This window comes from Aplidium turbinatum, chromosome 13, assembly GCF_918807975.1.
Source record: "Aplidium turbinatum chromosome 13, kaAplTurb1.1, whole genome shotgun sequence".
Classification (NCBI taxonomy): Eukaryota; Metazoa; Chordata; class Ascidiacea; order Aplousobranchia; family Polyclinidae; genus Aplidium; species Aplidium turbinatum.
In genome coordinates this window covers 6381680-6514791 of record NC_137484.1, presented here as the reverse complement: position 1 = coordinate 6514791, position 133112 = coordinate 6381680, and the positions used below count along the sequence as shown (strand labels likewise).

The following is a 133112-nucleotide window of genomic DNA, read 5'->3' as shown; positions in this document are numbered from 1 at the left end:
ATGGTGAAGTCCTTCAATTGAGCAGAATGAAATGGCTCGGGCACGTTGAGCGCAGCACTAGCTGGATCTCTCTGGTCAGATGTGTCAACATTGCAGCACAGCGAGGTCAAGGTAGACACAAACTTTCTTGGGACCATTTAGCCCTAAACATGGCCTTCGACAACCCAACACCGCGAGGAGTGACGACTGAAGAGGAAGGCTTCGCTCTCGACAGACAGACATGCCACACCCTCAACATGAGGATTAATTCATGGTCTGTATAACCAAAATTGGTTGATGGTGATAAAGCGATATAAATAGGTTTTCGGCTGACTCTCTTCAAGAACTATCGTCAGAATAAAAGAAGCCTAGTAGTGGGGAAGTAATTATAGTAGAAGAAAAACGAAATGTAAATTTGGTTAATTAAAAGACAAAACTCACTAGAAGAGTGAACAACCATTATAAAACAATAAGACTATAGCCTATTGCAAATAGCACAGTAGCCTACGCCGCCGCTGAAATAGCGAAACAGAGAGAAACAATATAAAGTAAACAATAAACAAACAGTCCGATGAATATACAGTCAGATGAGTCTACAACTTTACATCGATGAAAACTAATACTTACTAATACGATGAATACTTTACTTACTTACTACTAATACTAAATATACTAACTAATACTAAAACTAATACGATGAAAAGTTATACCAGAGGCGGACTATTGACTTATACCAGGAGCGGATAGACTTAAGGGGTGTGATTTAAAATACAAGGATGTGTGGGTCTACATTATTTCGACCTTCCAAATACACCGTGAATAACGTTACTTTGCTGTGTTTTAAGGGAGCTTATACTATATTTTGAAAGGTGTTACTTTCAGATTTAGTTTGACCTCACTGATTTTAGATTAACAAATTAAGGTTTGCATAATTGGAAAGCCAACGCCTTATCCGTTGCGCCATCCCACCGCTACAAATTTAATATACAGCCATGAGAAAATGTTTTTATGAAGGAGTTTAATGCAGCCTACTGAATGGCGTGCAATGAATATAAATAGCCACTCTTGTCATTCTGAAAAGTTCTCGTTACGCAGAAACTGTTTGGCTCGTATGAATTACGTATGTAATATAACAATAAAATGAATTTTAAAATTCATCATTGAAAACATAAAGAAAATTGAAGCTGATTAATTTTCAGATTTTGCAAAACAAACTGTTTATAATAAAATTTTACAAAATATGCATACTTAAAAAATACTATAAAGTTTTACGGTATTTGTGAACCATATGATTGAAATATATACAAAGTTTTAAAAATAAATGATCGGCTAATCGAATAAAACTGAACAAATCACTAAAACTACATAAATAAACAAATCATAAACAGATCCAAAAAACAAGAATTCCTTCAAAGTAATGCAGCAGCTGCACCCACTGCACCGTATCAGAAAGATATTCAAACGTTGAAACTAGCATTGTGTGAAACTTAATCTCAAATTTTGTGGAAATAGATGAAAGTTGAAATTAATCATCAAAAAACCTCCAATCATCTTGCCATTGGTCAATGTTGGAGATGTGTCAACATCAGTTGTGGGTGTGGAGTGTGCGTTTAAACTTTTATCAACTAAATCTTCCTACTGGCATCCTTCACAAAACATTGACGTATGGTCGCTTTATGCAAATACCCTCAAGCCCGTTGCTCAAGCACGATTGGTACCTATAATGAGTTGGTATGAGCGGAGAAAACAACCATATCAATCACCATCATAATGATGATGATTGCGCGTGGCAGGTACGAAAACAAAGCGTATTTTTACAAAGGAAATATGTGACAATTGGACTCCATACTTCACCTTTAAAATACCAGATTTACATCACAATTATAGGTTAGCAGGCCCGGATTTAGGGGGGGGCAGAGGGGGCAGTTGCCCCGGGCCCCCCGACTTTTGAAGGGCCCCCCTATGTAAAAAAAAATGTGATTTTGTGTTATATTTTTTTCCTTTTGGCCTTTAAAGTTTCTGCAAAATGCTGTGCAGTACTGGACTGATGCTACTGTAGACGTAGAAATGGTTTTTGCACGAGGGCCCCCCGATCTAAAAGTGCCCCGGGCCCCCCATCAGCTAAATCCGGCCCTGTAGGTTAGTGTCTTTTTTCAGCTGCGTTTCCTACCCGAAGATAACAAAGATGGATAGGGTTCTGTATGTAGGCTATTTAATCCCTAAGTTTAGAGCAATAAAAGAAAACAAAGTTAAAAAAATAAGTTTGAGTTTTTTCAATAACTGGCAGCATTGTAGCCTAAAGTATTTAAAAACAATTTCTTTATTTTATATGTGCTTGACGCTTTTTAACATAACGTCGTCGTCATTATGACGTAAGCTACTTTTAGTCTGATTTCAGACTTGCTCGTTTTCCTCGGCGGTCAAACTCGAAGGATAAGTTTGTATGAAAGGTTCTACAATATGACTTCGAACCACTATTCTTACAAAACTAATGCTTTTTGTTGCAAACCTGATGTCACACCTTCTTTAATTTGGATTTCAGGAATCGGAAAAACAGGTTATTATACAAATAACAGATAACCTGGAATTTTAGCCACATGCGGAGCTCTTGAGCTACTATTTGAAACGCACATGTGAAAAGGATTTTTTTAGTTTAATTTATTACGATTGAATTTCAACGTGCATGGAATGTTCTGCTCCCAACTTTCCTAAAACCTTATTGATCTTGAATCACCTGTAAGTACGAAAACATGCAATGCGGAAAGGTTTATGATTATCAAATTCAGTTCAACTTTGAAATTGTAATATTGCTCTTTACGTTAGAATGATAGGCTACAACTTTTTAAAGTTACTTATCGTCTCACTCTACACGACCCACAAAATACAAATAGAAAACATGTAACATAAGAATACTATTGCAAGGCTAAAAAAATGGGTAGCCCAAAATCTTCGTTAGAACATGAATAACTCACTTCAGCGTGTGTTTGGCACCAAAGAGCCTGAGAACGTCATCAACCTCTAGATCTGATATCGAAGTCGCAAGTCATTAAGTCGGTGTGCTTCCCAAAAAGGCATGGAGGAACCATTTTAAAAGTAGGTGGGCCCAGAGGCGCAGCAGTCAAAGCCAATCCAACTTATTAGTCAATCTAAATCTAATAAGTCAATCGAACCTCCACAACACTGTTGCATTCCTAATACTTGAAATCGTTTATACATTGTGTTTTCGTGTTTGCCTTTCGCGCCAACAAGCGAACATTTTCTATTTTTGGGCCCAATTTGGCCAAAAAATTTACAAAATTGTTAAATTTCTCTATAGCGCTGTACAAAATATGGCAATGTACACACAAATAAAAAGGCAACAATACACACACAGTTAATAATATCACCTGGGAATAATAATATGCAGCATTATACAGTACGTGCATATGTAATGATAGGCTATCATTGCTTAACCATACAGACAATAGAAAATAATTATATTGATTGATAGATTGCTCCACCAATCACACGCAACCACACCCACACGTGCTGCCTATCAATAGTGGGCGCAACATAAAAGTTTGAAGATTGAATTTCATCATTGAGTTATCAAAGATAATCAAACTAGAGTGTATAAACCCTATATCAAATGAGTGAAGACCTTTTTTTGGAGCTCCTTTTCTGATTTGCCGTTCTCGCTACCTTTTCAAAGAACTTTGGCTTTCAAAAGTGGGTTAGTCAGGGCCAGGCCCACCAAAAAATAAAGTACGTGGGCCCAGGCCCACGTGGTTCCTTCATGCCTGTTCCCAACTGGGGTGCGGAAGCACTCTGGGGTGCCATTTGCAATACTCTGGGATGCCGCGAGTTATTTTTCATATTCAGTTTTCATTCGTCTTTAAACAGTTTGCTGAGATCAATGTTACTGATGACATTTTCACTCACGATTGTTATCGTGACATTTCTGTCCGGCCATTCTCCGTTTTTGGCCTACCGCATACGATATATGGTTGTGTAGGCTAGGCTTGCCCTATACGTATCGTTGTCACAAATTCCTAGTGGCACCCTTTTGTTGTTGTGTTTTTTTTTTAAGTTGTGCTGGTTGTCGAATGTAGTTCATTTAGTAAGGGACTGCTGTGCATGGAACGATTTTTATCCTTTTTGTCTGCTAATGGAAGAGTAATAAGCTTATAACTTATGAAGTTTCAAGGTAACTTCAAAATAAAAACCTTCATTTTTTTTAAAAAATCAGTTTCAAATTGTCATTTAATCTCCAAGTAAAATAGCTGTTTCTATTATTATGTTGGTTTCTAACGGTGTTATTAATTACCAACGGCCTTTCTCAAGGGCAGAACAAGCGAACTTGCCCCCTTTTCTCCACACTGCATCAGAGCTGTAAGTCAAGCAGAAAAGGCATCATTTCTTATTACTAAGTATTATAAAGCTTTGGTAAAAAGTTCACTTTGTTGTACCACAGACAAAAGTCTTTGGAATGAAATAGTTAAAGTTGATTTCAATAATCTGCTGCATTCGAGGTGAAAGATCGTTGATATGCCATGGGGTGCCGCAAAATACTTTTCCTCTGCAGTAGAGTGCCATAAGAATAAAAAGGTTGGGAACCACCGCATTAAGTAACCAAGTTCTCTTATATCTATTGAAATTTGGATGTTGATGTCAAATCAAAAAAATAAAGAAGTGTCTTCTGACAGGCGTCAACCTAGCAACGAAGATTAACATGAACCACTAGGATACATGCCTTGTGATACAAATCAGTTTATTTTCGCTGAAGTAAGTTCAATGATATCTTGCGAGAAATCAGTTTTGACCTATAAAAATAAGATTGTTTTTAGCGTAATTATTCTAATCTATTCAAATAGAAACCGTAATTTATTATGTACGCTAGAAATTGTTCCAGAAACACTCTACTAGAATCTTTGGCCCTCGCACAGATAGTTGCCTTACGGTAATTCTACGTCCACAATATTTGCTTCTTGAAGAATGCCAACTGTAGTTTTGCCTCCATTTTCATCCGTGTAGAAAATGTAGCAGTCATCATATTTTGACCGGTCCTTTCAAGAATAACAAAGATTTTGTCAAAAAATATAGGCCCACCCAAGTTGGTTTTTATCTGGTTTGTAAAGTCTACAAGTTAGGTTAATTTTTCTTCGAACTCAATTAAGTCAGTTCACTAAGTAGGCTACTATAATTAAGTTACGGTACTTCGCACTTGGACTTTTCAAAGGTAGGTAATAAGCCTAAAGAAAATACAAAATGTTATTGTAACATGTTTTTTTACAAATTTTTCCAGTACTTTTCCTTCAGCTTTTGGAATACCACTTCGCAAAACTACAATGGATCTGCGACGATATTAATATTCATTCTTGTGTGGACTTTGACTCATTAAGTACACTACTCCCTAATTCAACACAGACAAGCACTGGAATTTCAGCGTTTATTGATTATATGCTACTACAATTCTAAGCGTTGCTCAATTGTAATTTTACTGTAACTTTCCATAAATGATTTTTGTTTCAAAAGAATTTTGTATTGTTTAAAGTTTCAAAGCTTCCACAAAAACTACAAAATCAGACGAAAGTGTTTTCTGGAAACTGTCCCAGGCAAACTTACAATAAAAAAAACAAAATTGATTTGGTAAAATCGGAGCAGACGCTCCATGTTTTTTCCATTCTATTGCTACGTGACTGTAGTGACGCAGCTGCCTTTCATGTTGTGAACGATTTCAAGAGCAGCAACCAATAGAAAATCTAACCAAGGCCGTTAAAAGGATATTTGTGCTTGGTGGCCTACCAATGAGACTCTCATCTCCCAAATTCAGACACTTCGGAAAAAATGCATCATATCCATCAAAATACAAGATGCTTTCTTCAAATTTCCAGGTCTCCTGGAATGGTTTCGGGCTCCTAAAAGCATGCCAGGCCCGGGCCCAAAAGTACCATCTGGACGCCTCTGTCAACATTACTGGCTTTAACACGCGGTTCGCGGTAGGCTAACAATGCCCAATTGATAACGCCTGAGTCATTATTGCTATGCCTAGTAGGCAACATTGTTACATACTGAAACGTCAATTTGGTTCTCCTGATACTGCATTCAGGGACAAATGCCGCTCCATGAACTATGTTTCTGGCATTAAATGTATCCCAGAAGAAAATTGTTTACTGCTAAATAATAATGTGTGTTTTCTGTTTTGATATAGCACTGTAGTCTGTGTCCTTCCCATCTATCGCAGCTACGCGTTGAAAGATGAAAGATTTTGGTCTTGTCTGAGCCCTTCATAACCAAACTGTTTACCAATTAAGCGCAGCCGTAAAGAGGCGCAGCTGAGCACATTTCTTCGGTACGGTACCTCAAATTTCCCGAGACTGCCATTGAAGAAAATGTCAAAATTGAGGACTTGCTAGAGCAAAATGCTAATTGGCAGTTGCTGTTCGTATTGTTATAAACTTACGCAACTGATCCAGAAATCGTCTGTTCATCACAAACGTTTTTTTGTTGTTAAAATTGCTTTTTATCAAGCGCCTTAAAAAGAAGTCCAGGATTTTTCTGTGGAAATGTTTTACTGTCATTGTACTTCGGTAAAGTTTTAGTATTTTTTACACAAATGGGAAAAGTACCTGGCAATTGTGTTTGTAGCCTATTAGTATTACATGTTTCAGTGATTCATCTTGACTTATTAGTTTTTATTTTCAAGTGACATCACATGAGTCATTCCTTGACCAATAGGAATGCTTACAACTTCTTTCACCCAACTTGAACTTGAAGTAAACATCTTAGGTACAATCACCGTCACGTAATCTACCCAAAGAGTCAAAGACCGTCAGTGTAACAACAAATATTTTGGCCCTGACGATGCGAATGGCACATGACGTCATTTCTGTAGTTTAAAACGAGCGCGCGATTTCGATTACGCGCCATTCCTTCATTCACAGATGAGCGAAACAGGAGAAGGGGCGTCAGCTGCTGCATTTTTTGTTGCAGTACTTATAAGTCACTTGGGCCATTGCGCCTTGTTATTTGTTAATGTTTAAAAATAATATCATTAAGGAAACAAGTAGAGTACTAATAAAAAATTAAAAAAAAAATGATATTAAGTTTAGCGGAGTCTGGTAAAGTATTGCGAGAGTTGTTTGTCCTTGAGAAACCGCATAGATTCTTAAAATATTTTCTGGCATAAACATAGTCATTAAAACCTTGTATCATTTTGTGTTTTAGTAAATGCCAAAGCAATCTACTCTTAACTTATTCCTAAAATTGTTCAAACTGCAAATAAACTTCTGTATCGACCATGTCTTCTGGGAAAGATTTGAAAATGGATAGTCACACTGACAGCGGGGAGTCTTTTGTGAATCATAGTACCTCCGCTTTGCTGAAGAAATCGCATGAAATTGATGTTGAATCTGGAACAAGCAGTTCCGATCTTCCTCTAAAGGAGGGAAAGAAACTCCAAGAACGTGATATGTGGTCAGGAAAATTTGACTTTCTACTTGCTTGCTGCGGGACAGCCGTTGGTTTGGGGAATGTTTGGCGATTTCCTTACTTGTGTTACAAGAATGGAGGAGGTGAGTGAATTTCGCAACTTTAAAAGAAAATAAGTTTTTTTTTAGTTAAGCGTCCCAACTCCCAACACGTCGTGGTTTATCGTGGTGGGTTAAAATCTACGAGACCCGGGCATAATTATGACATTGAAGTCAATAATTATGAAATTAAAGTGATTTAGCAAACTTTTATGGCAAGTTGGCTTTGCATTTCAACACAATGTCTGAGTGCTTTTTTTGTCTTGCCTAATCGGGTGCAGCTTAGCAACGATTTTTTTCGTGGTCGTAAGTGAGCTGCTTGAAAAGCGACGCTTGTATTGAATTGATCCCAACGCCAGGCACCAACGGTTGCTGTACTTTTCCACTTCGCCAATGGAAAATATGACTCACAATTTCACCTACTGTATTTTGGCCTTGACGAATTGGGATGTAAATAGAAGGCTGTCGTTGTCTGTGTTTATTTTTGGATATGTCAGGACCATTGCCTGTTGTTTATCAGGGTCAAGTAGTAGGCTATTCATATGTGCGGGATTGCCAAGTCTATATTTCACAATTTTCATGTTCAGCCCATTTACGATTGTTTCTGTTTTAACTTTTCAAAGTGAATACTTTTTACAAACTGAAACCGTCTTATTACTATTTCAGGGGCTTTTCTAATTCCATATCTTATTGTGGTGATTGTGAGTGGGGTTCCAATATTCTTTCTGGAAGTGGCAATGGGACAATTTACTAAACTCGGCGCAATAAAATCATGGGATTCTGTTTGCCCTCTGATATCAGGTAAGATAAGTTTCAGGACATCCCATTCGTGACTACTGAATTTCTATTCCGAATTTTTATTTATCCCCTTTGTTTTATTGCTACACCAGGAATCGGGATAGCATCGGCGGTCATAGTATTCTTCACTCTCTGCTACTATGCGGTCATATTGGCCTGGGCTCTCTTTTATCTATTCCAGTCATTTAAGACTGAACTACCTTGGGCATCTTGCAACAACAGTTGGAACGACCCTTTGAAATGTCAAGAAAATTTTACATACGTCAGAGCCTTAAATATGACTGAAGCGGAAAGGAGAGAAAACTTCACATCGCCTGTTGTTGAATATTGGGAGTAAGTTATATTTGTTGCAGGCAAGCAAGCCAGCAGATTGTCTTTTCCATCGCTTTCACGCTCCGCGTTGTCTTCTCAAAGGACAACGCTGGAAGCATTTCATCTCCTGCAACGCAGTGGCATAAGACTGTCACTGCTTTGAGATGTTAACCTATGTGGTTCAATATTTGTGCTATTTTTGTTAATTGACTTGGCTAATTAAAAACGTAGGGTATTTCGTGGCTTTAGTTTTGAAGTTCAATAGACTATTTCAACAAAGACAAAATCCATCTTTTGCGTGCATTCATTTTAGCAAGAAACAATGTCTGAGTTTTGAATAACATCATAAGCGAGGTAACAACATCTGGCTGGAACATTAAGGGAAATTTTAATAAGATTTTTATTCAACGATACGATAAATAGCAAAATAAATCAAAGATCTATATCATCGCTTCAATTTCTCGACGTTTAAAACTTTTGAAAACGGCATTAAACATACGCCACACACTCAACCATTTATTAAAATAACCACACGATCAAACAATTAAAACGAAACTGATTTGACAGTGTTATTTCCACTAAACAACATTATTTTCCAAATATAAATATCAAGTCAACTCACCGAACGAAACACTCTGGCAACTCTATTGACGAGCCTTTGACACGCCACTTCCTATGTTCAATCAAGCAGAACGTACTCCGTCAGTTGGTTTGCCGCGCGTGCTTTCTGTATTTTTCCATTCTCCCTGAGCAGCGAGCAGGAGGTAACATCTGCTGTTGGGGTGTCGTCATTATCAACCTCTAATTTTCAGTAATTCACCTTGGTTTACACCCCACACCCTCTCCATTTTAGAAAACATTGTACACATCTTGACCGATTGTTTTTGAAATCTCACCCACTTGTGTTTTGAATTTCAACTTCAACCCGTATGCTGACGAGGGAAAATTTGTCAAAAGGTTTTTGTTTCTCTCCCAACGAAATAAATTTACTATTGCAACTGTTTTCGTAGCGCACAATCACATTTAGTTATGGTATCTGTTACAATTACGTAATAGCACACTATTGGCCTCGGAGAAAAGATTTTTAAACGTCACACATTCCTGGCGTTTTTAGGGTGCTTTGACTTTGAAAGCATACTTAGCCGGTCAGCTGCTGTCAAAGTAACATTCCATCGCACTGCTGCACCCACTTGAGCTATTCGTGTTTGGCTTTTCAATAAATACCAACCAACAGGGGTATATTTAGCAAATATCAACATAAGCAGTGAGATATAAGCATAAAACACCGTTATAATTAAAAAGACAACCTAACCCTAAAACGTATTTTTTAATGAAAAGCCTTGTTTGAATTTTATTGGGCATTGTTGAATCATACGTAGCCTAACTATCGCAAACGATTGATTCAAGGGGATTCATAGATATCTTCACAAATCGAATTTGTAAACTTTTGTAAATATAGCTATTTTGCATTGTTGGAAACACATAAAATGTTCTTCCTTTCTTAAAATTTCAAATGTAACGCTGTACTACAATGTAGGTAGAACACTTGTATGTGTGGTAGAAACAATAAAAGTTTCTAAAGAAAGTGACATTGTGGTACAAGTAGGATTTAGTTGATCTTTTCAGACAGGATGTTTACTTTCCTCCACGTATCTTTGGTTTTTATCGCGTTGTAGCCATGCCTGAAACATTATGTAAATGGCAAAGCATTTATCCAACATCTTTTGCAGGAGGGAGGTTCTGCAAATTTCCAGTGGTATAAACGACATGGGCACCATGCGATGGGAATTGGCCGGAGTACTGCTTTTGGCTTGGATCATTTGCTACTTTACAGTATTTCAAGGCACCAAGTCGACCGGAAAGGTACCATCACTACAACTCATAGCCTATAGTTTTCTTTTATGCTTGCTAAAACGTTTGGCAGCTGACTTAACGAAATACTCTTTCGTTATTGAGTTCAATTTGTTTTTATTTCTGACCATCACAATGAAAAATAATATATGCCAAACTTCTCACTAGTGGCAAAACTATCTATAGTTAGGGAGAGAACAAGTTTTGCTTTATAAAAGGCACATGTGGAAGATTGAAGGCCCAGGTCAGAACCAAATGCAAACAAATCATCAAAAATGCCAATCTGGCAACTCTGATCTCTGCCCTTATTGTTGTGATGTATACAGTCTGACAAAAATTTACACTGAAGCGGTTTGGACTCTAAGCGATGTTTGTTTCTTTCTTTATCTCCATTCTCTTTCACGTGACTTCCTTAACCGGCCGGCTTCGGGTGATTCTCTGTAATTTTCCACGACAAATAGCTGATGGAGAATTTTGTGAATTCCATTGACCCGCAAACGTGTTCCTTCTGAATTTCACCGATTCATCTATTTACCGCAGAAACTGAAAACGGAATAAATACCTTCAAGCATTAAGCAAACTTACAGTACTTGAACGGACAAAACTTCACAGTATCTCTCGCACTTGCTTGATGATTAATTTTGTATCATATTCGTTTACGTCTGCCAACGTTGAATCTATGTAACAAAGATTTGTTTCCTGAGTTGGTTGTTAAACCTTGGAAAGTAGTTCCTATGCCCCACTCCCTCAAGTAAAAAATAGTTTCTTTGCCCCACTCCCCAGAGTACGGTGGCTTTCCAAACTGTCTTCATTGCTTCATGCATTTAGCAGATAAATTGATAGTAGTTAGCAAAATAAATCAAAGAAATAACCTCTTTCATCACCGCGCGTAAAACAAACGTCAAACTAACGTAGCGTATGTGTGTCTTCATTTCATATATCAACGTTGTTGTTGTCTGCAGACGTTGAATCAATGTAAAAATGATAGGTTTTGTTGTCTGGGTTGTAGTTTGTTTGAGGTCATTCTAAATCTTTTAGACCTTGCCGGATTGTGTGGGATCGATAAGATGAGTCACGTGACTTTTTTTCTCTGAGTAGGAAAAGTACTGGTAATGTTAAACGAGAGAAGGAATTATTCTTAGGAAAGAGGTCTCATTAAACGAGACAGACGTTTGATGCTATATCTCAGCAACCCACGTATCGCACTACTTTCTTGACAAAAACAAATTAAGTACTCATTGACGGTTAAAACGCAATGTTTAGTTAGGAATGAAAAAGTAAAGTCTAGCATGATTATGTGAAAACAGGTTTATGCAAACAAGTTGTCGGATTTTTACTGATGTGAACGAAGATACTCAAACAAATGCGTGAAATAAAACTTAACTTGTGTTTGCTTTAATAAGCCATCCTGGTTAATATTTAAATTAAATTCATTCATAAATATGCGCTCACTACAAATGTAGTTAATCAGTAATCCAAAACATACAACAACATCTGTAGAGATCCGCAGACAAAACAACATGTAAGATAACGCCACGGCGAGATTACGATAGTAATTGTGGAATAACAAACTAAGTGACGATTAACGCTGCTGTTTGAGCGATTTGTTAATTTTTCATTCAACTAAAATCTCGTCGCTGAATCTTGTTCTGCGCTATTGGGATATTTGAAACAGATTTTGTTTACGGAAAGAAATCAAACAACGTCAGCGGAGTGACAAACGTAAGGTTCAAATATGGACAAAGAATATACCTTTGGGGTATCCACTAACGTCGTTGCGTGCGTCATGCAATGCGTCGTTGCTCACATTTTTTATCGCCAGTTCAACTGTGTCTTTTGAAACGAACGCTGATGTCCGCGTGTCGCTTTTTCTAACTCAATATCGCCCTTTAGTGTTTTAAGATAACATCGCATTAAATCACTCGGTGGCGCTAATTCACATGCAAGAATCGTCATTCATTTGTTTCTGTTTTTAGTAGATGAGACCTGGCGTTTGTTCCCTAAGAAGTTACTAAAGTTAAAATGATAAGGCAACTCGCAGCAGGCCAGGCATGCAACCTCGGACGTTTTGTGGCAATCACGAAGCCCAATAGAACCGTTTTTCATACTTTACTTTAACAGAAATAAGAGTAAAATCTTTGGGAGGATCATGACATAACTTTCGCATCTTGCCCTGGTTATCAGATGATGATCAACAATTTGAGTTGACCCAAGAGGCACAAATAGGGATGACAATTGGTAGAAAGACAAATAAAAACGAGTGGTAAATGACCAAATGCTTTCAATGTGCCGCCTAAGACCTATAGTCAACAAACATATTCGTTTGGAAACTGTGTATTTGACGTATTTTCAATGTTTCCTTTTAGGCAATGTACTTCACTGCGACGTTCCCTTACATCATGCTTATCATCCTCCTTATCCGAGGAGTAACTCTTCCTGGAGCGTGGAAGGGAATCGAATTCTACATCAAACCAAACATTACAAAGCTGGCTGAACCTGAGGTACGTTTGGTGATATGTTGAATTCCATTTCTTGTTTCATGGTGCAGCCTGAGAAACCAACGCGATTCGCCAATCTGGGGTGGTAAGAGGTAGAGGTAGAACCTCGCTCCCGTGAGCAGATGGCCACGAAGCTGTATTCTTTAAGAATGTTTAATGACTTGGAATAGGACAAAATTTCAATATTTAATTCACAGCGTAAGCTCAAGCAAAATAAAGAAACTTTTCAACCTTAGATACACTAGATGCGCTTAGAGTTGTTTATTGATATATTAACAGCTTCAAAATAACATTTTATAAATTATTCAATGCTTTTAGGTATGGATTGACGCAGGCACTCAGGTCTTTTTCTCTTACTCGTTGTGTATTGGAGTGTTGGTGTCACTGGGGAGTTTCAATCCGTACAACAACAACTGTTTGAAGTGAGTTTGCATTTCCTAAATTATAATGTGTTTCTTCAACATTAGTTTGAAGTTTAATTTGACATCTCGATAGCTATTGAGAAAAATAATACGACGACTCCATAAAACAATATAAATTAATCAGAAAACTTCGTGTATTGTAGAATGACACTTTGTAGTACACGATACTTTTTGAGTGATTAGATATGAATTTGTTTAAATTAAAAGGTTCGAATCAAGTTCTGATACAGAAATAGCCTAGATCCTAGATCACGTGTTGATGAAAGAAAGTTTAATCGAGGTGTCTCTGACGTGGTCTATCGCTTAGGTATTGCCAAATGACGTCAGCATGTGATCATGTGAACTGGATGTGTGGCATTTTAGTCGTTGACGAAAATAACAAACAAAATGCTTCCACAGAGACACTGTGATAATAGCTGGCGTAAACAGCGGTACCAGCTTGCTGGCTGGGTTCGCCATCTTCTCTGCTCTCGGCTTCATGGCTTCAGAGCAAGGAATGGAGGTGTCTGATGTTGCAGAAAAAGGTGAGGAACACTTTAGCATAAGAAAAAGTGTTTTTATAAAAAAAAATAAAAACACAAACAAGAGAAAGGGGGTTTTTTGGAAAATTTGACAGAAAGTTTTGCAACAAAAGTGTGTACTGTAGTGTACAGTGCTCACTGAGTAATGGGAGTGTACAATCTCGAAACCTCGCTGTGTTTGTGTACATAGTTAGCTTCACTTTTTAGTCCGCGACAAAGTCCAAATTTCTGTTACTGTATTTTTCCGATGATAACAAACAGCTGTTTGTAAAAAATTTCTGAAACTACGCCAACAGCACATTGTATCCGGTCGTTTTGCGCCACTGAAACGATGTAAACAGCAAGATTTGTTAACTGGGTAACTAAAGCATATAGATTTTTTCGTTCAGACCAGAAAAATTCGTACATGCAGGATGCAGCCTACACTCTATTTAAAATTCTGCTTCATTTTCCTCAACTAGATGGTAACTTTTCGGTCATTTATTTACAGGACCTGGTCTCGCTTTCATTGCCTATCCTAAAGAAGTGTTGCTGCTCCCCGTGTCCCAACTGTGGTCTTGTTTATTTTTCATCATGATTTTTTTGCTCGGGATTAGTACACTGGTAAGAGATAACAACGACTAACTACCTTCTTGTCCATTTTGTACTTTGTGAATTTTCGTTTCAACTTTAAAACGTCGACGCAGACGACAGCTTTCTTCAACCATAATTTGTTGTGAAATCGAGTTATATTCTAATTGACCATTACTGTAACTTAAGATAATTTTTTCTTTTATTTCAGCTTACTGATACCTTGGCTCTTGTAACCTCCATGGGAGACCTGTACCCCCAGCTTTTCCGCGGGGGGAAGTATCGGAAAATGATTGCAATGGCTGTTGGTTGCCTTGTGTGCTACCTCGTTGGGTTGAGCATGGTGACACAGGTAGGAACAAACTTGAACTGATTCATATAATAAAAGAGAAAATTAAAATTTCATGTTGAAAACAGTTACCCGTGTGATATTGTAACTAAACATGATAGTTAACGCCACACTGAAATTATGAATATAGCATTGATAAATCCGATGGGCTAAAAGTAAGAAAAGCACTTGTGATAGTTTTTGTTTAGAAGCCTACACGGTACAAAGAAAAATTGCTGGGTAAAAAAAAAACATTACAAAAAAACATTTCACACTTACAATAGATCAACCCGTAGGTTTATGATTAAAAAAATATTTTAAATATTCCAATATAAAGAAGTAAACCAATTTTTTTTTCACAGGGCGGAATGTATATTCTTCAATTATTTGATTTCTATGGCGCAAGCGGTTTCACTTTACTCTGGACTGCCACATGGCAATGCGTGGCCATATCGTGGTTTTATGGAGAGGAGAAATTTTACGATGTGATTGAGGACATGATAGGATATCGGCCAACACCATACTTTAAAATCGCTTGGAAATATGCCGCTCCTGGGTTGAATATTGTAAGTTAATGCAATCATTGAAGTTGAAACAAACCTTAAGAGATTTGTTAGTTGATCGAGTGGTACAGGATTTGAAGATGACAAGCAAAAAATTGTTTGATGAAACACCTTCTCCTCGCCATCTACAAATTCATTAGAACCTGTTGTTGCTTGCACAAGTAATAAAATTGCATCACAACGTGTACTCAAAATATCATTTAAATATTTCATGCAGTACAAGTGCATAATAAAATTTCTAAGACTATCAAAATTTGATAATATCTTCCCAAGTAGGCTACACGGAGTATGTGTTTTCATTGGCACAATTTATTGTTTATACATCTTTTTTATTTCAGGCTATTCTTTTCTTCGCTATTTGGAAATATGAACCATTGAAATACAACAAAGTATATGATTACCCCATCGGGGGCCACCTGATTGGCTGGTCCTTGGCTTTGGCGTCTATTTTGTGCATACCTCTTCGTGCTGCTTACGTTACGTACACATCAGAAGGCGACACCTTGAAAGAGGTGAGAATCTGAAAACTGTCTTTGTTTTTGAATGTTGCTGTTAAAAGAAAGTCTGACTTTTTCAAAAATTTATGTAAAATGACCTCTTCTTTGAAGAGGTTTCCATATGACCGTTTTTGGTGTGGTTTGTTTGCTTTTGTAGACCACATGACACCGCTTTATTTTTCCTACGAATAATTTCAAATAAAAAATGATCTCTGTTTTAGAAATTCAAAGCTGCTATCAGACCAAAGATTTCCATCGGCCATGGAGGTGCAAAGTGCATAGATGGTAAATTCTCGGAAAGCAGTTCAAGTGACGAGTCATCTACGAATGGAAGTGGATCTCCTCCACCTTCCTATTGTGAATATACTCAAGTCCCTGGTGGTGTAGCTGCTGTATGAGAGCCACAATTGCCCATCTTAGCCGTGTGTGCTGGTTAGCCTGCACTCGTTCAACCGACATCTCCTCTGCAACTCCCGTTTGAGGAAACGATCCAATCAGAAAACAAGACAAAGACAGAGTTCTTGAAAGTGCTTTTGTTTTTGACGAAACATGATTGAACCTACAGAAAAGAAAATATCTTTAACGCAAATGTTCTAGTATCACGTGATGCTGACGCGAGCACATGTTAACTACCTTGGTGCGACCCATTTTAAAACACACAACTCGTAATGTTGTATACACCTTTTAACCTTGTTCCAACAATATTAATGTAAAAACAATGTAAAAAAAGTAAGTGTTGCTGTTTGGGATATGTACGATAAAACGTAAGATGCAAGAAATCATATCCTTTGTAATTGCAGCTGGTATATGTAAAGTTGCGTGTAAACAAAATACTCCAACTCATTTACTGGCTTTTCCATTCTAAAAGTTTGTTGCGCCTTACAAAATGAATTTTGTTTAACAAAACTCGATTTCGTGTCTCACATCTGGTTGTGACCTCAGTCAGTAAACCAGTTCCTTTTTACATTGATTCAGCGACAGATATTAAAATCTATGCTGAATGGGCTAAGGTTGTGCTGCCATACCTCAACCAAGTTTAAACGTATGAACTACGTTTCAACATGGTTTGGCGTCTAAACGACGTTGCGGTAAGGCAGCGCAATTTGTCACTTCCAAATTAATTGGTTTATTCTGCATGCATTGTCTTTAACCCAGACGGCAAAATCCGTCATTTTTACACCGGTTCAACACGTTGAATCAATGTAAAAATGACGAAAATTGCTGTCTGGGAACAGCTTGTTGCAAACTATAACTTAAAAGTGGGATGGATAAATAGTGTGGGTAGCCGACAAAAATATTCGTCAGAACAAGTGTTCGCAATAGGGTATAATTTACTCTCCGGAATGAGACTACATCGATTAAATCAAAGCAGGAAAGCTTTGATATTTGATAAATACCAAATTGAATTATAGACAAACAAAACAAAGTGGGATGACTTTTCTAAATTAACAAAATTTAACTGTACGTTAAAACGCCTCCTGTTTTCGCTTGGATATTAGCCCACAAATTGCATATTAAATTTGTTTCTGTTTAAAGTCATTAATTTATTTATAAAGTTTCGATATTTATTGCTATAATGTGTGCTGTGTCTGAATTAGATGAAAAATGACGAGTTTTATTGTCTGAGATGTGCTCCACTGTTAGGCTATTTCGATCAAAATACCATAGATTGTGCTCAGTAGGCTTAGTACCATCCACCTTATGCAATGGCAGAAGAATGTGTTCTACAAATGACGTTAGACATACTGTACTTCCTTAGTGAGATAGTTTCACCTTCTTCATATTGTCATTCTTTTTATTGAAGTTGGTGAATAGTTTTTCACTTTTTACAGAACTTTAAAAATGCACATAGTTCTTTTGACTATAGAACTTTGTGAATACTTTTTGTGCTACTCAAAATTTATTCTTCAGTTATATTCCTTAATACTTTTGCGTAATAATAGGCAATGCTGTCAAACTCATCAAAATCATGTTCTCAGACAGTGCTTTCAATCGGTTGCTTTTATCATTATTATATGGCAAACTGTACTTTGTTTTAAAATATGAAGGAATTTAAGTCATTGACTTGATGCAAGCATTGAGTCTTCAAAGTGAGCCAAACTTATATTGTATTGTTGGTAACTGGCTATCCCAGTTGGCAAATCAATCCTCTTTTACATTAATTCAACGCTTGCAGGCGTTGAATTGTTGTTAAAGAAGAAGGATTTTGCTAGCTAGGCACTGATTAGAAATTCATCAAAGGTTCGTAACTTTTACAAGCTACAGTACGTAACGCTTTTTTTTCGTCCAAACACGTTGTATTGTGAACGTTTATTATTTTTCAACATTTTGCTGTTCATTTTTCTCTTTTGTCAATAAAAAAGAAATAGAACAAACTGTTTTGGTAGGAGATCAAAAGATGACGAAATAAGCAGAATCAATCGGAATCAAAAGCAACACAAACATAAAAAGTACATTTTATCGTTTGTACATTTCAGGTGTACGTAGCAGCGTTGACAGGGGGGTCCAGGTGTACTTTTGGATCCGGGCCTGGGATGATTTTAGGGGCACCGAACCTTTTCAAGGGGTCCGGTAACTAGAAGAAATGACGTATTCTTTGAATATAATGCGTTTTTTTAAAAGTATTTTGATTTGGGGGCCAAAGATTTGATTGGTTCCGGGCTCAAAATATCCCCCCAACGGCCCTTGGTACATTATTCCGTTCAGGTGCTGCAGCCGCTGGTCTGTGTTGTTATGCAGTGATGAGGTAGCTATGCGTGGTGTGGTTTGGAAGTATATTCTTCATACATAGGATGGTAGCTTAACTCCTTCGAAACATACCGCTGTCAACACATCCCACCCCAGTGCGAATGCGGTGAAGCTTTACCTGATCTTTTCACGGTAGGTTTGACCAACGAAGGCCGTTTCATTGCGTATTGACGTCATCACTGGTAGATCGTTACGCCTCACTAAGTAAGCTTTCTTTTCCTAACCGCATCGCAATTCGCAAGATCCGCAAGGCGCAATGCAGTGTAATGTGTTGACTGTTGATCAGTGGATGAGATTTGAGAAGTTAATATCTAACAGAAATCTGAAATTATAGCAGTATTTACTTAGCAGGTTAATAATTCTGAAAACTAAATAATTAGAGTATTTCACACATTTATTCAGGCTCTTTTTGTTACCTTATTGCAAGGTATTGTGAATGCTGGATAACTTAGTTATAAATGCAAACTAAAAGGAAAGGCAGCGATGGATGACCAAACTATCTTTGTGTTGAAAAATTAAAATTTGTAGAAATTTTCTAAATTTTGCTGGTTAATTAGTTTTTGCTCTGGTTTTTTGGTGTGTTTTAGTTGCTAGAATGGATCTTTAAATAAACTCTGTAACTCTGGTGAGAAAACAACAAAAAGTTTGCAATGCCTTATATGTGCTGTGTTCCCAACTGCAATGGAAATTATCATGGTGGATTAAAAGTGCAAGTTTTCAGCTTTCCAAAAGATGAGGAATTAAAAAAGAAGTGGCTCTATGTTATCAAAAAGGATTTTGTTCCAACAAAGTCAAGTCGAGTATGTACTCTCAACTTATTTTGTCAACTTAATTGTTTCAATCATAACAGAAAATCAGTCCTTTTTTGAATTGTCTGCAGACGGTGAATCAATGTGAAAAAACGATCGATTTTCTGTCTGGGAAGTAATGTCTGACTGCTGAACCATTTAGTTTAGTTTGACTGTTTCAAATAAATCCTATTCATAAATAATGGCATTGCTTTCTCTGCTCTGATTTCTCTGCTCTCACAAAATTTTCTAGTAATCCTCTCTAGACTCTAACGTGTTTTCGATGTATTGTAATGTTCTCTGTAGGCCAACACAGAAATAGCTTTTCAAGCGGGTAACTTGGCAAAAGAAACAACCACTTTAAGTTTACGCTTGAATAGCGTTGTTCTGCTTGTTTAGATATAGATTAATTGTTCGAAACAGTGTGATGCCTTTTTGAGCCAGCAAATGTTTCCTTTTAACAGCATTTTTACATTGTCAGATGCTTGCTAGCTGCTTACTCTTAACAGACTGCTGAGCTGTTAGCTGGATTACAGCTTTCACAACCCAGACAGCAAATCACTCGTTTCTTTACTTCGATTTAACGTCTGTGGACGTTGAATCAATGAAAAAACGTCTGATTTGCAGTCTGGGAAATGGCTGAGCTGCAAAATAAGGAATATGTACAAAAGCAAGTAAACGCAAATTAATGAGTCTGAATGCAATTTCGGTTTTGTTTAAAAATATTTTTAATTTTTAGGTATGTGAACTTCTTTTACAAACATGACATCAAAAAGGCTGTTTCTGCATTTGGTAAGAGAACAGGAAAACAGCTGTCCTATGATTTGAAAGTTTCGACATTAGTACCTGGCGCCATACCATCTCAATTACCAAATCGCGCATCATATTTGAGCAAACCTTCCACATCCAAAAGAGCAAATCATGATGACAAACTTGAGACAATAGATAACGTTCAGCTCTCTCAAGCAATTGCAAACAGCAAAGAAGAGTTTACCATTGCTCTGGAAAAAGACAGTTTGACTTCAATTAAAGATCTGTGAGGAAAAAGTTCAAATTCAATTCTTCATGGCAGATTGTGGACGAACGTGATAAAATATTGATTTGTGAAATAAAGAGCCATGTTATAGCTGTGCCTGTTGTTACCAGTGCAGCGATTTTAGATGAACAATTGAGCATGACCGTATACAGAAGCTCAGTAAATTTGCCTAAACATTAGTGATTACGTTTTATCATTGCATGTAAATTCCATATCCACATTGGAGAGTGTATTACAATTGTTGTTATTGTCTTCTGAAAATTGTACCTTACCAAGTAAAAGTGATTTTGCATTAAAGTGCAAGCTTGTTATTAGTATTTTAATGTCTATTAAAGGTTGTTTATATTATGAAAATGCTATTTGGTTTAATTGTCAACAGCTAATTTTAATGACACAAAAGCTACCGGTTTGTCCACCAGACTTTTTAATATTTTGTCATTATTTGTGTGAAATGTGAAACTGTGTTGCCTGTCATTATTACCTACCTTGCTGGATATTGTTGTGATACCGCATGTAAAAAATGAAATATGAGGAATGCAAAGAACGCATGACTTGTGCAATGTCGAATGTAAATGGTACAAGTATTAGTGCAATCACTAGAGGAGGATTATTATACCTTGATGATAAGATTATAAAGATTGTTCAAATAAATTATCTTATTGTGGAGCAACTATCTGCAATTAAATAATTTCTTTTCTCAAAGAACCAACAGCAGGTGGTTTTACAAACAACGTTATGTGCTATTTTGGATTGCGATGTTGATTACTTGTCAACAAACACTTGTGAAAATGGTCACAGCGTGTCAACAATAACAAACATGACTTGCTGGGCATCCACAAATTCTTTACTCAATAATTTTTGTCGCAAGGAAAATGATGTAATTGTTCAACAAAGACTGGCAAAGAAACGTGAACTGCAAACTGTTAATTCGTAATCTGCTGTCATTTATATGGCATTTAGTGATTGTGCAATTTATGTAGGCCTACTCTGGTCTGTTTACAATGCTGCCTTTGAATAGGTTAATTATTTTATGTTGTTATTTGAATTTCAAAATCACTTACAATAGCACTAATCATGTGCATGATGTTGATCGCCAACTGTGATAGAATTGTATATAAGTACAACATTTAATGTGTGATAATGCTCTTTTCTCAAATAATAGTTTATAAGAAAATTGTAATGTTTATCAATTGTGCGTATCAATTTTTATTACAGTATTGTGGCATTTTGTGTTTGAATACAACAATTATTTGTTTATTGTTGCATGATTTTTGACAGCATGTTGATTAATCATTAAATTTTAAATGAGATCTGACTTTCATTTGTAATTGTGATTCATGTTTCAATACAATAGCATTGTGTATGCTATCACTTGATCTAGTGTATTTGTTTGCGTGCGTGGAACTATGGTCATGAATATTTAAAATAAAAAAAAGTGTTGATTTGTGGTACCTACAGTTGCTTACAGACACAGGGGTCACAATGATTTCTTACATTCGTGTGACATTAAGACACAGATTGCTGGTTTACTACAATAAAACACAGTGAAGCAAGCTTAAAAGCCATTGCAGAACTCTATTCACCATACGCGCTTCGCTGACAATCTGAACTACTCGTGATGACGTCACAAGTTTTGCCTTTTTCATGAAAGGGCCTTCTTACTCGAGAAGGTATTGGTTTGACTCGAGTGGAGATGAAGTGTTCAGAGATACCGTCAACTGCTTTGGTCTGACAGTTTCTTACAAATTATTACTCTTAGACTTCATAAACATACAAATTGGAGTCACAAAGACCTGTATTTGATTTATATGCACAAGCAATAATTAAGGCAATAGCCTACTTAAACCAAACGTTTTTGGCTTACTACTGCTCTCTTTTCAGAAAAATAATTCAACCACAGTCCACATCTGCGGAGAAGAAATGACAATTAAATTTTACAACACTAAACCTGCAAGCATTACCTCTGAATTCAACAGCACAATTAAAAATCATAGAAAACAAGAAGTTGGCTCTTTGCTAAACAACTTTGCGACAAATACAGTATCGTTGGTCAAATGAGGTGTAGGCTACAAATAAACGAAAAACAGGAAAGAAATTGGCCGCATGCCACGGTAGGCACACCTCTGGCCTAGGCTTATAGGCCATCACTTTATACACAAATACTCAGTGGCGAACGCAGGAGGGTGCAAAATCTCGCTTTTTTAGCTTTGTTGTAATTGTGCAGCGCAAACATGTTATTGTTCAACAGTGGTCTTGGATAATAAGGGAGTGTTAACCATATTAATAGTTAAGACACGACTGTTTAGGGACCCACACATTTTAATTTGTTTAATGTTTTTTTGGCTACGGTATTTGAAATGAAAAAATGTGTTTTGAATATACCTGCAGAAGCTCAATATTCAATAGCTTAAATCACGCAAGGCGCTATTTACCGGTTCCAAAAACCCGGTAGGTCTGAGTGGGCCCGCATTTCTGTTTAGGGGCCCACCCATATTTATATTGAGTTGGGGCAGAGTTTTTCGCCAATTTTAAATAAAAAATGTAACAGGAGGCCTACTGCTACAGAAACGCGACATTTTATAACTTTTGTAGGGGCATCCATCGGTTTTGTATTGTTGATCATTTAGAATGATTATTTTAAATCAGCAAAACTAGTAAATCTATGCTATTTTGGTGGAGTTTACAGAAGAAATAATACTACGCCCGCTTGCTTTCTTGGAAAAGGTGTTTGAACAGTTGATAGCATAAAACTTGGCCAAAATTAAACGCTCGTGAAACGACGAAGATGCTCAATTATGGCAAAAGCGTTGACAGGCAGGGCCGTTGACAGGATTTCTCGGGCCCGGTACCCATTTATTTTCGGGCCCCCTTCATCGACAATGTTATGAATATAAAGGTTGTGTACAAGCTTTTATTGATGTGCTGTTAAAATGAGGATGACACATGCCGTTCAACGTAGAAAATTAAGAAAAATATATTCTCAAAGATTTGTTGTATTCACGAATTTCCCCAACTGTGCAATTACGCATTAGGGATTTCTCCATAAACCGCAAAATCCTTGCTCTCAATCATGATCTTTATCGATATGTTTAAAATTGTTGGAGTTTTCGGCTGAAATTAATTTTTTGTAAAGTAGAGTAGCCGTTGGAGAGTAAAACAGTTTGGGGAGAGGCGAACATAATTTTTCCAAATTTTGTCTTTGCGTATTTATTTTCAAAAATACAGAATTACTCACAATTTCTGACAGTCATCAACTTGGCCGTGTACAAAACACAAAAAAAAAACACGTACAACAGCGAAACAAAGCTGAATTTACTTTAACCTACGTTCATAGACCTGTCTGTGTCCCAATAAAATAAAACATTCTTGTGTATCACAAAAAAACATGCATAACTTACAGTATATTAAGCCTAACTGAATTCAAAAAAAAATTGAACTGAGACTTCACCAATAACTGGATTACAATAATTGCTGAATATTCATGTCACCAGATTATATGAAAATCTCCAGCCCAACTTCAATAAAAGGCCTGACCAAAAGTAGCTCAATCTTTTCAATTCAAAGATATATAGTCCAAAGACTAAATATTTGTAAATTTGCATTGAAAAAAACTAAAATGACAATTCGTTTACTTATCAAACCAGTAAGCTAACATTTCTTAATCCATGCTGCTTCCAACCTACAGCCATGGTAAAATTGACTTATCCAATAATTGGATATTTTGGCCCAAATATTTTTACAAACAAGTTCTACATTAGTGGGATATAGAGAAAAAACAAAAAGTTCAAAAGTTCACCACCAGAACCCAGCAAGGTTTCAAAATTCTACCAATGAAGGAATGTAGGCTAGTGTGATATTCTAACGAATATCTGTAATAAGCTTATCTCAGCTTGTCGAAGCATTATTTTGCATTTTTTTCTGTAAATACTGAATTAAAACTTAACATTCTGCCTAAATTTTAATACCAAATATAAAAGTTTTCAAAATTGTCGATACTCTGTTTTACATTTAAAGCAAAATGTTTTTATACAAAATGCAACACTATAAAGTTACTAAACTGGTAGAATGTAGAAGACTTATGGTAAGAATTGATTTGTCCAAGTAACTAGACATTTTTGCCCAGATGATTTTTATAATTAACTACATTAGTAAGATATTGAGAAAAAACAAAAAACCTTGTAAAGTTACTAGTATCCAGTAGGCTTTTAAATCTTACCCATGAAGAAATGCAGCCTACAGTCCTAAATGTTAGTCAAGTGAATATCAGTAATAAGCTTACCTCTGTTTCCCAACTGTGCTTTTTACAGTTCTATTTTGTAGTTGTCGAATCGAAACTTATCATTCTGCCCAGATTGCAATACCACATGCAACAGTTTTCAAAGTCAGTGAAAATACATTTACACTCATTGGAAAATATTAATGTATCTCATAAATTGCAACAATTATGTAAAGTTTCTAAACTGGTGAGGCGTCAAAACATTGTGGTAAGATTGATTTGCCCAAATAAGTGGACATTTTTTCCCAAATTTGCAACATTTTTTTTCAGCGGCGGAGCAACCACTCCCCTGCCCACCCACCTCCTACGGCTATGACTTGCAAGTAGCTAGAAGTGATTACCACCAAAAAATATATATATTCAGAATTAAAGAGTAGGTGAAGAAAAATATTTTTGTGTTTTTGAAAAAAAAATCGTGGTTAGGGAAATCACTATACCCGGAAGGGGGCCCGGTACTTTACCATCTGACGGCTGAAATGGCTGTTTTAACCTCTGATGGCAATTCCTTTAGATCTGATTACATTAAGATCTTGATAATGTTTGAAGCCGCGGGGAATCTTTTAAATCCGGGCCCCCTAAATATTTCGGGCCCGGGTCCAAAAGTACCACCTAGACCCCCCTGTCAACGCCCCTGTTGACAGGGATTATTCAGCGGATACTTTTGCATTCGAGATGATTTTTTTAATTAAAAAAACTTTTTAGGATCAAGAGAAAGGTGCTTGCATACGGAAGAAAACTCCACGTCGTCACGGTTTTTGTAACTACCTTGTTGAAGTGATATGTTTTGCATTCAACCCAGCGTCTTATTATTTTTTTCCAAAACAAACACTGCTCATTCTTTTAGTTTTTGCGGAATGTGAAACAATATGCTGGTAGCCTATAAAGAAATACACGATCGACAATCTTACATTACAAACAAAGAAACTGCAAAATTAAGTGGCGCTGGTTTGACTCTCGAGATGTGCGCTTGTGCAACACATTTTCAGGACAGCTCTCCGGTCAGTGGCTCCTAGGCTAATGGATGAAATCATTCACAAATGGAGATTCAATTAATCAGGTGTCAGCTTTTCAACAAGAGTCGTAGACCGGTAAGCAGAAACAATCCAGCCTAAGAAAGTGAAATCTAGCCAAAGTGATAGCTGAGATGAGATCCAACAGTTCTAGCGTTAGACGTGGGAACAAAGTGACGAATAGCGCAAGCTGTAGCTCAACTTTGCAGTAGGCTATTTGCAGTGGCCTCCGCAGGATTTTCTCGATGGCCATTCGAAATTGTTATAATTGTTGGAAGAAACGCCCATTTGCTAATAATAACCAGACAGTCATATAGCCTAGGCCTATAGCCTACCATGGCCTACTCAGATTGCATTTAGGATAATTTGTTCGTTTGCGGTAGGTTTCAACAGATTTTGTATTGAAAAATATGTGATATAATACTCGACGTCGCATAGCCATAGCCATATTTTATGTAGACGACGTAGTTAGCTTACTCAACCCATGAGCCACGCGTAGGCCTATTGAGGGTATGCCTACGTACAGTGGCGTACGCAGGATTTTTTTACTGGGGAAGGGGACGGTCGATATAACTTGACATTTTGTTTATCAAGAGTAGCCACATGCCACTTTATAGTTTGACCAAGGTTTAAAGTAGCCGAGGCTGTCTGTTGGTGAAATATAAACTCTCACGATTTTTGGCTACGTCATTGTATTTTTGGATAAATCATTAGATATGTGAACATTAAAAGCATGCTGTTAGGCATAAACAGATAAGTAAAACTGCAATAGCCTAGTTCGAATTGATTAGTTCGATTAAGAATGTCTTCAGATTAAAGCATACATCGAACCTCTCTGTGAAAGTTGAAATATCGAACACAATTTATTACGGAACTTTAAACAAAAAATATCACATTTTGAACATATAAGTTATAGCCTATCGATAAAGAAAGCCTACCCTACAGGGCTGTGTGAGCACCATCTCGCCCCCTCTCCGAAATTCGCTAGTGGGCCTTCACTTTTAAGAAAAGGGGGGAATGTTTTTCGAACCATAGATTGTGAATTCGAATCAAAAACATCAGACTGACCAAACATTCTGTTGGGACTCCATTTTTGACTACATAGGCCTAGGCTGGCAATGCAAAAGGCTATGGAGTTTAACTGACTAAACGATTTTTCATCATCATCATGGCCGAGTGGTTAGCGCGTTGGACTCCAGCCACCCGTACTTGCTGTTGTTTCTCTGGGCAAGAAACTTTACGATAATTGCCTCTACCCAGTGATCGATTTCGAGTAATGGGTAGTACCAAATTTAAGTCATAAGTAGAGTAGACAACCGGAAACAGACATTGCCGTCGGCTGCAATGTGAGTCAGGTGTACGTCGGAAGGCGTACAGTACACCGATGCATAGCGCTCAAGTCCGCTTTCCGCAATACAGGATAAAGATCAAAAAACAAACAATTTTCAGCCTGTGGTAGCCCACTGCTGAGCGAGTGACACTGCGTCATTCTTCACCCTAGTTTTTATATTATGTAGAATGTGGAACAACATAGGCTACTGGTGGTAGCTTATAAAAAAAACACACGATCGACTAGATTGGCAAGAAAAGGAGAAGGCGTAGCCTATCGTAAATAATCTTTATTTGTCGTAAAATGACAATTGGCACCGATAGTAGTTCAATAAATCTTGTTATGATAACCTGTATTGCGCTAATAGCATCAGTAGGCTACTGGATATTCACTTCATACTTGTTAATTCAACTATTCCCGCATTGTCTACCTGTTTAACATGTAGGCTAGTCTACTGGCTACTGCAAAGGCTTTGCTAAGAAAAACAGCTTATTGGTAACTTTCCAACTGTTTTTCCAAACATGTATTTTTTAAATATGCTCTACGTAACATTTGCTAATGGTCTTCTGTAGCTGACTGTATCAGCTGCACTACAAAAATTTATGCAATTAAAAAAAGAAAACAACGCATGTTTAGCCTAACCCACTACAAACTACTGTACTGGTAGTGTCGTGAAAATAAGGCAACCGCTGCGAGCCTTCCCATCCCTGAGTAGGCCTAGCACAGTATTTATTACGTAAAAAACACCTTTTTAACTTTTTTAATTATTGATAGGCTATTACAGTTTTTTTGCTGTGTTGAAAGCACAACTTGAATTGAATTGAATTTTCAAGCACAACACTGGAAAAATATGGAAAACCATAAATGACATCATCAAGTACAAACATAAGCACACAGCTCACATACCAGAAGAAATAATTAGCACTGACAATGAAAAAATATCTGACCCTGCACAAATAAGTAACTGTTTTAATGACTAGCCTATTTCACAGAAATTGGTCCTTCTATGGCATCTAAAATCCCTCTACCGTCTCCTGGCTCATTATTGAAATTGCAAAGTGTCCCATTCTCCTTTTTCCTAAAACCTGTCAATCAAGAAGAAGTATTAAAACATCTTAATAATCTTTCTGTCTCTAAAAGTACGGGACATGATGGAATACCTATAAGATTTGTCAAACTATCCTCACCAATAATCGCCCCTTTCCTCACCAACTTATTCAATGAGTGTATCGATAAAGGTGTATATCCTGATGTACTAAAGGTCGCTCAAGTTACCCCAATCTTCAAAAGTGGCTCCAGGAAAAATTGTTCCAACTATAGGCCCATATCACTATTGTCCCCCTTCACCAAAATATTCGAAAAATGCCTGTATGAACAAATGTACAATTATCTAACAAAAAAAGACCTGATCACACCACATCAGTATGGATTTAGACCACAATATTCCACTTCGTTAGCTGTGTCAAACGTTTGTGATAACATCTTAACTAACCTAGATAATAAAGATACAACTTGCTCTGTATTTCTTGATTTAGCTAAAGCCTTCGACACAGTTGATCACACTATTCTCATACAGAAACTGCAAACATACGGTTTTCGGGGCCTTCCATTACAATTGTTAAAAAGCTATATCAGCAATCGTCTACAGCACACGGTCGTCAATGGAATCTCTTCAAACTCAAGACAGGTTACCTGCGGTGTGCCCCAAGGATCGACATTGGGACCCCTTCTTTTCTTACTCTATATAAATGACTTACCAAATTCAACAAACATGAATGTTAAACTATTTGCTGACGACACCAATCTTACGATGAGCGACAAATGTGAAATAAATTTGCAGAACAATGTGAATGCCGAAATGCAAAAAGTTTACAACTGGTTGAAGCTTAATAGATTATCATTAAATTTCTCAAAAACTGAATACATGCTAATAACAAATAAAAAACACATAAAAAATTTTAACATTAACATTGGTAACACAAGCATTCAACAAAAAGATCAAATAAAATACCTTGGCGTTTACATAGATAACAAATTAACATGGAAATATCACATAGATAAAATTTGCGGAAAAGTAGCAAAAGGTTCATGGGCGTTGCTTAAACTCAGAAATTATGTCAACACAGACACTTTAAAAGATGTGTATCACGCTTTGATTTACTGTCATTTACAATATTGTATTTCAAGCTGGGGAAAGGCCTGTGACAGTGCACTGGATCCATTAATAAAATTACAAAAAAAGGTTATAAGAATAATTACGAAACAAAATTACTATGCTCACACTAATTTTTTATTTTTCAAAATGAACATTTTGAAACTAAAAGACATACATAACATTGAAATAAAAAAACATATGTACAAAGTTCATATGAATGAGTATCCGTCTACGTATTGTGATTTATTTACAAATGCTTCATCTATTCATCAGCATAACACAAGATATCAAACAGGCAACAATTATTTTATAAACAGATCAAACACAGAATTTGGCAAGAAGTCCATGCAGGTATTGGGACCAATGCTCTGGTCAGAGGTTCCAAGTAGGCTAAAAAACTTATCATTTCATTGTTTCAAAAAAGAGATCAAAACGTTAATTTTACAAAGCTACAGTGCATCGTAAGTGATATGTTATGGAAACCAACTTGTCAGTTGCTTCGGAAACTTTATTATTCTCTGCTTGCTTCATGGAATTTTGTGTTTTGGCCTACGTTATCATCAATATGTTTTTTTTTTGTGCGTATGCTGTTGTTGAAGCGCGGGAACGTTTCAATTATTATTTTTCTCTTGTAAGCTTATTTTAAATGGCAAAGTCGTAATTTCCGTAGGGTGGCAATTGACTAGTAGACCGTATGGTCGTCTCGTTGTCTCCCTGTCGGTATGGGAACTTGTGTAACTTTTGTACTGTGTATATTGCATATTTCAAACATGTACCTATGTTCCTGTTACTGACAAATAAAACATTGATTGATTGATTGATTGATTGATTGATTGATTGAACACAATACTACGAAGGAAACAATTTAGAAGTTTTCAGAATCCACCATAACCTATTCATTTTTTTTAGTTTTATAAAAAATCAAACTTGAAACAAGTGTGGTTCTGATAAAATTACTCATTTTAGACACAAAATTAATGCGTAAAAATATTTAAAAATTTGTTTTTGACCAACCCCTTATGCATGTTCTAAAAGCTGCGCAGTGTACTGTGACAAATTGAAGCCTCACCCCGCTTGTTCACTCAAGCATAATGACTCAGAAGAATTTTTAGTGTTAGGTTTCTGGAAGAGAAGCCAATTTTAGACCAATTTTCCTGTGACCGTCACAAGCTAGTTTGGTTATGCGAAAGGTTTTAGATAAGACTAAAATGATTTCCCGAATGGATGATAAGCTTAGTTGGTATTCATTTTCTTTTGTTTTCGTACTTTCACTTCATGCTGAGTAGGCTCGTCCAACTTTAAATTGACTGTGTTTCAAAATCTTGTCAGCATAGTTTACAATTGGTCATTGGAGGAATCTAATTGAATGCATAAACTTAGAAAAAGAATTGTCTCATTTATGGTAGCCTATTGTACTAGTTAAGTCTAAAGGATATTTAAGCCTTGTTACTCAACGCAACAGACAGTGTAGCAGTCTCATTTTAAATCATATTATAAATTGATTTCGCTATCACAGCATCCTCAGTATGATCATGTCAAGAGCAAACATAATAATTTCAGCGAAGCCACTCTGAAAGGCTTTCATCAGACCAATGACCTGCGCTTGACCAATGACTTGTATACCAACTCCTAATTTTGTAACCAACCTTGCTTTGTCAATATTACTTGGAGATCAAAACCAGACATTGTGACGTAGACGAAATAAATTGCGTTGATCAATGTAGAAGTACAGTATAGGTACTCCCATCCATTCTTAGCGAAGAATTCACCTTTGTTATGCTGATTCAATGTCATCAATCGTTAAAGCAAGTAAAAATCCAAAGCTTTCTGCTTAAATGGAAGCACCAATTTTCCTGTGACCGTCACAAGCTAGTTTGGTTATGCGAAAGGTTTTAGATAAGACTAAAATGATTTCCCGAATGGATGATAAGCTTAGTTGGTATTCATTTTCTTTTGTTTTCGTACTTTCACTTCATGCTGAGTAGGCTCGTCCAACTTTAAATTGACTGTGTTTCAAAATCTTGTCAGCATAGTTTACAATTGGTCATTGGAGGAATCTAATTGAATGCATAAACTTAGAAAAAGAATTGTCTCATTTATGGTAGCCTATTGTACTAGTTAAGTCTAAAGGATATTTAAGCCTTGTTACTCAACGCAACAGACAGTGTAGCAGTCTCATTTTAAATCATATTATAAATTGATTTCGCTATCACAGCATCCTCAGTATGATCATGTCAAGAGCAAACATAATAATTTCAGCGAAGCCACTCTGAAAGGCTTTCATCAGACCAATGACCTGCGCTTGACCAATGACTTGTATACCAACTCCTAATTTTGTAACCAACCTTGCTTTGTCAATATTACTTGGAGATCAAAACCAGACATTGTGACGTAGACGAAATAAATTGCGTTGATCAATGTAGAAGTACAGTATAGGTACTCCCATCCATTCTTAGCGAAGAATTCACCTTTGTTATGCTGATTCAATGTCATCAATCGTTAAAGCAAGTAAAAATCCAAAGCTTTCTGCTTAAATGGAAGCTAAGTGATAGGCCTACATAATTAACATTTTCTAGATGTGCGCTACAAATTATATTCTCGCAACCATTGTTTGTGCTATGCAATGACGTCAAGGTTAGAAATGTTAAAGCCAAGTATTCAACCTATTTCGTCCCCAGAACAATTCATACCCCGATTTCAGGGAACGAAATTATACAGTCACTTTTTTTCTCTTTCAAAGCAATAGACGAGAAGCGCGCATATAAGTTCTAAATCCAACCATTTCAATCAACTCGATACGTGGTGCGTACGATACGTCGCCGGCTCCTACTCTAGAGGGACTGAGTTCGATACTACCCGGAAGCATTCCTTTTTTTATTTATTTTTTTTAACTAAATGTTGACACGAAGTGCATTTTTGTAGTCAATTTTTAATTTGAGTTGCCTACAGCCCAATTTTTTATGTCTTTTCAAATGTGAGTAATAAAGTTAGAGTTTTTTTAATTTGCTGGAATTTGGAATTTCTCTGGGTAATTTTCCGTTTGTGGCCGTGCAAACTACTGATATAGCCTACTACATAGTTTTTCATTCAGGCACGTTTTAAACCTTTCAAGGTTTTGCAACCTCTTCCCGTTCATTAACGTGCTGGTAGGTCTATATCGATTTTTGTAGTTAGTATCTTTTTCGTCCCGGACGCGTTAATGACGAAAAATAAAATGATTGATTGATGTGACCGTGTTTGCCGAACAAAGCATTACATTTTTGCTCTCAACAAGTTAGTTATATACAATGCTTCTTTTAAAAAAATGGTAATGGTATGTAAATGTAATGCAACTCAAATTAAAAATTGACTACAAAAATGCACTTCGGGTCAAAATTTAGTTAAAAAAAGAACGCTTCCTGGTAGTATCGAACTCAGTCCCTCTAGAGTAGGAACCGGCGACGTATCGCACGCGCTACGTATCGAGTTGAATGAAATAGTTGGATTTAGAACTTATATGCGCGCTTCTCGTCTTTTGCTTTGAAAGAGAAAAAGAAAAAAAGTGACTGTATAATGACGTAATGACGGTCAAATAGTGTTTCAGATTCAAAGACCAGCGCCGGTCGAATAGCCACTGCCTAAAATTAACGGAATGGCTTGTTTCAGTGAGTCGATTCGGTGAGTCCGATCCCTTAACGGGGAAATTTTTCATTTTTTTTTTTTAATTATCGGGTACCGTAGCCTAATTATCATTGCTGTTTTAGGGTTAGGGGTTAGAGGTTAGGAACTCACCGAATCGGACTCACCGAATAGTAGCAGACCCTAAAATTAAAGCCACCATTAACATACAAAAATTGATTCGACCAACCACTTAGTCTGTTTTGTTACTCCCATGTCATCAGCAACCTCTGACCCCTGTAGTGTAGATTATTCAACCATGCTCATTCACACTTTATTCTTTTTGGCGTTATATCAATGTAAACTTATGGCAGTGGACTGTAATCTAAATTGCACTTTTCTTTGTATTCGTCTTGTTGGAACGATTGCAATTTACTTGATGGATGATAATGTTCATGCTTCTTGAATTTTATACCAGTATAGTGTTGAAAATCGTGGCAGAACACCAGTTTAAGATTTAGGCTTGCAGGTTTTGATTTTAATTTTATGTATCGTAACCATCTATTTAAAATAGAATTTTATGCATGTTACTATAGTGAAATTGATTCTTACTTGATAAATAACACCAAGAGGTTAGATTGTTGTGCAAATGCCAGCATTTGATGAATGCAAAATAGCAGTACCAAAAGTAACATGAGTCGATAAAATGTCATTAGCAGCAAAGTTATTTTTTTTTCAGAGTAAGAGAGAAAACTTTATTTCGTTTGTTGCGAGAATAGTATGGTTACAATTATAAACAATATGAATCAAATAGCTGTAGCACCATAACAATCTAGGTTTCTTAACAGAAGGAAAGCTACGAAAGACTATGTCAGTCATCGACTATGTCAATAGGCTGATGTTCAGTAAAAATGAAAAAAAAGTTGTTTACTGCAGCTGCTGTTAGTGACATTTTTGTATTCAGCAGGACATATTGTTGTGAATCTTTATTTTCTGAAATGAAGTTTGTTAAAATCAAAACATCAACATTCAACATTCCTAACAAACGAAGGCTTGGGGACATTAATTTGTTCAGCTTTCACAACACATCCTCCTCATTGTCAGAGATCCATAAATCCCCGGACAGCTAAATCTGTCATTTTTGCGTACATTCAATAGCCGCTGATGTTGAATCAATGTAAAAATATTAAATTTTGCTATCTGGATGAAACAAAACCTAATAATTTGTTCTTTTTTGTGTCTGTTACGTTATTTTATGTATATAAAGCTTGAATATTGTTTATTTATTTTACTGATACTAGGCCTACACATTTTGCAGCTTGCACATTTTTGTGGTTTTTGGCTAGTGACTCTTTTAAACAAATTTGATCATCCTTGTTATAGTGTCTTAGTTCGACACAGCTCATAAACACTTGTTTTTATCAAAATTGAGGTGGTTCATTCAATAATAGTGCTTTTTCGCCATTTTTAGCTTGTCTTTTGAAATGCAGTTTTGCTTGTATGTTACGTTGTCTAAATATGCGCTAACTAAAGTCATTATTAGCCCATTTCACTCTACATTTTGTAAGCGAAGATTAGTGTGGCCATTTTCGTCATACAAAATTGCATGCGATTTTTACAACATAACAGAAACTCAGTCAACAAATCTACCTTTTTTATGCTGATTCAACACATGCAGTGTGCCCCGTGCGGACGTATAATCATTGTGGCAAAGGTCTGATGTCCACCAACAACTGTTTAACTGAGTCGAAAAAGCATGTCCAGTAGTGTAAAGGGAAAACTTTAACTTCTCAGTACTCATGTAAGCCATGGATATCATTCAAAACAGCATGCCGCCTTGAAGGAAAAATCAAAACCATTTAATCCAAATATAACTTGGTCAGCAAAATGTGTAACTAAGACTCCTCATGACATTCTTGTTCAAAGCAAAGATACTTGCAAATATTGCTTGCTTAAATGTAGTCTGTTACTGCTATTATTACCTAGACAGCATTATGTTATTGTGTTCGTCGTCGTCTGAGCTTCTGGGGCCGAGGGTCTATCCTTTTACCACCCCAGATTCACGATGTTCCCGGACTACACTGGAAGGCTGCTAGAGAGCAGCCAGTCTTTAGTTTCATCATCCATGACGCGCAGACCTTCCACTCCGTTAGGTGGCTTGAAGGTGGTACAGTTATTGTGTTCATCATCATCATTAAGTTCCTTCCTCTCGTCGAGGGTTGGAGGCAATGAGACGCCAAGTTTCTCTGTCGTGAGATTTTTCTACTGCAGTTTTGTAATTAAGTCCTGACCAGTGGTCAATATCATTAGTCCAAATTCTTGGTGGTCTGCCTCTATTTCGTTTGCCGTTAATTTTTTACAAAAGTAGCGTGCTACTGCCCACCTCTGATTATTATACACACAAGGAAACTTGTACAATGAAGCCGATGACATATATACACATTTTGACGATTGACAAAAAGACGGATGCCATTTATATACCCAAACTTAAAGTAATTCTTTATTTTGATATTGGCAACATTATTGTGTTGGGCACTGGGGAAACCACGAAACAGAAGAACAATTCACAAACTGAAATATCAATATCGAGAGGTTTATCAGTTGTATATATATTATATAGGGCACCATGATGTAGTGTTAAAAACAAAATATTTAAAAGATTTTTCTAGTTTTGTAGATCGCAAGAATGCAAGATACTATACTACACTTTGAAAAATATACCTTTTCTCAGCACTTTGGAAAGGGATGTTTTCTCATAACAAACAAAAGGAAAAAATACGACTCCGAGTGTGATGGCTTACATCAGTGTTTCTCAACCTTTTTTAGCCCAACGCCCTCTTTATAAACTGGCGAAATTTTATCGCCCCCCAACAAAAACGATTAATTATGAAAAGCAAATACATATTTGCGAGCATGAAAACAGTATACTGGTTAGGGTGGCCAAAAAAATTGAAATTTTTTATTTTTGTTTGCACACCCTCTCATTTGAGGAGGATTCATGAAAAAATAACACTGTGAAAATTTGAAGTGAATCCGACAAGAGGAAGTGCTCTCCCACCGACCTCAAAGTTTGGTTTTATTGGCATAATTCGTCAAAATTCCTTGAATATGTGACGTAATTTTTTTTTGACTTATGTACATTGCAGTTGCAGCATTTTTGTTTTAACCATTGTTTTACTCTGAATTTATGATACAATAAGTGTTTCCATATGCGAAAAAACATAAATAATGCACAAAATAAAGCACGAGTCAAGCCATTGATTTTATTTAATGGAGCTGTTGGCATGTTGGCTTTTACTTGCACTTGTTGGAAGCAGCTTTTTGTGGTGCTCGACCACCTGATAGAGGAGCTGGCGCTGCTGTTTATTTTCCGTAAGGACTTCATTGAAGTGAGTACGGTAGCTAATTTGACTGCCCAGTGCCCGCTCTGCACAATCATTGACGGCTTTGAGACGACGGCATGCAAGAAATAGGGGTCCACGTCTTTTAGGCGCAGACAGTTAGGCGCCGGTCAAATAGGCGCGCACATTGTGGCGTCTGGATATTTAAGTGCGGAGCACTGTGGCGCCCGTTCATTTAGGTGCTATTCCTAGTAAAGTCTGCAGATTGTATCAGCTTTGCAGGTAGGGCAATGCTTTTCACACAAACTGTTATATTGGACAGAAAATATGTTGTTCTGTTAATGCGCGTGTGGAGATGAGGTGCGAGACAACGCTCTACTACTCTTGATATTAGCACATCTCCACAGGACATTTGCTATGCATCCTGAACACAGGTTGCAGCCAGATGGAATCTTACTTAATCTGTTATCTTTCGCAATTGCTTCTACTCGGGATGGATTGGTTGTGTGGCGAGCACGTATGAGACAACGCTCTACTACTTGAATACATTTCTATAGGGCATATGAACCCTGGCTAGAAGTTGCAAGCACAATGGTGCGACTTTGCTCGTTATTAAACTTAATCGGGGCTTTAAGGGAAAACTAAGTTGCTCTTCACTCAAGCCTTACCACCCGCTTGAATATAGGCTACGGTATATTTTTACTGATGTTTAGTGTAGTTATTATTTGACTCACTAAAAGTGAACCCAGTCATGTTCGGAAACTTGAATAATTAATTTATTGATAAAGCTCTCGCCAACGCAAACCTGGACTTACAACAAATAAATGCCGAACACGCGCATTAAAATACAATATATTTTTCTGTTCAATACAACATTTTGTGTGAAAAGCATTGCCGGTTTAAACAGCTTCACTCACGGAAGCCATGACATATTTTTCTGTTCAATACAACATTTTGTGTGAAAAGCATTGCCCTACCTGCCAAGCTGAAACAATCTGCAGACTTTACTAGGAATAGCACCTAAATGAACGGGCGCCACAGTGCTCCGCACCTAAATAACCAGACGCCACAGTGTTGCGCGCCTATTTGACCGGCGCCTAACTGTCTGCGCCTAAAAGACTTGCTCCCAGAAATAGCAGCCTTCGATTAAATGCCTGCTGCACCACAGTGATAGCTCCAGTGTGGATTCTCATATTGCTTGATGTTGTGTCAAAACAAAGTGCAGCTAAATGCTCTGCTACAACTCGTGTATGAATTCCACTACTTTTTGGCCCATTAGTGATCCCGTTCCAATAGGCAGCTTAGGAATGCCAAGCAGTATTTCAACATGCATACCAGAAACTACAATGGCCAAAGAGTCGCAGTTTGTGCCAGTGGCATTAGTCAAATGGTACCATGAAAATGAGCAACAATCATAAATTCAGAGTAAAACAATGGTTAAAACAAAAATGCTGCAACTGCAATGTAGATAAGTCAAAAAAAAATTATGTCACGTATTCAAGGAATTTTGACGGATTATGCCAATAAAAGCAAACTTTGAGGTCGGTGGGAGAGCACTTCCTCTTGTCGGATTCACTTCAAATTTTCACAGTGTCATTTTTTCATGAATCCTCCTCAAATGAGAGGGTGTGCAAACAAAAATAAAAAATTTCAATTTTTTTTTAGCCACCCTAATACTGGTATTACTGGTAGTAGTGGTTACGTCATAATGGAACTCACCAGATTTTGTGATATACATACTGAAAATGTACTAAATTTAAACTTTAGATAGATAGCGTTTGTAAACAAAACGGTTGGTCAATCAAATACGACGATGGTGTAAGAGAAATTGTTTGGCTATCGTGCGAGCATGTAGAGTAAATTATCCAGATAATGATGTGACGAAATCGTTACGCTGATTGGTAGATGGGTTAAACCAGAATGTCCCCTGATAATCAAAATGCCCCTCTTAAGCCGAGGTAATTATATACTGCTAGGGATGGGCAATTCAGAATAATTCACTATTCCAGAATTATTCCGGAATACTAAACCGAATCCAGAATCGAATACTGAATCCTATTAACTTCCAGGCTCCAGCAACACAAAAAGTAAAAAATTTCAGACACAAAAGCTACACAATCAAAGTAAATGTTTGTTGCAATGCAACACATTAAGGCATTCTAAATGACTTCCAGCCAAATGGGAGCAGTGTTGCCAGATGATGGAAGCCGCTTGGCAACAAAAAGTAACTAAAATTTCACCAGATATTTAAAACACCCTAAACAGGCCCGTAACCAGCCGGGGGCCAGGGGGCATCGCCCCCCGCCCCTGAAAAAACTTCGCCCCCCTGGCAAAATCCCCACATTCTCAAGCAACAGCTACAATTATAATGATTTTGCCCAAAAAAATTTTTCAACCCCCCCTAAAAAAAATTGCCCCCCTTGCTCTGCGGTCTGGCTACGGCTCTGACCCTAAATAAAGCAATTTCGCTTAAATACAAATAGTTTTTAAGACATAAGACACTGCCATCATCCATATGCAAACCTCTTGCAAAACGTTTTCTATACGAGCAGGGATTATAGCCTATTGCTAAAAAGTTTAAAAAAATTGAAAAAACTTTCTTGAAAAAAATTGAGTAGGGAAAATTTCACCAGATTTCACCAAAAAGTTATCTGGTTCCAATGTCAAAAAGCTTGGCAATAAAGACCTGTAAATTTCACCAGAATTTTTTAATTTGATATTCTATTTCCCCATCTGGCAACGCTAAACGGGAGCGCAGCTTAGTTTCCGTCAAGCCGCGGTCGAAAAGAATCGCTCGGAAGATGCTGATGTGGCAGGTATGCTGAGGTGTTTCAGAGCCAACTCCTTTAGCAGGGGGCATCTGCTCAATGTTGTTACGCCCACCGGTCAAACTATCGCAGCGTCGCATACGCACGTGGATTGAAAAAAAGCATTGCACGATTGTGCATGTGTACAAAGCGTGAAGAAAATTGCACGCTTAGTTTCTTTGATTGCTCATGCGAGCGAGTGACGTAGAGTTGCATGCGCCGTGCGCGCACAACGCGTGCACAATGTTTTCGAACGTTTGCGTGGGTAAACCACATTTTTTTCAGTTCACTGTCTCCAGCTGACAGCTTGCACAAGACTTATGCATATCTTTAAAACCGAATCTTATTACCCGGTTTTATTGCCGTTTTGGATTCGGATAGTATAGGATCCGAATCCTTCTGGATTCGGTATTCTGAATTGCCCATCCCTATATACTGCCCCCTGCAAAATCAAAACACCCCCGTTGAGAACCACTGGCTTACATCCTACAAGCCCAGAGATTTTATCTTTTTTATGAACAATGTATTTATTCTCATTTCGTTTCAAAATACGTTCTTTGATGAAGAATTTTGTTTTGATAAAATGAAGTTTCTTCTGCACACTGGCTGCTGTTCCACAACGGCAGCATTAACTGAACTTGAGAAAGTCTTTCTTCAATCACTCTTCTTGCATTGGTGGTACTGCTATATGGCTATTAGACTGCAAACTTTTAAAATAACCACTCTCTAAAAACATGCAGAACAACTTTTTCCAATCTGAAAAGTATGAGTGGATGCCAGACTAAGAACAATGTTTATGTAGGTGACATTGCGAATGGCCCGTTTCGGTGAGTCTGATTCGGTGAGTCCGATTCCTTAACGGGGGTTTTTTCAATTTCTTTTTTAAATTATCGGGTACCGTAGCCTAATTATCATTGCTGTTTTAGGGTTAGAGGTTTGGAGTTAGGGTTAGGAGTTGGAGGTTAGGAACTCACCGAATCGGACTCATCGAATCGGACTCACCGAATCGGACTCACCGAATAGTAGCAGACCCGTGATATTGATTGGTTGAATAATGAATAACTTTTGATATGAAATATTACCTACCGGTAGCCTACTGTTAAAAACATTTATCCTTAAGATATAACCTCATTGAAAATATCACTCAGTCGCTATATCCTCCTGAAGCAGATTGCACGTCAACATGGGTCATTTGCCTTTTCTCAGCACGGAATGTAGTTTCTAATTCTATTAAAAATAACCTAACCTAATATTTACAATTAAAGGTTTTCAATTCTTTTGTTTTTATAGATTTGTTTGATTAAGTTTATTTTTTTATTTTGATTATAAGTTAATTTTTATTGCTGTCAAGAAAGAATAATAATCCTCATTTGGATCTGTTTGTCACTTTTCTTAAGGAGTGTCCATCTTATTTTAATAAGGTATGTATATAATACTTGCCTGAAACTCACCTGCTGTATTTATAAATGTTCAATTGTTGTAGTTAAAGTTGCAGATATATATATTGTATCTTGGAAGTTTTTTATTACTGGTATAAAAGTGTTATTTCCCTTTATAAGTACTGTACTACAATTTTTGCATCATTAACAATAGAAGGCTGTTGTTTTGATTGTTTTATGCACGATTTTATGTTTAATTAGTTTAAAGTTGCAGCTTACAGTAGGCCTATCTACCTCTCTATGCTTTGAAACGTTTAATTCTTGATTTTGACAACAATTTTTCATATTCAGGATTTTGTGTTGAGCACACCCATCAGGCAGTATGAGGGAGTATAAACTTGTTGTGTTGGGTTCTGGAGGTGTTGGAAAGAGTGCATTAGTAAGCTACTGGTTAACGCTTGGTTGTCGATTCACTGTGCTAGTGACATTAACAAACAAGATTTTTAGTATATATATTATCCTAATCACAATTAATGTTTTTGGTTGTTTAGCTGTATTTATTTGGTAGTTTAGCTGTAAATATCTTGATGTGAAGTTATCACAAGTTAAAATTTTTATTGCAACCTGAAATGTCAACACACAACTTGACATCAAAGGACATAATGTTGATAGATAGCTAGTCACTTTGTTCTGCAATTAAACATGCAATTAAATCATCACAATGTACTTTGCTGTGCCACTATGGCTGCACTGACCCTGCGTGCTTAGTAAAACGCCGAGGAGCAACTCACATCTGCGATGGATACAGTGCTATATGAAAACACTTATTATTATTGCTGTTTTTATGCAGACAGTACAATTCGTTCAAGGGATTTTTGTCGAAAAATATGATCCAACAATAGAAGACAGTTACAGAAAGGTAATTGTTTTATTTTTGATATGGAACTTTGTTAAGCATATATACAATTTATTGCAATAGTGTATTATAGTATATTATATATATGTGGTAGTTCTCTATGCTATATTAATCTGACACGCTAATTATGACTTGTTTAATTGTAAGAACAAACAGGAATCAATTAATAAAACAAAATGTTTGTTTCAGCAAGTGGAAGTGGAAAATCAACAATCTATGTTGGAGATATTAGATACTGCAGGCACTGTGAGTCATTCTTGATGGCAAATATATATTCAGTGGATACATTTTAACCATAAATTTCAATAAAATATTTTCTTGGGATATTAAAAGTCCATAAAAGAAATCATCTGCTTGTTTTGACCGGTACACTTACACACAGGCTATGCCAAGCTTCAAGTTTATCTGGAGGCCCATCTGCTACCCTTGATAGCAGTCAAAATTACCAGTATATTATATCATATATAAATTGATAATTTAAGTAATAGTTGATTAGTATATATATATAGTCTTTTTGTATGTTTTGGATATTTTTGTGCTGTTGTTACCATGCAAATAATGAACTTGGCAAATGATTTTGGCACTTATGCTGGAAATCCGAAGAGCATTTGGCTACACTGGTAATAGGAAAAAAAATTGTCTTTTTTTATGATGAAACTAAGAGTTTTACAGTGATTTGAGTTGAGCAAACCACACTTTGGCAAATAGGATTCTTAAAACTATCACTTAAAAGTGATCTAAAGCACATTCAGCTTAGAGTTCAAAATTACATCGGCCCCCAGTCAATATTATTAGTTCGTGTGCTGGCATGGCCTGCATATATAGATTGCCATGCATCAGCCTATTGTTGACTATCTGGCTGAGCTGTGAAAGCACCTGCATGATGTTTGATAGGACGTCGTCTGTTAAATATAACATGCAATTACAATTTATAGCTTAATCACGAAAATTGCTTTGGCACAACCACAAGTTTTATTGTTTGATGTTCAGTTTTTCTACCATAATGGTCTCATGGCTTGTTACTAATTTCTGTAATAACAGAAATATTGCAACAGCTAACATTGGTGAATGTAATAATCGATAATATTATACATCCCAGACAGACAGCAATTGATTTGCTGTCTGGGATACTTATTACACTTCATTCAACTTTACAATGCTATACCATAGTGATTAGTCATGCTTATTGTGGATCAATCTACCGTGATAAATATAAATGCAATGACTTATGAAAATATGGCAATTTTCATGGGTTGGCAGAGTTCTACAAGTAGCAAGTTTACACTCTCACTCTGTTGAGGCTTAGGCTCTCTTGCTGGCTTGTAATGTATATAAGTCTTTGCTGTCAAGGGTTTCAGTGCTGAGAAAACTGAAATAGTCTAGATCAGTTATCCATGTTGTCCAAGTCTTTATTTTTGTTGTGTTTTATACACAATTTACCAGCAAGCAAAACATTGTTTATTTGTTGCATACAACCAGTTGCTTTACTGCATACAACCTGCAATAGTCATGTTGGTCGTTTCGTTGAACTCTCCACTGTCTGGTTATTTCTTTAACAATATTTTCCATCGCCTTTGATGTTGAAATGTGTTGGTGAATATTATTGTGCATGCTAAAAGTCAAAATATATGCTTTGGCCAGCTTGTTCAGAAGGAATGTAATGTCTGGATTGTATGAATTTTCTTGTTTAAATGAGTTTGTTTGTAAGCACACTTAAATTAATTTTTATTTAAGGAACAATTCACAGCCATGAGAGATTTATATATGAAGAATGGCCAAGGTTTTGTGCTTGTCTACAGTATCACATCACAAGCTTCATTTAATGATCTCGCAGACTTGCGAGAACAAATTCTTAGAGTTAAAGATCAAGACGATGTAAGTTTTATGTGTATTATTTGCCAACAAACATGATGGAAGGTTTGCTTCCTTTGCCATAAAGTGCAACTACTTTTCTTGCACTGATTATCGTACTTTTTTGTGCAAAGCTATTAATAAAGATTGTCGTAGATAAGTAGAGTCAGTATCGCCGCTTGTTAACCACAATTGTCCGTATAGCTTTCAATGCATCAGCTATATTATTTTTGCCATGTCATTTATATGTAGGTATATATACTTATTTTTTTTGTAACAGAAAATTCAAAATAATTTTTAACAAAAATCCTGACAGTTACAATGAAGTAGTTGGCCTTGTCAGTGCGTTTCCTCTTACAAGGCCAAAGTAGAACACTTACTTTTTGACACAGACTGTTTTTATTGTTTTATTACCAGCCCATGTAGCTTGCACATCTGCTGACTAAATTGAAGTAATAAAACAATCAATACTAACATGAGACAACGGACAAATCCTTGATTGCCTGCAGCGAGAACTAATTTTGATTTCCCCAAAGTTCCAATTTACCTCGTGGCAATTAGTAAACGGTTTTGGTTTTCTTGGTTAATCTTTTGAGGTGAAATAGACTGCTCATTTTAAATAAATAATACAGTAGAAATGCCACTCGGCATATGCAAAGATTATCTGGTGTGTGAGGAAGCCGGAGTCTTATTGTACTGACGAGTAACGTGAAGTAGATGAATATGGGTGGTTTAACAGCAAAAATACCACTGTGAGAAGGACCCAAAACAGCATGCAATTGCAATGCTTTTCAGCCTTGCGAAAGACCAGGACATCAATCTGTCACTAAAGGGGTTATATCCTGAAAGAACCTCTGTTGCCTACTCTAATCAAGGTTGCATCTCACTTGATAGTTATATACCATAGTCAAGAAAGAAAATGCATAGCCTATTGAAACCCCTGTGTCACTGTTTTCACGCCAATGGCTTCAAATTTTTGTTGTTTTAAAGAAAAATCACTACATAGTATTTGCTGGAAACTGTTGTAACGTGTTGGTGGCAGTATGACATCATTACGCCATTTCCGCTGCCATATCTCAGCCAGCTATTCAGTCGTTTTGTTACATTGATTAAACGTCTGCAGACGTTGAAGCAATGTAAAACGCGACTGATTTGCTCTCTGGAACGCTGCTGTTGGTTGTGGATTGAGGGTTGTCAATTTGTAGCTTATCCCTTTATTCAAGAATGAAGGAGTGGCACTGCGTTTACTTATATTGATGGATATTTCACTTCAATAGGTGCCGATGATCCTGGTCGGTAATAAATGCGATTTAGAAGACGAAAGAATTGTTACGAAAGATCAAGGAGAACAACTGGCAAAGCAATGGCGATGGTAAGAAAACTTGTGTTGCTACCATGTGATGTCTTGAATAAAACAAACTTTTCAGCTAAAAAGAATTGGCAAACGTTGCATCAGTGTCAAAAGTACCGACCTAGACAGCAAAATTTGTCATTTTTACGTTGGTTCAAGTTCAACGTCTGCAGACGTTAAATCAATGTAAAAATGATGGGTTTCGCTCATTTTCACAACGTCCAATAAAGACGTTGAATCTGCAAATGCGAAGTGTGACATTGATTTGTCTTCCATCCGATATTTTTTCACAATATACGAAATGACGTTTTTCCTAATCCTCGTTATCGTTCGAATTTCCGAAGAACTTACGTTCGTTCGATAATGCTTGTGTTTTGATTGACAACACATTAGTTTATCCTGGTAAACTAAGAAAGGAACATGTTTTTGTTTCGGAAAGCACTTCTTGCTTTACGACTGAGTCGGTTGGCCGATGAAGGACGCTTTCTTCTGTAAGTGTGGATACTGGACAAGTTGCGTATTACTTGAGATAATATTCAAAATGTGTGAGATTCTCCTGCTACCTAGTCAAAATTACGAAATGATATGAAGTAACCTCTACGGTACATTTTGTTGATTTGATTTTAAAATTGTTATCTATTGCTTGAGGGTTTTGAATACAAGCGTTCTAACTGAAAATGTAAACTCACAACACAGACCAGGTATTAAGTCAAACCTTCACTTGTTAGTCTTGTGGTAATTGGCCCTTTCTAATTACACCACACCAGTCACAAATTCTACAACGCAAAACGAAAGTGCGTCCTTGCGCCTGTTTATCACAGGAATTCGACTGGTCTTTGGTATCAAGCTAGAAGCTGCGTCACACATTTCTGTTCTTTTCTTTTCGAAATCCAAAATATAATCCAGTTAATTGCATTATCAGCATTGTATTGCCCTCTTTAGAAATGATTACATTCACAAGAATTCTTATGCGGTGAAGTACATATTCACCTTCTGGCGACCCCGTAAGGGGTGAAACAGGCTGTAAAGGTTACTTTGATAATAGTGATTCAATCTACTTGGGTTCGTTTATGTATCTATATATATGACGCACGTACTTTTAGATACGATTGCTTTGAAGTATGCATGCAACCGGTATACTGACATTGGATTGTATGTACAGGAGTCTAATAGTCTACAAGACTCATTGGTCTAATTTTTTGTTACATTGTGATTCGTGTTGTAGTTATTATTTTTCATAGGTCTATTGAGTTTCGGCTATACCTCAGTATCTCACCTATTATGTGCTATATAATACTTGTGATAGGTGTGCCAGCTGGTGTATTGCTCAGCCTGCTTGTTCATGCTGAGGTTTCAGGTTTGATTCCTGTATCAAGCATGTCCCATTCAGTGAACAGTCAGTAGCATGAGTTACTGTTTTGTTCAAAGTTAAGTCGATTTGTGAGAACCATGCCACAACACATCGTTAGCCAACTCCCATCCATTTCTCCAATCACAGAGGATTCGAATCTTATTTCACCTACATCACACACTTATCATTCAAATAATAATGCCTAAAATTGTTTTTTCTCTACTTGATTTTACAACGAAATAAATGCACGTTGTGCAGCTCGCGCTGATCATGTCTCGAACACTGATGACACAACCACACATTATTGATTTATAACCTCTCAATATGTTCCTGTGTTAATCGCATTGCTATTTCCGGCAGCTTAATTTTTTGTTTTGTTTTGGCTCCCCGGCTGGTAATTTTCAAGAATCGGATCGATGGCTACATTAGCTTCGGTATGTTTGTTGAAAAGCAATTGCTGCGATACGGTGTTTAAAGGTGTTTGTTGAGTTGCGAAAACAAGAAGCAGTGTAGCTATACAAATTTCTAACGTAGTTATACATATTCTAATACCCAATGTGTTGTGCTTTTTAATACAAACTTATTGACATACTAACAAATTTATCGAAGCTAGCTTTCAGCTCTTCACAACACGAACGGCCAGACGTTATGCACTGGAAATTCACGCGATATTCATTGGTCAATATCAAATAAGACATTTTTGTCCTTGGAGTTTTATTTTGAAAGCAACAACGACTTCACCATTCGATGGTTTTGGAAACTTTACATTCCTCTCCAAATATAACCATCACAATTTACAAGTGTAACTCAGTCCCTCGGTGATATTGAGAAGTTGTGAAACTGCCTGCGTTAGTTTAACAAGTCACATCCGGTAGCCTGTTGCCACACCACGGTGACTTTAAGCCATACATAACAAAAGCCGTTTTACAACATTAATTTGACGTTAAATCTTATCGTAATTCTTTCTTCGCTGTGATGAGTCGCAAGAAAGCTGAATGAAAGTGCTTTCAACCTCTTTTTCAGCGCTTGAGCAATTTTTCCGTTTGTTCTTACTTCCGAAAATGTTTTGGTAAATGTCAAGACGCACACTTCCAAGCCTACTTGTCATTTCAGAGCGTTTTTAACGAGAAAAGGAAGCAGCTTTTGTTGGTATAATATGGTAAAAGCTAATTTTGCACTCATCAAGCGTTTCCTAGATTGTCTCCATTATAACAGAATATTGTAACACACTCGTAATAATGAATCTAAAGGTTAAGGATTAATAAGAAAGAAGCACATTCTAAATACCCACAACAATGCTTGATAGCAACGACCCTAGTGCAGATGTTGTGATGTATATGTACCGTACTTGAAATATATATGGAAATGTATATCTGTTTAAACCGATGTGTGTCCTTAATACTTTTGTGTGTTCCATTTATGGGCAAGTTTCACGTCATGAGGTATTGTGTAGCAATGCCTGAATCAATACAAGGAAATAATCACACAACTAGAAAGAAAGAAATATCTATTGCCATTTACTTCTAGTAGTGTCCTCATGAATATTGCAGTGTAAGTTGTGCACATTGCATGAATACGCTTGCTACATTGCTATTGAACTGCTGTGTGTATGCTGCGATCATACCCTCAACGTATATAGGGCTCCATGGTTGAGGGAGTGTATCCTACGGTATATTGTTTGTCATCCATTCTACATAATATGTCGCTTTTGTGTTTTGTAGCTCTTGGATGGAAACCTCAGCCAAGTCTAAAATCAACGTAGAGCATGTAAGTTCATTTTCTGTATTCAATGTTTTACTGAACATACTGCATTTTTAAAGCATTTCCTAGATATTTTGCAAGAGCGTGGTATGCTAAATGAAGTTTAGTTTACCATAACAACGCTCAGACCATGTGTGCATTATTAAATCTTATAAAAATATGGTAACTTTGGTTCATAGAATCACTCTGTATCCCAGCTAGCAAAATTCGTTCTCTTCACATGGATTTAACCTCTGCAGACGTTGAATCAATGTGAAAAAAGGACTGATTCGTTGGCTGGTTATTGATTGTGACGCTTTGCTCATAGCTGTTTTAAGTTACATCGCCTACTATATGTTTTTATTTTCAATCACACACTCTATAGGAGGATTATACATATCATGATTATACATTTGATTATACATGGCCTGTAGCCCTGTATGATCAAAACTGGTTGCTGATGATGAGTTTGGAGCGTGGGTAATATTCGTTAGTTTGAGCTCTGTATGACGTAGGATTGCATAGGTTAATTGTTAGAAGGCTGAGAAATGTCATTCATTTGTTGCCAGACAATGCTCATCGTTTATGACATGTACGATATGTTCAAATTTATGCGATGTAGATATTTTTCGATCTTGTGACGCAAATCAATAGAAAAACGCCAGAGCCCAGAAAGAAGAAAAAGAAGGGGTCTGGATGCAACCTTTTGTGAAATCTTTGTTTCAACGTAAAAATCCATTTGGTAAGTTTGGGAATCCAAGCCACCCAACGCAGAGAGAAAAAAACAATCTGTGCTTGTTGCTTGTTCAAAAAGCACTTGCCTCAGTGAAAACACATGCTTGGAAATTGTTGTGTGCGTCGAGTGCTGTGTCTGCGTGGTTGAAGACTTGATGTTTTGTCAAACTTCGGCCGTTTGGTTACCCCTTGTGGTTTTCCATGTTTGTTTGTTGCTGAAAATATGGCTTAGCTTTTATTTGCAAACCCCAACAGGCTTTCTTCGAGTTAGTCAAACAGATCAACTCCAGGCAGCCACCACCTCCTCCCAAGAGCGGGTGCTGTTCCATCCTTTAGGGCATTTTTCCATTTCCAGTTTTTCTAGCTTGGTAAGTTCTTGCACGGGTCTCCGCCTGCTGTTTCTTCTGCTGCTGGTTAAAACGCACTCGTTTTAAACTTAGCCTCTTGATGGTAGAGTTGAAAAAAGAAAGCAAGGATGATTTTTAGTCTCGTGGTGATTTTTCATTAACCAAACTTTAAAGTTTAACAAAGCCGTTTGCTAAGGAATACTACATGAACTTGAGGGTTATCTTTATCGATTCACCATCGCTTTAATATTTTATTGAAGCGACCCTTATAGCTGGGTTATCATGCACAATTAAAACGTTTCTTTGATGATTATATGAAATTTGGATCTTTAAACTTATTTAATTTTTTACAATTCGATTGAAGGGAGGGGGGGGGAGTGTACAAGCGCAAAGGTGAATAGAAATATCACAACAATTTTTTGTCTGAACTCTTCAACATGTCAAAGGGCAAGTATTGTTTATAGGCCATGTACTGAAAACTATCGAGTCAGAAAAGATGTCATCACGTGTCCTGAATTTAAATGCATTGAAATCTACCCTTGTTTATACATCCAGCTGGCAAATTTCATCCATCTCACATTGATTTAACGTCTGGAGATATTGGATCAATGCCAAAATGAATGAATTTTTAAAACTGACGTTGGCTTCGTCTCTGTTTGCAAAAGTTACCTGTTGGCGACGTTCAAACGATGTAAAAAGTCAGGTTTTCCTGACTTAGCTCCCTTAAACAATAAGATATGACAAGGTGCAGTTAAAAATGAGCCACCTTTCCTCGCATTAGAAAGTTTGGAAGTTTGTCAAGAGTTAATTGAAAATGTAATCTGTTAAATAGTTCATAAGGCGATTTTCATCATTTCCCATCACCTTGAAGGTGACTGGGGTGGCTTCTGTGAAAATTGAACACAGAGTTTTTATCACGTTTGGATTTCTAACACCAGCAGCAGAGGAAACCGTGTGCTTGCTCCTGAAAAGAAATTATCTATTTTAGGTTGATTCAACTATTCCCCAACGTTGAATCAACGTATATTTATAGAGAAGTTTCTGGCGACCTATTTTGGTGAATGAAAGAATCAATTTTATTTTTGCTGAATTGGTTTCAAATTTAAGTCTTTTTGCTCATTGCGCATCTCGAAAAACCTTTAACGATTCTTTTTCACGCTTGACATTTATTTTACGATTTCTACCAATCCTTTTGCTTGATGATCTTTTCTTTTGTTGAATGCCATTAGGATTTTATTTGAAAATAGCAGTTGTTCTTACGTCGATGAAACGTCAGAATCCGTTAAGTTAACCTTACAGCTAACACTATTTCTATGCGAAGATGTTAATTAATTAAACTTAAGACTTTTTTTAATGACATGTGTCATAAAAATCGCATTATTTGATTTTGGAGGTTGCGACAACACCCTTTTTTTGCCTCACTTCGATTTCAATCCAGCTAAAGGTCTTGCGTATGGTTAACATCATCATAGGCTGTAGGATTTGAGTCAGGCTAACTTGGATAAGCACTGGACATTGAGAATGCCATCACACACAGACAGCAAATCAGCTGTTTTTCACATTGATTCAACGTCTACAAAATGTACAAAAACGACTGATTTGCTGTCTGGGACGCACGGTCCTGTTTTGGCATTTATTTTTTTCATTCATTTGACGTATTAAAACCTTGAAGAGATACAAAATTCTGTATAACTTCGACATATGTCATAATATTTGATTGAAAATGCATGCATTCCAGGTATGAAATCATTTATTCTGTACTTCTGCGCTCTGGTTTTGTTGTAGCAGCCCGTCCAAGTTGCATGACTGTGCATGGGAGTGTTCTTGAGTTTTCCAAGCAGTTGAAGTTTCAATTAACGTTTCGGTATTCGTATATTAACTATTGCGCGTCGGCCTACTATTTTACATTTTTACGATTGAAAATTGTTTTAGGTTTGGGTTTTTTTCTGTTTGCTGACAGTCTCCGGCGACAATACCAGGTTTTTAAAACGTAACCCCTTCAACAAAACCTTGCTGTATTCATATCGTGTTAGCGTCGCTAGGCTTAGAAACGATGCAACATTAGCACTTTTGCTGACAGGGGTGATACATCAACATTTTGCAAACTCTCGCCGAGAGAAAATGATAAGGCTTGGTGTTGGATCTAGGTGGCGTTGGTTGGACCCGCCATGTTGTCGCGTGTGTGTGTGCACGCCGTCCTACACATTGACATGTGTAAGCGCGTGATTTCTGCGCATGGAAAGAATGGTTCCGTTTCCTGCATGTGGCACTGACGCAATCAATCAAATTTGGTTCTTTTTGTCTGTTACTGGGTGATGGTTTTTAGATTGCTGTACACTTTGATCAAAGCTTTTTCGTAAATTCAACTTCACCTGATGTTGAATTAACGAAAAAGACGAAGCGTTTGTGTCAAATACCGGCTTAAAAGTACTTGGCTATATTTATTTCCCAATCGATTAAACGGCTGATGTGGAGTGGTCTTGTGCGACATGTGTCTCTTACCCATATAAGGAGATTGCTGATATCACGTTATGAGGTTATTACGTTTTCCTTCTATGTTGATCATTGCCAGATATTGATTCATTTTTCTAAACAATTTTATTGATAAATTATCTCAAGTAATAATTTGTAACCTTTCTATATCTTATTAATATGATGTCTCTTAATATGATGTCACGTTTTTTGTGGTAATTTTTCAAAACACATTCTTGTATTGTAGTTACAACACACTTTATTTTTTAACTTCATCAATGATGTCATACAAGACCATTCGACAAATCCCCATGTCACGTTTTCGCAATTTTTAAGTTAATTTTACGTTTGATGACATTTGAACAAAAGAAAAAGGTAAACTTCTATTTCTGTCCCATATATATAAATCTTAATGCACGAATGCTTTCCATCACTTTGTTAGTGACAGACTCATACAACATCGTGCTTGTTGCTACTTTTGATATCAATGACATTTGATTGAGTTTGCCAACATTCTCCGCAAACTGTTTATTTTTTTGTTTATTTCTTGTTTTCAAGTTCACTGCATGCATTGCTTTTCACTTACTCGTGTTTTTCGTTGTTCTAGATCTCCTAACCATATTTTTGGATCTTTTCCTTCATTGAAGATGCATTCAAAAACTGTACGTAATGGTCTTTGACAAATTAACTCTGGACACCGGACAGTTCTTCGCTGAAGCGAAGTCACGTGACGTTGTTGAAGACAGCGAAGTGATAGATGACCAATTTGTTTTCGATAAATTTTCAACTACCAATTTTGTAAATAGTGTTTTATTCTCAGCTGGCAAATCTACGTTTTTTATATTGACCTGTCTTCGCGACGTTGAATCGATGTAAAAACGCAAGATTTGCTGCTGCCTGGCCACACCTTTGTACGATATGCGCCAAATCAGAAAATAAGTCCGGCTTGGTTTTGCTAAAGCGACGTTTCATCGATATTGAAACAAAGTGTTGACAGTGAATCCACCTGATGACGTAACTGAAAGTGTTAGCTGAAATGGAAGTTTTCGTTTTCACGGCAATTAGTCTGGATAGAAATATTTCCCGCAATGATGTCACAACCCAAGAGGATTATTGTCTTTGACAAAATTGTGTTCTTAGTGTCGCGTTTACAAATATCAAATTGTCGCAAAAAGCAGTTGGTTTTTCGTTTGTGTCCTTTTCTCCCACGCATGCCACTATGGGGAGGTGCCACATTCAATGTGTGCAACATTGGAGTAGACTTTAATGCTTAAAAGAATTTTTCATTTTGCTCCTTGCAAAAATGAACAGACGTCTAATGATTGACTTCGACCGTCCAGCCAGGGATTCAGTAGTTTTTCACATTGCTTCTTCGACATAACCCAGACTGAATATCAACCGTTTTTTTTACATTGATTTTACGTCTGCAAACGTTGAACTAGCGTTAAAAGGGACTGAGTTCTGGCTACATCTTAGTCCACACTCTCTTCTCAAACCATACCAGACAGCAAAATCTGTTGTTTTTTCATTGATTTAACGTCAGTCCCTTCTCAAACCATGATACAATCTCTTTGCTGAGCAACGTGCACTTATCACCACAACCACAAAAATAATCTTGAACTGTTTGTCTGGTTGAATTGTTTGTTGGAGTTAAATGTTGTGGAGGATTAGTTACCTTCCATTGGCATACCTGCAACACATTCTTTAAAAATATGTGGAGACTTGCATTTATCTGATGGCTTAAGCGCATTTTTGTGGCTTTGTCTCAGTGAAATACCCCAAACAGTTCAACACTCAACGCCGAAATAAACGTAGCTTGCGCTCAAATTGAAAATACTATTGTCAGGAAATCACTCAAGCGTCTACAGAAGTTGAATCAATGTAAAAGAACCGATTTGCTGGTTGAGTGCTCACTTAAGGAGAACGGCTGACACGCGAGTAATTTTATTGCCAAAAATGGCAAGCAGCTTTTGCAATGCGCTACAAACAGCGCAAATAAGTGCACTCTTTGGTTCACCAACGTCGTAGTCAGCAAAATCGAAAGATGAAGTCATGTATAAAACATTGAAGTTAAATGACATGGTGCTACTGGTGCAAATTAAGCTAAACTATCACAAGAATAAGATGTATAAAGCAGGTTGTCACTATACATTTGTGATAGTTTAGCTTAATTTGCACCAGTAGAACGCATCATGTTATTTAACTAAATGTCTGGTGAACAGCCCCTTCAATTTTCAAACATTGAAGTTTTGATAAAACACTTTATTGCTTTTGCTGTCATAGTCAAAATTGTTTGCGATGTAGACCACGATAACTTGTAGAATGTCATTGAATAAGTTGTTGATCGTTAAACATGCTTTCATTTTATAAATGTTAAAATATAAGCTAAAGTATAAGTAATAACGTGTTTCTGGTGTTTCTTAAACCTCCGTTCTGGCTTCTCCTGTTGGGAGAATTGCAGATTTAAATTTTATTAGAATCCACGTTTAAGGATGCAGCCAAACGACTAAAATCAGTAAATAAAACAAGCAGGTTTGGCAACTAAACAAAATTTATTTATAGAACTTTCGCCGTCGTGAAGACGGCTTCATTAGTACTCTTATTCAAATAGAATCAATTTCTATTCAAATAGAATCAATTATATTTAAATAGAATATTTCTATTTGAATAAGAGTACTGATGAAGCCGTCTTCACGGCGGCGAAAGGTTTACAAATAACTTTTGCTTAGCTGCCAAACCTGCTTGTTTTATTTACCAAAATACCATATTTTGCTTTTTTCTGAAATTTGAAAATTATCATCAAGAATTTCTAACATTTGCACTGATGGGAAAATATCCACATTACATTATGTTGCTGCAGGATTGTAATTGGACTTTGTTTGACAAGTTTACATTTGTGCTGATGTTTGTGCATTGGTATAAGTGTTGTTAAGTTGTTTTCGTCAGACATTTTTGTGAAGATATTTAAAAAAGTTTTGCAGGCTGCTCTCTTGTATACATTTCATGGATGTTTCATATAGCATGTTAAACAACGGACGTCAAATTTCCTTTATCCGACCACAACGTTGTTTTTGCATCTATTAAATGTCAATTTAATGTTTGATTTTCGTTTATTTGACCAATCTGAATATTGTGCAATTTCAGTTGCGTTTGGATTTAATAGCAACAGGCCAAAAGAAAGGTATTTGATTTAGATCTAGAACCTTGGTACTTGCCAGTTTATTTGAAGGTAAAGTACTATTACTAAAAAAATTGAATTGTAGACAAAACATTCAGAAATTGTGTCTTATGAAGTTTTGACGCTATTTGCCAAAAAGGGGCTTTATTATTATTTTGAAATTTGGCGGTGAAATCAGTTGTTTTTTTGTGTGTTATCGTATCATTGATATGAAAGCTTGGTATTCTGTAGCCTAACAAGCATCTAAATTATTTTTATGTTTAGACAAATATAGTGTTATTCTTCTGGTTTCGACAATGTCCTAATGTTCTTGTATATATGAGTAACTGCAACCTATGTATATTAACCTTATGCTATTCTCCAGCATCTGATAGAGACTATTTTTACCGACAATCGCCACGAGAAATCGGTTCTGTCGGTTTCCCACTTGCCACGTGTCAAAAGGAAACTTTTGAAGTTGTACGTCACGTTTGGAGTTCACTTACGTTTGAACACCTTCAGAACTGAAAGGATTTTGTCTAAACTCTAAGCAGTCTTCATGTGACATTATTATTGTCGATTTATTGCGTTATGATTGGCAACCCCAAATAAAATTAATCGCGACGGTAACTTTTTCTTCTTCCTGTTTTATGTCTCATGTCGTAGAATCAGGGTAGGACGGGGTCTGGCAAGGCGCATCCTCAGACTCCATTCATCTCATCTGCCACCTCTTCCTATCATCATTTATGGTATCACTCCATGTCTTCTTGGGACGTCCAGGCTTCTTTTGTACTAACACGTGAGAATTTTGGTTGAGCAGACTTCAAGACATTTTGATACATGGCAAAGCTTTTTTAGAAAATTACTCTTAAAAACGGTTTGGAACACTTGTCCTGGCAGGCTATTTTCATGGACTCATTGGACTGGCTTCATAAAACTCCGAACATAGAAGATAGAGGCTATTTAACTTGTGACAGCGCTAAAGACAAGGAGCCCGGCCACGTGGAATCCAGAATAGCAAAGCAGTATTGTCACAGCAATGGCTGTAACAAACACAGACTAAAGCGGAGGCTACTAATGGATCAGCCACATGACATGAGATCACGACAGACATTTAAGGGACACCTTCCCCACCACTGACCTGTCGAACTCCCTCAACGAGCCTTGCTCATGAAATTGCAATTAAGAATTCAATTCAATTTTTGTTTTTGCTGCTGGCGCAAATATGTACAGAACGACAAAGTAAACATACGAATTTGACACCAACGAAAGGGAAGATGGCAAAACCCAAAAGTTTAAAATATACATCGATAAAACAGTGTTACCTTACCACTATTTTAAAATTGTACAGCCACCAAACCTGCAAGAGAGATAGAAAAAATAAAATGTTTTTGTTTTGTAATAATAATCTTACAATTACCATTAACACTTGCAAGTGCAAGGGCGATTTAAACTTAATTAGGCTACACAAAAAAGAAATTCATAAGGTAACAAGTTTCCTGAACGTTTGCTTTGAGAGTCTTCAAAGGCATCAAAAATGTGATGTCATAAAAGACCAGCAATTCAAAAGTTACAGGAAACCGGTCAAGTGTGACCGTACGAATTTAGAAAAAAAAGTAATCAAAAGCAAGGATACGATTAAAAAAAATACATACATTGTACTCTTTTTTTTCTCGGATACATTTTGATCATTATTCAGTTTAATTATACAAAACATTTACAAACATCAACAATGAAATCAGTTTTTGGTGATTTTAATGCATTTTTGCTTATATTAAAAGTCAGCCTTTAGTGAGAAAAAAGTTGAAGTAGCCAGGCGAACGAACTTCAATAGCCTATATTGAACAGAACTCCATCTATTGTAATAAAAAAATCAACTAAATCTTTTCCGAACAATTCAAATATCTGTGGCAGTAATCTTGGCCTATGATGCGGCGATATCGACTGTTACGTAGCCTACGTTCGATAGACATTTCACACGATCCCATATTGTCGTCGTCGTTTGTATGAAACAGAAAGTTTGTGGTCAGCCGAATTGAAAGACTTGGAGCCAACTTTTCGTCAGATTGTCAAATGTGCGGAGGCCTATTATTCCGTTTGGAGGGAATAGATGAGACACCCAAAGATGATGTGGATCCGGGGGGGTGCCCCACTGCCCTCAATTTTTCTTTGGATGGGCGGCGGCAATGGTGTCCTTTTAAGTCCATGTAAGCTACTGCACATTTTGCAATATAACATTTTTTGTTATCAGCTTTTAGCCTAATTATACTGTAATCGGCTCAGCGCCACCCACTCCGGTCTCTGAAGCTCGGAACCAAGTGGGAGTGATATCAAACAGAACGAGGCGGGATTTTATTTTTGGTGCAGTGCTTAATTCCTCGAACCAGGCATCTGACGTGCTGAAATCAGCGAGCTGGAGTTTTGCAGCATACCTTACGAAAGGGCAGCAAACCTTGATTCGCGAGATATCCATGCCAACAGCGTCCAGTTCTTCATAATTGACAGCACAAATCGGAAGTCGGACCACTCGGCATGCGAAAACTCAGCTAGTACATTTCAGCTATCGGTACTGCCCTAGTCCGCAAAGGAGAAATTTTCGTCTAGCATCAGACTTTTTTGGTCATCGCTTGCTAAGCTGAATTTGCAGACTTGTCGCATGACAAGTAGGCTATTGGTTTGCTCAGCTTTTACTTGCCATCATTTACCAATCTCACCAACTCGCTGGAATGTTGCTAGCTCAGTTGTCGCTTGCTCAACTGCAATGTGCTGAGTTGTAGGAGAGCGTTCAAATCGCCTACCGCATGATGTGAGGCCATTTTTTACTTTTTTCAACCCACTCCAATAAAAACATGTATTTTGTTAAACTGCAATTGAATAAAACAATTTTGAAAACATCTCCGTTTGTAATACTAAGGGTTGCGCAACAGTTATATATTTTTAACGAGTTTGCAGTGTCTATTGCAACGAACTACCTAATTTTATCTTTTACCTCCAGTAATCACTTAGGCTCTTGTGACTTTGATAAACGCTTTTGCAATTGCTTACTGGCTGTGATCTTGTTCGCATGCTGGCACTTTCTGTTGACCTTCACGCTGCCGACCTTTTTTATTGAATATGGTTTTTATCAGCGCATTTCGAAAAGCACCTCCAGCCAAGACTAATAAAAATTCAATCAAGCTGTCACGAACAAACTGCAAAGAAAAAACTAAATCGTCTCTCATATTTTCTTACGCATTTCGTTATAACACATGAGGGCTTGGGGACTGCTCGCGATGCAATTGTTTGTTGCCGTGTAAAGACGGCTTCTCGGCAGTTTTGTAAGAGCAGTCTCCAACCATTTTCATCAACAAAACGCGGTTTCTGGCGCTTGAACACGGTGCCAAATGGTGATTCCAACTGCATCGTAGGTGGAAAAGCAGCTTTTCCAAAACTTTGGAAGAAAGTCATCCTTGTTCTCATAAAGGATCCAACAAATCGGATTGGCCGAAATACATTCCAACAATGCAAATGATGAGATTTAGCCCATTCATTTCTTTGCTGCCTGCTTCCTGAAAAACAAAAACACACGACTTTGTTACATGCTACTCACCATAGGTTGACCAGCGTAGTGACGTAGAGGTTAAATCGTTCCTCACTGCAACGATAGCTTTCGGTCCGACACCAAGCACAGCCGATGCCAGAAGACTTGGAAACTTTGACACCCGCAGCTTTCGTTCACAATACAGTAGTGCGGCGCGCGTACCTTACTACTTACGTTCCATACCATGAAAGTATGTTATGTCGTGCTATACTGAAGACATGCTATTATCCACGCTCCCCTCAATTGCCTTCAGCACGCATGCATGTCTGCCTGACGATGGAAATCCCAAGGTGGCACACAGGTGAAATGAGGTTTGTCGAGCAAACGTACATTGCAAAGTAGTTATGTGCTTAAAGGAAACTGAAGTGGCTCTTCGTGCACAGATAAGCACGGAAAACATTTCGATATGAATTGTTGTGGGTGGTTCAATATCACATGAGGACGTTTCCTTTTCTTCACAATTTTATGTGCTTTCAATATTAAATGATGCATGTTGCCACCTTGTACCCAGGGATATCTAAAGAAGGGGATACGAAGGCTTTTATTACGTCTAACAATAGAAGGGCTTTTGTTTATCGTAAATAATCTGTGTTTATGGTAAAATGACAGTTGGCACCGATAATAGTTTGATAAATCTTGTTATGATAACTTGCATTGCGCTATTAGCATCAGGCCTGGATATTCACAGCATGCTCGTGGTTGCTTGTTAATTCAACTAGTCTACCCATATACTTGCTTTACATCTAGCCTACTGCAAAGGCTTTGTTAAAAAAAACAGCTTACTGGTAACTTTTCAACTGTCTTTGTAAACAAGTATTTTTTAAATATGCTCTACGTGACATTTGTTCACTGTCTTCTGTAGCTCATTGTACCAGCTGCACTACAAAACTTTCTGCGATTTTAAAAAGAAACACATGTTTAACGCACTACAAACTACCGCCCTGGTAGTGTCATGAAAATAAGGCAATCGCTGCGAGCCTTCATATCCCCTTCTCTAGATATCCCTGCCTGTACCAAACGATATTCATCCCATCAATTTGACAGTTCATTCAATGTCATCATTCAAATTCAGTTTTGTTCTTATCAGAGAGAATGGCCGATTCTTTTCTTGCAGCGAATGTCTTTCCCTCTTTTTTCTATTTCATTTGTCCGTAGCATCTTCACGTTTCAGTCCGAGCTTATCTGCCTCATCTTTGAACGTCTGCGTTTCCTCTTCCCACCCAGCTTGAAAGAATCCATATATCGCAATATGGCAGTTTTGACACTAATCAAGTAATCATCCCTTAAGAGCGTGATATAATATTTAAATAGACCCATAAAAGAATTGATACGAAATGTACAGACTATGAGAAGTTTCAAATGTCCTTACCACTTGAGTGCGCGCAACAGCGCATTGTCGAGAGAGGTTTCTCAAAGTTGAGATCACAGTCGGAAACAGTGGCTTCTCCAAGCAGGTCATCAAAGCGTAAATCCACCTGAATTTACAAGACAAAAATTATTACAGAATTTTAATTACCTTACATAAGGTTTGTGCGAAGGTGAAATAATAGGCCACTCTTTTTGATCCAATTCCTTTTTTAGTATTACAGACTTTCCTATTTTGTATTTCAAAACAATGTACAGTTAGAAGGTGAGTGTATTCTTCAAAAGTTTCGACATAAGCTGCAAACAAATTTGGATATGGGCAAAGCTTTAAAAAACTGACAATAGTTTTAACCTTCCTTGGTGATCAGAGAATCCGTAGGTTTTCATCCAATTGACGTGAAACTCCAAATTTGATTCAATTTGTTTTGGTTCCAATCGCAACAGTATACGGAGCATTGGTAGAAACCCTTCCTGTGACGAATAAAGCAGTTTACTTCAAGTTTATATCAACTTGTGTGATGTGACCTTAACCGCGGGTACAAAGGAAATTCAGAATATCGAAGTGAGAAGTAACGTATGTTTTAAAAAAGCTGTTTAATATCATCATCACTGAATACTTCAGCTTACTACCGCAGATGACAAAATAGTGTGTGTCGTAATCAATGCGTTCAAAACATATTTTGTTCTGGACTATACGACGTTGCACACTTTGTTGTTTATCAATTCATATAAACTTCAGAACAGAAAGTTAACCAGTGATGCAAGCATAAATACGGTTGTTTTTAAAGTTAACTTTATGGTCCAAACGCGGCCTACTGCCACTATCCAATCCTAATGTTTTGAAATCTGCTAAAATCAAAAACTGTTTCATCTTTCAAACGAAGTCTTCAGAGCTATGGCATCATCAAACTTTCAGGTAACTTTAAACAAAGTAGCACAATCGCCAAGATGCTCTCGTAGGCGGCAATGTATTAAGAAGGTCAAGCACAGTTTTGGCAAAATAAACTTGAGAACTAATCTACCACCTCATTCATCACAGGTTCTGCGTGTAATTGGGGCAACAGATGCCGACAAACTTTTTCTAGAACTTCAGTCATGTGATATCGAAGAATGAGATGTTTCGCAATGGACCGAATTAGACAAAACTACTAGTGAGCACTGAGCAGGCCTTATCATCGAAACGCATTTTCTGCACGCTGGTAACTTTATGCATGTTTCTTGATTTAAAGTCACGCACATGCAACATCCGAGGGTATGCAGCAATGACACAAAGCTGACACGTCCTGAACAGGAGACGCTGGTGTTCAGAACGAATCTAATGGACGGTCCGACCAAGTTACGAAGACAGATTCAAAGACCAAACACATAAAATTTCCGTTTCTTTTACGTTTTATTTTGTATTAATATTTTGGTTTCAAAACTAGGTAGGTATAGGTAGTGTAGAATCTCAAGACAAAATGAATTTATTTTACATTGAGCATTATTAACAAAACTTAAGCTAACCTCCAGAGTTGACAAGTCGATGATGAGATCCTCGCCTTCACCGGGAACAGGGGGAGGCTCCTCTTCATCTTCTATTTTCACTTCATCCTTGTCTCCACACGCAGCAAGTGCTTCCATGACAGCATCCGGTTGTTCATCATCACAAGGATCGACATCAATTACAATTATGTCATTCTCTTCGACCTTTTCCCGACTCTGGCCTTGTGCCACAAGAAAGAAATATATATTGTAAGAAGCAGTTATTGTCAGATATGTACACAATCTTAACCAATAACCACCTTAAAAAAATCGAAAATATCAAGGACAAATGTTTGACATCTATACATTAGCTTTAATAAAACGTAGCTTTAACAAGCAGTTTCTTCTCATTCTTTTCGACTTTACAGCCCTACATACCAGCGTTTGGTGAAGGACATGTAGCAACTGGCTTTAACTGGTTTCCAAGACAAAGGTATCTCCAGTTTGTTTCATCATTCCACATCGGCTGAACAATGAAAAAAACACGTAACCTTGGCAATTTACGTTCATGATAAATGCAGTTTAATAAAACGTATGAAAATAGTTCTAAAAACAACACCATGATGCAAGTTACTAAAATATGGTCATGAAACTTTAAGTTTAAAATAATGGACAGCGTCGGTTGCATAAATCATCTGTTTAACTCTCAGGTGTACAATCCTGGTTCGATTTCCGGCATAGCTGGATGTTGGAATATTGCTTCATGCTTACGTCTACCCAGAGTGCAATTTGTCGCTTAAGAACATTGAGAAAACTTAACAAGTGTAGATACAAACGACCTGTTTTAGCCTGATGCTGCATCATCACTCATCAGGCTAAAACAGATTGTTAATATCTACATCTGTGAAGTAAGTGACGATCATGCTTCTAAAAGCGAAAAAAAAACATTAACTTTATAAATGGGAGTCCCCACTGCCCACCTTCAGTCCTCCATTCTACATGCAATGACATTTGATTTCAATTTTTAAGAGAAAGGTTAAAGAAACAAATTCAAGTGCTGCTGAACAATGAAATTAAAAACAACAGAATTATTCACCAAGGGGTATACAGGTAATTTTGGACGCTTTTTAGACTGCCTTTTAATAGACTTCAGATGAGCAAGATGGCGAACAAACTCTTGGCGAGCCATAGAAAATGCTTTAATTCGATCATCACACCAATGTTTAGTTGGAGCATGCTGATATCCTGGCAATGATGAATGTATAAGCATCACCTGAAAGAAAACATGAGATAGTTGTTGCATCAAAATGCCTATACCCATGTTGTGTTGTGGCAGAGAATATTAATGCACCTTTCATCTATTGCGTATTGGCAATCAAATCGGGAGCAAGTCTTTTAGGCGCAGACAGTTAGGCGCCGGTCAAATAGGCGCGCACACTGTGGCGTCTGGATATTTAGGTGCGGAGCACTGTGGCGCCCGTTCATTTAGGTGCTATTTCTAATAAAGTCTGCAGATTGTATCAGCGTGGCAGGTAGGATAATTCTTTTCACACAAAATGTTACATTGAACAGAAAAATATACTGTATTTGAATGGGTTATAGGCGAATTCTTCGTAAACAATTCTTCGTAAAGCAATTCTTCGTAAGCAATTCTTCGTAAAACAATTGTTCGTAAACAGTTGTTGGTGAAATGAAATCCGTAAAAGAATTTTTCGTAAAGCATTTCTTCGTATATTATACATCAAATCTCCATTGCATGCACGAATAAATGCTTTGGGAAGAATTGTTTTACAAAGAATTAAGTTAACGAAAAATTGTTTTACGAAAAATTGCTTACGAAGAATTGCTTTACGAAGAATTGTTTACGAAGAAAACGTCGGACACCATTTGAATGCGTGTGTTCGGCATTTATTTGTTGTTAGTCCAGGTTTGCGTCGGCGAAAGCTTTGTCAATAAATTATTCAAGTTTCCGAACATGACTGAGTTCACTTTTAGTGAGTCAAATAATAACTACACTAAGCATCAGTCAAAAATATACCGTAGCCTATATTCAAGCGGGTGGTAGGCTTGAGTGAAAAGTAACTTAGTTTTTCGTCAAAACCCCGACTAGGTGTAATAACGAGCAAAGTCGCACCATTATGCTTGCAACTTATAGCTAGGGTTCATATGCCCGATAGAAATGTATTCATGTTGTAGAGCGTTGTCTTATACGAACTCGCCGCACGACCAATCTATCCCTAGTAGAAGTAATTGCGAAAGATAACAGATTAAGTAAGGTTCCATCTGGCTGCAACTTGTGTTCAGGATGCATAGCAAATGTCCTGTGGAGATGCGCTAATATCAAGAGTAGTAGAGCGTTGTCTCGCACCTCATCTCCACACGCGCATTAACAAAACAACATATTTTTCTGTTCAATATAACATTTTTTGTGAAAAGCATTGCCCTACCTGCCAAGCTGATACAATCTGCAGACTTTACTAGGAGTGGCACCTAAATGAACGGGCGCCACAGTGCTCTGCACCTAAATATCCAGACGCCACAGTGTGCCTATTTGACCGGCGCCTAACTGTCTGCGCCTAAAAGACGTGGACCCATCAAATCTGACATCACACAAACATTATGCTATAAATAATAACACATCAATCTCTGATCAAAAAATACCAAATTGATTATAGGCTATCAAGCTATCATTGATTATTAAGTGTTTTAAGTCATTGCTAGCTCAAAAGTGAATACAGTAACACTAAAAAACATCATCATCTCAATAGTTGCTGCACTTCCAATAAATTCTTGAAGCTTAATTTTGAATTAAGATCAGTCAACAATGGTAGCCAACTAGCCATACTCTGAATAAATTAATTTACAAACAGAATGTGCAATACACTATATTATACAAAAAATAGTTTACGTAGCTCATACTGGAACTGATTCTTTCATTGTCTTAGGTTGCATGGGAGCGACAGCAACATCCGGGTACTTTTTAGCCTCAGCACTGCAACAAAAACATTGTGTTGGTGTCTGATACATCATTTGCAATTGTTAAATAGTTAGTCATCGCACAGCACATAGCATAGTCATTGCACACACACACTTATATAACCTACAGTACACATGCATGAAGACAAGCAATTTAAATTTAGCACAATAAGAATTAGGAAAACAAAACACTCATAAATACTGGTAACTCAATTCTACTACTAGAAAAACAATTATGCTGTTGAATAAATATGGTGTGATTGAATAACACAATTTAAAGACAGCATGCAATTTAGCAGTACCGTATTGGAATACGGTAATTTACCATATAGCTAGATGTGAGAAATGCAGTTTCCATCAATTTAAAAAGTAGAAAATGATTCAGTCTAAGCCTCCACAAGTATGTGCAACCTCCATAATTAAGCTTTAGAGATTGAAGGATTTATAAAGGTGAAGAATGAAGATGAATATTTCAACAATCACTTTTATTTCCAATCGTTACAAGTGCAATATAATTTTTGGAGCTGGCACACAAGGCCCTCCCCTTGGTAACTCATGACAAAGAGGCATTGACCAAAACATGTGGATTGAAGTGTGTGAACAGTAAAGTAAAGGTAAAGTAGTTTCACCCTATATGTTTGGTCGAGTCCTGTCTTTGTCATGAGTTACCAAGGGGGGGGGGGACTTGTATACCAGCTCCTAATTTTTTACTCCTGTAGTTTATTTCCAATTCATAATTACATACAATCAATACTTGAATTAGCAGGCATCCTGTAATACTAACCGCACAAATCTTAGATAGTCTTGAGGGTTGCTGGGCAAACCTTCAGATGGTTCGTATGAAGTGTCCTCTTTCTTGTCCACCTTGCAAAAGACCGTCGCACCAGGAATATAATCATAATTATCTTCCGTGAAAAGATTTTCACCTGTTGGTCTGTCCATGATATATATTTCAAAAGTGGATTCAATAGTCAACGGCAGAACCACAGAACGATTTCCTTCTTTTCCCCACAGGCCACAATCTCAACTCTTTCAAATAATCAAATTAAACAAATTCTAATCAAATTCAGAGTGTTGCCAAATTCTCAAAAAATTTTCAAATTAATCTTAGCCTAATTTTTTGAAAAATAATAGCCCATTTCAAAGAGAAAAAGGCTAAAAGTACGGTTGCTCAAAATCAAGTGACATACAACTATAAAACAAAAGTAAAATAACATGAATTGAATTTAAAGTACATGGAGCAATATCCATTGTTTTACCACATAACACAAATATATTTTTTCTGTACGGTACCATCAGGTGTTTTAATTGATTAAACTACCATTCAACGTTTTATAGGCAGAGAAACTTTTTCTCGAACCGTAGAAAATTTCATTATCAGATCACCGCTTCAATGCGTGATGGAAATCTACAGATAAATCTGCATCAGGCATTGCAGAGTGCAAAAAACAGTGTTGCAGAACGCGTTTTCGAATATTAAATTCTCATCAGTGCAACTACGATTACGAACGCACTAACAACGGTTAAATTTAAACTCAATACAATACATTACAAACATTATAAGGACATATTCTCAGTGTTCAATTGAATATTAATAAATCTAGAGACATCAGAAAATCACTTTCCGCATGCAATTCCAGACCGACATTACTCGCTTAAGTTTTTTTTTTGTTAAAACAAACTTAATGTTCAAAGCAAAAAAGCCATCACAATGAACATCTACCGAAGTGTACTAATTTACAGTACTTAGATAAGCACTGAAAATTAATAGACGGTATTGTTATTAATATCAATTCAATATGATTTCAGTGATTATAATACAATGTAATACAGTAGCGTATCCAATTAATTAGCGACGACCTTTTAAAGTACACGTTAATTCGAACAGAAATAAGAATTTATCAAAAGTCTCAGTCATTTTAGAAGATGTCACCACCGGTTACAGGACCATCAATGATTGTTACCTTGACAGAGTCAACTCTGATTGATCATATCCGCCTTGGAGAGTACCTAGTTGAGAAAATTCAGATAATATGAAACCAAGATTCAACGTTTTTAAAAAAACGAAAAAATTGTTAGGTATTTGCTTCTCTCTTGCTGAGTTGGCTGCAGCTGTGCATTGAACAGAAACGTAATTTACGCTGGATCCATTGTATTTCATCAAGCTATTATAAAGAAAACATTAATATCATATTGCGTGACTTTTAATCAAGAATATCGATTATAAATAATCATATCTGAGCCTATCTTGAACAATTTTTGATTTAATGAAATTAATATTTTTTGAAAAATCTTGACACCAGGATTCATTTCTTTCTACATTCTTTTTTTCTTCTGCTCATGTCGCATAATAATATACAACACAGGGCACAATCAACAACATTCCCTTCTAGCTTTCAAATAAACTACTGAGGTTGCAGGAACATGATTCTAACCCGATTTTACTGTATTTTACTGAAGCCGGGTCTAATCTGCATCTCTATTTTTTTAGTTGTTGTAGAAACCGGTTCATAAACTTGCATTAATTTTAAAACTGATTGCCCTGCTTTGGTATCATGCACGCTATCACGTCCGCGTTTTGTCGCTTCTACCTTTTTCTGGACCTCTGCTATGTTTGTCATATATGTTTTTTTTTGTTGTTGTGATTTTCAGAAGTAAAAACAAACTGAACTGAACACAACACTTTCTAACCCAAAGAAATTTATTTCTAACTTGTCGTCGCTGTCACTTTTGTTGTCGCTGTCATTGATGAGCCTTCTAACCGCCGAAACCGTACAGGGTTCGTCCTTGGCGCTTCAGCGCGTAAGCGACATCGAGGGCGGTGACGGTCTTTCGTTTTGCGTGCTCGGTGTAGGTGACGGCGTCGCGAATCACGTTCTCAAGGAAGACCTTCAACACGCCTCGGGTTTCTTCGTAAATTAAGTCGGAAATGCGCTTGACACCGCCTCGACGAGCGAGTCGCCTGATAGCGGGCTTGGTGACTCCCTGGATGTTGTCACGCAAGACTTTTCTGTGGCGCTTAGCGCCTCCCTTTCCCAAACCCTTTCCTCCTTTGCCACGTCCAGACATTTTCGTAAGATGGATGCAAATAGGCTACAACAAAAGTTCAACACAAAGTGAAATTAACTTGCAAGAAATAAATTATTCTATATGATTAATTCTCTAACTTGCAAGAAATAAATCATTCTATATTTTGAAGTTAATGATGTGTATATCAGTTCAACTGAAGCAAGCTCATTATTAGCAAATATGCAAATAAATGAATCCCTGATAACTATGCATCTAAAGATTAGATCTCTATCCAACCCAAACAATTTCTCTAAACTTCAAGCACTTGCAACCTCCATGAAAATTAAACCACATATTATATCCATCAATGAAACATGGCTAAAAATAAATCACATTGGTGAATTTACCTCCCTAGCAGGGTATGTTTTTCTTGCAAACAGCAGATGCAAACAGAAGGGCGAAGGAGTAGCACTGTACATTAAAGATAATCTTATGTTCTCTGTAAGAAATTTTTTTTTTTTTTGACTTAACTATTATGAAAGAAAAAAAGTTTGAATCTCTTTTTGTTGATTTATTCGTAAACAAAAAAAAGTTAACTTGTGGTACTATTTATAGATCCCCTCAATCACTTTGTGCTGTCAACTGTAATTTTCTGCAGACACTCCTTCTAACTATAAAAACAATATCAAAATCAAATGCACAATGTTTTATTATGGGCGATTTTAATTACAATCTATTAGACCATAACAGGCTTGCCAGATTGGCCTTTTTGGGGCCAAATTTGTGAAATTTGGCCCTTTTTAGAGGTAGTTGGCCCCCAAAAAAATTGTTTGGCCCTTTGGCCCTTTGTTTTCAATATTTGGCTCTTTTTGGAAGCAGTTGGCACATACTATCAAACTAGCTATTTAAATAAATGTCTTTCGGAAATTGAGACTGAAAAGTGTTATTACGATTTTTTAGACAGTGTTTAGCTGACAATGTTTATGCCAATGCCAAAAATTCGAGTAGAAACACTGTAAAAGATGAATTATTGACGTTGTTAACGTTATTATGTTTTATTAGCAACGTTTTCAAAAGGATTGGCAACACTGAAATTGTGGTTAGGTCAAAGTTGATTTTATAAGAATATCATAGTATAGTCTTGAATTTTAAGCCTGGGTAGTAAGGTCTATGCATTTTGTTTTAACAGCACCACATACAAACAAGCTGAGAACATGAAATTGTTAAAACAATGCATTCCAATATGTTTCTCGGCAGCCGATTTGTAGCAAGAATTGACAGCGATAGACACCGTGTTTCGCCCATGAGGCTGGGCTCGTCAGTATCGCACCACTAATTCTGCCACAATGATATTCGACCACCGCTTTACCAGTCAGTTTAACTCTTATCTTTGTGGAAACAAAGAAAGAGCCAACAAAACCAGCAGGCGCCAGGGCAGAGGACATGTGAAGAGAGGGGCGTTCTTCCCGGCTATCAGCACAAGGCTGAGCACTCGCTAGTACAGCGAGCAGCTGCGATTCGCTAACTATAACGGTGTAGCTTCCACGCAAGCCATTCAGACTTTCCAATCAACGATTGCAACTCGTTGATTGGAAAGGATGACTGATTGATTGGAAAGGATGGCTGATTGATTGGAAAGGATGACAGCTAGTACAACTCGCAGCTGCTCGCTGTACTAGCGAGTGCTCAGCCTTGTGCTGATAGCCGGGAAGAACGCCCCTCTCTTCAAATGCATTCCAAGTTATAGCTGTTGGTTAAATTATGGCGCAATCAGAATAGGAGCGAAAGCCGCTGATCAGTTTAGCGGAACTGGTGTGCATGTCTCCGCCTGGTTATAAATAATATGTCGTTAAAGTTGGAATCGACCAACACGTATAAGGTGAAATGTCTGAACAGTAAAGAAAAGGTGAAGTAGTTTCTTCCTATATTTTTGGTCAAATTCAATGTAATATGATGCCATGCTATTTGTGACCAGGACGGAGACTTATTGTATTGTACGGTATATATTGATTTTTGTTTTCTCTTCAAAAATTTCTTATTTTTATTTATTTATGTTTTCTTATCAATTGTTATTTGCGAGTATGTTAATGTTTTTCTCTGTAGTACCATGTGTACTGGCCCAGAATACATTATTATTATTATTATTATTATATCAGCTCCAGGTTTACTTGCAGCATGTGTTAAAAGATTGTTCATGTTAGAGAGATAAAGGTGCATGAGAAAACAAATCAATAGCTTTTTTTCTCAAATTGTTTGAACCTTAAAACATTTGACCAGGCTAACACTCACAATTGTATTTCAATAAAATTCAATTTATATTATAAGAAATAGGCTAAACAATAAAATAAAGAATAGAATATGAATATTATATTACACTAAAAGTTGAACATTACATGTTTATGGGGGCCACACTTGGTCAAAAATATGTTTTTTGCATTTTTTTCATAAACTAAATGTTTTAGACCCCTAAACCCTCTGGAAGTTTGATAGGAAACCATGGATTCTGCTTCTTTAAAGCCGAGTTTGAGCGTTCTAGGCTTACCGGTTCTGAGATTTAGCCAGATTGGCCGATTTTGACCCGGCGGGCTGTATCGGCCCACTGCTAGGGCATCAAATGTGGACCAATCTCAACAAAACTTGGCAAGGTGTCATTTTGGACCACAATGTAATATATTTTTTATACCGTTATATATATATTTTATACCGAACCATTTATACCGTTATGATGTCACCACATAGGGTGTGAACCCATAGCGGGAACATTTCTCAACTATGAAGACAGGCGTTTTCCCTCGGATGTCAACTAACCTAGTCTAAACAAAAAAAAGTTTAAAAATTAAAATTTAGTTTTTTTTTGGACCACCCTATAGCATACTATTTTGTGCCTTCTAGGTAGGCTTTACAAGCTTTTTACGCAGTCTAGTTATTAGGTAAATGTAAACCGAACCAACATCTATAGTGCAATTTTGTAAACTGTTGGCTCAATTAATACTGAAAAAACTTTGTACGCTTGTGTTAGTCAATTAGTTTGGTGCACTGTATGATTATGTTGTAAACTTCTAATATATCTCATTATTTAGAATCCATTAGTATTCAAAAAAGCCTACTTGCAACAGAATGTCTGTTTTGGAACAAACAAAAGTTGCTGTAATAGATGACACGGAGCCCTTAACATGCGCTATTACTGGAGCTGAAACTATTCAATCACATACGGTATGAAAGTTGTGTTGCCTACAGTGCCATTGTATCTCTAATTTCTTCAACTGCTGTATTACTATGTTATAAGTTGTTACTGTTAAGTTATATATAAGGTAAATCCCACCTACATAATAATCACTTCATGGCTAAGGTGATTATTGATTTTTCAGGAATTTATATTGAGAGTTCAAAGGGGGCCTTTGAAAGATAATTGTTGGATGGTGAGTTTATATTTTGTACTGTCAACAATGTGTATTAAAAGTTTTTGATATGATAGAGTTGACTTCTTGTTTGTGTTACTGAAGACATTTATATAAATCAGTCCTCAAAATTAGCGGCGGCACACGGCAATTGCTGTGGTAAATGCCGCCGCAAACGTCATAATGGCCATTCTGCTACGGCTATAAAAATGCCGTCACAAAATGAGCATTTAATTCGGACAAACATTGTTTTACTTAATTTGATTTACTCGCAGCGGGAGTTTAATCAGCAGAAACATCGCACCAAGACCTCACCTCGGACTATTTTACTTGCTGTGAACACTCACACAGTCTTCAAAATTAGCATATTTTTACTTCGCAAAAACGTTAACGAGGCCAAACGGCAAAAGGTGAAATTGCCTCGGCAATTGCTGTGAACGTTTATTACGAAAAAATTGTACCAAAACATGTAAAAGGAGAAGAGAATAAAATAATCGAATAGTCTATCACGACCGCACTGTTTGATTTGTTGTGATGTAATAATACCAAAAGTAGCGATAAAGCGGGCAACGCGATACGCACGCTGTTACGGTGATTCACGTTAAATAACTCATTGGAGTGGAAAAAGTAAGTTAAATTTGGGTTGATTCAACGTTCGAGTCAGCACAAATCGATTTAATTTTCCGGGCGGGTTATATCGCGTAACAACAATGCCCAATTGCCCAATAAGAAATTTACGTTTGTTTTACATTAATTCGACATCTAGCGACGTTGAATTATCATGAAATAACGTTAATTGCTCAATCAGGTACCGGTAACAAATTGATAGCTCCCTGCGAGAAGATTGCCTCGATTTACGTATCATCATCATCATCATCAACCAATTTAGATTATACAGGCCATGAATTAATCCTCATGTCGAGGGTGTGGCCTGTCTGTCTGTCGAGAACGAAGTCTTCCCCTCCACACTTCGCGATTTATTGGGTTGGCAGAGTCCATGTTCAGGGCTACAAGGTCACGTTTTACAAGTTCTTCCCAAGAAAGTTTTGGTCTACCTTGACCCCGCTGTGCTGCGATGTTGACACATCTGACCTGTGAGATCCAGCTTGAGCTGCGCTCAACGTGACCAAGCCATCTCAGTCTGCCTAATTGGAGAACTTCACCGATGTCTTTTAATTTGAGCTTTGATAGCAGAGTCTCAAACCGGATGTTGTCCTCAGGCCCGACCAGGCAGGTCCATCTTACCATCGCTCTGTCATTACGTCGTAGGCGCTTGACGGTGCTTGCTAAAGTAGCCCACGTTTCAGAGCCATAGAGCATGACACTCCTCACACAACTGGAGTAAACTTGTCCTCTGGTTGCAGCAGGAAGTTGCTTGCTTGTGAGGATAGGGAGAAATTCTCTAAACTTTTTCCAGGCTGACTTGCACCGAGTTATAGCCGCATGCTCACACCCCCCTCCAGAAGACATGGTATCACCAAGGTAGCAAAAGTCAGCTACCACGTCAAGTGTGCCACCTTCAATCTCAACCTCGCTTACCGGCCTGCCATCTATTGGTCTTGCTGTGCCCTGACAGCGTGGGCATGAGTAGTGTGGGTCCGGTCTGAGTGACCCTTTAATTCCACTACACTTTTTGTGGACCCAGTGGGAGCAATTGGTGCAGAAGATAGAGTTGCTACCGGTTCCACTTAGGCATACCGGGCAAGGGTGCTTTCCTGATCTTCTTAGGGAGTTCTGATTGATGCCAGAGATCATTATTTTGGTCTTACCCATGTTCACTCTTAGGCCCTTTGCTTCCATTCCCTTCTTCCAGGCGGCGATTCTGTCAACTAGTGACTCCAATGAGGTGTCGATAATGGCAAGGTCATCCGCATACAACAGCTCCCAAGGGCAGCCTGTGCGCAGTTCGAGTGACAGGGCCTCCAGGACAATGATGAAGAGCAGTGGGCTCAATACAGAACCCTGATGCACACCTACGCCTACTTTGAAAGTGTTACTGTGCCCATCCCCTACACGCACACAGCTCCTAGCATTCAGGTACATTGATTGTACTATCCGTACTAGCCATTCCTCAACACTCAGCTTTCGCATGGCCCACCAGATCACCTTCCTTGGCACTCGATCAAAGGCTTTTTCTAGGTCTACAAAGGCCATATAGAGAGTCTTGTTTACGGCAAGGTGTTTTTCTTGAAGTTGACGGATGATGAAGATGGCGTCAGTTGTACCTCGGCCTGGCATGAAGCCGAATTGCATTTCATCAATCTGTACTTGTTGCCTAATCAATTGTTCTGTCACTCTCTCAAGTATTTTCATGGTCTGGTCAAGCAGCTTCAAGCCTCTGTAATTACCCCTATCAAGGGCATCCCCTTTACCTTTATAGATATTGACGATGTAACTTTCTTCCCAGTCTGCTGGTATACGACCCTCGCTAACAATAGCTTCTACAAGATCTCGTATAAGAGCAACTCCAGTTTTGCCTGTTGGCTTCAGCATCTCTGCTATTATTCCTGAAGGACCAGGAGCTTTGCCCATGCGCATCTTACTGATGGCTCTTTCGATCATCTCGGTGGTGATTGGTACACTAGGGCCCTCAACAGATACGTATATAGTACACTAACATAATTTCGGAACAATTAGGATACTGCGAGCAACACAAAGTCTGTTTGAAAAACTAGTCAGAGTCGGAATCATCAGATGCTGTATCGGAGGATGAGGTTGTCGCGTTGTCACTGGAATACTTGAAGACGCAAAACTGCCCGTTCATGAACGCGCGATGCCATATGATCGGAAGCATTACTTTTCTTTACTGCCAAAGAACCATTTATCCAATTTTGTACCACTTTTTATATTCGCAACGACACCGGTAAAAGTAAGCATTTGATGAAAGAATAACTTTTGCGTAACAATTAAGCCAGTATTTATAAGGTTGCAAACTTTTTACAGTTCACAAGAGCAATATCAGCGCATAAAATAGCTTGCGTGATGCTCTGGGCTACCGCCGTGTGACACACAATGAAGAAGCGCATAAAATTTCGTTTGATTAAAGCATACGACAATTGCCGCCGCAATCTAAGGTTTGTTGATTTGGCGACGGCCATGTTTTTTCCGTCGTAGATGGAAGCTAATTTCGAGGGCTGATAAATCATTGATTAGATTTCTTTGCATATGTGTAAAATGGCACATAATTAAAACAAAATAATTTTATACCTTAGTTAGTATTCTTTTCTATCACACTAAATGCCATAATTTTGCTGCAGTGTATAATGTAACTTTATGCTATATGATATACATTACATACATTCAAAAACTGATCATCAAAAAATTATTGCTGAAGTAAAAGTTAATGGTTTTTGTCATGTTCTTGTAACAGGTGCGTCGGCGCTATAATGATTTTGTTGCACTGCACGAAAATTTAAAGATATCCGGCATTGATTTGCCATTGCCGCCTAAGCGGTTGCTGGGCAACATGGAAAGAGAGTTTATTGCTGCTAGACAACATGGTTTGCAGTTGCTCATGGATGCTATTCTTGGCAACCCAATGTTGGCTTCTTACATTGTGGTGAAAAACTTTCTGGATACTGCTAACTACAATGCTAACCACACTGGTAAGTGGTAATAATAAAGTGTCAACTTGTTACTGTTTACAAATGCACAAGCTATAATAAGATTTTAGAGCTTTTTTAAATTTTGACTTTTTAAAAATTTTTAATTTTTTAATTTTATTTTAAAAACAGTTCACTGGTATCTGTAGATATTTTTTACCAACATGTTTACAGCAGGGGAATTGTTTCAATCTAAAAATTATTTTTTACTTTTATCTTATAATATAGCCTAGTCAATATTTTTGTGATCTTATTTTTATAAGCTTTCAAAGCTGATACACTTATAATACGTTTACGTGTCCACCAAATTCTTACAGTGCAAAGCTTTTTTTTTCGGTCATTGACCAATTTTTTAGCAAAATATCCAAAAAAAATATAGTCAATTCAGTCAAAATGTCCAAAAAAATAGATAGTCAATTGGGTCAAAATGTCCGAAAAAAACGGACATTTGAACCAAAAAACGAACGTTGAAGAATTTGTCTGTTCTAACTTTTCTAAGATAAAACACGACAACGTTTCTCAGTGAAACTTAACGTTGTAGCTAGTCAGGAAGTGCAAATTTTGATTTGTATCAGCTACTTAAAAGGAAATATTTTCATCAGAAAAAATGACCGAAATAAATAAAAAATGACCGAATTTTTTCAAGTCATTTCGGACAAATGATCGAAAAGTCTCAGCGAAAAAAAAACAACCCAGGGTGCAAAGTGTGGGGTTGTTTGTTCATCGTCCATCAGTCGTCTGCTGTGGGTGGTACCATAACTTAACTTCTACAGTTATCACTCATTTGTTAATGAAGCCAATACTTACTATACTTTTCTTGATACACATTGCTGAAAGCTACAAACATCTCAAAATTATAAGAGTTTTAATGAGTTGTTGCTTAATCTTGTGCACCAGTTAACAACTGAGGTGCTATTGTATCGGTTCTTGATTTCAAAGGCCTATTTCTGTAATATTTTCTGGGTTAATAATAATGTGTTTTGCGCAACGCGTATCCATCACGGATATTCGCTGCTTCAGTGCTTAACAATGCAAAAATGTTAGCACAGCTGTATGAAGGCCCAGCCTTGTACAATGTACATTAATACCTTGAACCATTTCTTTTCTGAGTGTCAAGCAGGAATCAGATCCTGTACCACTTTTAAGTTTTTGCCTTTGGTATATATAACTCCGCATTTATACATGGTATCGAACCCACACCTACTGATTCAAAGGTGGACACTATAACCACTAAGCCAATGAGCTGGTGCACGTAATAGAAAAACATTGATAATATATTGAGAATTTCACAACATGAACGATTGTTTAGAAATTGCTCTTCAATTCGTCTCAATGTTCCTGCGATCGGAGCCGAGTTGGGAGGTTGTTGAGCCTCTTCGTGAAATTGGATGGCGAATACGTAAGAGCTCATTTTTGGTGAAGCCTAAAGACCAACCTAAGCAAAGACTCATGCTGTCCTGGGTATGACTTCACCATAAACCTTTTTGTCGCATGATTAACTTTTGTAGAAAATCTTTCAGAACTGTTGTGCATTTACAGCAAACTTTACATTTGCCAAGAGTATGTTGGAAAAAATTCTGATAACTTCTGTTTACTCTAATGCTGTGAGTACTGACTATGTTTTATAAAATTAGTCAAAAATGGGTACATACGCTACCATATTCTTTTTGTAACGGTTTTTTATTTTCTAAGTTTTCACTAGAAATCAGCACTGTTCTATGATTGTTGTTTAAATTCGGTTGAGTTTAATTCTTTAGAAAAAGTTTGAATTATTCTTCACATCAACCGAAGTCGGCAGTTGCTGTTGAATTGATTGTTATTTTCGAAGCGTTGCGTGGTTTCATCAGTCTAGTTACTACAGTACTATAACCACTCTTTTACCAAAAGTTTCTATAAATTTGTCGTGTGTTTTTGACACAGGAAAATAATTGAATGTATGATATTTTCTATAGATTGAATACGGCCCCAATCGTCTCTTGCCAGCCAAAGACCAAGCTTCTATCATGAAGCTGTTGCCGAACATTCAGGTGAGACGCGAGAAAGTTATATCTGCCTTATTTTGCAGTTTTTTATAGTTGCTGTGGCTCAACAACTTTGGTTCAACCTTCAAATAACATTACCGTATTTCTACCTTTGACTACATTAGCCTGTAGAAGTGCATTTTTTGCTTGTCTTTTTGCAACTACACTTTATATAATAATAATAATAATAACAATATTTATATAGCGCCACATCCACAGTCAAACTATGCTCCTGGGCGCTGTACATGACAATGGTGATAATTAATACGGTACATTCAGTCATAATGTTCATTGAAATAGAACGTTTTCAAGCGAGCTTTGAATTCATTTAAATTTTCAGCTTCTTTCACACAAATAGGCAAACAGTTCCAGCAACTGGCAGCAACAACTGGGAAGGTACGATTTCCATATTGTGTCTTACATGAAGGGTTGCACAAGAGCAATAGATGCTGAGAACGCAAAGTTCTGGCAGGTTTATAATGAACAAGCAAAGTGTCCAGATAGTTCGGAGCAAAACCATGGAAAACTTTATAAATTAATAGACATATTTTGAAGCGAATACGATACAATACTGGAAGCCAATGCAGGGATTTTAGTATAGGAGTGATATGCTCACGTTTACGTGTTAAAGTAATTAGCCGAGCAGCAGCATTCTGAACTCTTTGAAGACGCAAAATAGTACAATGTGGAATGTTATTTAACAATGAATTTGAATAATCAAGCCTGGATGTCACAAGTGCATGAGTTAAAGTTTTACAAGCATCAACATTAATAAACTGTCTGATGGAACCAATATTTCTAAGATGAAAAAAAACAAGATTTAACAGTGGAACTGACAAAGTTTTCTAAACACAAATGTTGATTTAATGTTACACCAAGCAATTTAATTGAGTTAGAAGAAGAAAGATTGATATTACTCAGGGTAAGGGTCATGTCATTAAACTTTGAAATACACCGTTTCGGAGAAAATACAATAAACTCACATTTATCTTGATTCAGTTTCAACATATCATAAGACATCCAATTTGAGATATCAACCATACATTTTTGGAATTTTGACTTAATACAACACAATGAATCTTCATCAGTAACACGCAAATACAATTGTATATCATCAGCATATGAGTGGTATGAAAGCCCATGTCGCTTTATGATGTCAAATAGAGGTTTTATGTAGAGGCAGAACAGGACAGGGCCGAGAACAGAACCCTGAGCAACTCCAGAAGAAAGAAATGTTGCAGAAGACATTGAGTTGTCAATTGCTACAGATTGAGTTCGATCATAAAGATAAGAAGAGAACCAGTCAAGTGCCATTCCTGTAATGCCAAAATCTGATTTGAGACGATTTAGAAGAATTTTGTGATCAATGGTATCAAAAGCAGCTGATAGATCAAGAGAAAGTAGAACAACGCTGTCATTACAGTCAAGTACGGTAGCAATATCATTATGGATTTTTAGTAAAGCTGTTTCTGTGGAGTGATGTTGACGATAAGCAGATTGATTGATATCAAATAAATTTTGCACGTTTAAGAAATCATTTAACTGTCTGCCAACTACTTTTTCCAATATTTTTGACACAAAAGATAGATTGGACACAGGGCGATAGTTCTTGAACTCTTCTTTGTCTAGACTAGGCTTTTTTAAGTGTGGACGAACAATGGCATGTTTAAGTTTTGGGGGAACAAGACCACTTGTCAAGGATTTGTTTACGATGGAGGTCAGAATAGACAGAAAAGATGATGAATGCTTTTTGAGGAGCCATGAGGGTACTGGATCCAGTTCACAAGATGCAGATGATAATGCAGTTAAAATGTTAAGAATTTCAGTCTTGTTCGTTTCAAAAAAACTAGAAAATGAAAAATCAATGTGATTATGGTTACAAGGATCTGCTGACTGAGTTCCTCCAGTTATATGGTCAAGACATGGAAGAGTATTCCTAATTAAACTAATTTTGTTTGAAAAGTATTGGTTAAATGATTCAGCAATTTCTTGAGCAGACTTTCCAGTTGGATGAACACTTCTGTTATCTTTGCCCATCAATGTTTTAGAAAATTTGAAGAATTGTTTTGGAGTTTTGCTTTCACTGATTTGCTTAAGATAGTAATTTTTCTTGGCCTTAAGTACTAACATGTTCACATATTTGCATTGTTTTTTGTAAATATCTCGATGAATAGATAATTTAGTTTTTCTCCATTTGTGTTCAAGCTTTTTTCGAATTTGTTTTTCTTTCTTGAGTTCCATAGTAAACCAGAGAGATTTTGTTCTGAGTGTGAGCAATTGGGAGCAGATGGGAGCATGATCATTAGAAATAGATTTAAGATATTGTGTTTTGCATGAAATATTTACTACTTTGTCTTGTGAAAATAAACTATGCTTTATTAGATTGTTGCATCGGGTATGTGGAAAAGAATATAAGTTTCACACACACAGAAATTGAAACGCTTTGAGCAATTGACTGGGGTTTCGCTGCAAATTGTGGTGGTAGATTTTTTGAAATATCTATTTCAGTTATGGTTACATAACTGGGGGCCATGATATGTATGTTGAGATTGGAAATAGCTAGTTTGTGTGTGATTCTCTTTCATTTTAAGTTAAATTAGTTTTATTTTCTGTTGGTTGCCGTTTCCTTTTTATAATCTATCAACTTATTTTTCAATTCATTTAACTGCAGCACCCTTCCATTTACCCATTCATTCATGCTCTGGCCAATGAAAACGGAGCTTTAGTGATCCGAGACTTCAACAAAGACGGTTCCATGAGGGACCTCATTTGTAAAGTGAGTGGACGTATATTGCTGGATGATTATATCGAATTTGCTTTCATGACACCAAACAAAGCTTTTCATATTAAACGTATAACGATTCATCTAATAAACTTTTCTGGTGCTGACAGGGTAGATCAGCTTTGAGCGTTTAATGCAATTACCTACAGTGCAGTGTACTAGCTATAATTTACGAAAAATGTATTTCATATTTAGAACATTTTCGATTTTAAATGGTTTTACTTATCATCTTTGAAATTTTCTTATTTTTCTTTTTAGTTGTTATTTCCTGACTTCTAACTGTGTTAGTGTTCAATTTTTTATTGTTTTTGTTTAGACGAAACCAACGAAAGCAACATTTTTAAAGAGATATTGCAATCCGAAGACCTGCCAGGGCTTTTCTTTGGCCGAAATAAAGCAGTATGGTCGTCAAATTCTAGAGGTATATCTTTTGTGTTGTTACCACCCTCTCTTTTTTTGTTTTGCCAGCGAGCCCGCTTTCTTTGGGTTGTTTTTCTTTAATCGAAGACGAAGCAACAAAGGTAGGATCGAATCTCTGTGTCAACAGTTGTGCAGTGCAGTAAGACGTTTTCCATTAAACGAAGCTTGGTGGAAAAAACCAGACTTTTTGCTGATGAAATACAGTAGAATTCGCCTATAGTGACTTTGGCTATAGTGACACTTCGCCTATAGTGACACCTGTTGCAAAGTCCCTTTTGCATACGCAACAGTTGAGTAGAATTCGGTTATGGTGACACTTTTTCCGCGGTCCCTTCTGGTGTCACCATAGGCGAATTCTACCGTAACATGTTATATTATAAGCAACTGAACTGCTGCAGAATTGAATTGTTGTGATATAAAAGCAGCAGCTTAATTTGAGTGCTCGTGTCTACATCAGTGGTTCAAACTGTTGTATGGAAAACCTCCTGAGGTGATGCTCAAAGGATGTTTTTCGATTCGAGAATAGAGTTTTCTCAAATCAACAACGTGCAAAAGTTTCTTGTTTACTGTCATGTTTCATCATGATTCATGCCCGAAGAACAAAAGCATTAAAGTCATAAAATGAATTGTTTTTAGGTGCTCAAGTTTTTACACAACAAAGGTCTCGCTTTTCACCATTTACATTCAGGTACAACTTAATTTTTTGAACGAAATTGCGTCACCTAATCTTCAAATATCATTCAAAGTGTTTTAAAAGTTTTAAAGCTGCCTGAACCTCTTGATTTACATACTGGCAAGTCTGTCAAACGTAATTTAAGATAATTTTATTGGTACATTGGCGGTTATTGTCGAATTGACGCAGCAGCGAGATAATTTATTTTTTTAGCTTGCTAAGTTTATATTTCCAGGAAACATAATCATCGACAAAGAAGTTTGCAGACTAACAGACCTTGAGAACTACATGGTCGGAATCCCACCCTTCTACAAACCGTTTTACAGTCAATTTCGAAAAATCCACGTAAGTTGTAATCATCGAAGCAATAAGTACGGACACGGATTGTGGATACGCTTTTGCTGTGTTGATCTTGGTTTACGTGGTATGCATGTTAGGTTTCTCACGTATAACAACTTTGTAGCACCCTGCTTTTGTGATATATTTTATTTGATGGTGAACATTAGAAGAAGTGATGATTTTCAATGCAAATCGGTTTTCTGAAAAAAAAAAAAATTATGTCAATTATTCTATAAAATTTTGAAGCCAGTTCGAATTTGTTCATTAAGACTGTTGCTTGCAGAGTTCTGAAGCGATCGACGTATACAGTTTTGGTCAGCTTCTCTTCGAAATGACGTTTGGTCGACCTCTTAATCAGGCGACGGTTGATAGCCTGTCTCCCAGCAGTCCTGCTGAAATAAGTAAGTACCCAAAAAAACTCATTGTCTTGTCATAGATCAGACGTTTGTGGCTCATACAGGAATAGTTTAAATATGTTTGTTTATTTTACATGGTGCAATTTGTTACTTTTCGTCTACTTTCTTCAATTCTTTCGAGATTCCTTACAGTAAACAGATCCTCTTTATTTGAATCTGCCCTTTGCTCCTTTTTTGAACATTTTATCATTTTTTGACTTCCATTTTGCCATTTGTTTCTTGATCTAATATAATATTACCAATCATGCGGTGTCATACATACGTCGCGATGATAAATATCTGCTATAATAATACTCAAAAAATACTCAAATAAACTAACAAAGATTAAAAGTATAGCAAAAAAGCAGTACTTTTAAAACCAACTGAACATTAATAGTAATGAACCAAAAAAAATCTGGAGTATTATAAATTCTCTTTTGCCCAATAAAAAGAAAACAACCCAAAATGTTGATTGTGTTCGCGTTGATGATAAACTGGAAAGCGATCCAAAAATAATAGCTGAGAGTTTTAATTCTTTTTTTGTCAATATCGGAAGCCACCTCGCAGAACAAGTCGAAACTGATAAAACAAATAATTTTAAAGACTTTTTAAGCAACCGTGTTTCCTCTTCTATTTTCCTTGAACCACCAGACGTGTACAAAATAATAGAAGAAATACATCAGCTAAAGTTAAATAAATCAGCAGGGAGTGATGGTATCTCGCCTTATTTCCTTCGAATCTCTTCGACTATCATAGCCTTGCCTCTATCCATCCTTTTCGACCACGCATTTTCGAATGGCATATTTCCAGATGTTCTCAAAATTGCTAAAGTCATTCCAATTTATAAATCTGGAAGCAAACTCGAAACAAATAATTATAGACCAATTTCTCTACTCTCATGCTTTTCAAAGATTCTAGAAAAGTTAATGTTCAAACGTTTGACGTCGTTTATAAATAAGCATTCGATCTTAACGCCTACTCAGTATGGCTTTCGTGCCAACCATTCAACAAGTCATGCTGCTTTAGACATTATTACCTCCTCATACGAGCAAATGCAGAACAATGAATTGACTGGACTTGTTTTACTAGATCTTAAAAAAGCCTTTGACACAGTTCACCATGAAAAACTTTTGCATAAACTTGATCATTATGGAATTCGAGGAGTTGCCAATGCCTTACTTACTTCCTACTTGAAAAATCGTAAACAATTTGTGTCTATTGGTCAAGAAAATTCTACATTAAAAGAAATAAAGTTTGGTGTCCCTCAAGGTCCATATTAGGACCGCTTCTCTTTTTACTTTATATAAATGATATACCTAACTGTGTTTCTTCTGTTCCTAGATTATTTGCTGATGACACTTGTCTTGTTATTAAAGCCGATAATTTATTAAGTCTTCAAAATTTAATTAATCTTGAACTGAAAGGAATCAAACGTTGGATCACAGCCAATTCACTTACGATAAATGCTTCTAAGTCTAACTTTTTAATAATTGCACCCAAGACCAACCAAAAATCAACTAATGTTGAAGTATTTTACGGCAATACCCAACTAAAAAATGTTCACACTGCTACCGTAAATACCTTGGTATCTTAATTGACAAAAATCTATCTTTTCTTCCTCATATTGATGCTATATCTTCCAAACTCTCCAAATCTGTTGGCATACTCTCTAAATTAAAACATTGTTTATCTACCAAAGCTATGGTTCAGCTTTACTATTCTCTTGTGCATCCTTACCTCATATACGGACTGACAATTTGGGGGTCGTCATACAAAACACATATTGGAAAGCTTGGTGTTTTGCAAAATAAGGCAGTCAAAGCTGTTGTGAAAGGCAAATGGGCTGACCATGTCACACCCTTTTATAAACAACTAAATATTCTAAAGTTAAAAGATCTGTACAACTTTGAAATTGCTAAGTTTATGTATCAGTTTAGTTTTAATTTATTACCCGACACTTTTCAAAACTACTTTAAAAAATGTAACCAAATTCACAATTTTTCTACTCGAAACTCGACCAACCTAGATTACTATTATTATCGATACACAACCACAAAACTACAACGCTCAATAAAATACTCTGGCGCAAAAATTTGGAATAATATATCAGATGAAATTCGCAAATCCTCATTCACAACTTTTAAAAGAATGTACAAAAAGAAAATTATTGACTCATATTAAACAAATGCTAAATTAACCTACTAATCAGTTTTTTGATTTCTTATCATCTTGGACAGCTTCACCGTTATTTATGTACTATTATCTCTTTGTCTCAATTATTCAATTATAATTATCATTGATGAGTTAAGGGTGGCTGCTTGACTTGAAGACCTTGAACGGTCACTTCGCAGCCTCCCGCTGCTGTGATGCTACCATCATTTTTTACTCGTTTTTTTTTATTGTAAACTTTTCAACAGTTTTACTGTACATTGTGTTTTGATTTATTGTACATATTTTTTCGCAGCGGCCAATAAACAAACAAACAAACAAACAAACTATTGTGTAGTGAGGATGACAATATAATAAACAACAATGTTACACTTCTAAGACATCCGTTTTCCAAACTTCATTCTTCTATGCACAAATATTTCTGACAATCCCTGCAACTGCGATGTAATGGAGGAATGTTTTTATTCCTGTTCTTTATTGCAGATTTTTGTGTACAACGTTTCTACACTCCTATCATGTCTAGATAGTAGAGACATTTTAGAGACAGATAGTAGAGACATTTTAGAGACAGATATGTGGAGACATTTTGTAGCGTTCTTTTGTTTGTTCCTTTATTTACAGTTTGCAATCATTTTGTGCATATTTCAAGCAACAGTCTTTTTATAATATTTTTTATAAATAGTAACCTCAAATGTGAAAACAAAAGCAGAACTACAAAGTTATGGCTGCTGATTAGCATGTTCTGTGAACCATTACGTACTCTATCAGAATTTCATGTAGACATATGATTTAGAATAATGGAGTTTTAGTTTTTAATATGGTCATAAAGTTGATGTGAGCTGCATGAAATAGTTGAAGATATAGAGCACGAATCGCCATGGAATTTGGAAAGTGATGTTATTCCATCTATGTGTAGGGTCAGTGTTAGAGTCCATACTGAGCGTGGAAGCTTGTAAGATGGGCTTGCCAACATTGGAAGGTTTGCTGAGTCATCCTTTATTTGCTGACGAAACAGTAACCACTGTCGGCATCAAACCACAGCTGAAGGTACGTCATGCGTTGTTCACATGCAATTTTAACTGGGATGGTTTCTACGGGTCTGCTACTATTCGGTGAGTCCGATTCGGTGAGTCTGATTCGGTGAGTTCCTAACCTCTAACCCCTAACCCTAACTCCTAACCCCTAACCCTAAAACGGCAATGATAATTAGGCCACGATACCCAATAATTAAAAAAAAAATTGAAAAAATCCCCCGTTAAGGGATCGGACTCACCGAATCGGACTCACCGAAACGGGCCATTTCGGGTTTCTACTGTAGCTCCCATTTTGAGGCTGACTTGCTGGTATCACTAGAATGTTATTCTTCTTATTTTTTGGATATTTTCCATGGCATAAGCACTTTTTTTTTTAATTTCTTACAGTACGAATGTCCTTGGTGTTTGGTGGTTTGTTGTACATCGTTATAGGTTCATAGCTGAACTCGACTTGTGTTTTGTAATTAAATCATGATTTGGAACTAAACGGCTGGAACATAACAACGCAATTAAATCTCAGATTCCCAGCAAGTTGAAAGAAACTTTCAAGCAATATAAAGAAGCCATGGAGAGAAAGCTAAAAGAAGAACAAAAAGTGGTAGGATTTCATGTTGATTCATTTCTATGCTTGGTCTTTGCTTTTCCGCTTTTGATTTTTACGATACGTTTGATAAATATGAATGAACAGCTTTGCATTTTGAAATCGAACATTTTGCATCTGCAAAAAAGGCATCATGTTTTAGCTGGATAATTGCGAAGCAGATTTTGTTAATGGTTTTGCAAACACCACTAAAAGGAATATGCGAAACTGCCTATCTTTAATCAATAGCCTACTTAGTTTACTCCGTCTTTACACGTACTGAATTTGTCTGTTTTGATGCGAAGTTTTTGTTGATATTTGTTATGTTGAAACACGCGTGTTCTGTTTTAAAACTTGTCGAAAGCATTGGTTTGATTGTGACTGAAATCTAGAGCATCTTTGGGTGATTTAATGTGCACTGTGCAGTCATGAAACGATAAAAAGAACACACCACTTACCTTACGCTTAAAACTAACTCTCCAACAAGTTAGCCGGTTGTCTTCCTCAGATCAGCCAAGTACGTCGCATGTCGAAAGCAAAGGCACACCACGGTTCTGATAGCGAACGAAGAAGACGGAAGCTAGAAGCAAGAAAGGTTGGTGATTCAACGTCTGCAGACGTTGAAACAACCTAAAAATGACGGATTTATTGTCTGAATAGTTGCATGGCTTGTGCTCTCACTGTTACTTAAAATTGTAAAGCTAAACTTGGCTTTATTTTCATTGCTCACATTTTATTTTATGTTTCTGAAAAGCCAGTGTGACTCTCTGTTTGCAGAAGTCGATGAAGAAGTTGGATGTGTTGGGAGAGGACAGCACTTCAGATAAGCTATCTCCAGGTCAGATGCAGCCCATAGAATAATCATTGTTATGTTTCTACGCACATCAGGAATTTGCTAACTAGACTATGTTTCATTCGCATAATTCATTATAAACAAGCTTATTTTCAAGGTGGTAATGAAAATATAAGAATGTTTTTTGTCTTTGGCGGCCATTTCATCCTTCTCTTATTGGTTTTTCCACTTTGTTTTAGTGTGACAATTTTTTGTGTATCTAGCCGACCCACTATGCCTGAAAGTTTGCTACATATCACCTGCTGCTTTAGCTTTATTTTGATCTGTCACTTACCCAACTAAACGTACTAACTTTATATATAACAGGAAGTGCAGCAACACCTACCTCTCCTGATACCCCATCTTCGAGTACCGCTGCAGGTCAGTTGTTATAATAACGTTATGTTCACTGTGCTGTTGTGCTGGCGGTGCAAATGTTCGTATTCTTGCTCAGACTGCCCGTTCCTATTATATTCTTTACTAAAAAGAGGTCATTCTGTTTTCAGTTGGCGCAGCAAAGTTTTTGGTTGGACTGAAACACGGCTTTAATGTGGGAAAATTAATGAAAAATAAATCGGGCAACTTTTTAAGTGAAATTCTGTGATACTTTTTTATATCTATACGCTCATGCAAACTCTGCCATACACCTGCATGTTGACTCAACTATATGCAAATAACAAACATTCATTTCAAGAGCTGAAAATGTAACTTCCTTGATTACTTCATTATACCATAGTTACAAAGTAATTATTGTATGAATTTTGATAGGATTGCCATAACAATGATCATTTAGTTAACGAAATAATTTGTCATGACGTTGAAAAGTTAGTGAAAAGGATGAAAGTAATAATTTATCATTGATTCCGTGATGCTGAATAGGATCAAATGGACAATACTAATCGTCCTCCAGAGATCTGTTGTAGTTTTCGAGTAGTTCAATATTTTATTCTTGGAGACAGCAATCAAAAGCTTCGTGATTTTTTTACCTGACAAAATAATAAAAATTTGCATTACTTTTTGAATTAGAAAAAATGTTCCTACTTTTAACATCGTTGTTGTGATTTGTAGAACTTCTGGGAATAGATTTTTTTTTCAGCAAGACAAATCTTTCCAATCGTGAACTTGGCTTATACTTTTAAGTTTTCAAACATTTTTCAAGCTACTGTATGTAACTATGTATGCAGGGGTCGGCAACCTCTAGGCCGCAGCCGGTCTGTGAAGAATTTGTTGCCGTGCCGCGCAAAACCGAGGCCAAATTGCTGCAAAACTTGCATTTTTTTATCAACTGGGTTATTGCAAAAATATATACTTGATTTTTAATAAATTCTTTGCTGAGAAATATAGTCAAAACAAGAATTTCATAAAGATTCCATTAAAAACAGCAAATAAGACAAAATTACAAAGTAGGTCAGGCATAACGAACACACTGCAGTGTCATTGACTTCCATAAACCCAAAGTGAGAGCAGCTTATTACTGCAGAACAAGCCCATTTCGGCATTGCGATTACTGAGTGAGTTATAATATAGAAGTATGCACCAAACGTATGTGTTTTATTGATGGCCGGTAAACTACGTAGGCTACTGTCTGCCTTAAACCGGTCCGTAATGCGAAAAAGGCTGCCGACCCCCTGTGTTACAGTATAAGCTACAAAAGTTGAATTTTGTACACTTTTTTTCCCTTATGCGGATGTCGAAAAAGCTGTACTCATCATTTTCGAAGTTCTACATCAATCACGAGGCATAATTTGTATCTACTGAGCAATAGAAATGATTAAACAACTTGATTTTCCTTTAATCAAACTCGAACATTATTTGATCATACCTTAATTGTTAACACAGCATCGTCGTAGCTCCAATGCGCAGTGACCCTGCTTGTATCAAGTAAGTTCTTATGTCACTTGTAAACTGATAAAAAATGAGCTAACAGGATTGATGTGGTGCTTGTGTTTCTAGTGTTTCTTGAGCAAAGCATTTGTGCGATCACAACATGACCTGACTTTCAGGGCTTGAAAATAGGGTTGATTTTACACTCAATCCTACATCAATTGGACCACTTGATGATGAAACCAAATTAGGGCTACGAAGCGGGTAGTGATTTTAATCGTGGGTCGATCAAGAATTGGTCCGGTTAACCTTGGGCCATACAAACGTGGTGCATTAAATTACCAGTGTTTGGCAGAAGGTTTAAGGTATGTTGATGAACGTGTTTACTATGGTGAAGAAACACAGCAGGACTTGAATGCATGCTTGTACTGTAGTAACGTCTAAATTGATCGTTAGTCAAACCTTAGAAATGTCATTTCCCAGATAGCAATCTCCGTCATTTTTACATTCGAAGTAAAAATGACGGATTTTTGCCGTCTAGGATTGCCATCAACTATTGATTGTTAACCAAGATATGGAATTATTATTTCATATTTCTTGCATGAATGGCTATTGCTGTAGTTATTTGTGTTTACTTTCGGTGTAATCAATTTGTAATCCAGGCGTGTGGTAGAAGTGAATACGGTCGTTGTCAGCATTTCATGACACACACCTCCCACATTCAGTGAACCATAGAATAGTTTAATTTTGACCGTTTTAGAAATATAAAAGGTCAAAATTAACGCTTGATTTGTGTAATTGAAATCACCTAAATATCTTTGAAGTGAAAAATTTTGTCACTAAGACCATGCAGAGTCAAAATTACTCCGGTAAATTGTAAATTGATTCATGTTCAGCTTGACAAGTGATCAGGAGAAAGGTTTTTAACAGTTCTGTCGAAGTGATCCAAGAACAAGAGAAGTTTGTGAACATCACACATGTCAATTGTCCATGCGTTTCATCGGTCTTCACGCTGTTGTCAATATTGGCAGGTCTTCCACCCCCACCACCTGTGGCTCCACCTCCTCCACTATCTCCTGCAAGCTCTTTGAGCAGTCCTGCGTCTCCTCCACCCTCCGGAGCAGGAAGAGGAGCGCTGCTTGGATCAATCCAGGGATTTAAAAAAGGGTCCTTGAAGAGATCGGACACTGTGGATAAATCAACACCAAAAGTTTGAAAACTTTCTAATCATTTGGAGCTAATGAGATTCAACATGAAAGAAACAAATTCATCAATTCTTTCCATTCAATAACTTCAGTCCAGCGCAATATTAATCTGGAAACTCGCAAGCAACTTCATGACTAGTTTTCATGGAATAACTCTTATGTCAAGTGAAAAAGTGAAATTTCAGTGTCGAAACGTCAGTGAAACAATAAATCAACTTGTTTGTATTTACTTTCATTTTCATCAGATGAACGTTACAACTAGCGCTATAGAAACGATAATTATCCTGATAAACACCCAAACTTATCAATATTCTGATGATGTATCGAATTTCAGCTCAAATTATGATTTTCGGCTGACTTAGTTTACGCCCGGTTTTTCGTTGCCAATTCTGCCATCATAGCTTCAGATGATTTATTTTTAAACCTATGCCTTGTGTGGCTCTAATGATTTTCCTTTCTAATGGTAAGTAGGTGTGGGCTACTTAAATTTGTGTGGGCTGCTTTGATTTGTTCGATCAACTTTGTTTCTACTAGATTATATGATACTGTATCAGCAATATTTTTAATTTTATTTTTCCTATTTTGTCATGGTTTTAATTGCTTGCTCTGTTGTGCAATACATTTTCTAGTGTTGCCGCTTCGCTTCAATAAGCAATGTTATTTAGAGCCATTACTAAGGTTCACACTCCCAGTCAGCAAATCTTTTTTTACATTGGTGTAACATCTGCAGACGATGATGGACTGTTTTTCCGACTGACTTAATCGCTATAGGAGTTGCAGACAATGCAGAGCCCGCGTGGTAGAATTGCCATGTGACTTGGTCAGCCGAGTCACATATTTTTCAAAATTGAAAACAAGTCTACTCGATGGCTTGCGTTTAGCTGTAGAAAATGAGGAATTGCCTGAAAAAGTTGCAACTTACCACTGTATTTGTTATACAGAGATAATAACGGGTCTGCGAAAAATGCTTAGCCTACACTACAGTTTAAAGTAGCCTAAGACGAAATATATCTTCCTGTAAGCATTTAAGAAGGGGAAGGAATTATCTTGGTACTTTTGCTTGTTTTTGACAGGTTAGCCTAAACAAGTCTATTGCTGATGGCGGTGCAACATTCGACGAGGCTATTTCAGAATTTAACTGTTCAAAAACAAAACAGATTATTCCTGTTAGTTTGTCTTTATTTTACGATCTGAATCCATCTTGGCAGCACAATTTCTGTGGCTTCAATGCAAAAAGTTAGGACATAGGTCCTCTGGCCTATTTAGGTAGAAAAGAGGAGTAGGAAAGGTTAAAAACGTTATAGTGATTGACTAATTTGGGCAGTGTATTGGATGGAATGGCAGACGTTTTTTTCCATTCCATCTCAAAAATTTCTTCCATCTGCATATTATGTAGCTAAATTTCAGCTTGAAGTTTTACAGCAATATTTTTCTGAGGATTACGTACGGTTTAGTGTTAGAAGTTAGCGTACAAGGGTAAGTTATAAGAAGAATTTAGACCTGTGGTGTCAGGAAAAAAATATACTCTGGACAAGTCAAAATCGCGCCGACTTTACGACTGCACAGCCCTGGAAGAATTTATGGTTTTGTTTCGGCGCAACTTCAACACTTTTTGCATGGAGGGCAGTGAGGTGGAATGCGTTGGGGTGGCTGTTACTCGTGTTCTGTCTATTTATGTGACTCATTAAGGGTACCGTAGGCTATATAAGTTAGGTAGCCTATCACGTAGTCGTAGATAATTGTTTTTTTTATGCTTGCAGGTGTAGCCTATTGTTAACAAGTTTTCAGGTTGAGATACCGTAGGAGTGGCTGCTTTTTTTGTTTTGTTTTTACGGTGATAGACTACTGGCCGGTGTGTGTTATGTTAGTTTACTCACTCTTCTGTTGCTTAAGTTTAATTTAAAGTTGGGAAAACACGTCCTTTGTCTAAAATATTTTAGATTTGAAAGCGCTTCGCATTCTGTCACATTAATTGATTGATTCTTTAGCCTATCCTCGGAATGGGAAAGCTTCTTCCAGAGCTTAGCCTAATCCTTGCAGTTTCGCATACAACCAGGCCCGGATTTAGGGGGGGGCAGTTGTCCCGGGCCCCACTTTTGAAGGCCCCCGACGTAGAAAAGTGTGATTTTGTGTTGTTATTATTATTTTCTTTCAGCCTTTGAAGCTTCTGCAAAATGCCTCCTTTTTCTTTCAAGGTTAATTTTTAGTCACAAGGTGGTGACTGAGCTTGGCGTAAAGGCATTAGCGGTGTGGGTAACCTTTAAGTTACCTGGTAGGCTAAAGTTTTAGGCGCCGAGGGTTCGAAAAACATTTTTGCACGCCCCCCCCCCCGATCTAAAAGTTCCCTGGGCCCCCATCAGTTAAACTCACCCTTGGACGTAGTAACAGTTTTTCGCGGCAAAGGCGCAGAAACATTTTTTGCACGGGAGCTCCCCGATCTAAAAGTGCTCCGGGCCCCCCTTCAGCTAAACCCGGCCCTGCATACAGTAACCCACTTACAGAGACTTTGAACCATTGACGCAGGCTCGATCACCAAAATTATTTCATCCATTAGATGCCGATGAATGGAGAGCAGTCATTAATGTGCGTTGCTCAAGCGCACACCCTTAGATTCGAACCAGCACCGCTTGATCCTGAAGCTTCTTCGTTCCAGAAATCACGCGCTAACCAACTGAGCTACCGTACCGGGGCAGATTAATGTCATTGTTTCTCACTTTTTGAATGGTTCCATTTCTAGAAGCACTTGAACAATTATTCAGAGCGATGTTTGTCAACAATGTGTAAATATTGTCAACTTTACTTCCTTGAACAATTGTCCGCCAACAACCGCGCTGGTTTACCCCCTACTATAAGAAATGAATGCAAAACTGTAAAAGGCTTTAAATTAAAAATGAACAAGCTAAATCTTTCTTAAAATGATCCTATCTAAGTATTACATGCACCAAACATACTAATATTATTTTTTTTGCCCAGAAATGATAGGCCAATGTGTGTAGATTCATTAGCAAAATAGTAAGGTTGTAAGTACTCCTACTGGCCTTCTGGTTCTTGTGTTTTTTGTCCACAGAAGTTCTACAGAGTCTTCAGAAGTTTCTCCATCCTCTTCGACCAATCGCCATCTTTCGGTGAAGCGGTGGCCATGTGCTCCAACCAGTTGTTTTTTATATCAATATCTTGGACTGGATCGTCATGCTATTGTCTGATTATTTATCTATTTTTCTAACATGCCAAATTGGATTTCTTTATCACTTTTGTTATGGTTTAACGTGTAAAACATATACACGGTAACCCAAATTTATCATATTACTGTGACATGCCACTACTACTTCCCAGCTAGCGATGCCTGTCGTTTTTGCATTAATTCAACGTTTGCTAACGTTGGATCAGTGTGGAAGTGACGAGTTTAGCTGACTGGGGTTTAAAATTATCGCTTTATCAACGCAACTTTTATCAAAGCACGCTTGATATCTTCAAGACATAACTTCCCTGGGTATAATTGAATTTCCGAAAGATGATGATGTTGTTTTGCTAATTTGTTTTATTTGTTTTCGTCATTGTTTTCAGTGTCGTCAAGTTATAGCCTATCTATTTTGTGAGTCGTGCAAGGCCTATGGTGCGTTGCGCTTGAAATGGCTTTGCCCGTGGTAGGATTTCTTTGTGGGGTTTTCTTTGCCTGCCTTGCTCTTCTTGCTATGAGCTAAACGCATCAAGACGTGTTCCCCTTAAGACCATCAGCACTCTTGATAACGCACCATGGCCGATCTTCATAGCAACTGTCCATACAAATCTTAAATATATCAGCTAAAGCTATGTGGGCTAATAAAGCTATAGCCTAAATTTATTTGTTTTTTTTTGTTTATTAACATTTTCTTTTTTTTATTTTCTTATATCTTAAATTTTTCTGAAGGTGTTGCGACCGTGCCAAATTTTTTTTTCAACTCAATAACTTACTTCGGTCACAAGCACGTTTTTAACGTTCGCGTTTTGTCGCTTCTACCTTTTTCTCGACCTTTGCTATGTTGACGTGTATTGTTTTGATATGATGGTCAGAAATAAAAACAACTGAACGAACTGAACTGAAAAGAATCGACATATTTCTGTTTAAAAACGTAATCAAACGGACATTTTTAATCATTTTATTTTACAATTTTTAATGTGGTGGTGGAATCGAGATGGAATGAATCCATCCTATTAAATCCTTAACAGTTTCCATCCCAAAACGTGCCTTCCATTTCATCCCATTCGCTGAACATGAGTTACGAAATCGTGAGGTGTGCTATTTGAATAATTAAGCAGACAATAAGCAAAAGATTATTCAGAATTGTCAAGAAACAGATATGGCAACTCTCGCTTTGACATCATGTGTCTGTGTGATTCTGTGTTATCACTGTGGCATCACCCTAATAAAATTAGTGCAAGAGCGTGAAGAAGTCAACATGTTTGTAGTGCACCACTTTTCAGGAAAGTTTGCATTCAGTTGGTTTTGCATACGGCGATTTTGTGTGTGTTGCCAGTGTCTAGCAGGCCTAAACAATGAATGGCTCTCATGGTAAGCTAAAACAGAATAAAACTCTTTTCCCCTGTGGCTAAGTTGGTTAAGTACTTGACTATGAATGAAATTGCTTTAAAATCAAGTAGTGCTGGTTTGAATTTTTGGGTGTATGCTTTAGCAACGCATTCCTTTTTTTCCGGTCGTTCTTTCTTTTTTGTCCCGGACGCGTTAATGACAAAAAATAAAATGATTGATTGATTGAAATGTAAATTAGCTTGTTAGAGGTTGTGAGTGGAGCAACTAAAACTGACACCTCTTCATGTTTTGATTATTTGGAGCTGGTATACAAGCCCCCCCCCCCCCCCCCCCCGGTAACTCATGACAAAGACAGGACTCAACCAAACATATAGGGTGAAATTACTTTACCTTTGCTTTACTGTTCACACATTTCAATCCACATGTATTGGTCAATTTCTTTTTGTCATAAGTTACCAGGGGGGGGGGGGGACTGGTATACCAGCTCCGATTATTTTTATCTAGCCTTACACATGTTTGTTAGTTAGGCTACTGATTTTGACACACCGAACATGATGGCAAGGAAGCCAATCTTTGTGTCTACCAAAGACACAGCCACCTGCCACATGGTCCTCAGCAATGTCAAACTGGTGCCTTTTCCAGTGTCGTATCTTGGTCCTTGTCACCAGGTTACGCAGCTGAAATGTTCGCAGCTTGAATGCTCAATGTTACGCAGCTGAAATGCTCAATGTTCCATTAAGAATGCGCAGTTGCGCACGCCGCACATATTGAAGTGATCAACCTCCAGCTTAGGGTAAACCATTTTCCTTCTTCAGCTGCAGAAAATTGCTCACTTAATCACATAGCCTAAACAATACTGTTAAACTTGCAGTGGGGGAAAGTCATTAGATGAGTACCGTAGTATAGCCATTGTATTCAACACAGGCCTTAAAACTCGTATTTTTTTCCGGCAGCCATTGTGGCCTACCGGGAGCTCTTTCTCGGCGGCCAAATCTGTGCGCTTGGAGGCCAAAATACAAATAACGATAGAATTAAACTTGCTACAATGCTATAATGATCACATAGCGTCTGTTGAAGTCTGGGCGACGTCCTGCAATAGAATCGTTGTACCACGCAATAACTGCTTTATCGGGATTGTAATCCGGTATTGCGGGACCATCTAACGACACTAAATTGTTTCAGCTGCTCAGTAAATTGTTTCAACTGCATTACCGTTTACCGAATACCGCCTTTCTTAAAATCTGACCATTTATACCGTTATGATGTCACCATCAGAGATGGGCGTGATCTTGAAGATCAATTTTTTTTGGTGATCTTGATCTTGATCTAAGATCACTTTTTTTTGTGTGATCTTGATCTTGAAGAACAATAAGATCAAGATCACTTTAAAATTGAATTTTACTTTCTAAATAAAGGCATTTTTTTAGAACTCGTACTGTACAAAGCAGTTAGTGGCAACTACTAACATTAAGCCTCTGTTAATATAATATGTGTCCAACAAAAGACGATAGTCTCCGTCTAATCTGGTCAGTGTTGCCATTTCAAAATTGAAAAAGTTTTCTGTGTTGATCGTAATAAAGAAGTCAACTACCGTGTACTTTATGTTGACGTATAATAAAAAATGATTTAACTTTGTTCACAATTTCCATGTGTGAATTTTAAAAAAATGTTTTCTTTCTTTGACTCAATTTTAGATGTTTCAAAACTCTAGAATGGCGGCGTTAAAAAATCTGGTCTCTAGGACGCCGACTTTGGTCATGTAAAGTGGTGTATTGCAGCAAATCAACCAGACCAAGACTTGTTTAGGGTCTGAGTATGGAGCGGTTTGTCTGACCGCAGGCCTCTGAACTTTTTTGATAGCAGACAACAGCATCAAGGTTTCCAGATGGGTAAATGGTGCAATAAACATTGACATAATACAGTGAAAGTTAAAACTGCTTAGTAACACGAATAAAAACTCCCACATGAACCAGACAAAAATTTGGTAAAAAATGATGCAGTTCAAAGTTTATTTTTATTTATTTATTATAAATAAAACGTATAAAACTAATTGCAAATTTGCAACTTTTTCAGAACTACTGTAATTAACCTCGGCCTTGGGTGTGACGTTGCGATTCTACGCAAACTACATCAATAATTGATAGGCCTAATAGCAACAGTCACTAACTTATCACAATTCTTAGGCCAGCGATCGAGTAGTTAAAAGTAAAAGTTAGCAATACCAACTATATACCTTTACCCAGGTTGCTTATAGTAATTATTTTTTGCAACATCACTGATCAAAAACTTCATTTTTTTTCAAGTACACAAAAAGTGATCTTGAAAGTGATCTTGATCTTCAAGATCACGATCTTGATCTTCAAGATCACCTATTCTTGGTGATCTTGATCTTCAAGATCACCAATACTGGTGATCTTGCCCATCTCTGGTCACCATTGAGGATGTGAAGTCAATAACCCACAGCGTTCTCAACTATGAAGACACGTGTTTTCCCCTTGGATGTCAACCTAATTCTCCTTTTTAACAACGATTCAATGTCCGACAACATTGCATCAACATAAAAACGACAATATTGCCAGGCGATGTAAATTAGCACTTCGGATTAAAGGGGTATGTATTAAAGGAAAAACCTGACTTGGCGATTTTCCACGTTCTATGTGTTTAACATGCTACCATAAAACGATTTTCAATAAAATTTTGCCCCATTGCGGTCTGACCACCATTGTGGGCGTGCTTTTGTCAGAGCTTTCAAAATGAGATTGGCCTGAGCAACGAAGCGTGCGACTGTAAAGAACGTCATAAAGTCTACGTCATAAAGTCTAGCAATCAACCGATCACGCAATAATTGTTACTGCGGGCGATTTGACTGTAGGCTATGTATGTATTTACATCAAAACAGCACATTTTAACATCAAAACAGCAGACAGTTTGCTCAAAACATCAGATTGGTAAAGTGGCTTTTGTTATTGCTGGACTTTATGACGTATTCTTGAGCTGTGTTTGCACGTTTTGGTCATTTTGAAAAAAATGAAAATAAATGAAACACTGGACTTTGGGCCTTGCCAGCGCCATTGAAAACAAATTTTTTTGGGTAATTGTTTTTGAAATGTATTCTTGAATGTTCAGTTTACTCATTTTAATGCTTAATTCCGGTTTGAAATTTTCCTTTAGTATGCCTTTAACACTTTGTTAAAATAAACATCGAGAATTACAAACAAGACTTAGTCAAACAGGCAAATGCGCAAAGGTTTTTTAAAAAAATTATTCTAGATCATTAAATAAGCGAAAAATCGTGTTGTTTTTGTTCAATTATGTTCATCTAGTACTGCTCAATAATCGTGCAAAAAGTTGCAACCCTGCAACTTGTGGTTTCTTACGCATCGCGGTAATTAACGACTCGCGCATTTGCACATAATAGATGAATGCGCGTCGCGCATTGGCCTAATGCGCTCACGCATTTGCGAATGCGCGGGTACAGCTGGTGATCGCAGCTGCATACATTCCATATATACAATAACAAATGTTTCCGCACAATACAACAGTAGTGATTATAACACGCTGACCTAATTCTGCGTCACTCTTTGATACTACATATTTTGGGTCTGCTACTATTCGGTGAGTCCGATTCGGTGAGTCTGATTCGGTGAGTTCCTAACCTCTAACTCCTAACCCCTAACCCTAAAACGGCAATGATAATTAGGCTACGGTACTCGATAATATAAAAAAAAATTGAAAAAATCACCGAATAGGGATCGGACTCACCGAATCGGGCCATTCCGACATATTTTCGACAGTTAATCCACGCTAATTCTATTGCAAAATTGAATAATTAGTTGGCTAGAAGAAACAGGCGGCGAAACTTGGCCGACTGAGAAGGTAGCAGTAGCACCGGCAGTCATTCAAGCGCTACTTAGCGGCGATGGCCGCCGGCTGCTTTAATGCTTGCAACAGATCTACTCAATCAGTCAACCTTTGTTTTTTTTCAAAGTTCAACAATAATACACTAGTACCGTATTTTTTGTAGGCTACTAAAATCAAAGAGAAGTTATGACGGGAACCTTATCTTCTCATTCCCCAAAGCTTAATAATTGAGTATGGGACCTTTATCTTAGCGATGGGTTGGCGCAGCGGATAAGGCGCTCGGTTTTCAATCTTGCGCTCCTGGTTCGACTCTCGGCTCAATCTGGTTGTTGAAAACACCGTCCACTTCTACCCAGCGTGTAATAAATTGGGTGGGCATAGTTGCTGAAGGAAAGGCGCTGAGAAAAAGGAACTGGCCTCAGTACTCTTGTTAAGGCTGAGGGCTTAGTATAAAAAAGAACCTTATCTTATTCCTCAATGCTTGGATCAAGTATGGGACTCTTATTGGTTATATCATCAAGTATGGGATCAAGCATGGCACCTTTATATTTATACATGCCACTTTTTACTTAGAATCTATACAGTTTATTTTAAACTTGTTAAAGTTATCTTTCCAACATGGGTCGAACAAGTGGTGGACAACAACTCCCAGACAACTTGCCAATGTTGCAAAATTTGATAAAACGTGATGCTGAATCATATCAAGCTGAGGTATGTGTAGCAATGATTGTTTTTCAATGTACTTATATGATACATTAATAAGTTGTTTATTACAAAGAAATGAGCAACTTACTAACTTCACCTGTATAAAAACATCTGACTTTTCATATTTAGCCCGGTGTAATGGTCCAGGAGTTACACAGTCCCGAAGTTACAGTAACTTTTAGACTGCATATACGCTGTCTAAAAGTTACTGCCAGACCAGAAGTCACCAAATAAAGGTTGCAGCACCTGCTGAAACTCATAAGATAACCTGGCAACACTAGAGCGAGAGAATTTTTTTTATAAAAAGCAAAACTAAAAGTATATAGGCCCTAAACTAAAAGTATAAGTTTGATCAAATTTGCCTAACCTCGTGTGCAAAGACAAGTGTGCTTGTGGACAAAGTATGAAAACGTAACTCTTTTGAATTTTTTAAGAAGTCCTTTAAAAAGCATGTGTCTGCAAAGCCTCTAAACTTCTCCGCATAGCCAATGACTTTATCAGTCATAGTTTTGCAGTTTACTCTGAAACCTAGTTGTATTATAAATATGTAAAAAAGTTTCTACTGCATAATATTCTACCCATTTGAAAGTTTTCTCAAACCAATTTCAAAACAGCAATTGACTTGTTGCTCTCAAACTAATGTGTAATTTTTTAGTTGAAATTAATCAATGCTTGAAATTGTGACTTTTTGAGGGTTTAGAAATTTCATTATTTTTCAAAAAAAAGAAAAAATTGAAATATTTGGCAAACCTGGGTACACCTGGACTGCAGTCACTTCTGAACCGTTACACTGGCTGGCAATAAAGTTTATTATTCCTATTTTAGTCACTATTGATAACTCTGTAATTTTTGTTAATTATTATCAGCTTCGACATAAGATTGCTTTCAATGATATGTTTTGTTTAATGACTTTAAACTTTAAAACAAACATTTTATAAGATGATTTATATTTTAGTAATTAGCTATTTAAAGACAGGATTGGTTATATAATTTTTGAATTTTCTTTTAGTTTGTACAACAATATCGTCGATATGAAGCCAATCTTCAAGTATTTTTATTGCAACCAAGTGAAAATTCCAAACAGTTGTCTGACCTTGTCATGTTCACGGCACAGGTAATTTTTGCTGTGGTCTACTATCAAATTATATTTTTGTGTTTAAAATGTCACATCTACTATAGTTTGTCCAGTAATTTATCATTATGCATAGGTACTATGATTTTGGTTCATTCTATTAACTATGATGCAGGCCTCTAAGCTCCTTTATTTTTTTGGCGACTAATCATGACCTACCAGAGCTGCTTTCATCATCATCATCATAATCCATCGTCGGTTTGTTCCACACTAGTGGGGGTGGCCGATTGTTTCCGCGCAGCAATTGTTTTTATCCCTTTTCTCCATTTCACCCTGTCTCTTGCATCTTCCTCCTTCAGTCCGACTTTTTTAAATTCATCCTTCACTTGTTGTTTCCACGTTCTTCTTGGACGACCGCGTTTCCTTTTCCCATCCACCTTTAGATCTAGTGCCTTTCTAAGAAAATTTCCTTCCTCCCTCCTTATCACATGTCCATACCATCTTACTCCATTTGCCCTTGCCATTTGGTCTATGGTCTCTCTCATCTATAGCATATCCAACAATTCTTCAGTCCTTTTTTCCCTTCTCGTTTTCACCCCACACATTGCTCTCACCATTGACCTTTCCGTTCTTCTCAGGATTGCCAGTTCACTCTCTCTCAATACCCATGTCTCGCTACCATATAGCATTGCAAGCCGCACACAGCTCCGATATACTTTTCCTTTCATCCTTAGTGAAAATTTTTTGCCATACAACATTTCCCCACATTCCCTGAACTTTGCCCAGCCCAATCTTGCCCTTGTTGTCACCGCTGCTTCACATCCACCACTTCCATCTATCCGATCACCCAGATAACAGAAGTCTGTCACTGTTTCGATGTCATGGCAGAACTCATCATCATGGCCTTCCACTTCATTCCTTCCTTTACTGCATTTCCCACAAACAAAACACTTCGCCAATCTTGTTGCGGCTCTCTTGACATTAGCACATCTTGCATGTACCCACTTTCCACATTCCTTGCATTGCATTGAATTTCTCATCACTCTCTTGCCACATATTCCACAGGGATCTACTTTGCTCTCAACAACTGTTCCTTCTGCTCCACTCACCATCACTTTTGTTTTTTCAAGATTCACCTTCATACCCTTGGTTTATGGCGGCTAATTCTCTCACCAGGCAGCCAAAATAAAAAATCTGTTAAAAATTTGTGTTCAAAAATCCGTTAACTACTATCGTGTTTTTGCGTTCACTCAGCATGGTATAAACGCTGCAGTCTGCAAGCAAGGCACTTAACCATATTTGCAGTTGTAGCCTAGCCTACGTAAACACAGCTTTTTAAGTAGGTTTGCAGCTAGTCTTCGAGCTTTTATGGGTTGACGCTCAAGAGTTTTCGCAAAACTTTAATCAGCAATATTTCTCGTCGGCGTGTGAACGACTTTGCCCAGTTTGTGAAAAAGAGTTACAAATGCGAGTGGAGAAAAAAGATTGAAAAACGGAGTGGAGAAATCTTGGTTTGTAGAAGCCTGCAACCAAACATGGCCTATCGGCACAGTAGTATCAGTTTCAGTAGTTTCCATTTAACGACTTCTTGGTGGTCATGGTCACCAGAAGTTTCTGATTTAATGTTAGACAAAACGGCTGTTACATGTATTCACAGGTATCACACTGCTATCCTGAACTCATAAAAGATTTTCCTCAACAAATTCGGGAAGTTTTGCAACGTCATGCCACCGTTCTGTATCCAGAAGTTAGAATGGTATGTTCAGTTTTTGGGGGATGATTTTTTTTCTACTGTGGATAATTTTAAGTAGAATTGCACCTATAGATTTCTTAATTACACCAACAAAGTAAAAATCCTTCTGTTAAAATTATTTTGTTATGCTAAATGAACTTTTTATATATATCATACATATTGATATTGTTTGCAAACTTAAGATCAAACAATGACATGACATGAAAACTTTGAGATTTAAAACACTAGCACATATAGGGGTGGGTTAATTTTAACCCCACTTTGTTTTCTATATTCTAATCTATTTTTTGAAGGATTATAATTACTTGTTCTTGTTAATATAACATCAGCAATTTTTAGTTACTTTTTATTTTCGTGGTATAAGTTCTTATGGTGTATGAAAGCTACTGATTACATTTACACATTTCAATAAATGACCATTTAATTGAAATTGTTTTTGAGGTCTTTAATTCTCGTCCCTTGAGGCCAGTGATATTGTAGCAGGGTTCAGATGAACCATGAAAGCATTATTGTGTCAAGTTTGAACAAAACCTTTCCGTACGGTATTATAACATTTGAATATTGTAAATATAGTACATACGGTATATTCATTATAAGAGAAATAACTTCAATTTCTTGCTTTCAGAATCTCTGCCGAGCATTAATGTTATTACGGAACAAGCAGCTGATCACCCCCGCTTCACTTTATGAGTTATTCTTTGAATTATTTCGTTGTCAAGACAAAGCTTTGAGAAGTGTATGTAGTCTAGATTGAGCTTTAAAGAATAATTTCAGCTTCATTTGTATTGTGAATTCGTTCAACATATCTATCATGTGATAAGGTCCTGTTTGCATATAGTGAGTTGTCTGTTGTAGCAGTTATCAAAAGTTACATGTGTTGCTTTTGTGCACTTTTTAAGTTATGCTTTTCATTTGAGAGTTTCCATTTCACGTTTTTTGCAAGTCACATTTTCGATTTTTGGTACTGTACTTCTTTTTAATGGTAGTTTGGTTGGGTAAAAGTTGTTTTTTGGTAGTTTTTATTAACTGAACTGAGCATTCTTTAATGCTTTTTGTGTGATTACAGACGTTATATTCTTTCATTGTGCAAGACATAAAGAATTTAAACACAGGAAGCAAAAACAATAAATTGAACAAGGTATGTAGCATGGCAATAATAATTTAACTACGCATTTAAAAGTGTTAAAAATTTTAATTAGTCAAAGCTTGAGGAAACTGCATGAAATGTCTTCGATTCTTCAAATCGAACATATGTTCCAAATCATTGCTCAAAGGTTCCCCTACCTCTTCCTCCCTGCCCAGTTTCGTGCATCCTGGCCCAGACATCAAACTAGTCTTTTTTTGCATTGATTCAACGTCTACAGACGTTGAAATAATGTAAAAAAATGACTGATTTGTTGTCTGGCGGGGGGGTTCCCAGCAATAATTATGTGAATAAGCTGTGTCTTTGTATCAGAGCTGGTTGAAACTATACTTATGCGAAACGAGATTCTTTATCGAGAAAATTAAATCGAAACAAGCCGACTGCATTTAGCCTCGAAATGGAACATTTTTTTCTATTTTGTTTGTTTTGACCAGTCGTACTTTTCACAAGTTGTGCGAAACTCGTTTCAAAAGTGATGCAAATTTACGTTTTGAAGACGATGCAAAACTTCATGTACACCATGTTGTCGGACAGCAACGCAACGGCAGTGAAGATGTCCTTGTCTGTCATGATTGATCTTTATCTGAAGAAGATTTGGAATGACGCGAAGACAGTGAACGTCATCAGCACAGCTTGCTTTTCAAAGTTTTCGAAGGTTTGTCGTCAAATTTTGTCATATCAACTACATCTACTGTACGTCCGTTTTGATATTTTGAGACTTAATGCCGTCAAGGCCATAGTACTAAGTTGGCAGTTAAAAATTGAGGGTGTTTTTCAGTTAAAATCTTACTAACCGAAGAGTAATGGCATTATCTTAATGCTGATATGCACAATTTCTTTTTATTCATTAGCGAAATCTACTTCGTTTCTAGCACTAGTTGCAACATTCATCTCATGAAAGTGAAGGAAAGATGAACGTTGCAACTAGTGCTAGATACGATGATCGTCCTAATGAACACTCAAACTTTTCAGTATTCAGAAATCTACTTCTGCGATTTAATTTGCAAGATTGCCGTTATATGCGAATTAAAGTAAAACGAGCAAAATGTTTAGCGTTAGTTGGTTCAAACAAGCGTGTTCTGCTGATTCTGCTTTTAGGCGTGTTCTGATGACCCTTATTTTGTAATGAAAATCAACTTATATCCAATGTATATCCCAATATAGAGCTTCGGTGGAGAGTTTGTCTTGTTGAACCATAGGCATGCGAAGCCGAGCAACGTGATCAAGTTTAACATATTCAAGATTATTACATTTACATGATACTTGGATATCCCAATATGAATTAACAGACCACATTCAAACCCAGTGTTGCCATGCAATCATGCAGGTGCTTGCCATTGCGCTCAAGTTCTTTATGACGCAAGAAAATGAATCAAGAAGAGCGGCTGATTCGGATTCCGACTCCGAAGAGGACGGCCCTACCGCGAGAGATATCATTATCAGGTAATCATGAAAACAAGTTGAATGTCATTTCTTATCTAACATTGTATGTTGTTTGTCGAGTAAGCAATAAACTGCAAATTATCTACTAGCGAACCACATCTCTCAAAACAGACCAAACGGACACCAGCTTACCAGTGTGGAGTTTTCCAAGGCGCACTTCTTGGTCCGATGGCTCAGATAGATACTTAATATATGTGTTGCAGCAATGCCTTATTTTACTTTAAAGTGTCTGACTTGAACTTTCATAGATTTGCCGTGAATAAGAAAACGACAAGACAAAAAAAGAAACACAAGAAAGCTCTGAAAAAACTTAATAAGAGAAAGAGCAAGAAGAAAAAAGGTGTCAAGGCTCCAAACGTCGACTTCTCTGCTCTACATTTACTACACGACCCACAAGGTGCGGACGCATCACTCGTCAGCGTTTAATACAATTTGTTTGTGTATTGTTGAGCTGTGGATAATACTTGCATTTAAATAAATTAAATTCGTATGTTGTTGCCTTTTAAGTAATATCGTCTGTATCACAAACAACATTGATACAACGTTATTTTCTGTGTACTTGTCGTTGTCGTTTTTCGTTATTGGTCGTTTTCGAACAATCTCACTTGTCATTACCATGATCAATGACGCATTACCCCTTTTTGCAGGATTTTCCGAAAAACTTTTTCAACAGCTTCAAAAGTCGACCCATAGTTTTGAACTTCGCTTGATGATGATTATTGTCGTGTCTCGCGTTGTTGGAGTTCATAAACTTATTCTTTTTAATCTGTATCCATTCCTCCAGCGGTTTCTTCAGCCACATCAGAGAGGTAGGTATTATTTTTGTTGTATTCTTCAAGAGCTTTTTGTATTTGGATTAACATATGTTCGTGCTGAAGTATTATTGGTTTCGTCGTCTTCCACAGTGTTCTTACACATTGGGATAACTTCTCTTCTGTGTAGCACCTGATAGTAATCCGAAGACTGAACAGGTCTCGAGGCAGTTGCTTTTTCAAAAGTATGCAATTTAAGAACAAATTGTGGCCAATCCTGACTGAACATGGGGCTGAGATTGACAATATCCGTTTCATTTGGTTACGGTAGCATTTGATTTGATGTGGGTTGGGCGAGTTTATCAAGAAACACAAAATCGCTTTGACATCGGCAAGGAAGTTGTACTCGGCAAATAATCCGCAGACGTCTGTTTATCTATAAATTTATTTTTGACAGAGGTTACAAAGATTCTCCTCGCGGTAGCCCAAGCTAGCCACGATCTTGTTCCGCCTGAAATCATCAAAGACGTTGTTATGACGGTTGCTAACAACTTTGTAACGGAACGAAACTCGACAGAAGTCATGGCTGTCGGGTAAGTTTTTTTTTTCTAGGTGGGGTTAGCTTGAGTTGGAAAACACAAATGTCTCCATCATCCTCTGTTAAACTACTTTTCAGCATCAACGCCATACGGGAAATATGTGCGAGGTGTCCTTTGGCTATGACTGAAGACTTACTGCGAGACTTAACTTTGTACCAGAAGAGGCACGGCAAGACAGTGATGGCCGCTGCTCGGTCTTTGGTGCAACTTTTCAAGCGAACAAATCCGAATATGCTGCACAGGAAAGACAGGGTAAGTTTATAAACTGTCCCATGATCTAACCTTTTAATTTATTTTTGCTACGATATCTTTTTCACGACAAAATATATTACGTCTGTGTAGTTACAGCATGGCTATGAACAGTTTTGGCAATCGGTTGAGACTCCGAAAGTTTGCAAAGTTTTCCGAAAGCTGTGCCTACTTCTTTTCAGGGTAGATTCACGGAAGCACGCAAGGAGCTGGCTACGATATCATATGGCGAGGTTTCGAGCAGAGGCTTTGTTGCTGGCAGTGAAATATTGCCCGAGGAACCCCCAGAACCAACAGAAGGCAACGACAAAGGTAGGAGCAACCTCTAAGTCTAAGGGACATACTTGGCGACAGCTGGTTTGGTTATTTTCTTTCCACGACTGTAAGAATTCAAATGACTGGGCAAAGCAGCGGTCGAGAGCGTCATGGCATGAGTTGCGATATACCGGTTATTCAACGCCTCGCCTTATATTATATTACGTCAGTGATTTACGTTTTGTGATTTAGTGATTTACGTTTTGTGATTTAGTGATTTCAGTGATTGACGTCAGTGATTTACGTTTTACTAACGCAAATAGAAGTTCAAACGAGTGGTGCGATATGAACAAATAGCCAATTGGGCGAAACACGTGTCTGTCTATCGCCGTCAATTCTTACCACACTTGACTGCCTAGAAACATTTCTTATTTGTGTTGTACTATTGCCACAACAACCACATTGGTTTCTCCCAAATTTTATACTGTTTTTGCTTTTGAACACATGTCCCGAGGAAGTGATCTATTTAAAACTCATTGTTTTCTCTTTTTCATTCCCCAAGTTAGAAAAAGCTGCTCTTTTGTCGTTTCAACGTCGCCAGACATTGAAACGGTATAATAAACTCAATTTACTTCCATTCAATGTTACTCCATGCGTTTTCTGTTTCAGATGGATGGGTATCTTGCTCCGATGAGAGTGACTGCGATGGGAGCTGGATCGATGTCTCTTCCGATGAGGAGGTGGGTGATGCGTTTTTTTTGCATTAAATTATGCTCAAAGGTGGTTTTCAGAATTTTTGTTGGTATTTTTTTGTTTCTTTTTGCATTTCGTTCCCATGATGTCCTCCAAATAAAATTTAACTAAATAATAACACCACTGTATGCCGCTTCATACGAGTATGCCAGTTACACAAAACAGTGAACATTTTGTTGCGCAACTGATCATGCTTATCGCAATGCTTCATCAAAACTATTTCACTACCTGCTTTGTCCTGTTCAATCACAAATCTAACGTAGGGTTTTGGTTTGTTGTTATATTGCCGTTTATGAATCAGTCGCCTCAAAGACACGCGAGAGCAAGAATTTTTGCTGTTGCCATTTTTTAAATTTGTCAGATTCTACGAGGTGTACTGGTGTAAACTATGGAATGCAGTATCCGAAACTTGGATTTGAATATCTCTATGTTCCTCCTAAGCGCTTATGCTTTAAATAATGGGTCGAGACTTGAGTGTAGCAATGCACTCAGCTGTACTGGAACTGTCTGTGCATTGAAACGCTGAGAGCAGCCTATATCTGTGATGATCGGTTAACAAAGCAGCTTCGTTTGTCTTTAGATGAGCACGTCCGCTCCTAAAGTTGAAGATTTGGAACCTATGGATGAAGATGAGAAGGTCTCAAAGTCCACGGCGGTAAGCCAGACCCGGCTCTTCACTCAGGAGGAGTTTCAGCTGATCAGCGCACATCAAGCCAACAAGGAGTTTACTCCTGCATCCCGGAACAAAGGAACGAAACGAAAGATGATCGTCATAGATGAGAATATGGAAAGCATTGGGTAAGCGACGTTTTTGTGATTTTTTGTGTATTTTTAATGATTCTGCTTTAGTTGTGTTTGGACTAAGTGGCTTGGTTCTTGCTGCAGTGCAGCCAAGTTGATGTGAAAGCTTTTCAATTATGTGATCTCCATGCCACTTACTCCGTGCCACTTAGTCTTAGACGTGATTGTGATGCATCACGTGACCATGATTTGTTAGGAGTCTGCCTCGTAAGATTTTGTAGAAAATATTGAAAACCATTGATTGGCCTAACTGTTCAGTTACGCTGCTACTTCTCAACTAGCAAAATCCGTCCTTTTCACAACATCTGCAGGCGTTGAATCAGTGTGAAAGAACGGTTTTGCTCGCAGCGTCCTGTTTTTCTGGTTTTTAATCGTTTTAACCCATCATCATCATAATCCATCGTCGGTTTGTTCCCCACTAGTGGGGGTGGCCGATTGTTTCCGCGCAGCAATTGTTTTAATCCCTTTTCTCCATTTCACCCTGTCCCTTGCATCTTCCTCCTTCAGTCCGACTTTTTTAAATTCATCCTTCACTTGTTGTTTCCACGTTCTTCTTGGACGACCGCGTTTCCTCTTCCCATCCACCTTTAGATCTAGTGCCTTTCTAAGAAAACTTCCTTCCTCCCTCCTTATCACATGTCCATACCATCTTACTCCATTTGCCCTTGCCAGTTGGTCTATGGTCTCTCTCATCTCTAGCATATCCAACAATTCTTCAGTCCTTTTTTCCCTTCTCGTTTTCACCCCACACATTGCTCTCACCATTGACCTTTCCGTTCTTCTCAGGATTGCCAGTTCACTCTCTCTCAATATCCATGTCTCGCTACCATATAGCATTGCAGGCCGCACACAGCTCCGATATACTTTCCCTTTAATCCTTAGTGAGAATTTTCTGCCATACAACATTTCCCCACATTCCCTGAACTTTGCCCAGCCCAATCTCGCAACTTCAATTGTACCCATGAAAGGTACAATTGAAACTGTCACTGATTTTACAAACCTTTTGCCAGGAACGGGGAGATCATTCCGCTTGGTAGCATCGAGCACGTGATCAAGAAAAAACCTCACGACAAGGAGTCCAGAATGGCGATGACTTTGGCTAGCCGCGAAGGAAGAGAGAAGTTTGGAAGACGAAAGACAAAGCTTGATCCTTATGCTAGCACCACTAACAAGGTTGGTTAGGACTTGCTTGCCCACTGTTGAAGCGTTTCTGAATGATTTGGTTAACTCACTGGCTGTTTCTCACTCTCTAGAATATCATGTGAAGTAACGACTTTTTTGACAAGTTTAAGTTCAAACGTAAGCCCTGATACGATGCTTAAAAGGACAAGAGCATGTGCCTAGGTATTTGGAAAGACATCAAATAACATGCTTAAAGGTGGACATGAAGAGTTACTTCCTGGCTTACCAGTTCACTTAATCTCAATCTGTAACCGCCGGGCGTAAATCTGGAAGCAAAAAAATGGTTTCTTATTTCAACGATAAAGCAATTTCAAATGAAAAGTTGTCATTTTAGGATTTAACTTTAACGCTTCATGACTGCTGTAAAAAGAGCGAGTGTAGATTGTATGTTCTGTGATATTTTAAAGCAGTGATAACTTCAAAGTTTCTGTGTTTAGCAAAAGAATAAGAACAAACCTTTTATGATGGTGCGAGATAAGATGAAAAAGAAATCGGGAAGATCTTTCAGAGAAAAGCAAGTAGCTCTTCGCAATGCACTCTTGAAAAAAGTCAAGCATTACAAATAATAAGCAATTTCAATTATAACGTTGATTTTCTATCTGTCAACGTTACATTGAGTATAAAATTGCAATTTATTTTATTCGTCAATCATGCTCTGGTTTAGACCATCAGTTCGGGTGGTGGCCACTCCAGATAGAAAATTAACCGTTTTTGCATTGATTCATTGTTTGCTGATGTTGAATCAATATAAAAATTGTTTGATTTGCTGTCTTGGATATGCTTTCGCGTGTTGATCAAGTTTTTTTTGTTTTCAATGCGATGAAACTTAGTTGGTATATTTGGTCTTGTCAAGCCCTCTAGCCACTTCTGCCATTCTGCTTAAATAAATAAAAGGTGCAGCAAAAATTTGGAAAGTTGTGTGAAATTAAGTCTTTATTGTGTGCTTGGAATGATGGGAGATACAAGTTTTATGGAATTTTATCTGATACAAGGATTAGTCGACGATGAGGTTTGATTGAATGTGATCGGCTTCCTTTGAAGACTTCAAGGTCAGCTCTCCATTCAGCACCTACTGCTGCATTGTTTTTGTTTGTGAGTGGGAATTTTTATTCTTTGACAGATAGTTTCTTTGGAAGCATACATTACATAGTTTGTTTGTTTGTTTTTTCATATCTTTATCCTGCATTGCGGGAAAGCGGACTTGAGCGCTATGCATCGGTGTACGCCTTCCGACGTACACCTGACCCACGCTGCAGCCGACTGCAATGTCTGTTTCCGGTTGTCTACTCTACTTATTACTGAAATTTGGTACTACCCATTACTCGAAATCGATCACTGGGTAGAGGCAATTATCGTAAAGTTTCTTGCCCAGAGAAACAACAGCAAGTGCGGGTGGCTGGAGTCGAACATGCAGGCTCTCGACTGCGAGCCCAACGCGCTAACCACTCGGTCATAGCTTGCTTGTCGTGACTTTGAACTACAAAAGCTGCAGCAGACCCCGTCACCAGGATTGACAGAGTGAAGCTTTCGCTTGTTGCCTTTGAATTATTCCATCTACTATGTGCCGCTGAATGGAAAACTGTCTTCGAAATGAATTGCTCAAACGATTTTGCTGTTTCGTTGTTCACAACGTCGGGCGCTTAACCAACTGTGCTATCGCCGCGGACTTACTACGCCTGACTTGCTTTGATATTTTTACAAACGTTGTCACAAAGCAACTTTGTTCAATAATTTGAGCAAGATAAATATTTCATCAAAACAACACAAATACTTTGATTAAAATTTGTCACGAAAAACAGATAAACGTATAACCCTAGCTAACAAATCAGTTTCATTTTAACAAGATAAAAAGGGACCGATTTGCTGGTTGGGGTACAATAAACTTTCATAGAAGTTGGCAGAAAGTAAATGATTATGCGGGCCATTTACTTGGAATTAACTAAACATAGAGAAAAAAACAAAACTCAATTGAAAAAATTGTCAACCCAAAATTACACGATAAGCTTATGGTACCGGTACTCATGTTTCACATTACCAACACAACAATCTTCTATGATGTAGGCTACGTTGATTTCAAATGTGCCACAGAGAGTAGGCGATAGTAATGAGCAGGCAAAAAAAGTGATGACAACACGGTCGACTGGGAGATGGACTGGCAGTACGTAGCCTAACCAACCATGTACGATGAGAGAAAAAGGGTGTGTTTGACAATAACATCAATGATTACATAAACAAGTTAACAACTGTGGGGTGATGTAGCAATTGATTCTGGAAATCTTCGGACTGAGGAAGCTTCTTAAGAAGTTTAATCCTGAAAGTTTTGCGCACTTGCCGAGGCTTTGAACCACTGACGTAAGTCCAGTCAAATTAAACTTTCTGCTTGTTGAAATGTTGTATGCCATTCATTCTATGCACTACGTTCCGCTGAACGGAGAGCTGTCCTTTAAAATTCACCACAAGCGCTTAGCTCGGTGGAATGGGCATTGCTAGAGTTCACCCAGCCAGAAGACGTTGAATCACTGTACAAAAGGCTGATCTTGCTATAATGTTGAGGCTAAAAATACTCGGAAAGGGCTGCTGAATTAAGTGCTGAAGTTTAAATGCTAATTAAAAAAACGTTGCACATAGGCTACTTCATTAGAGATGATAAAAACATTTAGATTTTAGTATTTAACTTTTTTAGTATTTTTAGATTTTAGTAATTTTATTATTAAACATTTTAGTATAGTCTATTGTAGTTTGTTAGCAAACTAAACCAGCAAACAGTTCTCCAAAATTACATTTCATGATTGCTTTGATACCGGTAAGAACATAAAATAGGCAAAGGTTGGTCTTGTCCATCCGTTAGCTCAGCGGTTATGCGCTCCGCTCAAAATCACACGGCGCTGGTTCGACTCTCGGGGTGTGCTCTTGAGCAACGCATTTCAGAACTGCTCTCCATTCAGCAGCATCTGGTAGGCTACATGGAATAATTCCGGGCAATCACTTCAACAATCGGAAAACTTCACTCTGCCAAACTCGGTAACCGGCCCTGCGCCAAAAGCCTCGACAAGTATGCGAACCTACTAGGAATAATCTATCGAGTCTTTGTCCAGTCCGAGGATAAAAATTCAAAATTAACCAAACCAACTCTTTATGCAACAGTTCAAGGGTAGTAAAATGCAGAGTCTCTCCACCTTTCGACTGGCCAATAAAGGGTTCACAAAAAGAAAAAGGTCGGTGCAAATTTTCTTAATCCAATCTTTGAATGTTGAAACAGAAGTGGTTTGAGTTGCTTAAACTCTTACTGTTGTTAAGCCTATCTTAAATGAATGCAGGTAAAAATGCCCATGCAGAAAATAAGCTATCCTTACGGAAAATATTTGGTTCAAAAATATCCTTATTTTTTGAGAGAATGGATGTTTTCCTTGTGGATATTTTCCAGTAGGGACTTTTTCCGTATAGATATCTTTCAGTCGGGATATTTTTCGTAGTTATGAATTTTTAAAGATTACGATCTCTCTGAACAGAAAAATGGCAAAATGAATGTATAAGCTATAAATAGACAAGCTTCGATGGTGTCCATTCAACTTCATCGCACTAATTTGAAGTTTTGTTGTTTTTTTTCAAGCGCTTTACTTTTTCTTGGTGTTTTAGTTGAATCTTGACAAAACTTCTACCGTATGATGACGGCTCTTGAATGGGCCAAAACTTCGTGGAATGTTGATTAAAAGTGTTAGGCCAACAGGGCACGGTTTTTTTAAGATCATAAAAATCGATGCAAAGCATTGATGCATAGGCTAATGTCAGTACTGGCAGAAGTAAATGAGCATGAGTCGATAATATTTAATCCTTGCCTGTTTCTTCATATGCTGAATTCACTTTTCCCATTTCGACATTAGCACTGGTAGCAGCGGCACCTGACGGCTCCGGTGTTTCTGCCACAACGTTTTGGAGTACGAGCAATCGAAGGCGATATAAACCAAATATAACCAGTTGAAACATAATCGGAAAAGCAACCACTGAAAGTACAGAATAACCTACAGCACCACCAGGGTTATTTTCCCAATCTAGAACTGGATAAATGGCTGAGTTTACGCCTGTACCGTGTAATATGAGCATAAAGGTGAGATATATGATGCCGTACAAGATTGTATAGACGACATGCAAGATACGCACAGGATGAGCAACCATTAAGGTTTCCAGAAACAGCAGCATGGAATTCGTGGCATGTACGTGGAATGTTGAAGGTCTGAGATTTTCTTCTTTTGTACGCCCCGGTGCAATCGTCGCCCAATATAGAAGACTAACTTGGAACGCAGAAACAGCAGCAACATTATACAAAATCCAATTTATGATGTAATACCAAGGCAGAGTTCCTGCAAAAAATTACTGTCTATTGGGATTCTATTATGAATATACACCAGTCAAACTGATATTAACAGAAACTTAGGCTAATAGCCTGATTTTCTAACTTTATATAGAATTTTTGTTTAGCTGTAGTAGCCTAATTTGTTAAACAAAACAACATTAATTTAGATATTTATAGCAAGCCTAGGCTAGGCTACTTGATGAAATATTTTTTAACTTATTTCTTTAATCCTTGTGACAGCAAAACGTTTCTTGCATTTTCTAAAATGTGGGTCAAAGTTCAGCAAGCACAATAGGCTACGTATTAATTGCGTTACATGAAGTTAAGGTTTGTTTTTTTAAATCTTTATCCTCGGACTGACAAAGCCTTGATAGGTTATTCCCGGTAGTTTCGCATACTTGTAGAGGCTTTTGATGCAGAGCCGGTTACCTAGATTGAGAGAGTAAAGTTTTCCGATTGTTGAAGTCTTGTTGTCGGGGAATTATCCCATTCACTAGGTGCCGCTACTAACGATTTGGTGAGTTCGGTTGCGCTTGGATTAATAAAGTCAAAACGGATAGTCAAAGAGAGAAAGAGATTTGTTTGAAATTGGCAGCAAATGGCAACGTCATTAAACGTCCATTCGTTTTTTTCTTGCAAGTCACGTTCGTGACGCTTTGAAGATCTATTTGTTCATACTTTCATGCTGGTCATAAAAAACAAACATTTCTCACAGACAACCGGAAGCTATTGTCAAAAGTGATGACTCAGCTTTATCTGCTGTTAAAGCAGTGCCTGAGTGTTAGTTTACTGCTCTACTGCATTTACATAACCTTGACCGCTCAAACAAAGCGCTTGAAAGCTTGTCCAGCTCACTTGAGAGCTCAGAGATGTTTCCACCAGTGGCGGATCCATCAAATAGCCTTGAGGGGAGGGCGATTTTAACAGAATACAATGATGTGTAGTAGGTCTATAATTATCTGACGTTGCAGATACACCGCGAATATAAGTAATTTTCTGTGTTTTAGAAGTGGCTATAGCCCCAATCGCCCCTAACATCCTGGATCAATCACTGGTCTCCACGCGACTCCACACTAGGATGGTCTGATTTGACTTGAAGCAACTTAAAAGCAGAAGCACTCACCACTCTCCGTGACGTTTGATTTGTTACGAACAGTCACTGCATAAATAGCGAGTATGAAGGTATAAAGGAAGTAGAGGACCATCACAACTTCAGTCCAGTTGGTCAATTCTTGCCAAAAATCTGGGTTTGTGTTTTCGATGATACCGTATATGAACCATGCTAGGACGAATGCCATCATGAAAGATCGGTAACCAAAGAAAATCCATATGTTTTTGGTCCACTGAAATAAACAAAAATCTTCTTTTATGATCAAGAATCCTATGTAAGAGTAAATACAACCAATAACTCTACAAATGGAATGTTTACTGCTCAAAGTCAAGCAAAAAGCCTAAACAATAGATTAGGTTGGTTGGTTTAAATCTTTATCCTCGGACTGAAAAAGCCTCTGATAGGTTGTTCCTGACAGTTTCGCATACTTGCAGAGGGTTTAAACCGCTGACGCAGGGCTGGTTACCGAGATTGACAGAGTGAAGTTTCCGATTGTTGAAGAGTTGTTGTCTGTGAAATATTCACTAGGTGCCACTAAATGGAGAGCAAATCGGGAGTCGAACCAGCGCCGCGTGATCTTGGATTAAATAAAATATAGCTATTGCCAGGACTGTGGAGTTGGAGAGATTCTGGCGTATTCGGAGTCGGCCAATTATAAACCGAAGAGTTAAAGTCGCATATTTTTCGCCCGACTAAATAGTCCTGTTTATTACACCTCTAAAAACTTTAACAATATATTTCACCATTACTTGGTGGTAGGCCTATATTCTAATTTCTAAATGCCTTTGTTTAAATAAAATAAAAACAGAAAACAAAAGCATTATATTATTTAATTAAGAACCTTTTCAAGATCCCACCAAGGGTGAAACGAACTGTTAATGCTTTTAGGGCAGTATCAGCAAATCCGAATCAGAAATGTTCTGCCAAAGTTGGCTTGAAACAAGAAGACCAAATACATTGCGGTAGTGAAAAGCAGTTGTCTGTCATAGCTGGCACGGCAGTCTTAGAGCGTTTTTCTCCAATTATGGCATTTACGCTAATAGGCCTATATAAATTATGTCGCAATGAATAAAAAATATTTTGCCGTATACTATAAAAACTGGTTGTTTTCACAATGATTGATTTGAGAGAAAAAAGACTGTTTCTCTCACACTGGTGTCGCTAGAAGATCCTGATATGTCTTTTCAAATAAGTCTTTCTTTGAATCTGATAGATGTTGGTTCGACTCCCGGTTGAGTCATACGAAAACATCGATATTGGAACCGTTTGAGATTTGCATCATGCAGGCCATAAGGCAAAGTGGTTGTGTAGTCTCATTATAAATAGGCCATTGCAGGATATTGTTTTTGCAAAACTAGTTTGTAAAACAAACTTTGTAGCAAAGATTTGTTTTTCTGGTAAAAATACGCTGAACCATTACCAAAGTTTGGAAGTGGTAGTCTGCATTTGTTTGGGCGTTTTTTTCAGTCACGCATTCCGGCTATCTTAATCGAGAAGCTCTATCAAGCTTATGGAAGAACATAAAGTAATAAAACCATGCTTTGGCTTGCAACAGCAAAGTGTCCAGGAAATTGTTGTCAAGCAATATTAAGTGCTAGGGTCAATTGACCCATTTGGTAGTTCTTGAAGAAAAAAATATCTGGTATTTCTAGGGTTACTCTCAAACTTTCAAAGCAAGCCAGAGAAAAGAATTTGTATACGCCGACTGGCAAGAACGTCATACCTTGTTTCGTGCATTCTGCACGAACACACGCTGGATACCCAGACAGCAAAATGTCATTTTTACAGCATGACATTTTTACAAAACGACGGATTTTGCTGTTTGGGTGCTATAGGGTCAGTTTGGAGATCCTGTATCGATGATCAAAGCGTGTTTCTAATTCTTTGTTTTCTTGCGGTGCATTTTCGTGGTGTGGAGTGAATTTTGCTTAAAATCTTTCTTGCAGCCGACATGAAAGTGTTGTCCACAAAATAACTAATAAATTTAACTCTCAGTAACGTCGTATCCAGGCTTACACGCGGTGGTTGAAGATTTAGATTAATTGGACGGGAAGGCAAGGAAGCCAATCTTCGTGTCTACCTCCAGGCGTACTTTTAAGTGTCCTGCCAAAGACACAGCCGCATGCTCTTGAGCGGTGTCGAACCGGCGCCCTTTCGATTGCCGTTCCAGGGCTCTCACTACTCGGCTATGCAGCCGACAATAGTAACGTGTTCTAGTCATATGTGCTTCAACAAATCCCTGGATCTTGATTGGCTGTTTTCACTTGTCAATATTCGTTTATGGCAATCATTGTATTATATTCAGGACAACCACGTGGAAATATTTTATTTCTTTTAAACTAAAGAACCTTTGCTTACACATAGACTATTTGAGGAGTAGCGTAGCTTAGTTGTTTCATGCAAAAGAGCTGCTTTTACATAAACTGTTGAAGAGCAAGTTTATGGTGGTAACTTCTCTATGAAATCGGCTTGATAATACTTTCAAGTTTCAAGGTATACCTGATATGCTGTAGCGTGTCTGAGTAGATTTTTTTGAATAATTCAATAGACAAGAAACATGTGGTAACCCAGTAAGTTCTATAACTGTGCTGTACGCTTGGAAACATCAATTAACACTTGAGTGTACTAGATATACCCCAAGACAGCAAATCAACCGTTGTTTACGTTGATTCGACGTTAGCAGACGTTAAGTCAATGTAAAAAAAACGGTTGATTTGTTTTCTGGGACAGTACATTTTATATAATGAAGTTGTCCAAACAAGCGTTTTGAGTGGAAGGTTTTTGGTAGCAGCCATTATCTGTGTATACGTTACGTCATCGCTTCAAAGGTGTTAACGGTTCATTGAAGCAAATAATAGAATGATAGCCCAGTATTAAGATCGTACTTCGCTCAGTAACCTAAACTTACGTTTGGTATTAAAACTGCATGCCATTACTATTCATGGCTTTAATTGAACTACGAACTAAGTCTATGGATGGCTCACTTTTAAAATGCCATGCAATGTCTATGACAACATTTAAAAAACAACTCATGCGAACTATAGTTGACATACTATGATACTACGGTTGCTTGTTTTTGCAGATATAATTAAGAATCAATAGTTTTGAGTTTTGACTTACACAACTAATCTCTACCGTAGGTCTATAACAAAATGCAAGATAGCCAATCACAGAAACTAATCTCTCTGTCACGAAATAATATCAGCTAAAAGAAATTAGTATTGAATTAACTGATTTGAAAAACAGCAAGAATTTCAAGAAAATAAACATGTTCTTACCTGAATTCTTTGAAACAAGTCTGATGTAGCTCCAACGAATCCAAAATGCGACCAGTTGGGTTTGCATGAACATTTGCAATCCTTCATGTTGGAGAAACTTAACAATTTTGTCCAGCAAAGTTTTGTTTTATTACCTATGTCTGCATTGAGTAAATACACAATTCAAAGTCACCGAGGTTATTTTACTCTCTTATTGAAAAGCAAAGCATTAAAAAGTCAAACGCACGATCGACTCGAATGGCAAAAAAAGAAAGGCCTTCGCTCAGCAGTGGACTGAAATGGGCTGAAAATGATTAATGATAATAATGATTGATAAACATGCTTAATCATATTTGAGTTACACACATATTTTCGCATTCTTTTTCCCAAATTCCCACCTATTCTCTCATTCGCAATACCAAAGACACTCCATTGTGCTCCTCCAAGTGCAGGCAATTTACAGTATTTTTAACAATAATTTATTAACTATTTGATCTTGGTGGTGGGCTGCTATGTTGAGTAGTTATCCTTTGCAATCTATAGGCTACTCACTATTGTTGCTGCCAACACTTGACTTCTGTAGGAGACCTGACTAAACAGTTCTTGTTTTGTATTATAAGTTCGTTTATTCACTTCAATATGTGTGTGTTGTAGTTTGATTTTGAGATGGTTGTTTGGTTCAGTCATCCCTGCATTGCTTCAACAATTGGCACTCTTCAATTGTTTTAGAAATGAGGAGATCACCGATCCTTTTTACAAATTCATCCACTTCCACAACATCGTTTCTTCTGCATTCTGACAAAGAAAAATAAGCTGAGTTGAACTGAATGGAATGAACTCGCTAAGAAACTTTAAAATGATTAAACAAACCAAACTATAAAAACGATTTTCAATTAAATTAAAAGCTGACGTTTGTGAATTACAGATGTTAAATTTCAACGCTGACTTGACCTACATGTATTGCAGCGATATATTGTTCATGCAATTACACGTTTACGACGGCAATCTGTCATCGGTGTACGTAAACGAAATAATGACTCGACCAAGTTACACACAAAAAGTGCAATAAAAAAACGAAAAACTTCAAACAAAGATAAGGATGTATTGGAATATTTTTGTACAACAGGAGTCTGAAAAATCTCTAACCATGTTAACAAAACAAGTAGCGTCTATTATCATGACAGACTAGAAACTAACAGGTGTTGCTCGTAAACAAGACTTCGTACCTTTTATTTTGTGAATTTTGCTAGCAAAAAATCGTAAATCGATCATAAATGACGGTTTTTAGCGGTTGGTCTTGTTGCCTATAAAATTTTTGCAATAAAAGAATCAAAACTCTTTGTAGCATATTTGGCAAGAGCACGTAATTGTTTTACGGGCTACTTCTTTCGCATCCTGTCAGCAATCCTTTACTGGCTTTTCAATTACCTCCAGGCTAAGTCTACTGAAATTCGCAACTTCTACCAACGATAATGTGGGAACACAAACGTAGTTACGCTCATGGCTAACGTGGTGATTTCCATGTCCCACAGAGCTCTTAGATAATGCAGTTTATGACAGACTTTCAAACGTTGTTTCTGCAATGTCTCTATAAGCCTGAATAGCAAACAGTCTATTTTCTGCTTACAGTCTGACTACTGCAATCTTGCACGATTCTGTGCAACATTACTCAAAATCAAGCGAGACATTTGCAGGATATGCTATGAAAATTATCTCTGGCCTGCATCAATTCCACTTGAGCCTTCAGGCAAAAATCTTTGGCTTCGCAGCTGATTATAAGAAATTGGCTTTTCATAAGCAGTGTCGGTATATTGCAGTCAATACGTTACGCAGAAGAATGACACAACATTTAAATGACAAATGGTGGCACTGGCAGACGTCAATATTCACAAATCACGTAATGACTACGCGGCAGTGTGATTAAGCGCTTGCATTGTGTGTCACTAAAACTTGCAGAAAATTAAAAGCTTTATACAGTTTATTTCAGTCCAAAAATTCCAAAAAATTGTAGGAAAATGCAAGTTGAGTGTATTATTCAAAATTTGACAAACTTTTTTGCAAATAGTCACCGCATATTGTAAATGCTGTAAATACCGTGAGACGAAGCCAAGCAAACGTCACCAACTCGTGATTACGGTGTCGAAGGCGACCTCGCTGCTTGCCCGGTCATTTCCTGGTCATCTTAATGTAAGGGTAATAATTTTCTTTATTAGATCCCTTCACGCCGCGTCTATTTTTGTACGAAGTAAACAATTACTCAATGTTGTCTTTTCTTATGACGTTTCTTTCCTAGTACGTGGTTAGACGTAACTGTATCTTGTCATGGAGAGGGTACGACATTTGCATGTAGAACTGATGTGTTATCGCAGCCGCCAAATTTGTCTGAGAAAAGATGAGGTGACTGTAAGGAAGGATGCTCAGAGGATGCTCGGATGCTCGGGCCACCTGGAGATGCAACCTGATTTGTCACATTTTGCAGATTTTGATGACCGCCACCACGAATGTCTGACTGAATTTTCTGAGGCTTTGTTACCTTTTGCTCTCTCTAAATGATATAAAAGCTTTTTGCTTTGGAGAAGCAATAGCAAATGAAAAAGAAGAAGTTATAAATCCCCTAATCAGACTGTTATTGAAAAATTAACAGTCTGACTAAAATTTTCGAATTCAAATTGTTTTTGTTTTTTCAACATCTGATGATGTTTAAACCTGTTGTGTCATCTGAGGAAAACACCAATAAAGGCTCAAAAATATAATTTTTAGAAAAATTTATTTAAACAGTCGCCAAAAGTTGGCAAAATTGTAAAATTTTCCAAAATGTGACAAATCAGGCGGTATCTCTAGTTAGCCATGGATGTAGGAAGACAAATTCACTATTTTATCATAAACTGCTAAAGTTACACACACTTAATTTTTCAACAATAACTATTTTCAAAAAGTTTAATAGAAAATGATGTTGGAAAACGGCCAAAACACTTTATACAGTGTCAAGTTTAATTGGATTTTTAATCAGTGTAAGTATCACATTCTTTGCATAGCTCTGCGGACCGTGTGGACGAACCTCACGGGCCCATGTGGCCGCGGATTGTAGTTTGATAACTTTTACGTTATCGTAAACAATTCTCGCAGCTAGTGGATTGATGGAATGAATCTTCTATGAAAAGGCGCTTTCAAAATAGAACACAGTTGATGACAACAATTGATGTAGAAGTATCATAATGTGCGCGTTTATATCTGACGACACTGTTAATATGCGCATTTCATAAATGATATCATAAATATATTTATTGTCTTGAGGATTAACACAATGGGCCATCGTTAGCTTTCAGTACACAACTTTCATAATTTGATTTTGCGATGTTGAAATCATTCTTGGTCTGCCTTTGTTTCGTTTTTTATTGATGTTCTCTTCTATTCTTGATCTTAGTGTTGAGCTTTGCCGATTAGTGGGCCCGAAATATTTTGATTTACTTGTGATCACTTGCAAGAGAATTTGTCTGAATTGAATTCGAATAATATTTGAACATTATTCGCGTTTTGCTCCAATAAAATTTTAACATTCTTCTGAATGTCCAGAGCTTGAAGGCATTTACTAGTTTCTTCATTTTTTTATCAGATTGTTTTAAGTTTCAAAATTGCGGAGGAGAGTTGATTAAATATAGCACTTTAATATGCTTTGACCAATTCCTAAATTTTAAACTCTTATTGTTTAAACCATTTTTCACTTCTCAAAAGGTGGTCTTTGCAATTTCTATTCGCCTGAGAATTTCATATTTACAATATTCTACTTTCACTTGCTAAATGTCTAAGATAAGAAAAGCAGGAATGACAGATACACTTCACAGTCACACCTGTCGTTCAACGTGCTGTTTCATTGTCTTTTGTGTGGTGCACACGGGCTTATGGAATCTTTTATAGCCCTAATCGAAAAAAATTACACAAATATTTTTTGCTTATTTATATGATCGGTTGTGAATGACTTATGAATTTTTGTCTGTGTTGCGTTCGCAGTAGGAAACAATGAGTCAGAGCCGAAGGAACCGTTCTTAGTGCCCTCTGACTGCAGAGAGCTCAATTTTGATAATGTTATCAGATATTCAAGCACTACAGCCAACCAAGCATTAGCTTGTGCACTCCATCGGGTTATAGCAGTCAATGCATTATTTTATCCCGGCTCTGTATCGGTTGAATTGTGTTTTTATCAAGCGCTGTGAGATTAGCATTTCTAACTCGAAGTCGGTGGATAGGGCAGTGAATAGCATTGGCCTAACCCTAATATATCCGAATTAAACCCTCAAACTGCAAAACACATTATCTACCTCAAACTTTTTAATACAGCGTCCCGACAGAGGTATTAACTTCATTTCGCGTACTGGTTCCACATTTCAAACGAAAAAAAAATGGCTATACCAAGTCCAACCTTGGTTTTATAAGTCTACAGTTAGCAAATTCACAAATAATAATCTTTCATTGATTTTTCACTGATTTTTTATCTGTTTTTGCGTAGCTTTAGATACGTTTCGTTTCCTTTAATAAATTCTTTTGGCTTGGTTCTAAATCTTTTATGTTTTGAATGTAAATGTTTCTTTAGATCTAAAAGTTTTGTTGAGACATTCAATTTAATTCAATTTATTTTTCTTTGTCAGAATGCAAAAGAAATGATATTGTGAAAAAGAAATACAGTAACAAAACCAACAAAAGGAAAAGGTGGCAAAACCTTAATGGTTTAAGACGTGCATGAAAGGATCTAATATTGCGGTATATGCATCAATAAATATAGTTAAGCACGGCCACCAAACCTGATACTTTAAAATAAGTTGATGAATTAGTTAAGAATCAGTCGCCTCCTCGTTCCTGGAACAACTGGAGCGCCAATTCTTAAAGCAATGAGAACACGACTGAACCCAACATCACAAAAACAAACTAAAATACACAGTTACACACACATATTGAAATTACGTAACGGACTATCAAAACAAGGACTATTTACAGATTTCATACAGAAATAAAGTGTTCGCAGCAACGATATTAAGTAGCCTATATATTGCAGAACAAATACATAATATGGCAGCTCATTATCAAGATAAAATAGTAAAAAAAGCTTTGTTTTTTAAATTAATTCCCTGCGCATGTAAGAGCATAAGAAGCATGATGATATAGCAGCGTGTTTTTAGTATTTCTAATAAGAGTTGAATCATCTTTTATAGCGTCAATGAGGGATGGAGTGTTTTTGGTATCGCTAATGAGAGGTGGAGATTCTTTGGTAGTGCCGATGAAGGATGTAGTGTCTGAGTTGTTTCAAGCATCTTTTCCAAACCAACCTAAATAATAATCTTACGAAAAGTCAAGCGATCCTCTGAACGAACACAATAGCTTATAATAATCAGGGAGTAGTTGGATGCAAGCTGGTAGTAACATAGTGATATATTCTTATCTGGCAAATATTAAATTATACAAAATGGTATAGTAGCTTATTCATGGAAGAGTAAAGATAGTAGGCTAATCATCATCCTTATCCGGTCGGGTGTAATATATAAGATATACGTATAGTAAGATATGTTAATGTATAATATAGTAATATATGATATGTAGGATAAATTTATAAAAGTGGCATTTGGAAAGGCATGTTATGAGCATTGCTGAGCACAACATCTGCTGCTATGAAGTGAAGCTCTAAAGATGATTATACATCGTATTATCGAACAACACTTGGACAATTTTTTTGCTGCTAACCCTAAGACACTTCCAATATCCCTTTTGTCCCAATCAGAATCGGAATCTATTGGGACTGAAAGTGATTGTCTCTAATTTATGTACATGCCCACCATATGACCCGCGTGGCTGTTTGAAAAATTAAGTTGTAAGTTTACATTGCTTTAACAGTATAAGAAAGTATCAAAATTACGCAAAGAAAAACAACCTGAGCACGGTGAAAAACACTTTCTGATCAAAACAACACTCAACAAATTGGTTTCAAACTGATCGCGTACCGACAGTCAAGTGCTTGCGTTCTGTCACCGGTAGGCGTACCACAGTTTGAGTAGCACTGTAGCAGGATACATAAAAAGCGATTCCACAAAGCCCCATTTTGTGTGCTGCAATCATACACAGTACAAGAGGCCTATGATGATATAACCTCTCTTGATTTCGAAAGCGACTCTGTGCAACTGAGGAAACACATTAAGAAACACTTAGAAAAAAATGATGTAGGCCTAAAAGCGATTGCAAAGCTGAGTGAACCAGATATTTCTCCAGCATTGTATGCAAAATTGTTAAAATGCCAGCTTGCTTTAGCATATATGTGGAACGATCATTTTCCCTTTTGAAATATATGCTTTGTCGAAACACAAATTTTAAAGACGCAAACATTGCATACGGTAACCCTAACTCTCACCCAACTTATTGGTGAAGCGACTTTTTAGAATATCTTACGTTTTTTTAGTGAACGCACTCACCAATAAAGTAAGAGTAGCTTACATAGAAGCCTTCGAGCTTGCCTAGCTCATATCAGCCTCTAAATAGTTTAACTGGCATTTCATAGTTTCAATTATTTTCTAAAAATCATGTAAGTTTTCATCATACTGTGCAGTGTGCATCAGACTCTATCTTATCTTCTCTAACTAGTAATGTAAGTACATCAAGATTTAGGCTAACTAGCCGAAGATAAACCTACCTAAGTTCTCTCCCAGGAAGGAGACACTGATCGTGGAATAGCGTTGCGGGGTAAATTGGGGCCTTACCCAAACCACGATTTTGGGCGTACAAAACTATTAGCAGAGGTGAGCAGTAGTGCCGCTAGTAGCGGTAGTAGCGGTAGTAGCGGCTTCTTTTTTGGTAAAAGTAGCGGTAGCGGCGCTACTTTTTAGTTGGAGTAGCGGCTGCAGTAGCGGCGCTATTTTTATTCCAAAGTAGCGGGAGAGGCGCTACTTTTTTTCAGTCGCACTACCGCTACCCGCTACTTTTTAATTTAAAGTAAAAAATTACTCGTTTTTTTTCGCAATACTGGCGTGGTCAAGCAGCTATATTATATAGCCTATATAATCGGTTTGGTTGCAAAGTTTTATTGTATTGGTTAAAGTAAAACTGTTAACAAATGGTTAGCTAAGATATTTGTTGCTGATAAAATTTTCTTACACGATGGCTTTTGTTAAAAGAAATCATTACAGGGCAATTTTGTGTGATGTGTTTTGCTTACAACTTAGAAGTTACAACATAGTTTATCTAATTTCTAAACAGCTCATTTATTTCTAGCTGACGTCAACTTCTTCAGCGAATATCTTCGTGTGATGAAGCCTATCTGCCAGGCTTTATTAGACATTCTCCAGGGCGAGTCCAATGCGTATTACGGAGTCTTGCTTCCAATCATTACAATTTGCGCGAAGAGGTTGACCGAGATCAGTGATCTTGTGACCTGTGAGGAGTTGAGAGTGAAAGTCCTTGAAGGGGTGAAGAAACGATTCAACAAGTGCTTCAACGACATGAAATGCGTTACGGCATCATGTCTTCATCCCTCCTTCAAAACGTCGTGGCTACAATTTCTGCACTAGGTTTCCACGGATGATGCTGACGCACTGCGAGAAAAAGTCAAGACAGATGTAATTCGACTGTTGCGGGAGACATCAAGCCAGGTTTATACCGAGAAGAGTGACACCAACACCAGTCACGACTCCGAGGATGATTATTTTGGTGTGTTGCCGGCTTGCCGCCATTCCGTGAAACGTCGGTGAAGAAGGAAACAGCAATTGTGGAGGCCTTTTTTTCGGACATGAGCAAGTCCTTGAGCTTTTTGAATGATGGCTATCCCTCGTCTTCGAGGATGATGGCCTTCGCAATAAAATAAAAGCTAACGGTGAGTTCTTAAATGGCTAATTAGTCCAATCTTGGCTTTAAAAGTTCGGTTACATTTGGTACATTTAAGGTCCTTTGGGAGAGTTGGTTGTGGGTGTGATTGTCGTTCTTTTCTTTGCATTCTTTTTTCTTTTAACCTTTTAGATCTGCTCTTCTCAAACGTGGCAATACCTTTCTGAGTGGCAGATCTCCAAAGCAGCCTATCCTTTGCGGTTTCCTCCCAGTTTGTATAATTGATGTTACATATTTTAAGATTACTCTTCAGTGAGTCTTTATACCGCTTCTTTTGTCCACCTACCGAACGCTTACCCTTAGCCAATTCCGAGTAGAACATTTGCTTAGGGAGACGCTGATCTGGCATTCGCACTACATGCCCGCACCATCTGAGTTGATTTCGAATAATGCGGGACTCAATGCTTGTTGTTTCAGCCTCTTCTAGCACGCTCAAATTTGTTCTTTTCTCTTCCCAGCTGATATTCAGAATTTTGCGCAGGCAGCGTTGTTGGAATCTTTCAAGAGTTTTAATATGGTTTCGGTAGGTGGTCCAGGTCTCGGAAGCATATAGTAGTGTTGTGATAATTACTGCATTGTAGACGGCGAGCTTTGTACTTTTTCGTATGTTATGGTTGTCAAATATTCGTGAGCGAAGTTTTCCAAAAGCAGTGCTAGCACAATTTAAACGATGTTGTATTTCATCCTGAAGGTCGGCGCTGTCTGAAATTTCACTTCCGAGGTAGCAGAAGTGTTTCACATTCTTTAGAGGTGTACCATCGATAATACCGAGTTAAAGTATCTGTTTATTAAATACAACACCCCCATTCCTTCCAGTGCTGCGGTGGAGAGTTTTTTCTCTGTTGGAAAAGATGTGCATAAGCGAAAGCGGGCAGGACTTAGTGACTCACATTTTGAAATGCTCGTGTTTTTGAAAGATACGTAACAATAAATTTCATAACGACGTTAAAATGGCTGTTTAAACGAATGATAACATTCGTTTTCAAGGTCATTTTTTCGTCACTAGGGACTTGAAGAGTGTTTCCTACTGTAGTGTCATTTTAGACAAAAGTAGCGGAAGAAGTAGCGGTAGCGCGCGCTACTTTGGTCCGAGTAGCGGTAACGGGTAGCGCGCTACTTTTGTAAATTGGTAGCGGTTAGCGGTAGCGCGCGCTATTTTGGTCCAAGTAGCGGTAGCGCGCTACTTTAAAAGTAGCGGGTGCCCAACACCTCTGACTACTAGTGGTTAACAAACAACAAAGCATTCAATATTCATATAAGCGAAAACATAGATTCGTGTTGACTAATGCTTATAAAACGATATATTTCGACAACATTTATCACAAGCCAGTGGGATTTTAATACATCTTTCTAAATTCTTAAGTATAAAACCTACAAAACTTAAAAACAAAATTAAGGCTATGATTGCTGTAGCAATCATGAAAGCAATGCAATGTCAGAACAAACATTCACAGAATAATTTTTTTCATCGCGTCCTGTTTGTAACAATCTAAACTGATCGTCGTCGTGTGAGCCTCTGGGACCGAGGGTCTATCCTTTTACCACCCCAGATTCACGATGTTCCCGGACTACACTGGAAGGCCACCAGAGAGCAGCCAGTCTGTGGTTTCATTATCCATGACACGCAGACCTTCCACTCCGTTGGGTGGCTTGAAGATGGAGCAGTCATTGATGATGTGGTCTGTGGTCTGTTCCTCGGCACCACATTCACAGGAGGAGGAAGAGGCCATTCCCCATTGGTGCGTGGTTGAGCGGAAAAGCCCGACGCTCGTACGGAGACGGTTGAGGCGCACCCATGCCTGTCTTGGTAGTGTTAGACCGATGGGGCGTGTGTCGGCGTCGGGGATGAACGAATAGAGTCTGGCAGCGGTTGACTTTCATTCAGAACTCCATTTATGGTCCGCCCAAGCAGCCACAGAGATGTCCTGTACATCAGCTTCGTTGATAAGAAGTTGAGCGGCTGGCACGAATGGGTGTCTTTATTTCTGCCCATGGAAGTGCTTGTTTGGGAGAGCAGAGATCTTGTGGTGGAGAAGGTGGTTAGGCTCCAGTGCCCGTCGATCGAGGGACAGAGTGGCTTCTTCGCGACGAAGTTCAGCGGGTTGGATGCCAGCGAGAATGGGGAGATTGTCCAATGTTGTGGGACGCAGGCATCCGGTCACTGTGCGCAGGGCGCTGTTTATGGCAGTGTCGATGTTATGGCAGTGAGCACTGCGGCACCAAACAGGTACACAGTACTCTGCTGAAGAGTAGACAAGGACTAAGGCTGCTATTCGCAAAGTGTCGGCCCTCGCTCCCCAGTTAGAGCCTGCCAGACGCTTGAGTAGCGCAGCGCGGGATGTGAGTTTCTTGCGCAGTGACACCAAATGGTGGCGGTATGTGAGCGATCTGTCCAGTGTCACCCCAAGAAATCTTGGTTCGGGGCAGAATGACAGAGATTTTCCGTTGTTCTGGACGTGTAGCTCACGATCAGCTTCCCGATAATGGAGGTGGAAAGCTGCTGCCACAGTTTTGGTTTCGCTGAGTTTCAGTCGCCAGTTCTGGAGATATGCTGAGAGAGTTTTCATGTCCTGGCTCAAGGTGTCTTCTAGATTTTCCCACGACTTTGTGGAGTGGAGAATTGCCAGGTCGTCCGCATAAGCGTATTTTGCGGAGACCGTAGTTGGCAGATCGTGGGTATAGATGTTGAAAAGAAGTGGAGCCAGGACCGATTCCTGTGGGACGCCGTTTTTCAGGCGTCTTAGTCTGCTTCGCCGTGAGCGTCCGGTGGTGAAGGTGAAGCTTCGATTCCTGACAATTTCCATAATCATATAAACCATATGTCGGTCAGGAAGCAGGCGAAGCAGCTTGCAAGTAAGGCCGCGATGCCATACGATGTCATAGGCAGCTGTAAGATCTAGAAAGACAACGCCGGCCTTCTTTTTTGCGTCAAAGCAATCTTCGATGTCTTGGGTTAAGAGTGTTACCTGATCTACTGTACGGTGGATTTTTGCGCCGAAACCCAGCTTGCGCTTTTGGAAGGAGCGGGTCGATGATTGGGTTGACGCGGGCGTAGATCAGTCTTTCGAGGATCTTGAAAGGAACACAGAGGAGGGATATCGGACCATAACTCCTTGGGTCCTCTGGTGGCTTGTGAGGCTTAGGGATCGCAACTACTAAAGCTCTTCTCCCAGATTTTTGGGATTGTGAGGTGGTGCAGGCAGGAAGAGAGGAATCTACGTAACCAGGACTTTAGGGCATGGCCAGCATGGAGCACAAGCTCAGGGCAGATCTTATCCGGCCCTGGAGACTTGTGTGGTTTTACTAAGCGGAGGGCGGTGGCGAATTCCTCTGGAGTGAAGTCTCCAGAGATTGCTTCCTCTTGTGGTGTTTCCACTCGCCACAGGGCAGATACTTCCTTGGAAACAAGGCGAGATGCCTTGCGGTCCTTTGTTTGTAGACCCCGTACTGCACTAGCTGGGAAGCGATGGTTTTAGCAAAAACGGGGCACTGACGAGGGGAGTTTGCTGAGTGCCCAGTGAGGTTGTTGATGATGCTCCATGCTTTGCGGCTTGAGTGTGAGAAGTCGATGGTTTGGACAGCTTCGTTCCATCGCTCAAGCTTCTTTGTGTCCAGCCGCTCAAGTAGTCTGGTAGCGGCGGTGTTAGAAGCAGCACCACTTGTGGCGCCTAGGCAGTGTTGTCAGGTTATGTTGCAAAAACAAGCAAAAAAATTTGAAAAACAAGCCCAAAACAAGCAAATTAACACAAAAACAAGCCCAAAAACAAGCAACAAAAAGCAGTCAAAATAGCAGTTAAAAAGTTGCAATATGGCAAATTTTTATAATACAAAACATTCTATAGAGAAATAAAACATACCGTAGTAACTTTAGCGGGTATAGCATTAGCATAGGCTACTTTATTTCAGGCAAAATATAACATAATTAAAATAAAATAAACTCAAACGTTTTTGACACGTACGTGTGTCCTCATCAGGAATTAAATCTGAAATACGGTACATAAAATGAAAAATCGTAAGATAAATTTCACTTTGCACTGTAACTAAAATGTGATAAGGAGTAAATAAGGATTTACTAGGCTATAATGACACTACCAGGCAGAAGCACACACTAGTTACCCCTGTTGACTACCTGACTATGGCTACTCACTTGTGACATTGTGAACTTGAACTACTGACTTATGACTAAACTTGTGACTTGAGTTGTTGACTGGTCACTGTTGTGTGTGCTGGAATTCTTGGAAAGTGTCTGGTGGAAAAAGAAACCGCTGCCCAGTGTGGCCAGATACAAAATCCGTTTAAACAGAAAATTAAAACAGCAAAAGTTCCATAATATTTAAAAATGTCATAATAATTTAAAACAACTAACAATTATACCAATAAAATGAAATATTTCAATAAAAATAAAACAACAAGCACAAAAAAGCAACCCGCAAGTCTTAAAAAAAAAACGCAAACCCAGAAAAAAACAAGCCCAAAAACAAGCAACCCGCAAGTCTTAAAAAAAGCCGCAAACTCAGAAAAAAACAAGCCCAAATTCGCGGGAAAACCGCAAGGTTGGCAACACTGCGCCTAGGTATGAGCGATAGAGAGCTTCACACTCAGAGTCCCAGCATGGTGTATAGCTGGTTCGATGGCCACGTGGTATTGTGGCTTTTGGCGCAGTTATTATGGCATTGCAGAAGTCCTGGTATGCCTCGTCTGCGTTGCATGTTTCAGTCGATGGTAACTTTGCAGCAGACTCATTGGTCAGGATGCTGTATTGATTCTAATCGGCTTTTTTGAAGTTCCATCGCTTCACCGGTGAACTCGGGACAGGGGCCACAAGTTTTGGGGCGATGATGAGGGACGGGGGTGTTGGGACCGCGAGAACTTATCAAGCACACGTCTGTCTGGAAAAGAGCTGTCGACATTCGCGAAGGCCAAGTCAGGGTTTGTCTCTGTTCCCCAGTGGCCGGAGTGGAAACTGGCTGGTTCCTTTGGATTGAATAGGAGGGCAAGATGGTTTGTAGAGGCCCAGTCAGCCACCAATTCTCCGTCGCTGCTTGTGTTGCTGTAGCCCCAGTTGATGTGCTGGCAGTTGAAATCGCCAGCGTAGAGACTGGGGGAAGGGAACGTTGGAAGGGATGGTGGCAAAATTCGCGAGGGTAGGGGCTTGGAGATGTTGACGATGTTGTAGTCTGAAATGCAAATGCACACCCACTCAATCACAGCATCAGTTGGAGATTGGTCGACAAAGGTCCACTTCAGGCTCTCATGCACAAACGTGGCAATGCCGTGCTTCCTGCTTAAGGTAGACCCGGCTAGCATGTAGTTGGGAATAGCTAGCCTATGTGCAAAGGTGCAGTAGGTCTCTTGGAGGAGGATGACGAGTGCCCAGTTGGTATGGGCAAGCTGCTCCACAACTTTGATCTTGCTTTTTGTGTAGCCTTCTATGTTGAGCTGCAGAATGGTGGGGCGTCTGAACTTGCCCTTTGCCCCTTGCAGCTGTGCCGTCCGGGTGGAGGCTGTTTGTTTGACAAGTTTTGTTTGGCATCTGCTTGGGTGCAGATGTTACTCACAGGATGGGGAACCAGGAGCCACTTGTCGTCCATCATATCTAAACTGATGATTTAAAACTTAAAAGTAAAGTCTCCTAAATTTAATTGTTGATTTAAGTTGTGTCCCAAAAACAAAAAATACAAATGTTGCCATTAAAATCGATGAGATAGGCAAATATAAGCAAACCGCTCCAGAGCTCACAACAGCCTAACATTTATCAAAAATATTAGAGATTGTGCAACTTTCTATTTTAAGAATTAAGTTTGTCAGCCCACTGGGCTATACCATTGGCTGATTTCTGTCAACTGACTGGTCAGCTTTCGATCATTCACTATAATTTGGCCTTTATCAAAGAAATACATCTTCTTTTAATAAACTTTTCTTCAGCTTTTTATTACTTGCAAGTTTATTAGTCCGTTGCATGTATGAAACTATTTTGAGAGGAGACGGGCAATTACCCATTTTCCCCTGACTACGCCCCTGTTCACAAATTATTAAATTTCAATATCTACAGGAACTGCTTGAACTGCATCCACGAAGTTACTAGGGTTCAATCTTTGAATTTTAAAGTGAAAACTAAAAGTCATATTTTATAATCTAAAACAGAAAATATACCTTCCTGAACATATTGCAGATTTCATTTTCATCAATCAATTTCCCAGTTCTTTTTTCTCTTTTTCTAACCGTTACCTCTACCATTTTCTGTTGCTAATTGTAATGTACGGACACTTCTATTTTCAAAATAAATTATTTAGGTCTTCTATGTGTAAGCCACCTCAGTTCAACGCCTGACCTTGGAAAAATGAAACAACAAGGGAAGTATCTTTTCGGTGTGACATGACAAGCATTGTTTTTCATGTAGCGGCACCCAGTAAGTGGAGAGGTTGACACCCATAGTAACAATGTAATATATGATATCCGCATTCTTTTTTCTTTGTATTAGGGAAACTTAAATTCAAGTTTAGTCTGTTGGTTCTATTCTTCTTTAGTTCTATTTGAATAAAACTATACTGAGGAAGCCACACTTCTGTGGCGAAAGCTCTAATTAATAAACTTGAATTTTCTCATTTATTGTGATACTGTCTACTTTTTAAAAATATTTTATCACACTGCGCATCCTTTTAAAATTAGATCATCGGTAAATCAAAAATGTCTCTGGTTCAACTGCGCATACATCTAGACCTAGATTCTATTTCAATAAGACTATGCTGACGAAGCCACACTTGTGTGGCAAAGCTCTAGCTTAATAAACTTAAATTTACCGATATTTTATCACACTGTGCATTCTTAATTTTAGATCATCGTTAAAATCATAAAAAGATTTGATGAAAAATGTAGTTACGAAGCTTTGTATTAGAATCTGCTAGTTTGAAGTTTTAAAGAAAGAAAAAGTATTCTACCATAGTGGAAACATTATCAGTCATGGCGAGACCGCGCACCCAGAAGGCAAAAAATTGAAAAGCTTAACTAAAAAAAAAAATTAAAATGGAAGGATGAGAAAGATTAAATGAAAAGCGCCTGCCAGTTACTAAAGTAAATAAATATTCTGCTCAGAAAATTCTATTGATTTTTTAGAAACCAGTAGGTCTCGTCTACCTATGACTTTTACCTATGACAATTTCAGCAAATTGTTTCCTAAGAAATGTTGTTTTGCAATTTCAAAGCTGCCAGATAGTATAATTTGAAATATTTCACATTTATTGTATAAGATTACAATATAACTATAGGTGGACCATACCATAACGTAATCAATTCAAAAGGTTTGAGAGGCCCTGGCCCAACGGACTGAAACAGAACACAAATTTCTAATCGAATTTTCTCGTTTTTGTTCACAAATATAATTTTATTGAAAATAATCTCTCTTTCGTTGTTGCAAGACCGTAGATTAGAAAGGTAACTTTAATGCCATGGTAATCAACATCTTAAACATCTGACTGGTTAATTGCAGATTCTAAAAAATGTTTTATTCAGATCACGAACGTCAATCTGACGTCGTTTGAAGTGCTCTGAGTTGTTCAGACGTAAGTTATCTTGCCAATACTATCTCCTAAGTGTTATAAATCGTTAGCGTCATAGTCAGTATTCAACCGGAAATGCACTTCTTCATCATCCCAAGAATCTCAAGTTAAAACGTTTATTTTAAATATGCTGAGTAGGCTAGTCAAAATATTGCCAATAAAACCTCGCAGAAGAAAGCAGGCATGAGTAATCAAATAAAGACTGACAACATATTTATTCTATCAGAAACAACTCATCAAGTTTAGAAATATTAAATACACAAAACAACAGTCAAACATTTTTCATTTGATTGACGAAAGTAGTACACCTACAGTTGCAGCAGTTGAGATACTTTTTCTACAAGGTACCTCTTGCGTTGAGCGGCCAACTTTTAGAAAACATTCTTGCTGGTTTGTTATTTCTTTTTTTTTACATTTCAGGGCCAGACCATGTGGAATTGTAGATGACAAAAGGATTCATAATAATACTGTAGATCAGAGTCCACAAAACACTTGTAGATATGCGAATAAGTATTCGTGTAGGCTATTGTCAAGCACTCAATGCCCAATCTTTCAAAGATATCGTGTTTTTCATGTGTCAAAGTAGTTTGAAACGTTTCCGAATCCTCAGCATTTACATACAGATAATGATTATCATCATGTGAATTTTCTGTATCGATATAAACTTTTCTTATACTGTTACCTAAAAAGGAGTGTAACAAAAGTAAAATTCTGGTCACAGTCGTCACTACATGATTCTTACTGAAGGAAGCATCAGTAGATGATTCCGGGCCAAGTGAAATTTATTCGTAACAATATTTAAAAAAGTTATAGAAACACAAAGAGAAATTAAATCGAAAACACGATTATGCTAGGAGTCAGAACAGATACAGTTTAAACTATAAATACAGTGTTCATGGCAAAGTCATGGAATCTGCAATTTTTAATTGGATTTGTAGAAGGTTTAACATATAAAGAGCCAAGCGACTTGAAACAAATTACTAATCTGGGAAGTTGAATTTCATTTCTTAACATTGCAGGCTCGAGGAAAAATCAAAGAAAAACTGAGAGTGACTTTAAAATGGCTAAAGACCAATCCCTGTCAGTAGAGATAAAAAGTATTGACAAAAACTGTAGCCTTTAAACTTCTGTCAAACGGAAATTTTCCCTTAAAAAGTCAGTTCCAAGCAGTCCCTAAACGTTTCACCATGACAGACAGCACGAGACAAATGTTGGCGTTAGCCAAATTGGCTATTCAGATTGAGGTGTCGTGTTGGTGATGAGCTGGGACTATCACTAATGATATTTATGTGTGTTTTATACAGCGCTCTATCCACGCAAATATGCGTTGTTCTAAGCACTTTAGAAAGCAAACAGTGTCAGTGCAGTCGTAGATAGATGTGCAACCGAATGCATTATTGCCTTAAATTCGTTTTTTTGTTAAGTACCAAGCTGGAATAAGATTCAGTACCAAAGTTTTGGTATGACCCGACAGGGAATTGAACCCATGCCTACCGATTCAATTTGGTTTAAACAATTTTCAAATAATTATAAACCAGATACTGCTATATATTAGTTGATATAATTCTCATATTAACGACGATGAGTTTAATTAGTAGCTTATTTTTTTCCATTGCATAATAGTTATCGCTACTGGTATCAGAATACTTATTAGAATGGCACCTTTCTTTAATCTGTTCTGCCTAAGCCCTAAAGACTGAACTTTCTCCTACTGAGTCAATAAAACATTCCCCAATTTAATTTTTCACTTGTTTGTAAAAGAGCATATTGTTTGTGAAACAAAAATTTGTTTTTTCAAGTTGATATCTTGGTATGAAAAACTAAAGTCAACTTACAATTAGATATAAGGATGGTCTTGTGTATAGCGTAAACAATAACAGAAAAACCCGCATATAGCGAAGGCCTTAGTAACTCAGACTCTCAGAGAGCATAAATTTTGCCTTCAATTGTTTTACACGGCGTTCTAAAATATGCGATACAGGTC

At 37.6% G+C, this 133112-nt stretch overlaps 7 protein-coding genes across 10 annotated transcripts; 5 read left to right on the top strand and 2 right to left on the bottom strand.

Moving 5' to 3' along the window:
- Positions 1-7189: 7189 nt before the first annotated feature.
- On the top strand, positions 7190-18216 carry LOC145782624 (sodium- and chloride-dependent betaine transporter-like). The gene is made up of 12 exons (XM_082594436.1): positions 7190-7532; positions 8154-8288; positions 8378-8618; positions 10328-10460; positions 12815-12949; positions 13265-13368; positions 13768-13892; positions 14380-14492; positions 14671-14811; positions 15150-15353; positions 15689-15862; positions 16069-18216. The coding sequence occupies exons 1-12, from the start codon at positions 7259-7261 to the stop codon at positions 16243-16245; spliced, it is 1956 nt and encodes a 651-aa protein (XP_082450562.1). The 5' UTR covers positions 7190-7258; the 3' UTR covers positions 16246-18216.
- Positions 18217-18847: 631 nt separating this feature from the next.
- LOC145782287 (uncharacterized) lies at positions 18848-21926 on the top strand. The gene is made up of 2 exons (XM_082594074.1): positions 18848-19395; positions 20123-21926. The coding sequence occupies exons 1-2, from the start codon at positions 19355-19357 to the stop codon at positions 20421-20423; spliced, it is 342 nt and encodes a 113-aa protein (XP_082450200.1). The 5' UTR covers positions 18848-19354; the 3' UTR covers positions 20424-21926.
- Positions 21927-40225: 18299 nt separating this feature from the next.
- Positions 40226-54864, top strand: LOC145782584 (ras-related protein Rap-1b-like). 3 transcript variants are annotated; one of them, XR_014290848.1, is made up of 10 exons: positions 40226-40356; positions 40666-40753; positions 41165-41233; positions 41420-41476; positions 42965-43105; positions 44359-44453; positions 47505-47550; positions 48146-48265; positions 51685-53146; positions 53244-54864. XR_014290848.1 is itself a non-coding variant. In XM_082594397.1 (9 exons), the coding sequence occupies exons 2-8, from the start codon at positions 40697-40699 to the stop codon at positions 48592-48594; spliced, it is 546 nt and encodes a 181-aa protein (XP_082450523.1). In that variant the 5' UTR covers positions 40226-40356; positions 40666-40696; the 3' UTR covers positions 48595-48626; positions 51685-54864. The 3 variants fall into 3 exon arrangements, 2 of the variants coding, with proteins under 2 accessions (XP_082450523.1, XP_082450522.1); XM_082594397.1 differs by lacking the exon at positions 48146-48265 and adding an exon at positions 48514-48626 and having other exon boundaries at positions 51685-54864; XM_082594396.1 differs by having other exon boundaries at positions 51685-54864.
- Positions 54865-56726: 1862 nt separating this feature from the next.
- LOC145782274 (gem-associated protein 2-like) lies at positions 56727-64637 on the bottom strand. The gene is made up of 8 exons (XM_082594062.1): positions 64401-64637; positions 63560-63632; positions 61737-61913; positions 61079-61166; positions 60683-60882; positions 59532-59650; positions 59184-59289; positions 56727-57782 (listed from the first exon to the last, which is right to left on the bottom strand). Exons 1-8 carry the CDS (start codon positions 64556-64558, stop codon positions 57690-57692), a joined length of 1014 nt encoding a protein of 337 aa, XP_082450188.1. The 5' UTR covers positions 64559-64637; the 3' UTR covers positions 56727-57689.
- Positions 64638-66373: 1736 nt separating this feature from the next.
- LOC145782293 (histone H4-like) lies at positions 66374-66685 on the bottom strand. Its single transcript, XM_082594080.1, has one exon. The coding sequence runs from the start codon at positions 66683-66685 to the stop codon at positions 66374-66376; it is 312 nt and encodes a 103-aa protein (XP_082450206.1).
- A 3018-nt stretch (positions 66686-69703) lies between these two features.
- LOC145782616 (PX domain-containing protein kinase-like protein) lies at positions 69704-88535 on the top strand. 2 transcript variants are annotated; one of them, XM_082594427.1, is made up of 17 exons: positions 69704-69838; positions 69994-70044; positions 73394-73628; positions 74935-75086; positions 75578-75652; positions 78318-78422; positions 78745-78849; positions 79485-79536; positions 79757-79866; positions 80144-80261; positions 83341-83471; positions 83979-84056; positions 84547-84633; positions 84816-84876; positions 85198-85251; positions 86710-86751; positions 87726-87862. In XM_082594427.1, exons 1-16 carry the CDS (start codon positions 69743-69745, stop codon positions 86718-86720), a joined length of 1521 nt encoding a protein of 506 aa, XP_082450553.1. In that variant the 5' UTR covers positions 69704-69742; the 3' UTR covers positions 86721-86751; positions 87726-87862. The 2 variants fall into 2 exon arrangements, with proteins under 2 accessions (XP_082450553.1, XP_082450552.1); XM_082594426.1 differs by lacking the exon at positions 86710-86751 and having other exon boundaries at positions 87726-88535.
- An 8324-nt stretch (positions 88536-96859) lies between these two features.
- Positions 96860-107631, top strand: LOC145781920 (protein SDA1 homolog). Its single transcript, XM_082593616.1, has 16 exons — positions 96860-96999; positions 98003-98107; positions 99723-99821; positions 100444-100554; positions 100885-100956; positions 101459-101617; positions 102290-102405; positions 102654-102802; positions 103053-103214; positions 103615-103750; positions 103834-104008; positions 104188-104317; positions 104930-105000; positions 105594-105811; positions 106825-106987; positions 107434-107631. Exons 1-16 carry the CDS (start codon positions 96907-96909, stop codon positions 107560-107562), a joined length of 2088 nt encoding a protein of 695 aa, XP_082449742.1. The 5' UTR covers positions 96860-96906; the 3' UTR covers positions 107563-107631.
- The last annotated feature ends 25481 nt before the right edge of the window (positions 107632-133112 follow it).

Excerpts from the sequence above, each read along its gene's own strand:
- LOC145782616 (XM_082594426.1), top strand. The coding sequence starts at position 69,743 with ATGTCTGTTTTGGAACAAACAAAAGTTGCTGTAATAGATGACACGGAG. Across the intron at positions 75,087-75,577 it reads AAAGACTCATGCTGTCCTGG|ATTGAATACGGCCCCAATCG; the intron begins GTATGACTTCAC and ends TATTTTCTATAG. Across the intron at positions 75,653-78,317 it reads AGCTGTTGCCGAACATTCAG|CACCCTTCCATTTACCCATT; the intron begins GTGAGACGCGAG and ends ATTTAACTGCAG.
- LOC145782584 (XM_082594396.1), top strand. The coding sequence starts at position 40,697 with ATGAGGGAGTATAAACTTGTTGTGTTGGGTTCTGGAGGTGTTGGAAAG. Across the intron at positions 40,754-41,164 it reads GTGTTGGAAAGAGTGCATTA|ACAGTACAATTCGTTCAAGG; the intron begins GTAAGCTACTGG and ends GTTTTTATGCAG. Across the intron at positions 43,106-44,358 it reads GAGTTAAAGATCAAGACGAT|GTGCCGATGATCCTGGTCGG; the intron begins GTAAGTTTTATG and ends TCACTTCAATAG.
- LOC145782287 (XM_082594074.1), top strand. The coding sequence starts at position 19,355 with ATGTTATCAAAAAGGATTTTGTTCCAACAAAGTCAAGTCGA. Across the intron at positions 19,396-20,122 it reads TTCCAACAAAGTCAAGTCGA|GTATGTGAACTTCTTTTACA; the intron begins GTATGTACTCTC and ends TTTAATTTTTAG.
- LOC145781920 (XM_082593616.1), top strand. The coding sequence starts at position 96,907 with ATGGGTCGAACAAGTGGTGGACAACAACTCCCAGACAACTTGCCAATG. Across the intron at positions 101,618-102,289 it reads GCTTTTCAAAGTTTTCGAAG|GTGCTTGCCATTGCGCTCAA; the intron begins GTTTGTCGTCAA and ends GCAATCATGCAG. Across the intron at positions 102,406-102,653 it reads GCGAGAGATATCATTATCAG|ATTTGCCGTGAATAAGAAAA; the intron begins GTAATCATGAAA and ends GAACTTTCATAG.
- LOC145782293 (XM_082594080.1), bottom strand. The coding sequence starts at position 66,685 with ATGTCTGGACGTGGCAAAGGAGGAAAGGGTTTGGGAAAGGGAGGCGCT.
- LOC145782624 (XM_082594436.1), top strand. The coding sequence starts at position 7,259 with ATGTCTTCTGGGAAAGATTTGAAAATGGATAGTCACACTGACAGCGGG. Across the intron at positions 8,289-8,377 it reads TGTTTGCCCTCTGATATCAG|GAATCGGGATAGCATCGGCG; the intron begins GTAAGATAAGTT and ends TTGCTACACCAG. Across the intron at positions 14,493-14,670 it reads TGCTCGGGATTAGTACACTG|CTTACTGATACCTTGGCTCT; the intron begins GTAAGAGATAAC and ends CTTTTATTTCAG.
- LOC145782274 (XM_082594062.1), bottom strand. The coding sequence starts at position 64,558 with ATGGACAGACCAACAGGTGAAAATCTTTTCACGGAAGATAATTATGAT. Across the intron at positions 60,883-61,078 it reads ATGTCCTTCACCAAACGCTG|GCCAGAGTCGGGAAAAGGTC; the intron begins GTATGTAGGGCT and ends TTGTGGCACAAG. Across the intron at positions 59,290-59,531 it reads TTCTCTGATCACCAAGGAAG|GTGGATTTACGCTTTGATGA; the intron begins GTTAAAACTATT and ends TTGTAAATTCAG.